The 144,179-nt window shown below is 45.3% G+C and overlaps 1 protein-coding gene across 1 annotated transcript; it reads right to left on the bottom strand.

Moving 5' to 3' along the window:
• Positions 1-27,568: 27,568 nt before the first annotated feature.
• Positions 27,569-90,013, bottom strand: LHX5 (LIM homeobox 5). Its single transcript, XM_078665552.1, has 5 exons — positions 89,841-90,013; positions 84,275-84,501; positions 73,384-73,661; positions 45,739-45,904; positions 27,569-31,162 (listed from the first exon to the last, which is right to left on the bottom strand). The coding sequence occupies exons 1-5, from the start codon at positions 90,011-90,013 to the stop codon at positions 30,792-30,794; spliced, it is 1,215 nt and encodes a 404-aa protein (XP_078521678.1). The 3' UTR covers positions 27,569-30,791.
• Between the last annotated feature and the right edge of the window lie 54,166 nt (positions 90,014-144,179).

Here is a 144,179-nt window from a genome sequence, read left to right as displayed (position 1 = left end):
CGGTCCTCGGATGCTTGATTCCGGTCTGGGAAAGATATGGCTGTTGTAGTTCGGACTGGACTGTTCCCATGGGGCAACAGGGTCAGAGCTGATTTGCATAAAGCCATTATCTGACCCAGGGTGGTGTGGAGTGCAAAAAAACGATGGATTTGGGCCCAGATCTTTTGACTGGGGGAGTGTGTGACATTGATCCACATTCAGTCCATCACTTGTTGTTTTTTGCAATTGCCGCCCTAAGTGCGCTGGGGATGCCCAGACGTGGGTCCCAGGCACTCCACACCACTTGGAGTCAAGCTAGCCGGGCTGAAGAGAGGTGTTACCTCGAAACCGGTCCGGTCCTCGGATGCTTGATTCCGGTCTGGGAAAGATATGGCTGTTGTAGTTCGGACTGGACTGTTCCCATGGGGCAACAGGGTCAGAGCTGATTTGCATAAAGCCATTATCTGACCCAGGGTGGTGTGGAGTGCAAAAAAACGATGGATTTGGGCCCAGATCTTTTGACTGGGGGAGTGTGTGACATTGATCCACATTCAGTCCATCACTTGTTGTTTTTTGCAATTGCCGCCCTAAGTGCGCTGGGGATGCCCAGACGTGGGTCCCAGGCACTCCACACCACTTGGAGTCAAGCTAGCCGGGCTGAAGAGAGGTGTTACCTCGAAACCGGTCCGGTCCTCGGATGCTTGATTCCGGTCTGGGAAAGATATGGCTGTTGTAGTTCGGACTGGACTGTTCCCATGGGGCAACAGGGTCAGAGCTGATTTGCATAAAGCCATTATCTGACCCAGGGTGGTGTGGAGTGCAAAAAAACGATGGATTTGGGCCCAGATCTTTTGACTGGGGGAGAGTGTGACATTGATCCACATTCAGTCCATCACTTGTTGTTTTTTGGGGAATGACATGGAGCACAATGCTTGGAGGGAGGTGGAATACCGGACTCATTCTGAGATGCTGGGTACACCTGACTGGGCCTGTGTCAGCACAAGGTCCGCGACTACCCGGAGGGGGAGTTCGCTTACGCTGGAGCCTGGAACAATGGCCCAGCCAGCTGCCAGAGAAGAGAAGGACAGTAGGCAGGAGGAACCTGCCTCCACATCTCTACCTCGTGAGATAGATAGGCCACCTGCGAAGGTGGATCTGGAGTCCACGGAGGAGAATGTTACTTCCTTGAAGAACCTACCCATCCCTGCTGAGTGGCATATGGAGGGAGGTCCTTCCAGGGAGGAATTCTGCAAAGCTCAGAAGGAGTGTCCTACTCTTGAGGGGCTGCGGCAACAGGCCAAAGCCCAGGCAGCAGGGAACGTTGTAGGGAACTACCAGATTTACTGGGAGGATGGACTCCTCTACAGTGAGCCCAAGGCACCCGGACATGGTTCATCCAGGGCCTTGGTGGTCCCTCAATGTTTTAGAGCCTTTCTTCTAGAACTGGCTCACGAGATACCCTTGGCAGGTCACTTGGGTCAGGACAAGACCTTTGCCCGGCTTGTCCCCCACTTTTACTGGCCTCGGATGAGAGTGGCGTCTGATATCTACTGTCGGACGTGTGTGTCTTGCCAAGCCAGTGGGAAAACAGGGGTGAAGCTGAAAGCTCCCCTGGAACCACTTCCAGTCGTTAGCACCCCCTTTGAAAGGGTGGGCATCGACATTGTAGGGCCATTAGATCCACCGACTTCAGCTGGTCACAGGTTCATCCTGGTTCTAGTGGATCATGCCACAAGGTACCCAGAGGCAATTCCTCTGAGGACCATTACTGCACCTGCAGTGGCAAGGGCTCTGATGGGGATCTTCACCCGAGTGGGTTTCCCCAAGGAGGTTGTGTCCGACAGGGGGACCAACTTCCTATCAGCTTATATGCGGGCTATGTGGAAGGAGTGTGGTTTACCACTCCTTATCACCCACAGACCAATGGTCTTGTGGAAAGGTTTAATAAGACCTTGAAAGGCATGATAAGAAGTCTGCCTGAGAGCTTGCGGAGGAAATGGGACGTCCTCCTATCCTGTCTCTTGTTTTCCTACAGGGAAGTGCCACAGAAGGGAGTGGGCTTCAGCCCCTTCGAACTTCTGTATGGGCACCCTGTACGGGGTCCTCTCAGCCTGGTGAAGGACGGATGGGAAAAGACTCCCAGGAAGCTTCCCCAGGACGTGGTGAGCTACATGCTGGCCTTCCGGAGCCAAATGGCCAAGTTGTGGAAGCAAGCTTCTGACAACTTGGAAGCCAGCCAAGCAGTAATGAAGGAGTGGTATGACCACAATGCTCACCCAGTGGAACTGGAGCCTGGACAAAAAGTGTGGGTGATGGAACCTGGAGAGCTAAATGCCCTTCAGGATCGTTGGACAGGCCCCTTTGAGGTATTGGAGAAAAAGGGTAAGGCCACTTACTTGGTGGACCTTAAGACCCCGAGACAGCCCCACCGGGTGCTTCATGCCAATCGCCTCAAGCCACACCATGAGAGGCCCAAGGTCGTCTTGATGATGGTGACCGATGGAGCAGAGGAAGAGGAAAGCGAGCCTCTCCCTGATATTTTCTCGTCTCAGGAAAAGGATGGGTCGGTGGAGGGAGTGATTCTCTCACCATCCCTGACTCCTGAACAGCAGAGAGATTGCCGCCAGATCCTGGAGCAATTTTCCTCACTGTTCTCCCTTGTCCCGGGAAGGACCCACCTGTGTACCCATGATGTTGACGCAGGAGACAGCCCACCTGTGAAGTCTAAGATCTACCGGCTGTCAGACAAGGTGAAGGCCAGCATCCATGGTGAAGTAGCCAAGATGTTGAAGCTAGGAGTGATTGAATCTTCCAATAGCCCTTGGTCCAGTCCGTGGTTTTGGTACCAAAAGCTGCCCCACCGGGCGCCACACCTGAATTAAGATTCTGTGTGGATTACCGAGGACTAAATTCAGTAACAAAGACTGATGCTCATCCGATCCCCAGGGCGGATGAACTTATTGACCGGCTGGGAGCTGCCCAATACTTAAGTACCTTTGACCTTACTTCCGGGTACTGGCAGATTTCCCTTACTGATGGAGCAAAGGAAAGGTCAGCCTTCTCCACGCCTCAGGGTCACTGCCAGTTCTGCGTGATGCCCTTTGGGCTCAAGAACGCCCCTGCCACTTTTCAGCGGCTGGTGAACAAGGTCCTTTCTGGTATGGAAGCTTTTTCTGCTGCTTATCTGGATGACATTGCTGTCTTCAGTAGTAGGTGGGAGGATCATTTGCAACACTTGCAAGCTGTTCTCCAGGCCCTGCAACAGGCTGGCTTGACAATCAAGGCCAGAAAGTGTCAGATCGGTCAGGGGTCGGTGGTGTACCTAGGCCACTTGGTGGGCAGAGGGACGGTGCAGCCCCTCCAGGCGAAGATCGAGGCTATCATGGCCTGGGAGCCCCCCAAGACCCAAACTGAGGTCCGAGCCTTCCTGGGCCTCACTGGTTACTACCGTCGTTTCGTGAAGGGGTATGGCACCATTGTGGCACCCCTCACTGAACTTACCTCCAAGAAACAACCTCGACGGGTAGTCTGGACGGAGGCTTGTCAGCGAGCCTTCGTGACTTTAAAACAAGCATTGTGTACTGCTCCAATACTTAGGGCTCCTGATTTTTCCAGAGAGTTCATTGTCCAAACAGATGCATCAGAACATGGCATTGGGGCAGTGTTATCGCAACTAAATGATGAGGGCTTGGATCAACCCGTGGTCTTCCTATCCAGGAGACTACTCCCCAGGGAACACAGGTGGAGTACTATAGAGCGGGAAGCCTTTGCAGTGGTTTGGGCTCCGAAGAAGTTGCGTCCATACCTGTTTGGCTCGCACTTCCTGGTTCAGCCCGACCACCGACCCCTTCGTTGGCTGATGCAGATGAAGGGGGAGAATCCCAAGTTGTTGAGATGGTCCATCTCCCTACAGGGAATGGACTTCCGGGTGGAACATCGGCCTGGAATGGACCACGCCAATGCAGACGGTCTCTCTAGGTATTTCCGGCTTAGTGATGAGAACTCCCAAGGGGTTGGGTAGCTCTCCTCACTTTCAGCTGGGGGGGACGCATGTTAGACCTGTCTGCCCCTGTGAGTTCCCTCACAATTATTATTTATTTTGTCCCCTTTGGCATTCCAGTGAATCCAGTTATGTATTTTCTTTTTTTTAATGTCCACCAGAATTTTTCCAGTGTTCTCGTGGGGGCTAGGTGTTTCTTGGGCCTATTGTTTTACCAAGGCCTAGTTTTCCGCACAGAAAGCAACTGTTAGAACATGATTCCTAAAATGGTGGCTACTAACTGCCATAACGGTCACCTAAGGGTGGCAGACCCATAGGCTAGCATGAGGAAGGTTCCAGAACCAACTAGTAGCTTCCAGGGGTCTGAGGCCAGCCTATAAAAGGCCAGTGACCAGGGAGCCATTTTGGGACAATATTGGAATTGACCAGTGCGGAGAGAGGCGACTTGAGGAGGAGGATATCACACTAGTAGTGACAAGATCGACCTTTGGGGCCGGCTGTTGCTCTACTGGGAAGTGACCCCTCATAGGCTGACCAAACCCCACTGCCACAGCAACCATATTAAGAAACAGAAGACTCCGTGGCAAGTTTTATAACCATCAGTGACTCTCGCAGCGTGGCTCTCAAGTGACCTGTGAAGTCCTGCCCTGAAGGCACGTGTGCAGTGGAAGCGAACCTGGACACAGTGACACTCTGAATGGTAAAGGAATCAGGGGTCAAGGAGTTAAAACTGCCGCGACTGCAGCACATGAGCCCGGAGTCCACATTGTGAAGGGAAGCGGCGGAACCGGCTGTTGACCTTACCCGAAGGAAGCGCCACTGCCGTGTGGGATCCCTGTCGTGGGATCGGAAGAGGAGGAAGAGCCCAGCTGAACCGTGTTGCCATCCGGAGGAACCTGAGGTAGTGTCGGAAGAGGCGGGGAGACTGCAGGAGGAGGCCGGACGGGGGCGGAGCCTTCGTGCCTGAGGAGAGCGTCTGCGAGGATCAGGAAGCGGCTCGAAGCGGCGGACTGAGGCAGCGGTAACGGAGCAGCGGTTCAAGGGAGAGACAGTGGCCGCCGACACTCGTATAACGCAGCACAAGTGGGCAGAGAAGCCAAGACACCACAAGTAAGCGTGGGAGAGTGGTCGGGCGGGGAGGAGCAAACGAGTCCCTGCCGGAACTTACCCCAAGTAGCTGAACAACCGGGGACACGTAAGGAGACAGCAAATTACCTGTGTGACACTCATTTAGGAGATATAGCAAACCCGAGACAATCCTCTCAGTGAGGGGGTGATCCATGTGAGAAACTACCTGCCCATAACGGAACTTGTGAGGGAGAGTAAGCTGGAAGCCGAGGGGCTTCAGGGAAACGGGAGGTAGCGAACCAAGTGGGGATCACCAGAGAGTTCTGGGGGATCAAAAGGTGATTGGTGGTGAACATCCTGGAGGGTGGAGGACACGATATCCGAAAGGCTGGCAGCACCTGTGTTTACTCTGATGGGCTCAGTGGTTTAATAAGTTCGTAGGGTGTTGAGAGCTGTTCTTCAGGGATGTAATATCTTGCTTGTCTTCTCCAGTAATTCAACTACTCGCACCAGAGCCTAATCGTGATTGTATGAAGCTGTGCGGGGGGAGCTGCAGCTGGCGAAATGTAATGTACCAGATATGATTTATTGTAAAGAAGCCTGTTTAATTATCAACCCGAATAGATGGGGAATGTAAGAGATTGCAACTCTAAGTTGTAGGGATTTCTCAACGTGACCTTCATACTTGGGGGTAGAGAAATACTGAAATTGCCAAATGAATTTTGCGATGAACCAATAATTGAATGTGATAAGGTTAAATGATCTGAAACTGAAACCCGGCTCTAAAGAAAAGAAAGATACATCAAAGAATTTTATAAAAGGAACCGGTATTTTTCTAAACTGGTGTGGTGTCATTATTTTGGTTGGTCATTCACTGGGTTACTGTGGGTGAGATTGTAAGCACTACACAAAGCCTCGAGGGGGTTTAGCTGATGCTGCTCTGTGCCAGGCTACCCTATGTAGTCTAGAAAAACCTAGGTCTAACACCCCCATTATGAAAGTTTTGAATGGAGTAATTCTTTATTGCTGGAATCAAATTCTTATTCGTAGTCTATAAAGCAAGCATGGAGCTGACTATTTGAAAGCTTGTAATGTAATTTACTAGTTCAAAAGAAGTGATTGTATAATCCAGAACCACACACCTTGATTTGACTATATATGTAAAAGCTAGTGGTATATTATCCAATATTCAGCTATTAAATACTGTCAGGTTAAGGCCTGTTATAGTTTTCCTTAATTTGTTCCCAAGGTGGGCCTTCCTTTGAAGTGCTTTTGAATGGTCATGCATAGTCAAAATTAGACTTTGTACCCATTATAAGTCTTCTTTATATCCATGTGACATGGTTGAGATTAAAATCTAAATGATTTAATGATCACACATTACTTCCTTCTCTTTAGATATTGAAGATGAGATATTATTCAGCTGGGTAATTTTGTGATCCATAATTTTGAAAAAAGGGGACCCCTACATAACCAATAAACGTGCTATATGTAAGGACAAAACACAGGCTGCCTATTCGCGGTGATTTAAAACTGCTGTTCAAGCGCTTTTAATTTTTTATCTTGCACTGAAAATAATTTGGTTTTTACCTGCTCGCTGTAGCGCTATTATTGGCCCCTCACTCACATGTAAAACTTACCAAAGCACCGCTACTTTGCGGGTCCGGTTCTGGGGTGTTGTGGGAGCGCCATACTTGCTTAGTTGTTGAAGCCAGACGCCGCCATATTGGTGCGGGTCGTGGCGCCTGATTAGTCAACTTACGCCGGCCTACTTAAGGCGGAACCCAAGCAGGGGCTCTCCCTGGCAAAGGTGCCTTGAGGACAGGCTGCCTAGCGCTGTTAAGGATTGTGCGCTCGCGCTATTCGCGGTGATTTAAAAGTGCTGTTCCAGCGCTTTTAATTTTTTATCTTGCACTGAAAATAATTTGGTTTTTACCTGCTCGCTGTAGCGCTATTATTGGCCCCTCACTCACATGTAAAACTTACCAAAGCACCGCTACTTTGCGGGTCCGGTTCTGGGGTGTTGTGGGAGCGCCATACTTGCTTAGTTGTTGAAGCCAGACGCCGCCATATTGGTGCGGGTCGTGGCGCCTGATTAGTCAACTTACGCCGGCCTACTTAAAGCTCCACCCTCTTTTAACGCGCAGCGGTGACGCGCAGGGTGGCGCCTTCTCTGTGCCTGAGTCGTGCCAGAGTCCTGCCCGTCTGCGCCCGTCAGAGTTCCGGCTGCAGACGGGGCAGGACGGCTTGCCGGCTCTTCTCTCTGGTAGGTGCATTACTATTATCTATTCAGATTATGTCGTACTCTTACTCATCTGAGACCCTCTTAACACTCCGTCCTCCTGTAGGTCGCTGCCATTATGTTTTTTCCGGTAGTCGGGCTTTAAGAAAAGGCTGCTCTGACTGCGGTTGGCGTCTTCCTAAATATGAAAAACCCACTTCGACACATCAACCACCTCCCATCGTTTGCCTACTTCTTAACACGCGTTCTTTAGGCTGTCACGCGCCGGACATTTGGAATCTGCTTTACAACTCGAATGTATCCTGTCTTTTTCTGACAGAAACCTGGCTTAATGACTCCTCGACCCCAGACTTAGTTAATGCCATCCCTCCCAACTATTCCATCTTTAGGAGGGATAGATTGTCTGGGCGAGGGGGCGGCGTGGCTATTATTGTCAACAAACAGCTGCACTGCACCATTTTTCCGGTCGATAACATTCAGGAGACTGAGGCCCTTGGCTTTACACTCCATCTTTCCTCATCTCAGGCTTGTACCGGCATTCTCTTATATAGAGCCCCTGGCCCTTTAGGCCCTTTCTTGGACGAACTGCAGGTTGCACTCTCAGTCCTGTGTCTTAAATCGGAGCATTGTTTACTTCTTGGTGATCTAAATATACACATGGATGACGATACTAATCCTGATACTATGAAACTGATGGATATAACTACTATACTTGGATTGTCACCGCTCATTCATGAACCTACGCATAACAAAGGTCACACCTTGGACCAAGTCTTTTCTACCCTCCCTATCGACTTTCAAGCTCCGCAGCTGGTGTTGTGGTCAGACCATTATTTAATTACTTTTTTCCTTTCTTGTGTCTTATCCTCTAGAAGGAAATTTACTAGTCCTTCCAAGCGAATGTCCAGACCCTTTCATCTTCTTTCTAATGATATGCTACTACAGGCTATGGAAGACGTACCCTGTACCCTGTCTGGCAACGTAGAAGAAGATCTAGCCTACTTTGTCGAATGGCTCACGGCAAGATTAGCGACTCTCGTTCCCGAGAAAATAGCCAAAGTGGGAAACAAGAGGCCCTCTGCTCCCTGGTTCACCTCTCAGCTTAGGGAAGCTCGCCAAAAATGTAAAAGGGCTGAAAGAGTTTGGAGGAAGGACTACAATCCCTTGGCAAAAGCTAAACTCAAAAACCTGACTAGATCCTACCACAAGATGATGTGGAATGGAAAAAAAACCTATTTTGAACGTCGTATAGATGATGCAGGAAACACATGTAAGGAAATTTTTAAAATTGTTAAGGATTTTACTGCGCCGTCTCTGGGTACCCCGGTTCAACTCCATTCTAAACCCTGGTTGATTGAATTGGCACATTACTTTGTCAATAAAATAACGACCATCCAAGATTCCCTCGCTGGTTACTCTAACCACACTAAGGTTGATCTACCTGGTGCCCTCTCCTTCCCCAATTCAGCTATGGCTCCCACTCTCTGGGAATTCCCCCCGCTGAGCCTTGATTCCTCGTTAGCCCATCTGACCGGGCTGAAGTCGGGCTCACCCTTAGATCCTTGCCCGGCTTCTTGTCTCAACAAAATAGCCCCAGCCCTAAATGGTCCCATTAATTCCATCCTTAATTCCTCTTTGTCTTCTGGTGTGGTCCCCCCGGCATGGAAGGGTGCGCTCATTCTCCCACTCCTAAAAAAACCAGCCTTAGATCCTACCGTCCATGCCAACTATAGGCCTATATCTCTCCTCCCCGCTCTGGCGAAAGTGGCAGAAAGACATGTGCACAGATCAATCTTGGATTTCATCGAAGAGAATGATCTGTTGCACAACACCCAATCCGGTTTTCGTGCCAATTATAGCACGGAGACCGCGTTGCTGGAAGTCACTGTCGCTATTAGAGAGGTGTTAGATGCGGGAGGAAAGGCCATGTTGGTTATGTTGGACTTGTCGGCAGCGTTCGACACCGTCCCCCACGAAACCCTCCTAATACGACTCTGGGAATGTGGTCTTCGGGGGACGGTGTGGAACTGGCTTAAATCCTTCTTAGCCGACCGTCGACAAACGATCTGGGCGCCTCCACGCTCCGCCGTTATGGCACCTCTGGAAGTAGGGGTCCCTCAGGGGTCTATTCTTAGCCCCCTGCTTTTCAACATCTTTTTGGCCCCCCTTGCAGAGGTGGCGGAGTCCTTTGGCGCCCAGATCGTGTCTTATGCTGACGACACCCAACTCTTGTTTACCCACGACAAGAATGAGGTGTTCGATGGGATCCGCATCAGAAGCTGCTTAGAGGCGGTCTTTGGTTGGTTCAGAGAGCACGGTCTAAAATGCAACTCCGATAAATCGGAGTTGCTATTCTTTGGCTATGCTACTGAGCCAGCTTGGAAAAGCTGGTGGCCGCAAGACCTGTTCCCACCTGCAAAGGCAAGTGTGAAAGCTAAGAACTTAGGAATCATTATTGATAATGACCTAACTCTTGGGCCCCAAATATCTAGCCTTTCGGGGAAATGTTTTGGCATCCTCCGGATGCTCAGAAAATTTCTCCCCTTGATTTCTACCAAGCACAGAAGGGTCACTGTTCAAGCACTTGTTGGGTCTAGATTAGACTACGCAAACGCCCTATATCTAGGACTTCCTAAATACCTTGTGAGGCGACTTCAAGTAGTCCAAAATTCAGCTGCCCGTGCCATCTATGGGCTTCCTAGACACGCAAGTGCCTCTGATCTGCTTAAAGAGCTGCACTGGCTTCCTATAGCCAAGAGAGTTCTGTTTAAGAGCTTGACGCTGACCTTTAAAGCTCTCCATGATATTGGCCCCAGCTACATCAGGAAACGTCTGGTTCTTTATAAACCCAATAGAGCCCTACGGTCCGCCTCCTTGTCTAAAATGGCAGTCCCGACCATTAAACGTGTTAGACAGGGCGGCCGCTCCTTTCATCACTTGGCTCCTCGTGCTTGGAACGAGCTTCCTCTCTCTCTTAGACAGACCCCCAGCCTTCTGTCTTTTAGAAAGGCACTAAAAACCTGGCTCTTCACCAGATAGGCTTGCCGCTTTTTCCTTGCTTTTGTGTTGTGTTGTCGTCCTCGAAGGTTTTCTTCGCCAAAGCGCCGGGACACTCCTTTTGGAGTAGCTGTTGCGCTATAGAAGAACCAAAATAACATAACATAACATAACATAACAGTAAATAAAGCAATTATAGCAAGCTTCAATAATATAGGTCAAATTGTTCTAGGTGTGTACAACAAAAACAACAACAACCACTAACTAAGACCTACACATAGATCCAGACGCACAAATGTTATATTCCAAAATGTGAATATATTTATATTACATTTTCATCTTTTTTTGGTTGAATAAAGTTCAATTAATTTAATTAGCATAATTTTATAATCACAATAAATATATAACAACAATAAGATAGAAATAAATCATCATATTCAAGAAACAATCCAGCAATTTAAATAAATGAAATAGAATTTACAATTGCTATACAGTCGATAAAGGCAAAGCGATAGACGTAAGCAATGCAGTAGATGTGAGCTACACGCATTTCGGCACAACTGCCTTCATCAGGAGACCGTCTTTTGCAATATGTATATCAATTGTAAATTCTATTTCATTTATTTAAATTGCTGGATTGTTTCTGATCCCCTCGGGTTTCTAGTTTGAATAAATGTCTATGATTGGTACAATTCCCTGATACATGAAACGAACCAGACCAAAAACGTAAGCAACGCCCAATGGTGAACTGAGTAGATTTTTTTTCACCTGAAAACTTAGTTGACACAGTCACGTTTTTGACCCATTGCTGTCCTATGATAGTGATGGAGCGCATAGTGCTCTGTTATTTGTAGGGGTGCATCATAATCGCGGATAGTCTGCACCCGCATATATTCCTTTGTTGTGTTAACATTTGACCATTAGAAAGTGTTCAGTAATAACACGTGAAAGTGTAAATGGTAGGAAAAGTATTGCGCAATGCAAAGAGACAACGTATCATTTGTGTTATAATATTGTATTCCATAGTATTTGATGTCATTTACCTAATGAAATTGTCACATGAGATGTAACACATTTTGATTTAAATGTGTGCCATATAAAGTTGCACATAGATGTCAATAATTTTGCTTAATGTGTAGGATTTCATAAGTTGCTTTCAATTAAAATGAACTTGATGTGCTTTGTCATGTAATGATGTAGATTGGCCTAAATGAAATGTTCACTCATGTGTGTATTTGTAAGGCCTATGTATTTTATTCTTATGTTGGCCGATTTCTGTAGGCCTGAAATGTACTTTCCCTGGGGCTCAGGAATAGAGCTGCTATCAAAATTCATGTGTGTGTTGAATTTGTTCTGTTCTCACTTATCTGTTGCAGGTGGAGATAGTCGTCTTTGTTAATTAGAATAATGTCTTTTGTTTACGAGAGTTAGGCTCGGAAGGATGTGATACAAATGAGCAAGGAGAACTGATAATTGTGAGCCGGTGTTCTTTCTCATTGAGAGAGGCCTGGGAATCAAGGTAATCTAGTCAGGAGCTGGGAACACCGACACCGCATGGAAAATCACCTATGGAAAGTGTCCAGCGAGATGAGGTGATCTGTGGGCGTGTTTCGCATTTTGTGGTTTTGTATTAGGGACAGTGCCCCGGTGTGGAGTTAGGGAAGAAGAGGTGAGGAGATCGAAGGAGAGAGAAGGAACATCTTAGAACGAGCTCTATAGCTTTGGCTACTTGACCCATTCAACGTGAGTGTACTTCTTAGGAAGTCTTCATGAGCTGACACCTTTTCCTGGGAAATGCTAAGTAGGAATGTCCCGATACTCTTAGTGTAGGAACAGACTTATGTTCTTCATTCACAGATGAAGAAGGATTTTGACGTGGGGGTAATAATTACCTGCGTTTTGCTTCTGGAAATTGTCATTCTGTTTATGATCCATCACATAAGAGTAGCTCCTAGGTTCGTATTTGTATTAGTGCCCATGTATTTCTACAACCTCGTTAGTAGGTGCTTGTACATCCAGTTGTTTTTGGCTTTGCAATAAACCCACTAACTTTGAATTCTGAATCTTTGATTCTTCAGAGTCATGGTTCTTATAAATTGTGGTTCTGTTTAAATGAGTTATTTCTCCCCTCTACACTTCTCAGCAGGCAACAAAGGTCCATTGACCATGAGTTCCACAGTAAGTTAGTAGGGAAGAACTTGGCCCCATCAATAGGTTTATGCATACATGGTGGTTACAATTCTTATTGGTGGTAAGGCATTTGCTGTTGGCCACAAGAGTCAATGTCTGCCTCTTCATAAATATTCAGACATTGTTTTTGAAGTGGAGTTTGCAGTTCTCAGGCCATTCTGGGTAACAAAATGTGGTTGGATCCATGCAAACTATATCTCAGTGATTTCTCATGTGTCACTGGGTATTTAGAATGGAGTATTATTCCTGGCTAATTGCCACCATTTTTAAATCTGCAAGTTTTATATTGGTTTTATCTCAATCCTGTACCAGAGAGTACGTCCATTCACATAAGTAGATGTGCCTTTTTTATGAAAAGTGTTGGAAAGTAGAATGATAGGACATTTCCCATACATTTCATTGCTTTGTCATATAAATTCGAGGAAAAGCTGTTTTTTAGAAATTGACATTTGGACAGCATTTCATGTAGAAAAAACAGTGGAGAACCTGTGCAAGCTCTATGCATTCTCCAGTGTCTTTTGTTTCGCAAAAGGTCTGGGTAGGTAGGGTACTAAGCATGCTGGGCGATCCCAGACCTAAATACTGCGACCACTGCCCTCTGCAGTTAGAAAAAAATGCTGTTATTGAAAAGGTCACTTAGCATGGCCTGGGTTTTTGGCCAGTCTCCTTGTAAGGTATGCCCAGTCATGTGTTTCTACTGGGAGCAGAGTGGGAATGCATGATACAAAAAATGGTTGTTTCCTGGCCCATATATTGGGATTTTATTGTTTTCGTTTTTTTACCATTGTTTTTTGTTTCCCAAATTGTTTGTGTTGGGTAGTGTTTGTGGAGTGATGACTGACCTTTCGTTCAAATACTGTAACAGTACCCCACAACAATTTGTTATGAATTTTCATTCAGGAAAAGTCACTGAACAGGTTTATGATTTGACCGAGTCTATAGCGTGCAAAATACTCCACTCACGTCTGTGGTAGCTTTTTCTAACAAGAAGTGCATGGCAGTGCATGATAGTTTGATGTTTGTTACTAATATTTGATTTTGCTAAATGTTACCTTTGCAAAGCGACAAAAAAAATCACTTTCTCCAGACACACCCGCGTAATCACGTGACAGTATGGGGTTTTCAAATTTCGGAGTAGTACAACTGACAGCTACTTCCTACTCACAGAACTCATCAACATTCAATGAGGCTCAAACATCCTGTGATTATGGACAAATCACTTAATCTGCCCATACCAAAAAAAAAAAAAAAGAATGTGTCAGTCTGTAATGCAACTGGTGCTCATGTAAAGTGCTCTGTTACCTTCGGATCGAGTCTGCACTTTATAAAACTGCAAAAAAATAATAATCATGTTAACGCTTTAAAGCTCGCAGCCATAGTGCTCGTTAGCGATCAACGCTGAGCTCCAACACCTTTGCATAACGCTGAGTATCCACACCGCCTGTAGCAGCCGCATGCAGTCATTTCAAGCAGGTTCAGCCTCCAACCCTCTTAGCATTGCTAAGCAGTGAAGATTATCCTCATCTACCTGGGCCTCAAACACCATTGCCTCAAGCATCGAGGTGTTGTGGCATGGATGATTGCCACCACTGTATCCGCCTCCCCTGGGGAACCAAAGGTGGTTTAGACGTGTGGCTGGGCAGCCCTACAGCCCGTGCCGGCCTTGGTGTGACTAGAGGGGGTCCAGTGAGGATCAGGGCCGGCTTTAGCACTGGTGGCGCCCGGTGTGACAATGTTTATTGGCGCCCCCCAATGGCCACCTCCTCCATGGATTTCCTCACTACCATCCTTTCACAGTACCCCTCAAGTCTCCTCAACCACTCTCTCCCAGTTGCATTTAATTTGTTTTATGCCGCCACTTATATCACTGTAGGGTGTCAGAGCTCTTTACATCACACAGATTACACAGAGGCAATAAATCATATGTGTGTAAATCAGTGTGCATGAAATTTTCATGTTACATAAGAAAGAGGACTACAAGCTGTAGGGGGTCACAGGTCATCCATTCTGGTAGTCAATATGGTTTAAGAGTGCTGGTCTGGAGAAGTACAAACATAGAATTTAAAACTTAACACAATGGTCGGAGGTTCTCTTTAATAAGAAGAATTTATTTCTACCCAGATTAACCCATTTTGTAACATTAGGATAATGAAAGACTGCGGAAAAATCATAACACTCCAGCCTATTCCTATCCCAGTTCTAGTTTCATGCAGCTCTTTGATAACAGTTAACTGCTCACTGTTCTACATTAGAATTTGAACATTTAAAGTACAACTAACAATAGAATCTCTCTGACAAAAGCAGTAACCTACTGACCCATTTACATAAAATGCACTTTGTGATCCGTATGGTGCATGTTCTTTGCAGCAGGCATATTCACACTCTGCGCTACCTTAGGATGGTTAAAATGCCCACTTAACAAAACTCCAACCTCTCTATCTCCAGGAAGAACATTAATCGCTGAAGTTGTTTTGATATTTTTATTGTTGGCTGAAAATTGCTGGAGGCAAAGAACGCAGAAGCAGGTGCTGTTAAAACCATAATTTATGGCGCCCCACCCACAGTCAACGCCCGGTGCGGTGGCAACGGTCGCACCACCCTAGAGCTGGTCCTGGGACTAGGATTTAAGAATGCTGGAGCCCCGGGACTTTTGCTCATGATCTTCTTTGTTGTGACCTGATTTTGGCCTTGGATACCACCAGAACGGTACGGTCAGTCAATTTAGAAATAGATTTCCTGCCACCTTCCGAAACCTGCTGATTATTCCTACAGACCTGAGTGAGATAAGAGATGAGCTCTCTTGGACCCATTGATATTCAGATGCAACATTAAAGCACTGAGTGAATTCCTCAAGATTCTTGTGGATGGAGGCGGCCGCCAAAGAAATTCTACCTTAAGTGAAATGTGAGAATTGGTACCGCTGAAATGTGACTTTGAGTCTCTTTTGATGCATCGGCATGAAGAGTGTCTGTGATTGTTGGCAACCATTAAACCATTCAACTAAAGCACCCCATTGATAGAGCTGAAGTCTAAGTGAAGGGTGCCTGCTAAGCTTGGGAGAGTAAGGAGATGACGCTCCAGCCAGTAAGGATCCCCGAGTAATACTCGGAAAACTGTAGTCCAGAAAGCCCGGTCTGGCAAAGGTCAGAAAAACGAATCTTTAAAAAAATTATGAGCCTCCCTCGGAGAATGTATATATATATATATATATATATATATATATATATATATATATATATATATATATATATATATATATATATATATATATATATATATATATATGTATATGTATATATATAGATATAGATATATAGATATAGATATATAGATATATATATAGATATATCTATATATATATTAAAATAGCCTATGCTAATAAAAAGACCGGGAAGTTTGATGTTAGAATACTATCCTAGGGTTGGACGCGCGATCGCGCAATACAAAATGGCCGCTGCCTAACGAGCTCTGGGGCGACGGACCCGTTTTTCACAGTTTAAACGCTGAATTTATGTCAGGAAGTCGCGGAAAATCAGGTCGCTTACGTGCAGAAGGTATTACCTGCATGGTGTGAGGTTTTCAGCGTTTTTTGTGGGGTGTGCAGCGTTTTTCCTTTGTTGTGCTTCCTGCTTCTAGCTCTGCTCCAAGGAATAGCCAGGTCAGTCAGTCAGGGGGGCGGAGCAACTCCTCAGGAAAGGGCCTGGCTTGGGCCTAGCCACTCCCTCAGCATATTATAGCTGCTGCACCGGCTTTCTTAAGGATTTCCTTTTGCTACCTTCTAACTTTGCTTCTATTTTTCATTTTTTTAATTCTACCTTTTGACTTTAGTCACTTAATTAAAATGGAAAATAAGACTCCTATTCATTCCAAAAGAAGGCTGCAAGTTTCACCTCCACCAATTAAATCAAAGACGGTTGAGTCAGCAGAACCTTCATTGTCTCTAATTTTGGAGGAAATTCAAGCACTTCGTATTACTACTGACGCAATTGCTTCAGAAATAAAAAAATGTCCGTAAGGAAATGGCGAGTTTATCAATGAAAATCTCTGATAATGCCATTAAAATTCAGGATAATAAAACTAAGCTTGACTCTTTTACTCCACTTGTTGCAAAAATATTACCAATGTCTTCTCAATTTTTAGACATGGAAAATCGCAACAGGCAATACAACATGCGTATTTTTAATTTGCCAGAAGAGGTTGAAGATGAAAACTACAGGTTGTATTTAGAAAATTTTATTCCGGGCCTTCTCCAAATTACGTTTTCAGACAAATTTGAGATTCATAAAGCCCACAGGATTCCTTTTCATCGCAATCCTAAGCTTTCTAAACCTCGTCAAATGATTTTCAAAGTTCTTCGACATCACCATCTAGTCCTGATTCCGAAAGCTGCAAGGGAGATTCCTTCTTTGATGGTTAATGGGAATAAAATTTTCATTCACCAGGATTTCGCAAAAGAGACACTAGCAATGCGCAAAGAGTTTTCTGCCCTACGTCCTCAACTACGAAGTCTTGGTTTCAAATATGGTCTTTTTGACCGTTCTACTATGCGTATTTGGAAAGACAATTTTTGAAAATCTTTTCAGCGTCCTGATGATTTACGTCATTTTATGGATCAACAGTTGCACCATTCCATGGATACACATGACTCTAATACTTGATCCTAACCAATCTCGTATGTCCTGACATGATATTTGCTGGTATTTAATTTGGGCTCCAACGGTGTCGGTCATTCTTGTAGAACGCATGTGCGTTTTTTCTTCATATTAATGTGCTTTGTTTGTCCTTTTCTCCCTGCTTTCTTTTCCCCCTGTCCTTTTTCTACATCTAGAGTTACTGTTTTCTTTCCATTTTCTATCTCAATTCTCTTTGCCTCTTCTTATTTTCTTACTTTTATTCCTTCTTTTATCTCTTACTTATGGCTCATTTTCATAATATTAAGGTTGTTTCTCTAAATGTTAAAGGCTTATGTCACCCAGTTAAGTGTACCAAAATTTTAGACTATTTAGATAGTTGTAAAGCTGATATTTGTTTTGTTCAGAAGACTCATATTGATGATAAAATATTAAGTTATATGAAAAAAATGTGGGTTGATACCTTTGTCTCATCTCCAGCTAATGGTAAGAATAATGGTTTTGCTATTTTCTTTGCTAAAAAATTGCATTGTCAAGTTTTAAGTAAAACCCCAGATGCAGAAGGGAGATTAATTATAGTTAAAATAGAAATTCATGATTCAGTTTTATTCTTTCGTAACATTTATGGTCCTACTGCTGATGACCCTATGTTCTGGGCTAATATTAACACAGAAGCCTTAAAGTTGGGTAAAGTTCCGTTGATTGTTGGTGGTGATTTTAACGTTATTGCTGACCCGCTCTTAGATAGAATATCTAGCACTAAATTCCGCCCTCCTAAGGTTTTCATGCTTTCAAATCCTTTATTCATACCACCAAATTAGCTGACATTTGGCGTTTATATTTTCCTACTGACAAATGTTTTACATTTTTTTCCAATCCCCACAATTCGCACTCTAGGATTGATTCTTTTTTAATTTCTCCACAACTTATTCAATCTGCAACTAACCCTATGATTGGTAATATTAATATATCTGATCATGCCTTGATTTATTTTGTTTTAAAATCTATCTTCCACTTTTGCTAAACAAACTAGATGGCGTATGAATACTAGCAACATAGTAAACCAAAACTCTTACAGGCCATTCAAGATTATTTTTTATTTAACCCAGAAGACTCAACTTCTATGGTCACTAGATGGGACGCCTTTAATGCCTATATCAGGGGTGTTACGATTTCTATTATGGCCTATGAGAATAAAACTTTTAATGCTCATATTAATCATTTGGGAAAACAAATAGCTCATTTTGAACGACTCTTCATTACATCCAATAATCCCCAATAACGAGTCAAGTTGCAAAAGCTTCAATATGAATTTAATTTGATTCTCAGTAAAAGAGCTGGTATCCAAATCTCCAAATCTAATGCTAAATTTTGTTTTAATGCCAATCGATCTGGGAAGCTTTTAGCGAATTATCTGTGTATTAAAAAAGATAAGACGCAGATTACTTCTATTCATGGTCCTAATGGCAAAATTGTGCTATCCCACAATGATATTGTTAATGAATTTTTAGATTTTTACTGTACTTTATACAATAAGCCAGATTTTCATGATACCTCCTTAATTGACTCTTTCTTAAATACCTACGATTTGCCCAAAATTTCACAAACTGATAGGTCTGCATTAGATCTACCCATTACTGTTGATGAAATTTTAGCAGCCATAAAATCTCTTGAAAAAAATAAGTCACCTGGCCCTGATGGAATTCCGGCTGAATTTTATAAAGAATTCCAAACCCAACTTTTACCTTACTTATTTCAACTTTTTACTTTTTTTAGTTCTTCTGAAACTATTTCAGGTTCCTTTACTGATGCTTTAATTGTTGTTCTTCCCAAACCTGATAAAGATCCTACCCTTGTTTCAAATTATCGTCCTATATCTTTAATTAATCAAGATTGTAAATTATATGCTAAAATTCTTGCTTCTAGATTAGCCCCTATACTTGATTCTATTATTCACCCGGATCAATTAGGCTTTATGAAGAATAGATATTCTGCACATAACACAAGAACCTTATTGTATGTAATTGAACAAAGTCCTAATTTAACTGCTCCCTCAGGAATTATGGCTTTAGAGGCAGAAAAAGCCTTTGATAAAATCCATTGGCAATATTTATTTCGGACCTTATTATCATTTAATTTCGGACCTTTGTTCATTCGGATGATTTCTGCTTTGTATTCTGCTCCCACTGCTAGGTAATTTATCAATGGACAAATATCAACTACGTTTTCACTCTTTAGAGGCACAAGACAAGGTTGTCCCCTTTCACTACTTTTATTTTTGCTTGGAATTGAACCTTTCCTTCATCATATTAGACACTGTGATAATATTAAAGGCGTTACGATAAAGAATGTTACTATCAAAACTTTAGCCTATGCTGATGATATATTATTATTTATTAGTGACGCTATCTCCTCAATCCCTTCCCTCTTAGAAAACATTACACAATATGGTTACAAACTTCATATTAATAAAACTGAATTTTTCCCCCGAAATGTTTTTTGTACTCCTGATATGTTACCTATGAATGACATTATTTGACGAAAAGATAAATTGAAATATCTGGGTATATTGTTTTCGTCCTCCATCAAAGCAACTTTAGCATTAAACAATGACTTTACTCTCGCTTATATTAGAGACTAAACGTCTAAATGGTCCTCACTTCATCTCTCATGGTGGGGAAGAATGGATTCCATTAAAATGAATATAGCTCCTAAAATTTGTTATACCCTTGCTATGATCCCTACTCAGTTTCAATTAAAATTTTACAAAGATGTAGATAGAATGTTATTCAAATTGTAATGGAATAATAAATCACCTCGAATTGGTTATAAGAAACTAAAAATATATAAATGTAATGCTGGTTTTGGTTTGCCTGACTTTTACCTATATTATAAAGCATTTATATTGAAACAAAGTTCTATATGGCTTCTTTCTTCCTCTATAATGAATCCCCCTATTTGGTACAATATAGAGAAATCTATTATTTACCCCATCCCATTTTCTACCTTGCTTAGAATGTCTAATAGGTCTACAGTACTACACCATTCAGTTATTATCAAATCTTCAAAAGTAATTCTTAATGATTTAGATGCTAATATTTCTTCTCCTATAGGTAATACTGTGGATTTATCATTATGGCATAGTAATGTTATTAAATTGAATAGAAATATAAGTTTTTGGAATTCATGGATTAATGCTGGCATTTATTATCTTAAAGACTTATACTGCAATAATGCCTTTGTTCCCTTTGATACTTTGCGATTGAAATTTAAGCTCTCTAATTCTGATTTTGTTAAGTATGAGTATTTATGTAATTCAATTTTAGATTCCTTTCCTCATGGTATTCCATCTACTGTCTCTACGGATTTAATAATTTATATTCAAGCTGTGTCTTCATCCTCTCATACAGTTTCTATTTTTTATAAGAAAATGGTTGCCTCAATAGGCAATAATCTAAGTATAATTTTTACATTTTGGAATAATGAACTTTCTCTTTCTTTAACTAATGACACTTGGAAAATTATTTGGCTTAATGGTATTTCTGAATGGCTACCTGTATCGCTTTACCAGACCAACTCTTACATCTTATTTAATTGTTTATGGACTCCACTAGGTTTATTTCGTGCTAAATTGTTACAATCTGATACATGTTGGCATTGTAAATTGCATACTGGATCCTTACAACATATGTTATTTGATTGCCCTTTAATTTCTACATTTTGGTCTGATGTTTGGGATATTATGTTAAAGATTCTGCCTATTCATGATGTTCTTTCTTATAAATTATGAATTTGTAAATCGGTTGGGCTTGTGCACAACCTCACTGATTTAGAAGGAAAATTATTTAATTTCTTAATGTCAGCCGCTTTAAAGTCTATTACTTTTTGTTGGAAAGATGTTTCCACTCTTTCAGTTCATGCTTGGTGGTCATGGGTCGTTTTTACAAGAAGAGGTGCACAATTATCTCTAACTGGGCTTAATCATAATTCTAATTTTTATCAATTTTTTTGGTCACCTATAGATAATTATTTGTTATTATAAATGTATTGCCTCATCTATTATATATTATAATGTTACAATATTGCATTATTTGTAGGTTAACAGTAACTCTTCTATATATAAGATGATATAATATGTACTCAACCTCCCTCTACTCCTTCCCACCTCCCCTCTTTGTTTTTCTCCTTCCTCCTAGTATTGAACATAGAAATTTGTGTTACCTTTGTATACTATGCTGATAATTTTTATTTATTTCTATTCTCTTGATAAGGTATTATCGATTTTGGTAAACATGTTTTCTGTATTGTCTGTTTCTGTCATTTATTTTGAAAACTTAATAAAATTATTTTGAACTTAAAAAAAGAATACTATCCTAGATAGGCTGAGGCATGTAAAGAGAGTAAAAAGAGTAGGAAAGAAGAGAGTGGAAAAGAGGATTCCAGTAAGGAAAAACTATAAAACTTACAAAAAATCATAGAAAGACTGCCAACACTGAGAACAGCATGTGTAGGCAAATGAATACCACGAAGAAGCATCTAGCTAATTTTGAGCGCTGCAGGAACAACCCAAAAACAAATATAAAAACTAACAAGGCAATCTGGACCCTTCGAGGGAAAGGAAAAGGGGGATTGATTGTAATAGAACACCTCTGGGGCTAGTCTTTATACCAGTAAGGCAAGCTGTGGCCCCTCGATGGAAGGGATAAGAGGGTTAAATTGGAAAAAATAAGGGACTCAAAAGATCCATATGAGAACAGCTTACTAGGGAAGGCTATACTGTTTGTCACATTAAGAAATAGACCAGAAAAATTGGGGATCGCCAGAAGAAATAGCAGGCATTAAGGGAACTATGACACATAAGATAAATACAAACTAAGGGCATAAAGTTGAAAACAACTTATGTATTGGTGGAGCCCCTCCAAAAAGGTAAGAGTGGTAAAAAACAGAGAAAACGAAATCCTTTGAACAGGTCTATGCTACTACAGATATTCTCGAAGTGCTCAAACCTTCTTTTAATCTCTTCCAGTGAGTTAGCTTTGTGCTAAGTAAATCAGAGCCAGAGGTTACAAAGATCATACTGTTCTCTGAGATGGGAAAAGATGCCCTTCTAAAAGCAGAAATAGAATTGTTGAATTAGGGGATTAAATTCACATCAGAAGCATATCTGCAGAGTATTGAAGGTTCTGGGCAGAGCTTCTTTCAATGTCATTCTGGTCTGTGGGAGAATCAGGTTAAGCTGCATTATCGAGATCGACAATAGGGTATTAGGCACATAGATAATGGAAGGGAAGGTAGAGTGAGGATAACACTCTCCCGAGAAGGCCGCAATAGTGAGGAGAAGAACATTTTTAGTTTAAATCTGGATGCCTGCTTCAGTGCGGGCAGAAAGTTGAGGAGAGTATTGATGCCCTAAGTGATGTAGATCAGGGAAGGGATTCTACGCACAGAGATGCCTTACTTTCCTGGAACATTTATGGATCTAACAATTTTTGGAAACAAGACAGTTTCAAGTATGTAACCTACTCATATTAGATATTGTGTTTACAGGAGACTTGGTTGTGCGTAGAATCACCCCAGATCGATGGTTTCCTGCAGGTATCTCTGAGAACTATGAGAAAATTATTCGGGACACCCGTCAGATGGCATTCAGACCTTAATATCAGCTGAGGTGGCCTCAAAGCTATAGGTAAACAGTACAAGGAGCAACTGGATCTTAGCATGTTCTTCACAACTATATTCTGTGAATATTGTTCCCAGTTGTATAATTGTCATATATATATATATATATCGATTTGTAAACTGTGGGATCTCATGACCATGATACTAGTATGGAATTTATTAAGGAGGACCTTATTAGAATTTTCACTATAGGCTCAATGCACCTGATTGTACTGCTGGGAGATTTCAATTTCAGATTAGACCCTTGTAAAATTGATCTTTTGTATAACAAAATGTTATCAGCATATAACATCCATCCCACGAAGTATCCAGAAAGCTCTGGTACCCTGATGGATACATCATTGTTAAATTTCCTTTCTTCAAATGGACTGGTCAGTTTAATTGGTCATGTGTCATATGATACACCAACTAAGAAGACCTTTAGGCATGGTAAAGAGAATTGCCTCATTGATTAGGCCTTTTTGCATGCTTGGGCCTATAAACATGTGGAGCAACTTGAAGTTTTGCAGATTGAAAGAAGAGACCATCACCCCTTACTCTTAGTGATAAATATAGGTGCTCGACAAAAAAGAGAGCAAGTGCTTCTGATAAAAATGGATTACCCCAGTCGTCTTAGAACAAGGATAACAGAGAAGCATTTAACCATGTTCCAAAAAATTCAGCAACGATACAAGGTAATTTGTGAAGAAGAGGTGCCAGTAAATTTCGTCCTTTGGTACGATGAAACAATTAAACAGATGGTGGCTTGCCTAAAGAGCAATATAGGCAATATAATTATTAACAATAATAAGGAAACTAGGGTTATGTTGGCAAAGTGGAACAAACATTTGTGGTTCAATGATGAATGCAGGCACCTAAAAAATGGGTAAGACAATTGGAAAAACACACATAGCTGCCCTGGAATAATGAGGCTATAGCCAGGCATACTGCAGTAAAATGAAAGTAAAAAGGGCTATTAACTAATAAAGAAAAAAATCTATCAAGATAAGTGTTGGAAAACTATATTTGAAGTAATTGAATCATAAAACACAAAGCACTTTTTGGATTAGGTGCAAAAAGGGATATGAAAGGAAAATGGAAAGTTATGGTGCCTGGTGGGAGAAGATTCATGGGTATTATATCTGGAGGAATTATATAATAATGGGTTTAGAATAGCCCATGCCCAGTCACATGAAATATAGAAGAAGAAATAAGAGGTCAGTTTTTGATTGGTGGTCCCGTTTGTTTTGTTTGTTGCTTCCAAAGAATTGCAGAGATGGGAACCTTTCTTGTCACTTGGAAAGGTGCAGTTATCAAACCAATTTATTAAAAAGGGGATTCTTCATAGACCCAGAACTATAGGCAGATTAACGTATGAGATGTCAGTTGGAAATATACTTGAAAAATATTTTGGGGGTAGAAGAAAGAATGGGCAGAGTCTAATTCAAAATCTCCATAGACCAGGGGGGGGGCTAAGGAAGGGGGGTTAAACTGCAGACCATTGCTTCAGCTTGTGGGCTTTAACCCAAAAATCCATGGAATAGGTGGGAAGCTTGTATTGTTATTTCGTGGACTTTTGCTCTGCATTCGATTTGTTTGACTGTGAATTGCTTTGGGATGTCTTAAGAAACTATGAAATACCTCACTGTTTCCTCATGATTTTACAAGAAATGCATAGAGAAAATTGGGTGCATGTGGATATTGCTATCCAAGAGTCCATTTCACGGAGAATTCATATTAAGAATGGTCTGAGACATGGACGTGTCCTGCCACCACTGTTATTTTCAGTATTTTTAGTGGATCTATCTAAGCAAATAGAAATACCAAATGGTTTTGGCCCTAAGGTGAATGACACCTATATTAGCGGTCTTGTTTATGCAGACAATATGTTAATAGTGGAAATAGGTCTGCCGAGGAAACTAGGGGCCAGATGTACAACCGTTTTTGTGGTCGCAAATAGGCAATCAGCCATTTGTGATCGCAAAATAGGTCTGTGCAATGTACATAACCTATTACGGATTCGCAAAATAGTATTTGTGACTTGCTATTAGGAAAGGGCATGCCAAGGGCGTCCCTTCCTAATGGCAAGTCGCACTTCTATTTATTATTGTTTTGCGACCGCAATTGCGGTTATAAAACACTTGCAGTTTACCAACTATTTGAAAAAGGTCGTAAGCCACTCGCAAATGGGAAGAGGTTCTCAGGGGACACAGATTATCAATAATATATCATAGTCATCAAATATTGAAAATGAATAAAGGTGACCTTTGTATGTTAACAAGAATTAAGGCAAGGGGAAACGATTTTAGAAATTTGAAGGTAAGAGATCGGTATGCCATTGAGGCCATCTTGAATGAATGAAGACACATTTCCATATTTAGAAAATCTGCCTAATTAATCCTTAAGATTGGTGCTTTTTAAATGTAGCGTGGCGGAAACCCAGTTTCAACTTTGTGCACTAAGAGGTTCTTTTTAGAAGCGAAGAATACCTGTAAGTGTGGTATGAATATGAAATGCGACCTTTACTCACATTTTATTAGATTGTTTGGGCCTCATTTATGAAAACTGTTGCATCGCTGTGACAAAACAGCGATGCAACAGTTTTCACTACACCCTCCTTGCGTCATGATGAATGCGCCGTATTTAATGTACGGTGCTCCATGTCGCAAGGAATGACAGCTACGTCAGGAATCCTGGCGTGTCTGTTGACGTAAAAGTCATGCATTGCTTGAATTGTGTCTCAAGCATGATGCAACTCCAGCTATGCATGAGGCAGGCCTATACACATAGCACTGCATCACCCTTACACCTGCTATGAGGCAGGCGTAAAATTTTGACACAGTAGGGTCCTAGAAGTGGCGCAGTACAATCTGATAGATTTCATTATGTTACTCCTATGAGGGTTTGTTGCGTGGGAACACCCACCCTGCATACATTTTACCTGACACAGGTATAATGTGGCGCAGGGCTTTACAAGATGCCGCATCTGCCTAGATGCGACACCTTCTAAATATGGTGCAACATGCTGCATTGTTTACGCCCCTGTGCGCCACAAAAAGTGACAAAACGGCGGCGCAAAAGTGTTGCAAGGCCTTCATAAATAAGGCACTTTGTGTTTTTTAGAGCAACGGGAATTCTTGCTGATACCTATTTTAAGGAAATATGATGTTAGGAATAGGAGACAAGCAGTCATCTTTTTACTGGACATGAAGTATCTTGATGTAAAGTGCACATTGGCGAGATATTTATTATCTTTGAAGGAAATGCTAACAAGGAATTGATCTCAAGGTGTCTTTTTTATTTCATGTAGACGGTTAAATAAACTGGATCGGTTTTATCTGTTTTAATTGGATTGTCGGTTTTATTGTTTTCGTTGTATATCTATACCAATTGTTTTTATGGTGGAATTGTTTGAAGACAGAGGTTTAAAGAAGCAAAAAGTTGAATGAGTAAACTCAGCGTCTGGCTACAACTTGAAAGTGTATATCTCCACTTGATATTCATTGTATATTCATTTTTTTCATTGATAAATTATTTATTGCCATTGAAAAAATCATTGTAAGTAACGGCAGTTGCTGGACTGGGTGTCATGTGTTTTTGATAGATTTTCTAAGTTATATATCTTTATAATCAGAAGAATGTGGGGAATGTGGTGGCATACCACTATCATAGATCCGTCTTCAATAGAAAAAGTTCCATAAATAACTCTGCCCAACAATCTTTTTTCCACATTTCATCACTGTTTTATCAAACTTTAAACAATCCACCTAGATGTCCCCTCGTTGAAATATCGTATAGCTTTTGAAATGTTTATCTTTCTTGATTCACTCACAGGTCACACACCTGTTTTCCCCACAAACTACACACGGTGAACCTGCAAAAAAAAAAAAATGAAATATTGACCACCAATTACAAAAGGGAAACAATAATGGGGAAAAGTGATATCTTTGCCCTTCCTTCCTTCCTGCTGCAGAAAGGTGTAAATTTGGGTATTTTTGCACAGCAAAACTTTTTTATGTATGTTTACTTTTTTTTGTTGAAAACACATTTTCTTGAGGAGCATTTTTCCCATTTTTTGGTACAAAATTACACTTGCTTCTTCTCACACTCCTCCAGACTAAAACATGCCATGGGCAGCGCTGCAGTTGCCATATTTGGGGGGAAATGGCAAGGTTGTGTCTGGATGTCATGTGTTGAAACAAGTTTGAAGATGTATGAGGCAGCTGCCCCAAATGACAAAACCATATCTAGCGCTAGGAGGTGAAAAGGAACCCTTAGGGGCAGATTTATGAAGGCCTTGCGCCGCCGGTGCGTCATTTTTAACATGGGAAAAAGTGACGCACCGGCGGCGCAAGGCCTTCATAAATAAGGCCCCAAGAATTTAAGGGGTTTAAGCACATGATTTTGCCTGTGCTCAAACACCTGAATTGTGCTGCACCTGACCTTGTCTCCTAATTGATCTAATCATCCTGAAAAGCGTGTGAGCATCAAAGTGCATGAAGTAAGTAATGCTTAGGAAGAGCTGCCTTGGAAGCTGCACAAATAAAAAAACATAAATACATGTTCACAAGTTCCAGGAGTGTAGCTGCTTTTGAAACGGTTGGCTACCAAAATGCGCACCCGTGTCTGTCTCTCTCAATCATTTCATGGCAATATATATTTACTGCATGTATTGTAGCATCAAAGTGCCAGAGTTCCACCTCTCCTTCAGTAAAATCTACACACAATTAGCATGTATACGTTGGATAATCCAGGTTGATAAATACATATGTAAACACAAAAACATACTTTATTTGCCTCTTTATACAAAATATTAGGATCGAACCCATCAACTTCCAAAAAATATGATACATAAGTGGATGCGGTTATCTCCAAACTGTCCCGGAAGGGAGTAGAGTTCACCGTGTTTGCTTTGCAAAATCAGGCTGTTTTCCCGTTTGCTCTTTCTCTCAACAAATGTTCTGCAAAATGAGGTGTTTGGAGTTTATCGCCCAAGTCTATTCCAAGCCCTGCAGTCGTGGATAGGAAGAGGTAGGCCTTTGGGGAACAATGCCGCTAGAGGGCGTGCTGGTTCCAGTGGATGCGTTTGCTTTACTTCCATAAAACAAGGTATTGTAGTAGACGTGCCGTCCTCCTCACCCGCCTCGCGGCAGATGCCATAAGTTAAATAACTTACAAATAACATTCCCTGGTCAAGATTACCATGGAGAAAAAATAACTTATCTTCCCGCCCTCCACCCGCCCAAAAAACCGCTTCACTCTGATCCAGTCTACTGAGGAGGGTATATCAGCCTATCACAAGACAGATGATGCTTTGAGCCAAACATGTAATGTGTTAACATATGTGTGCTGAGAGTAGTATCATTACACTCCAGGATGGTCGGTGAATATTTGGGAAGGGTGCTGAGTTCAATGTGATGTGAGATTCTGTGCACGAATGCCGCAAATATCCTGCACTCAGTACTTGAGGGGTGTGTGTGCAGAATGACCAGTTATGAGGGATGTCTTGTGCAAAAAAACTGGTGTGTAGAGTGACCAAGGCTGTCTGTGTGCAGAGTGATCAAGGACTCCATGTGCATAAATACCTGTGGGATCCATGTGCAGAAAGGACGAGGGACCTGAGAGCAGAATACCCCATGATGTAGGCTGCAGAATACGTCAGTGATGTTATGTTGTGTGCAGAATGCATTATGGGTGCTGTGTGTAAAAGCTTTGGGTTGCTGAAGGGTAATCCACGGATGTCCTATTCACAAGTCTTCTAGGAGGGGGGTGTGGATGGCTCGTCGATGCCGTGCCAGGAATCTCAGGGAATGATTTAGGGAAGCTCTGCAGAACGCAGGAGAGGTTCTGTTTGGACTCTTGCATGGATGCTGGGTATGGCTGGTGTAAATATGTTACCTACAGAATGCATCGGAGCAGCTGTGTGCAGAATACATCAACAATGCTCTCTCTTGGTGGATTTTCACGAGGATGGTGTGTAGAGGACCTTAGAAATGATGTATGCAGAATGCATCACGAATGATGTTTGCAAAATTGGATGTATGTATATTTGGCTTATTTTTCTTTAATTCATTATGAAAAATTGAATAAAGACATTTTTTTTAAACGAATGGTGTTTGCAGAATACCTCAGGGATTCTGTATGCTGAACTCACGAAAGGATGCTGTATACAGAATCCATCAGGAATGTTGTGCTGGGAATGTTCAGGGATGCTATGTGCACAATGGCTCAGGGATGCTGTATGTAGAATTCATCAAGACTGCTGTGTGCAGAATACCCCAGGAATGCTGTTTGGTGAGTGCATCGGGGATGTAGTATGCAGAAACAATCAGGGATGTTGTGTGCAGGATAGATTCGGGTTTCTGTATGTGGGAGTTTGTCAGTTCTACTGAGTGCAAAATGCATCGCGGAAGGATTGCGTCAATTTCCACAAGGAAGTTCTCTGTGGCTGGCTCAGGGATGCTGACAGCATCATGGGTAAGATAAGGTGCTATCTGTAGAGTGTGAAATGGTGTAATCTTTGTAGGCCCATGAATGCTCTTTGCAAAATCGCTTGGCGGTGATCTGTGCAAAACATCCTAGGGCTGCTGTTTGGGGAGTCCCTCGAAGATGATGGGTGTCCTGTTCAGAACGACCCACAGGTGGTCTGTGAATAAAACATGGCTAGGAATATTTTGCGGACAATTACTTACAAGTGCCAATGTCTCATAGATAATGGAAGCTGTGTGTAGACTGGCTCGTGAGTGCCGTGTACAGAATTCAGTGGTGCTGTTTGCTGGATGCCCTGTAGATGCTGTGTACAGACTGACTCAAGAGTGCTGTGTTCAGAATGCCATATGATGCTGGATGTCTCATGGATGCTGTTTTCAGGTTGGTTCAAGAGTGCTGTGTACAAAATCCCCTGTGATGCTATCTGAGAGATGTCTCATGGATGCTGTGTGCAGACTCACACAAGAGTGCTGTGTACAGAATCCCCTGTGATGTTATATAATAGATGTCTCATGGATGCTGTGTGCACACTGACTCAAGAGGGTTGTGTACAGAACTCATTGTGATGCGTTATGTATGTCTCAAGAATGCTGTGTACACTGACTCAAGAGTGCTGTGTACCGAATCACCAGTGATGTTAATAATAGGTCTTATGGATGCTGTGTGCAGGCTGTCTCAAGAGTGCTGTATACAGAATTCCCTTTGATGTTATATAATAGATGTCTCATGGATGCTGTGTGCAGACTGACTCAAGAGTGCTGTGTACAGAATCCCCTGTGGTGTTATATAATAGATGCCTCATAGATGCTGTGTGCAGACTGACTCAAGAGTGCTGTGTCCAGATTTCACTGTGATGCTGGGTGTCTCATGGATGATGTGTGCAGACTGACTCAAGAGTGCTGTGTACAGAATCCCCTGTGGTGTTATAATAGATGCCTCGTGGATGCTGTGTGCAGACTGACTCAAGAGTGCTGTGTCCAGATTTCACTGTGATGCTGGGTGTCTCATGGATGATGTGTGCAGACTGACTCAAGAGTGCTGTGTACAGAATCTCCTGTGATTTTATAAAATAGATGTCTCGTGGATGCTGTGTGCAGACTGACTCAAGAGTGCTGTGTACAGAACTCATTGTGATGCGTTATGTCTCAAGGATGCCATGTACACTGACTCGAGAGTGCTGTGTGCAGATTTCACTGTGATGCTGGGTGTCTCGTGGATGCTGTGTGCAGACTGAAACAAGAGTGCGGTTCACAGGTCCCCTGGGGTGCTGTGAGCAGAGGCCCGGGAGCTCATAGGCAGGCTTCCTTCCGGTTCTGCTCTTCTTGGTTGCTCACTCGGGGGCTTTAGCCTGCTGCCCTAGTTGCCCTGCCCAGGGGGCAAGATGCCTGGCTGCTTGGGGCTTTTGGTATCTGGGTGTCCCTCTAGGCCGGTCCAAGATGCTTTGCACGATAGTTTCTGGTCCAAAGCTCGGCGTGGTGAAGGGTAGGCTGGCCCGGTCCGCACCGGATGTGTCCACGTGCCGTGTCCGTGCCCGGGTTTACCAGACAGCCGCTTCGTTCATCTCCTGGTTGGGGTGAGAGAGGGGCCCGCTGTACCCACTGTTGCTGGACATGGAGAAAGGGGGGCTCGGCCCCCCTCCGAAGACTTCGCCGGGGATGGGGTGGAGGGAGCCGGTCATCCCCGGCTCTGGGCTGGGGGTGTCCGGGTGGGAGATCATGTCCGTGTACCTTTGGTTTTCTGAAGGGTGGTGTCCAGACAGAGGGGGCTCCAGGGGGCCCAGAGGCGTTGACCCAGGTCCTGAGTTCTGAAGGTAGCTGGAGTCTGCAGGGGACTGGGCCTGAGAGGAGGGAGGGCCGTGCGGAAAGAAGTCGTAACTTCCGGGAGGTCCGTAGTATTCACCTTGGTAATCTGCGTTGAATGAGAGCGAGAGAGAGAGAGAGAGAGAGAGAGAGGAAGAGAGAAAGAGAAGAGAGAGAGAAGAGAGAGAGAGGAAGAGAAGAGAGAGAGAAGAGAGAGAGAGAGAGGAAGAGAAGAGAGAGAGAAGAGAGAGAGAGAGAGGGGAGAGAGGAAGAGAAGAGAGAGAGAAGAGAGAGAGAGAGAGGGGAGAGAGGAGGGAGAGAGAGAAGAGAGAGAGGGGAGAGGAGGGAGAGAGAGAAGAGAGAGAGGTGGGAGGGAGAGAGAGAGAGAGGGGAGAGAGAGAGAGAGGAGAGGGGGGAGATAGAGAGAGAGGGGAGAGAGAGAGAGGAGAGAGGAGAGAGGAGAGGGAGAAGAGAGAGAGGAGAGAGAGAAGAGAGAGAGAGAAGAGAGAGAGAGGCGAGAGGAAGGGGAGACAAGCGAAAGAGAAAGAACGAAGTGGCAAGGAGGCGATAGAAAGAGAGGGTGGAGTGAGGAAACAGTAGAAGAATGAGGAAGAGAGGAGAAGAAATATAGAGCGGAAGGACAGAGAACGGGAGAGACGGGATGAAGGATTTTCAGAGAAGGATGCAAAAAACAGGGATGAGAAGAAAAGGGATGGAGCCGAGGATATAATCAAAGAGATATTAAATAAAAAATGAGACACAAAAGGGTTAAAATGAGAACATTGGAAAGGTGAATGTAGGAGGATGAGAAAGAGGAAGGAATGAGTGGGTAAGAAGAGAGGCGGCGGCGGGAGTCCAAGTCAGGTGGGGGGGGGGGCGTGGGGTAATAACAGGACAATAAGGCAGAGAAGAGAATTAAAAAGGGAAGAGGAAAGTTAAAAATACGAGAGAAGGTGACAAAGAGGAAGAAAAAAAGGAAAGGGGAAAAGAGAAGAAAAAAACAGCGTTAATACACATCAGGTCTGAGCCGTGAAGCATTAATACAGCGCGGCGCGCGTTGCTGGCGAGGCCGAGAAGTGTGAATGCGGTTCTCGTTCATTTTCACAGCTTCCCTCATCTCCGTCGAGCCCAGCAGAAGGGGGCCGGGGGCCGTGAAGAGAGCCCCCTCCCCCCAGCGCTGGGGCGAGGGAGGAGGGGGCAGGCTTAGGGCGACGGAGACCCCAAGCCCTGCTCTGCCTGGGTTTATTTTAAAATAAACACGTGTGCAGGTAACTAGCTCCTGCACGCGTTAGAAGGGGCCGCTTCAATCAAACCCAATGCCAGGCCCTCCAGCAGGCACTGGCAGCCCCCGGCTTCACAAAGAGGCCCCGTCCTCTCAGCCCGGACATTGTTTGCCTTAAATTATCCGTAATTGCTGCACAATGGCTTAATTATAGAGCGGGCTAACGAAGTGAGTGCAGCACGGATCGGCGAGGCGCGCCCGGGGTATCAGCCTGGCTCCGTTACAGGGATCTATCTCTCTGCACCGGCAGCAGGGGGGCTGCGGGCCGGGGCGCGTGCACACGGCTCCCCGCTGGGCATCGGGGGTGTATGGGCACACCCCCGTCTGTACATGGGCACACCCAGCTGAGCCTCCTCTAGATAAAGAGATGGCGAGGGGGTCGCAGGCCGGAGCGTTTGCACACAAACCCACCTCTATACACAGACCGTAGTACATGTGCACACCACCATCTGTCTATACGCACAGCCAGCCACATCTAGATACAGAGAAGGCGAGGGGGAGTCATAGACCGCCCACCTCTGCATACCGAACGTTGCACGTGCACACTACGTTGTAACAACATCTGTACACGCGCACCCACACCCCCCTCTAGATACTGACCGACCGGAGTACATGTACATCAGACCATCTGTACATACGTACAGCCAGCCCCCTCTGGATACAGAGAAGGAAAGGGGAAGCCACAGAAAAACCACCACCTCTACATATCGAACGGTGTAGATGCAAACTACCTTGTAACAGCACCGGTACACGCGCACCCAGATCCAACTCTAGACTGATCAGTGTACATACATACCACCGTGCAACAGCAACTGTGCGCGTGCACACACACACTCCTCTAATACCGAATAGCGTACATGCACACCATCGTGTGACAGCAACTGTGCGCGTGCACCCACGCTTCCCTCTAGATACGGATCGGTCTGCACGCACACTACCGTGTGACAGCAACTGTCCGCGTGCATCCACACTCCCCTCTAGATACCGATCAGTCTGCACGTACACTATCGTGTGACAGCAACTGTGCGCGTGCACCCACACCCCCTCTAGACAGCGATCGGCGAGCATGCACACCACCGTGTGACAGCAACTGACTGTGCGCGTGCACCCACATTCACCTCTAGATACGGATTGGTGTGCATGCACACTATCTTGTGACATCATCCACACGTGTGCAGAGGTACTACACTCGACACCAAAGGGCGTACATTCACACGACCATGTGACACCCGTCACTGAATATTGAGCAGCACACATATGACGCAGATCCGCACGTGCGTGTACACTTCCTCTCACCTCAAGATACCAAGGAGTGTATTCGCAGAATTATGTTATGAGTGTTTGAAAAGCGGAGTATCACCCGCGAGCATATCTTGGCGCTGAAAAAGTCTTACAAATTATCTTACTTGCGCCATGTATCTGTGCAACCATTTGTATCGATGACGTATGTGTCTGCGTGCTGATAAGAATACATACAGAGACACACGCCGAACGTGTCTGCGCACAAGCACACATATATAGTTAAAGATACACGTTGAGATATGTACTTATGCCTTGTTAAGTGGTCTGCACCTGTGGGACATAACTATGTACCGAAACGTGCACAGAAACTGCCCCATAATCTTTGCACTTGCATACCTAGATATTGGCGTGTGCCCTACAGATACAGTACCTGTACATGTCTGCAGAGGCAGGTGTTGCTATATACCGAGGGCTGTACATAAATCCCAGGACTGTCTGCGCACAGACACACACCGTATCACAGTATTTTCAGGCATGCAGATATGCAAATGGACACGATAAAACCTGCGCGCGCGAAAAAGCACGTGGCTTGACCTGCACACGTGTTCACACACGGCTATAAAAGAGATCCGATGCATGTAAATACACATGACTATATCTACTAACGTGCACGCACATATCAAGGGAGAACATGCCGGGGCATTTATAGGACTTGTTAAAGTGCAAACATGTTTGTATCTGTAGGCTTTCTGTGAAAACACACACACAGACCATTCGATAGCTGGGCATATCACCACACATATACGACAGGCACCGCTTATGTTCAAATGCAGTCTTATACTTATGTGCCCTCTGCATCACAAATACATCCTCAGGTAAAAATAACTCCTAACGTTCCAAGTCTAAATTTCACGTTTCAGTTGATTTTAACCATTACATATATTATTCCCAGTATGAGCACCCTTCCTGTATTTTTTTTAATCTACCACAGTGTATGTGATGTGTACAAATCAGATACCAACGTGCCATATTCATGTCAACGCATATACTGGAAATACACAAAAGCATTTTCGATTAAGCGAAAATTAGGAAAAGAGCTTAAACTGCTCACTCCAGCATCGCACATCCAAACGAACACGTATTCCTAGCTGTCCGGGGCACGTTTCCGTTGATAAATATTTTAGACAAACGAAAATGCTCCAAATTCCCCCTGTTTTCCTTTTTAAAGGACGCTTACCCCAGCGGGAGGCCGATTTCACCCATACTAAATAAAACAACCCAATAAATAGACAATTCGGGTTCGGCGGGGTATTTTTGGGGCCAGCTACTAGCGCCTCGGTTCGCGACACTCGAACATATATTTACACACACGCATTTTAGCAATATTTCGATATGATGTCGCGCAGTCGCATCCTGGCTGCGGCCCTTCGATAAAAAATCCCGCGAGCCGCGGCGTTCCATTACATGCTCGCCATATAAAATATCCAGTTATTAGGCCTCCTTTGTAACATGTCTGAATGAAATTCGGGTGGGGTGGAGGCGAACTAAATCCCCGATCGCTGCACCCCCGCCCCCCAACACACGTAACACGAAATACATCGTGTTTTGTAATCCGTTAACACTACCTCCCATTCAGCCTGTTTTCGCATTAAGCTGATAAACAAACACGAAGCCTTTGACAGACTCAAACGTCGAATTGCAACTTATTGAAAGGGGTGGGAGGGGGTTAATGGCGACAGGGGCTCCAACCCCGCCACGGAGACAGACTCATGAAAGGAGCGGTGCGTGGTCATGAGAGGTGCAGAGACGCAAGTTTTGTTTTTTGATGATGCCGGGGTATAAACAAACAGCAGAAGAGACAAACGGAGGGTTCTTGGGGGCGGAGGGAGGGGGGCAGCATGAAAGGAGGGGGCCCCCGGTCTGTGACAATGACCTTCCGTATGCTCGGAGAGTTCGGAGGTAATTGGAACAAATGCCGCATGAAAGGGGTACAAAGAAGGGCAGCTGTATCTTTGTTCGGCTCTGCAGAGTGAGGAGGGATTGAGAGGGAGGGAGGGGGCGCGTTCAGAGGGGGTGTCTCGAGCTCTCTACACAATGTACGGCTTAGCGCCCCTTCTGCGGGGAGCAGGGCTGACTTGGGCCCGGGCTGGGCGGGACTGTGAGGTGTATGTGTGAGTTAGTGCATATGCATGCGCTTATATGTGTGTGAGGGCCCGGGGAGAGTGATTGAGTGCATTTTTGTGTGTGAGCGAGAGTGGGTGACGGTGCACGAGTCTTTGAAGGCCCGACTGTGTGAGCACGTGTGAGTGCATAAGACTGTTTTCATTAGCATGGCTGTGTTCGTGTGTGGGCTAGCGTGTGAGTGTTGGAGTGCATGTGACCGGTGTTGTAGAAATAACCACCCTCCCGCAGCTGGGCGACAGGGGCGCCGACCTCCAGGCCTCCCCCTACAGGCACTGTATACGGGCGGCGGCGGGCCTCTGGCCTGAGCGTCCCTGACTGGGTGTGAGATGGGAGCCCCCCTCCCATGTATCTTGTAGGCAGGACCCCTCAAGATTCCTTACCAACCACAGCTTGTGACTGAATGAAAATGATAGGGGGTGAGTGAACTTGTGAGTGCGTGCTTGTTTTTAGACAGTGTCTGTGAGAGTGAGTTATGTGCAAACATGGACGAGTGTAAGTGTGCGTGTGGTGTGGCGTGTTTAACTTTAGTAACTATGCCTGTATCCACGTGAGTGGCGAGTGCGAATTTGTGTAAAACTGGACTGTGTGCTTATGAAACTTTGTGCATGTGTGTATGTGCGCTTGTGTATACATGAACACATGAATACGTACGTTTTGTGCTGAGGCTGTCTGCTCCTTTCTGTTTGTGCATGTGTGCTGTTTGTTTCTGCTTGTGAGTGTCCGAGAGGCAGGAAGGGCGTGTGTGCGCGCGCACGCACGGGCTTGCGTTTGTGTTTCAAAATGTGCCAGTGTTTGGATGAGTGTTTGTGTGCATATGTGGCTGTTATTTGTAATCGAGAGTTTATTTAACGGGAAATCAATCATTAAATGTCACATAAGCATTTTGATTGAAGCTATTTTTCCATTTTTGCAAAAATGACTATAGGACAATTTCGAAATGTGTAACTGAACTAGGCTACCCTTTATCAGAAATATGCTATTGGTAAATGGTTGTAATAGTGTGCGCATTGATTTGCAACAGACATGTTTTCTTCTCTGCAGTGAAATGTTTCATCATAACATTAAAGCAATGCATGTCATGTCGTGAGTGCACGTCGGCGTGTTTGTGATTGTGCACCGAGTGCGACCCTGTGTGGGTTAAGAAGGCCTGCACAATTCACTGGGGGTGGGAAAGGGGTTTTGGAGTGAGGGGCAGGCACCCTTCCGGAGCAGATGCCAGAGGCAACCTGGCACGCTCACAAGCGGCCATACACTCCGACCCCCTTCCTTTTTTCTGCCCTGCGGGGGTTTCCTGCCCCTTCTCGGCTCTGCCTCTCCGTATCGACCCGACCGCGGCGCTCCACGCACATAAATCAGCCGCCGCCGGCGGCAGGCGGGCCCGGGTGCCTCCGCGGAGCCGCGCAAAGTCCTTTCAAAGCAGCAGGCAGGGGCCAGAGGTGCTGCTCAGGTGATGGAAGGGCGGGAGGGGCAGCGGGAGATTGTGAGAAGGAGGGGAGGGGGTAACCTGCTTGGGGCAGGAGGAAAGACGGGGCAAAGCAGGCCAAGACGTCAAGGCCTAGTAACCTTTGCGTCGGATGTCCGTCATTTCCTCACAATCCTCCCATTTGATAGACAGTGGAGATCACACCGGTTTATTGGTGCTCGTGCACAGCGCCGAGTATAGACACCTGACACCACAGGAGGACTACTGGAAATAATATTGTTCAATAACAACATACTGAGTGCCCTATTATTGTTACCCCAAGGGGGTTTCCGGCACAGAGGTATATGGCGGATGCAGAAGAGCCATGGATAGAAAATTTGGGATTAATTTGGAAGAGCCAAGTTTTCAAGTCTTTACAAAAGCGCGCAGTTCCTCAGGGAATCTGGAAGAGAGTTCCATAGTTTTGCACCTAAATAGGCAATGTGCCCTCTCATGCCAGAGAAAGGGTACCGAGACTCTATAAACAAGGCTTGGTGAGCGGATCTCAAGGAGAGAGAGGGGGGACGCACCAGATTCTGAGAGTAGGAAGGGCCAAGTCCAGCTTTTGCCTTGAACATGCAAGATTGTGCTTTAAATTTGATACCTTTAGCAATCATAAGCCAATGCACCTCATGGAAAAGATTAGAGAGTGAAGCACATTTTACAAGGAGATAGCGAGGCCTGGCAGCATACTACTGCACAAGCTGCAGCCCACGGATAGTGACTTGATCAGCTCCTAAATACAGCACATTGCATAATCCAACCTGGAGATAGTTGTGGTCTAAATCACCATCCTTTTTGCAGAGCTGAGGCTCAGCCAAAGGATCTATTTTTAGCCACCTGAGCACTGCAAAACAAATGGCACTGTGCCACTTGAGGCTTCATAGATAGTGGGTCATCTAGAAGGAAGCCCACGGTCTTGACCTTTGAGGATGGAGGGGGCAGAGCCCCTAGGGAAACAGGTAGGTGTTGTGGACCCCAGAGAAAAGGATTCTTGCCCATGATCATGACCTCAGTTTTGAGTGAGTTTTATTCTTCCATGAGGAGATGCGACTCAAGCCCAAACTGAGATTGGAAGGTGCATTGTTGTGAGCAGATGACAGAGTGAAGATGATTTGGGTGTCATCGCCATAGGAGAAAAGGAGCAAGCCACTGCTCTCTACTTCATCTGCCAAAGGACGGATGTAGATGTTGAACAACATTGGACACAACACAGAACCTTGCAGGACTCCAGAGGTTAGTGTTTGTGTTTTGGACCTGGCAGTAGAAGAATAGACCTGAAAGGACCGATCATTAAGAAAAGAACTGAGCCACTCCAGGGCTAGGCCATCAAGACCGAGTGCCACCAGTCTTTCCATCAAGATGGAGTGAGGCACTGTATCAAAGGCCGCGCTAAGGTCTAACAAAGTAAGCACAGCTGTTCCTCCCTCATCCAGGCATTACCTTAGAAGCTCAGTTACACCCAAAAGGGTTGATTCTATACAGTGTCCAGTCCTGAAGCCAGACTTGAAAGGATGGTGAAAATTCAGAACTTCCACAAAAGAGGTTAGCTGGCTGTTGACCTGTTTCTCCAAAATCTTCATGAAGATTGGTGTCAGAGAGATTTGGCAGAAATCTGACAATTTGACAGGGTACAAGTTAGCTTTTTTCAGGAGTGGAAGAACCATGGCATGTTTCCACTTCTGCAGAACAGACCCCTTCCTGAGTGAGACGTTAAGGAAATCATAAGTAGCAGGCTAGAATCCAACTGCCTGAGCTTGTGGGTGCTATAGGATCCAGCGGGGAACTTGACTTGATCGACTGAAGAATGGATTTGAGAGAAGCGATGTCCAGAGGGGACCAATAACTATGTTTTGAAGGAAGGCCAGAAGTGGACCAGGTGCCTTGGAGAGACTACAAGAGACTACAAGAGAAAGGTTCTGAGTGTAAGTGTTTACAACAGTCCTTTGACTGTGCGCCCTGAGTGCAGTCCCTGGTCAATTGGGAGTAGATATTTTGCACTTTTTGAGTAAAAAAGAGGGCTCATGTTCTTGCATTGAGTTTGAGAAAGCAGAGGAGTGGGAGGCAGGTCACAGGAATCAGATAACACCTTAACAAACGTAAAAGTGTTTTGGGACAGTTTTGAGTATTTAGTACCTTGTCTGAGTAAAAAGCTGCTCGAACTGGTTTACAGAACCCATGGTATTTTTTTTGCGCTTCTCTGTAACTGATTTTGGCATCCTCCATATAAGACTTTTATCCAAAGTCTTTCCAGAACCTTGCATTGTTTCTTTTTTAGTCTCAGTGTTTCATTAAAACAAGGTGCCGTTGGCAAAAAACGGCCTAGATGTTTTGCAGTGGCCGGTAGACTTTTCCCATAGCCTCGTGAAGCCAACATCGAGTCCGGTCATGATTCAGTGATTAGCAGTGATTAGATCTGACAGATTTGAAAAAATTAGGTCCAAAAGGCGGCCTGCTACATGGGTGGCAGTAAAATTGCACAGATTCACATTGAAAACACCAAGATCCTCTGTCAGGGTTGAGCTCTGAGAACATTTAGGATCATCCAGATGAAGATTGATGTCACCCAATAGTGTGAAGTTGGCTGATTTTAAAATATGCAGGGCTATTAGATCCGGAAGGAGGTGCACTAGTCTCCACATAGCCAGGGAGATGAAACAACAGAGCAGCCGTTCTGGTTGTGGTGTCAGATCCACCGGTGGAGGATGGAAGCATAGCATTGCGAACATTAAAGTCTAGTGAAGTTGAACAAGAGAAATTGCAACCCCTGCACGTTAAAGGACTCACCCCTAGAACAAAGGACTGGCAATTGGTAAGAAATTCAGGCCCTAATGCTTTTAGTAGATCAGCAGAGTATAACTGTCCCTCTGGTAGGAATGGACCAGGGTCTGTGGTCCCTGGTATTCGCTGCACGCAGACGGGCCCAGACAGACTTGCCTTAGGTGCGCCCACTGCGCGCATCAGCTACATGTCCGCTCCCCACGAACCAGCAACGTGCCTGCTCCCCAGCCATATTAAATAAGGCCATAACATAGGAGCTAGACCGCTAGCACCCAAGAATAACAGCACCACCAAAATGGCCACCAAGGCGGGAAACAGCACTTAAACACGTGCTTTCCTGCAGGCAATGCAAAACATAAAAGGCCCAAGGCCTCCAAAACACACTTCGTTCCCAAGTAGTCAAAATAAGTTAAAACATAAAAACAATATGAAATCTGGCAATGTGCAAAAGGAAGCGATAGCGCTGCTCAAAGGCAAGCCCCTACCTAGCCACTGTGCGTCTGCTCCCCCGCCCATCTTAAATAGGGATTTAACACAGGGGCTAGACCGCTAGCACCCAAGAATAACCAAAATGGCCACCAAGGCGGGGAACAGCACTTAAACGCATGCTTTCCTGCAGCCAACAAAGAACATAAATGCCCCAAGAAATGCCAACCCTGTGGAACATGGTACCCTTTGTAAGCACACAGGCAGCATGACAAGTTAATTGTTCCTGCTCTGCAGAGTAATCAGCGCCCAGCCAGAGTAACTCTCTCCTGAACAATTGTTTGTGCGCTTTAATATCAAAGGCTCAAGTAGCAATCCATTCAAGACAGAGCACTGACTCTACCTGTGCCGAGGGATGTCACCAAGAATAAAGACACACAGAGCATTGTCACTCGGAAACGACCATAACCCGGATTATTCCACGTAAAATTCATAACAGTCAGTGTGAACTTCTGTAGGCAGTTGTCACTTTAAAGAGGATGCTGACATCAGAAGAGAGAATCTCTCAAAAGTGTCCTGCAGCCATGGGCGAGCCCCAGAATCAATTAAATACCCTTTCCTTAACTCCAAAAGTCATTTAAAAAGTCTCACACTGACAAAGTGAGACGCAAAATGCCAGGTAAAGTAACATTAATACAGGGGTAGAGATTTAGACACAGGGAGAACAGACACGGTGACACAGAGGCACAGATGCAGTCAGACACAAACAGGCACAAGAAACAGATGCCATGTCACATGTGTACAGACACTGTGAGGCACAAATGTGCACAGGAACAATAAGCACAGTGACCCAGAGGCACACGCACAGTAAGACGCAATCAATCATAGGCATAGTAAAAGGACGCAGTGACTGAGGAACAGCCACAGTATGGAACAAGCACCAATAGGCAGAGGAAAACAGAGAGTGAGGCAGAAGTACACACAGGCACAATAAGAGAGACACTGACACAGAGGTGCATTGAGACACAAGCACACATAGGCACAGACACAGTAAGGCATAGCACACACAGGCAGGTTAAGGTAAACTTTGACAGAGGCCGAGAGACATACATTGACCCAACCACACAAAGGCTCAATACACCACATACAGTGACATTGAGGCATACACGGTGTGAGTAGCAAGTACACACACATACAATAAGATATAGTGACACAGACACAGAGAAAATCCTGCACACAGTCACATGCTCTGTACAAGTACCTGCTTTGGGGGGATGTTAACATGACACAAGCCAGTTGAACTTGGTAAGAATAGACCCTCAGTTCCCAGACTGAGACTCGGTCATGCCAATGGCCGCTTCTGCACCGGTGACTAATGCATATGCTTGTTTCCGGTCCAGGGAGTACCTGGTTTGGCAGTTCGGGCTGGACTGTTCCCATGAGGCATGGGGCTAAGACTCATTTGCATATGGTCAGGTCTAAACTGGGGTGGCATGGTGAGCAAAATAATGATGGATTTAACCCAGATCTCTTGACTGGGGGTGAATGTTTTGATTTGTTCTGCATTCTGTCCATCAATTGTGTGTCTTTTGCTTTCTGCCCTGGTGTCATGCATCTCATTGGTTCGGTGGTAGGAGACTGTCTCTTTACTATTATTTGTTTCCCTGAGCCACAACGTTTGAAACCAATGCTTTCACACACTTGTGAGCTGCATGTGTCTCCAGTCTTGTGACAGGTTCATCTGCCACTGAATTCTGCGGTAACTAATTCTGCCACCTCTGATCTCTGCACATTAGTATGGGTGGGGGCTTGCAAGAGGTGTGGAAAAGCGTATTATGCCAGTGAGAGGGTCACCTTGGTTGCCTTTCGACCTCCCCTTTTAGAATCACTTCTGGGTTCACTGCACATTTGCAAATTTACACCACAGAGCTACATGGAAATCAGTGAGCACACTGCTGGGCAATTGTGCACCGCAGAAAGAAACCTGCCCTTCAGTAATTGGGCGCTGCCCAAGTGAGAAGCGTACTCTCTGGAGACCTGAACCAATACAGGGAAGTCTCTTTTTCTCATGCATGAGATTGGGGGTCTTGATAATAAGAAATTATGAGGACTCTTATAAAAGAATAAGAGCGGTACTTAGAAATATTTCTACTAGTAAAATCTCCAAGGAGACTTGCAGACTTCTCCTGAGTTGGCTTTGTGCTTCATGGTAGCGGAAGGACTTTGTGGATAGCATGGAAGACAGCTCACTCTCTCAAGTGTTGAACAGTTCGATTGTACTTCAGGTATGGCCTGGTTCAGGAAGTCAATTGATGGACTGCAGTTGTTGGTCAAACTGTCTCTAAACCTTATGAAAAGGGACTACATGGTACAGGCATCAAAGGTAGTGTTCTGGCTCCCAATGGAGCCAATTGTTACATTCAATTCTCCTTGTATGATCCTCAAAGCTCACTGGAACAAATGACCCAGGCTACTTGCAAAAGTTGGCTCCTCGAAGCTCCTTGCATGATCCTCAAAGCTTACTGGAACAAATGGCCCAGGCTACATGCAAACGTATGCTCCTTGAAGCTCCTTGCATGATCTTCAAAGCTCACTGGAACAAATGGCCGAGGCTACTTGCACAAGTTTGCTAGTACCATTGTCCAACTTGCACCTGTTTCATCAACCTTCGGATGTACAGATGTTTGAGGCAGATCGTGGGGCACCCAGGGACCCAGACTGTTGAATCCCTTTGAACTCCACCCTGAGAGTAGAACCTAACCACCCCAATTAAGCAAACATGTTAAACTTGAACTCTTCAAGCTTTCCTTCTGCCGAAGATCTGCATGAGCTCTTATTGGGAACCAGGAACGTTGGTCTGGGGCCTCTGTCTCTCCTTCGGACTATAACCATCCGAGCTGTGCTGGCAGGTTTCAGATGATACAGTCTGTTTTGGTGCAATCTACAATAGCTCTAAGAAGACATGGGACACTCTACAGTAACTCCAAATAGTAAACAATCTGACAGAAAAGAGATCTGGTGATCTGATGTCTTCCATTAGTCCCAGGGGTGGCAGAAACAAGAGCAGCATTGTTGCTTCAAGAATTCAACCTGCAGCATCTGCTACTTGAGCTGCCAGGATCTCAGGCTTGCATACCTCCAGCATCCTCATGAGAATACCTTAGTTGCGAGCTGTTCTGAGCTTCAGGAGCTCCACCAAGAAGATAGAATCATCTCAAACAAGTTTCATTTCCAATCCCCTGTATGATAGGGAAGCCCAATACTGCCCTATTTATTAGGTTTCACTGGTCGAAGGCTTGCTTCATCAGCCAACCAGCCGAACAGGATAATCCCTTCCTAAAAGGGAACTTGCCATTTGTGCATCAGATTCACAAGCTTGTGCGCCTTTGACAAAAAGGAAACTTTGGTTTATTGTTTTAACAACTACTGCACTCAGGGATGCCACCATAATGACGCTTTGTGGGGACTTGCTTTCTGGACATTGGAACACCACTTTCTGCTCCACTTGTGCTTGATATGGTCCCAGTGAGAACCCTCTACATCCAAGCAGTTACTTCCTTTTACAATAGGATTCAATCTTTTCACACATTTAATTATTTTACATGTATTGGGCTTGACTTATCTTTTTCTTTCTCTTGATAAAGCTTTTACAGTTGGCCACACCCTTCCATTATTGGGCATGTATTTTGGACACTTGGTGATTGCATCCCATTATGTGACCACAACTAGACTAAGAGTGCTCGGTGGGAGCAAGATATCTGCCAGTGATGCTTAGGCATAGTCACACCGACAAGTATGATGACCCAAAAACAAGAATGCATACGCACATTAACATGTACTCAGTGACAAAATACCATTGTCACAGGCACACACATCCTACCCCCACCACACACACTTAAGCTCTCTCTCTCTCTCACACACACACACACACACAAACACACCACCCCACCCACACACACACAGGTACAATGTCATTCAAACACACAGTGTCACGCACAAAATGTGTTACCTCTATTGCTTCACAGTAATAAATATGAAAACAGGCACAAGGCCCATCAAGTTCAGTTTCCTTCCAACCTAGTATACGATACAACATATTTTACATGCTACCTTTCCAAACTTGTTCCTAAAAGGGTTGGCAATCCTGATGTTCCAGACCTAGACAACATGATCAGAGCAACATTACCATCTACTGTTTCCAGCAAACAGTATTGTTATTCAATAATGCAGCTGCCTCTAAAAACCTTTTCCAACCTGGACTTTGAGGCATTGAGGGAAACTGCCCACACTTAAGAAGAGAGACAGACAATTACCTAAGAACGCCGCAAATGACAAGAGGACAACAAATTCCCTCAAAGAGGCCTTATTGCGAGGAGAATGGGAGTACCTGATTTGCAAAATGTCACTTTGGAGAATCACTTGGAATGTAAAGACATTTTGCCTAATTTGCCAATGGCCTGCCCTTGACAACAGAGTGGCTAAGTCCTTGTAAAATCATCATTCTCTTCTGCTGTTTTCTATCCTAATCAGTTCCATTTCCTAATTTATGAATATGTTCCAAAGGACAGGGCCCAATATGATACCTGGATTATCACCACTACACACCTGACATCAGAAGCTGTGTAACTAAGGACTACCTGTTTAGATTGTTTGGAAGAGTTTGCGTAATGCCTTCGATTGATAAATTTGTTAACACCTCAAGTAATCATTGTATGAGCACCACTTTAGCTTTACAAGGATAGAACTTGCAAGGACAGTGTTTCTCTGAGATACCCCCCAGTGATTTGTTGGGTGTTAGTGCCAGGTATTTGCTTGAACTAACGGCAAAGTTTCACTGTATTGTAATATAGTATTACTGTAGTACAAATGCAGTGTTGTTACTTTTATACAAACTGGCCTTCTCCGATTGAAGGCTGATGAATGGCACTGTACTAAATGTCTAAGGAAGTTGCCCTCATCAAACACCCCCATTATTTTCTTGGCCCACAGGCTAGGGATAGAGCAAAATTGTTCATTTATTCTCAGATTCAGCTTAGTATTTGCGTTTGTTTGTTCATATTATAGAATGCAAATGTATAAATTCCATCCTTCTTTTTCAGCAGAACTGCCCCAAATCTTGAATTATTTGCATCAAATGCACATTACTTATCAGTCAGCCTAGTCCATATTTTCCTTCTAAAATACAAGCAGGAAACCTTTGAAAGGTACAAATACTTTGCACAACTTGGCCCTGAACTGCTAGTTGTCAATGCTACCAATAAGCGTGCAGCGCAGCGTGCAGAGCTCAGACGCTGAATACGTCTCTTACCTCCATAGTAACTGTAAGGGGTAGAGCCGAGCATCTCCGACTCGTCTAGCCGGCCTCCCAGCGGACGCATTCTCCTTGGGCTCCTGAAGAAGGCGTGCCGCCGGGCCCCCAACGCACTCAGCTGCTTCATGCGCCTCTCCTTGGACCGTCTGTTCTGGAACCAAACCTGAGGAGGACACAAGAAAGCATATCAGTAAGCATTAAAGAGGGTACACCCAACTCCTCAACGAAACCAAAGCCTCATCTGAGTTGAGAGATTCAAAATGCGGAACTCGAGTACACACATGCCTCGACAAATCCATTTTGTGAATATAATCAATGCATGCCTGAAAAAAGACCCCAACCTGGCCAAAATGTCTAGCAGCTCTCGGTAATTTTACATGCTTTCCCTCTGTTGGAACCTAATTTCTCGTCCCAATCCCTCCATGGATTCTATGTAACATACATACGCTATTTCGCCTGTATTACATAGATACCCATATACATCTGGGATTTAAAATATATCTTATAAAGAGACCGTAAGTCTCATTGTCTAATTCTGAGCAATGTCCTGGAGAGAGCCAACTGATTCCAGTGATGGAGAAAGACAAAATTCCTGTTCCCAAACAGTGTAGGGACCACAAGCTTGCATTAGCCCCTGTTTCATCCAATGTGATTTAGCATTAGATATGCTCACTATCAAAGATGGACCTCTCTGCTCTGGGGTTTTATTAGGCAAACTATTCAAAGTCTGATAGTTTCCCTGGGTTGAGATCACCTACTTTCAACAGATTGTTGATGATCTTCCGTCCCAGCTTTTGGTTCATGTTAGCGCTGACGCTATTATATGTATTTTTTGTAATTGATGTATCTCTTTTATGGTATTATAAAAACCCAAATAAAGAGTATTTTGATTTGATTTGTTAGGGCTCTGTGATCATAGGATAGCCCTCTTGCAGAAGATACAATCCAGTGCGATGACAAGGAGAACTTTTACGGCTCGTTGGTATATGATCCCTCTTCTTCATTATGTAAACATATGTAAGCCCTTCTCCAATGTTCACTTGTACTGTGAGGCCTCTCTATACCCTCTGCACCCTCCATAAAAGGATTACAGTCTATCTCCCTCCTTAACTTATTTTTTCCTGCAGCACGGATGCACCTGATATATACAGAGTATTTAATTTCAGAATTTGTATTCTATAATGATGAATCTCATCATCCATGAGCATAGTCATTTTTTTAGCAGTGTGTACATAAGAGGGCATTGTTGTATGTGGACATGTAAGGAGCCTGTTGTGTTTGAAGAAGAACTCCTTCTTAATCCAAGGTCGTTGGTAAATAGCTAGCTTGAGTTGTTGTTCAGTGTGTCCAACATGTCTTGCTCCATGCCTAGCAATAGTTCCAGTATAAATATGTAAAGTCTTTGCTGGATTACCTGCAAAGATTCAGAGCCTCAGGTACTCCTGTCTGAATGAATGAATGAATGAATGAATGAATGAAACTATTTATAAAGCGCACAGCTACTCAAGAGTGTCCCAGCGCTAAATGCAGCAGATCAGATCAGTGAGGCAAACTAATTGCTAAATAAGTGAGTTTTTAATAATTTACGAAAAGTAGTCTAATTCGCAATGTCTCTTAGTTGGGCAGGAAGCTGATTCCACAAATAAGCTGCTAGTCTGCCTGGTCTCCAGGTTAGAGGCCTCTGCTAGATCTCCTGACTAGATTCATTGCCTTAGTTGATCTTCTGCCAGGTTTGAGGTCCCTGCTAGATCTTCTTCCAAGGATAAACCTCAGGGATCTCCTGCTTGGTCTGAGGCACCTCCTGGATCACCTGACTAGCTTATTGGCTTCAGTGGATCTTCTACCAGCTCTGAGACCCTTGTTGGATCTCCTAATTTATTGTCCTCAGTAGATCTTGTGATCTGACGGATCTTCTGACTAACTTTGTTGCCTCAGTGTTTCTCCATGCGGCTGCCATGCACCTGCATGTTTTCAGGTTACTACTTGATCTTTTGGTTAACATAAGGACCATAACGGCACTGAACTGTCCCCTTTGGGGGTGTTGAGCTAAGGCGAGTATGCATCTGGTTGGTCGAAGTCTGTAAGGACAGATGTGGGCTAAAAAATAATTGAATACACCCACAGAAATTACCAGTACTTCAGATTACTTGAAGCATTTTCTATCACTTTTGTGCACATCCAATGGGTCTTCTACCCAGCTTTCTAATCCTATTTGATCTCATACTTTGTTCCAGCTGCTCGGATGGATGCCCACCATAGCACGCTTGGCTTCAGGGATCCCATGACTGGTTCAATAGCAACAGTGGGTCTCCTGTAATGCTCTGTGAGCTAATGTGGGTCCCTGTCATGCTCCGTGACACTAGTGAATTTCTTGCCCAGTTTCATGTCTCGGCGCATTATTTCCCTGAACCATGACCATCTGCTATATATTCTGATCTCCCCATGCCCCTGTGATTCTTTTTTGTTTAGTGCCATGTGGCCCTGGCACATCATCCCAATACATTAGACTCTGGTGGGCCACACTTCTCTTTGAAGAGTCACCCAGGGCGGATTCTCCACAAAATGTCATAGACGACAATATCGCATAGCCTCAGCAGAGGGATATCATTTGTTTTTTTTAATCTCCTACAACATAGCATGCTACTTGAGGTTGTCAAAGGCCTGGAGTACCAAGAGACATGAAAGTGCGAGGCTGGAAGGTAGTAGTGTCATCATACCATACAATAATAAATAAATTAGATACTTTTACGGGTGTCATTTAGACACGTTCTTTAAATTTTTCAGATCTGCGGTCCCATGCTGCAATGCTGAAATCCTGTTGCTCTATCCTATTAATTGTGCAGTTCTGTGAATCCCACAGGATTCCTGATTGCTTCTCCCACATTCTGGACAAGTGACACAATGGATGTTGTGAAATGAGGAAATGCTTGGCATTATGTGTGTAGGATTCTGACAGACTACAAAAACCCATCGACTTTTATTCAGTTTGTCATATCATGTGAGGTATTATTTGGTGGCATCATCTGTGTGTGTGCCCTCTGAGCCATCCTTTGCTCAAGGAACAGCACCTGGCCGATCAGAAGATCTGGGCACTATGTATGCTGCATTTAATTTAATTTCATGCTTATTGTTCCTAGCCCCTTTTCCCCAACGAGTAATATGTAGTCCAAGCCAGCAGGCTCGGTAGTTAATCTTTTCAAGTAGTGGACAGGGCATTCCCTTCCACCTAGGATGTCCTTCACAAAGTAACATGCTCTTTGGGACAGCATCTCCTGCATGGCGGGCGGGAGCCCCCGTCCAGACCTGCAAGCCCCCTTCCTTCCCTGTGCTCCGGAAGGCAAACAGGCCTCCATGGAGAGGAAAGAGGAGATGCCTGGAAGGATTATACCTCTAATCCTGTCCAGCTGAGCAGTTTTATTCACACAAAAGTTGGATTTAACTCCTGAAGCCTTACAGGAGTGAGAGATTTTGAAAACCCTTGGGGTTTTTCATAATAGAGACCCTGAAAGAGAAAGGTGAAGGATATCTTCAGGGAGGAAGCTGGTGGAAGCGAACACACCTTCACATTCGTCTTAAGGGTCTGTCAGGAAGCAGGTAGCGATAGCGCTCATGGATCCGCCCCCCCCTTTCCTTCCTCCGGAAGATCCCGGTAGGAATAGCTGAGTTTGCATTAATTCTTCCTGCACTGCCAGGAAATGCAGTCTCAGGCAGGGTAGGCCACTGAGGATGAGCTGGCCGGGAGCAGCCTGGTAATTAAACCTGGTAATATCCCTGAAGGACGGAACTCATTCTCATGCACAGGCGGCGGCCTCTTCGTTAGTTAACCATCGCACACCACACCGTAGGCATGTCTCAATTAGTGGTGGGTGCAGTTCTTTTATTGCGCTAGCGTATCGGACAAAATCGGAAAAATTGTGCATAATACTTACTGTCGGCCTGTGTAAATTGCTCACTTTACATAGAACCAAGTTACTGGAAATATGATTTTACTGTTGTGGTATCTGTAATATATGTCCATTTGCATTCAAATAATGTACAAAGATTAAGGGCATTAATGGACAAATATGTCACATAATATCACTTCTTAATGGTGAAAGCTCATATATATATTTGTCTTACAATTGCCTTGTGGCTTTTTATAGGTAGGTAGCAGTGCTTAATTTGAGCTGGTGGTTTCCGGTACTCGGCACTGGCAACTAATTGCCAGCAATGGGGATTATGACAGTTTGCCACATGGTGGTGCTGTCTAGCCAATTTAGGTATGAGCTCAACAACAGCTGTTTATTAGTTCAATATACACTTATAATGACTAATACCTGCCTACCAATCCATTCTTACAGCTTTTGGGGCCTTGAATAGTATGAATTGTCACATTTGTAAAGAGAAGGTGATGGTTAGTAGCCTTGTGTGTACTGTCATTGGCAGCCCTGGAGCTTGCCCCCACATGCATCAAGCATTTTTGTAGTCGCAAACGGTGCGATTCCTTAAAATCGGCCGTTTGCGAATGCAAAAGTGCTTTTTGGGATGCATGAAGCAATTTTAGAATTCGTAACATTTTTGCGAGTTCTAAAATTGCGGGTGCTTTTAAGAAGTCGCAGATGTGCGATTTCTTAAAAGCAATGCATCATTACTTTTAAATGTGTAAATTCGCAATTAGGGTGCCAAATTTACCGAGTGGTTGAACCACTCGGTAAATTTGGAAAAAGTGTTTAAAATGCTGAAAATGTTTTTTTTTCAACATGCATGTTTCACACACACATGTCCTTAGGACATGTGTGTGTGAAACATGATGCGAAAAATACATTTCAGGGGTGCATGGGGGGGTCCTTTGGACCCCCCCCTGCACCCATGAAATTTTCAAAGTGCCACTCGCAATTTGCTAATGCCTTCCCATTGACTCCTATGGGCCTTTTGGCCCATAGGAATCAATGGGAATTGCGAAAATTAACTTAAGAATTCGGTATTCATTTGGGATTCGGTAAAAATTGCGATTTTTACCGAATCACAAATGAATGCCGAAAATAATGATGCATAGCATTTTGCAATTCTTAATTTGCGATTCCTTATTTTTCGCAAATTAGGAAGTGCAAAATGTCACAATGATGCATGTGGGGGAAATTCTTTTACAAATTAAGCACTGGAGGGAGTACTGGAGGCCAACTGAGATTCAGGATTTTGGAGAAGATTGGTACTGAGAGAGCGCAAACTGATATAAATATATGAGTACATCACACTTACCTATAGAGAGCATAATACATGAAGAGAAATGCCATGAGTGCTAATAGTATCTGAAATTATATTCTAAATGTATAGCTAATATAGAGATAAGTAGAAGTGGAATTAATACAGAAATGTGTGACATTATATGATTTTATTAGACGTGATTATTTTGAATCTATGTCGTGTAGCTGTTAACATATAAGATGGTCTGTGGTAAAACGCAGAACGTGGTAGGCCTCAGGGCCAGAGCTGGAGCTAAAAGGGAAGGTGTTTCTTTTCACGACACAGATTGTTTAACGTTTTTGGTCATTGCATTAATGGGCCATGATTTAGAGTAATGTTTTCTAAATAATAAAATAAGAGTTTTAACATGCTTTAATTAAATGAAGAAATTGAATGCTATAATCATAATGTGAAATATTGTAGGCCTGAAATGTTTTAGCATTGATTTACACGTACATGTCTGGGCTGAGAAATGTTGCAAGCTTTTAGAAGTCTATGAGAGTTGGGTTCTTGGCGGCAGATATCTGTCTGCAACAGGAAAGGGGGGATCCAATTATAAGTGAATGAATAGAGGCCTGTTCAGTAGACGGCCCAGACATGGAGGAGGGTTCTGGAATGTTTAAGGGGTATCAGCGGGCCGGAGAAGAGACTGAGAAGCAAGGTCAACTCTAACGTCTGAGGCCCAATACAAAGCATCATGGAAAAAGCCTGAAGTTGCACCACGTGAGAGGCGTTTCGCAAGGGGCGTCTCAAATGTTGTTGACTGTTTTGTATTAGGGACAGCACCCCTGGGTGGAGTTAGAGCAGAGACCTGAGGACCCTTTAGAGAGCGGATGGGTAGGCAGTGAGGGGTCATGACTGGAGAACTTTAGGTTTTCACCAAGAGACTTAGAGTGGGTGACTTCCCTTGGGGGTCATTCATTGCTGACACCTTTGTTAGGTTGGGATTTGGTTAAGTAGGGATACCATCTAGAACAGGGTAGGGACGCCTAACCTGTGTTTGTTTTCCTCCAACCTAAATGAAGGAGAGATATGCGTCTATGCTGATAGCTTTGCTATTTTTAGAACTTGTGTTAGTGATTTCTGTTGCTCGTCTGAGGGCTTTTCGAGAGCACATGTATGTAATTGGACCTGTGTATCTCGTGAATCTCATTCTGAGATGCTTGTATTTGCAGCTCATTATATCTTTACAATAAACTTTTGAAACCTAGAAGTTGTCCGTGATCTTTAAGAGTAGAGTCCTTTATTGGGTGAACTAACTTGCAGATAGGTGTACTGTTTCCTTCCAAGACAGGCAATAAAGGTTCAGTCGACCAGAACGAGGTTTGGATCAATAGATATAAGGTATCGATCAAAATCTCGCCCTTTCAGTTGGTAGCAGAGGATGGTTGCCTTCTTGAGGACGGTGACCTAGGCCAGGTTAGCTTACCCCAAGGCCCCTAGAAATCGATGATCGGAAGAACAGCCCGCAGATGAAGATCCGGATGACGTGAGACAGAAAAAGCAGCAGTATCGGTCGAGAGTGAGTATAAAGGGTTATGCGTGTTAGATTGCGGTGTTTTTGTATTGTGTCTATGTTGTAATGTCTGGCGGAGTTGAATGTTTGTAGAGTGACTGTGGAACAGGTTGTGAGCGCGCGCAACCGGTGGAAATCTTAAGTTCAAGGAGAGCTTAAGTGGTTCGGGTGTATCGGACACCCAGAGTAATTGTCAACTAGTGTGAAGGGGGTCATGAGGTACCATTGATCACCCGAGAGACCGAGATAGGGGGAACGTAAGAGTGAGTGCGTGAGTAACGGACGCTGGTCGGAAGTTACTGTGTGTGTAAGTAACCTATCAGAGAGACGATAGACATCTCGTCAGTTGTGTTGACAATTACAGATAGACTGTGGACGTACAGTCGAGAGAAGTGACCGCTTGGTCGGAAGTAGTCATTTTTCAGTGTATGAATGGGACGCATGCATAACCGGGAGACGAGTTGAGAAAGGAGGGGTGCTGCTGCGAAGCGGAGAAAAGAGACGTCAGGTGGTGTCGCGCAGTGATTGGCTGACCGGAGAAAGACCGCGCTGTGATAGGCCAGCTAGCGAACACGTCATACAGGGTCGCGACGTGATTGGCTGACAGGAGAAAGACCGCGCTGTGATAGGCCAAGCTAGCAAAGCCGCGACAGGATTGGTGGATTGTCATCAGGAAGTAAACAGAGTAGCGAGGCTGGATTTTGTGCGCATAATTATGAAGTGTTTTAAATGGTTGAAAGCGCTGTTTAAGAAAGAGAGGCGAGGATCGTATGAAGGGGAAGAAGCCCCGCCGGAGGGTACGCCAGCTCGTTATATGGCAGTAAATGTTGGGTTGCATACGATCCTTTGGATATCAGAGTGGAGTAAGATTACTGAAGGAAACGAGGAACTGACGTTCCCGAAGTACGGGACGTTCAGATTAGAGGTGTTACATCGATTGAAATCAATCATGACCTCAAAGAGACCCTTGCCTAGACCAACCCAGTTTGAAGCCCTTGAAGCATGGCTTAGGGCAGCGCATGAAAGGAATATGAACAGACGACAAGAAAGGGTGAAACGCTCGGTAAGGGCAGTACAGGATGCCAGGTGGGATGCGGATGCTAAAAGATGGAGAGTGCATAATTTGGAAATAAATAAACTGTACCCAGTGTTAGAGGCGCCAGTAAATAAAAGCCCCCTAGAAGAAGATGATGAGAGCGAAACAGAGGACAGCCTGATAAACAGATTACTGACAGACAGGCCACCCCCGTATAATAGAGCAGGGGGAGAGGTCGAGAATACGGAAGGAGAAAAGGGGGGCATTGCAGGAGAGCATAGACCGCTTCCCAGTTCACAGTGGGATCCTGAGCCAAAGAAAGAGTTGTTCCAGCCTAGTCAGGTGCAGCAGGTGGTCGGTAGGTTTGTGGTACAAAGAGCGCCGGAAACGGAAAGTGCCACATCCTACCCATTACCAGATGCACTACAGGTACCTGTTACCATAGGTCCTATAATATCGATATATGACCAAGAGAGAGCAAAAGGGGAAGAACGGAAGCGGAAAGACAGAGAAAGAGCAGAGCAGGCAAGGAGGAACGATACCACTAATTCCCCAAGTCAGATGCCGATACCCAGAGAGTGGAGCACCCCGATGCACACAGAAGGGGACCCAGGAGGAGATCCTGGGGGCCCCAGATGGCCAATGGATCTGAGGGGATCTGGACGAAAGTCCTTTCAAGAACTAAATGAGTACATGAAGCAGTGGGATGAGGCAGTGAAGGCTCAAAAGTGCATCAATGCTGCAGAAGCAGAAAGGGAAAGTCAGGACAGCAGAGCACGAACTCACTGCGGGGCTGGGGAGAGTAGCCCGGAGTGGGACTGTAGAGGGAGTAGGGGAGTCACCCATTGGGCCCGGAGTGGAGGTAGAACAGACCTGGAAAACGGGGGCCCCGGGAATGGAGGGGTGGCGTGCCCAATACTCAGTGAGGGGGAGAGGAGGGCGCAAGAGTACAGGAACAGCTTTAAATGTCCACACTGTGTGCCCGGCACCAGAGAACTGAATGGGAGTTGTGAGAGGTCGCACCATAGTCCCTGTGATGACAGAAATGAGCGCAGCCCAGGGAATATGGGGAACCAGGAAGGATCGTATCGGATATTGAGCGATACGAGGCAAAGGGAGTGTAGCGACCAGAGGGAAAATAACAGAGAGATGTGCGGTGAGAGGAGAGAAGAAGAAGAGAGTGGGCAGAGAGAGAGTAGGGATAAAAGGCCCGTGTTCCATCACCTTCCAAGATCGGATGGCCGAGCATGGGACCTGGAGAGATGGGAGCAAGGGAGGCCACCCATTAATTCTCCTGAGCCCAAACGCAGAGCTCGAAGTTGGGATGGGAGGGAGACCAGTGAGCCCCCTTCAAAAGACATATTGCGAGCTGAGATAAAAGCCAAGAGACTTGATGTCTCCAGCTTAAGGTCAGATCTGGATGACATGGTAGATGGTACCCTGCCTTTAGAAAGAATGGAAATGTATGAACAGGATGAAATACTATATATGGCAAAGGACATCACACGAAAGGCGAGAGCAGTCCATGAGAAGTTAGTCGAACTAGCAGGCAAATATATGGTGGACTTGTCAAGAACCAAAGCATTACAGGGTAACCACAGGCTACATTACTCAGATCGAGATCTAGATGAGAGGAGAACGATTGGGCTGAAAACACACATAAGGGAACTGATTACTGGAATAAGGACATGGAGGGCACTAGATAAATGGGAAGAGAGGTGGTCCAAGAAAGGGACCGGCAGAAGAAGCATGATTGGTATAACACCAGGACAGCAGGGAATAGAAGCTTACCCTTTGCGTGAAGTTGCCAATGGGAGCTATGTACATGTCCCTTGGAGTAGGGGAGATTTAGCTGCTTTTACCACATCTTTCCCCAAGTTACGAGAGAGCCCCGTGGAGTGGTACAAGCAAGTCGAGAGGTTTGTAAAGATCTCAAAAGTCCTATGGATAGATCTGAACACGCTGTTTGACATTGTAGTACCAGGAGATCTGTGGACAGCATGCAAGGTTAGCGCTGAGTGGCCCACAACGGAGCCAGAGAGAGATGCTAGGACTAATGGGCCGTCCGAGATCGTGATGGCAAAATTCGAGAGAGTGATGACTTGGCTGAAAGAAAAAGTGCCAATGCAAGACATAGATTGGGTCAGAATAGACAGAACGAGACAGGAACCCAAAGAGACAGTCCATGAATATTACGAGAGATTGCTGAAGGCGTTTAAACAGTATAGCGGCTTGGATGTAATGGATCCAAAGGACATAGGGCAATTCGTGTCCAAGTTCGTCCTGGGACTGAGACCGGATATTAGTTTAATGATTCAGCAACACTCGATTTGTTGGCAAAGTAGACCCCTAGATGAAATACTGAGATATGCTAGGTACTGCTGTGATGAGGTAGACTCCAAGACTAAGAAACTAAAAGAGAAGCTGATGGTGGTACAATTGCAGACAGCAGGAAAGGGGGGACCGCAACAACAGCAGCAAGGGACAGGTACAGGAGGTAAGAAGCAGTACAGTCAGAACAAGGGTAATGAGGAGAGTACTACCTTTAGACCCAGAGTAGACATAGCTACCTTGAAGAAAACGACTAGGTGCCACCAGTGCAACGAGTTGGGGCATTGGAAACGCGAGTGCCCTTACAATGTAGAGATCAGAGAGCAAGAGATAGAGGAGGAAGAGGTCCAGAGCGCACCTATGAGAGGGGCGACGCCATACCAAGGAAAGGTGCTCAAAGGGGGGGGGGCTCCTCCCCGAGCCCAGTTCCCGCAACCTCCTCGAGTAGGGAGTATGGGTAAGACCTATAGACAAATGCCCCTGTTTGTGGAAGGTGAAGAATGCTATTATGTGGACCCATTAACCGGACAGAGAGTGGAAAGAGAAGACTGCACCCTTGGGGCAGCCTTAGAGGTAGATCAGAGGGGACCCTATGTGGAAGCAGAAGTAGCAGGGTGCCCTACGACATTTCTGGTGGACACAGGAGCCACTAGATCCACGATCAGATCAGCTGCAGTTCCAGACCTGCCCATGTCTGGAGAGACCATACAGGTGGTAGGGGTCGCAAACAGGAGAATAACCAGCCAATTGACAGAACCGGTACAGGTGAAAATAGGGAAGTACAGCGATGAGCACCAATTTGTGGTTTGCGATTCAAGCCCTGTGTGTCTGCTAGGAAGAGACCTGTTGTGCAAATTGAATTGTACTATATATTGTACACCCCAGGGAGTGGAGGTATTGACTAATGATGATGATGCAGATTTCAAAGTTGCAAACTCAAGAATATGTGTGGAGCTGTACCCTACTTTGACAGTAGACGAGCTTCCCTGGGATTTGAGAGAGACAGTGGCATCAGAGGTATGGGATTTCACTGGGGAAGAGATTGGATTGGTCAAAGGGGTGGACCCAGTGAAAATTGTAGTGAAACCGCATGCTGAGTTCCCAAGAACACCCCAGTATAAATTGACTCCAGAAACGATTGCAGGCATAAAACCCGTGATCGAGTCCATGATTAAACAGGGAATACTGAAAGAAATTGTGGGTAGTCCATGTAACTCCCCGATTATGGGTCTGCAGAAACCAAATGGGAAATTTCGGATAGTGCAGGACCTTCGGAAGATTAATAACATAGTCGTTTCATGTTGTCCAGTGGTACCGAATCCATCAGTGATACTGTTTCAGATTCCATTCCAAGCTGAGTGGTTCACTGTGATAGATCTTTGTCAGGCTTTCTTTTCGATCCCTTTGGACGAAGATAGCCATTTTCTTTTCGCATTTAAGCTGGAAAATCGCGTCCTAACATGGTGTCGTATCCCTCAGGGGTATACAGAGAGTCCATCGATCTTTAACCAGCTTCTGAAGAAAAATCTTGAAAGTCTAGTGCTGCCCCAGAAGTCAGTTCTGGTCCAGTACATAGACGACCTCCTTGTGGCGTCAGACACAGAAGAAGCTTGCAGGGAAGACTCCATTGCTTTGTTAAATCACCTAGCTGCCAATGGGCATAAGGTATCCCCGGGAAAATTGCAGTACTGCCTGACAGAAGTACAGTACTTGGGACACAGAATTGAGAAAGGCAAACGAAAGGTGTCACCAGACAGGATAGAGGCGATCATGAAAATGAACGCGCCTCAGACACAGAGAGAGGTCAGGATGTTCCTAGGGATGGTGGGTTATTGCCGACAGTGGATCGTGAACTTTTCACTGAAAGCAAAACCTTTGCAAAAACTGACGCACAAGGAGGTGAGTGATCCGGTACCATGGGACAAAGACTGTTTGATGGCATTCTTGCAGCTGAGAGAGGACCTGTGTCGTGCTCCGGCATTGGGAATGCCTGATTACAATAAACAATTCTTTCTTTACTGTTGTGAGAGAGAAGGTTGTGCGTTGTCTGTGTTGGTCCAAATCCATGGGAATGCCCGTAGACCAGTTGCTTATTTCTCAGCTACTTTAGACCCAGTAGCCGCAGCGTTGCCCGGATGTCTCAAATCCGTTGCTGCAACGGGTGTCAGCATTGAGAGATGTGAAAATATCGTCATGGGGCACCCGTTAGAGGTGTGCGTGCCACATTCTGTTGAACTGTTGATGACCAGGACCAAAACACAGCATCTGACCAATAGCAGGCTCACGCGCTATGAGCAAGTTATTCTTGCTGCAGAGAACGTGACCCTCAAGAGATGCTCTGTTTTGAACCCTGCTACCTTAATGCCACTTCCAAATGATATTGATGATGATGATGAATATACAGACCATGACTGTCTCGATGTGACTGAACTATGCACCAAACCCAGACCCGACATCGTAGATGAGCCACTGACCGACCCAGACGAAGTTTTCTTTGTCGATGGCTCATGTGTAAGAGACGAAGTTGGGCAGTTGAGAGCAGCTTATGCTGTTTGTACAATTGAAGGAGTTGTGGAAGCTGGGTGCCTGGAAGGAGTACACTCCGCTCAGGTAGCCGAGATTATTGCCCTAACACGTGCTTGCTTAGCAGGCAATCAAATTCGAGTCACCATCTACACCGACAGCCAATACGGGTTTGGGGTAGTTCATGATTACGGGCAGTTATGGTCTCAAAGAGGGTTCATGACTTCTTCAGGCTCTCCCATTCGCAATGGAGAGTTTGTGCGCTTGTTGTTAGAAGCATTGCAATGTCCAGCAAGTATCGCAGTTGTAAAGTGCATCGCACATACCAAAAATGAGGACTTTGTTTCGAAAGGCAATAGATATGCTGATGAAGTTGCGCGGTATTGCGCAGAACAAGGTTACTCTTTCACAGAGGTGGATGTGGGTGGAATAAATGTAAGAACTGAATTAGCCATGATACTGGAAACTGTTGATACTTGGGATGAATTGTCAACCATGCAAGAAAATGCTCCTGATTCAGAAAAGGAAACATGGGTAAAGGCAGGATGTGTAATGGGTGAGACTCATTTTTGGGTCTCAGCAGACGGCAGAGCAGTGTTGCCCAATGAGATGGTGAGTCCAATGGCTAGACTCATACATGGTCCCGTACACTTAGGGAGAGATGCTATGCTGAGAGTGTTTAGACAGACTTGGTACAATCCTAAGTTTAGAATAGCAGCAGAAGCAGTGTGCCAGCGTTGTGTGACCTGCCAGCAGCTGAATGTAGGGAAAAGAACACCAGTTGCACTAAGTCACATAGGAAGGTCTGGAGGTCCATTCAACAGAATGCAGATAGATTTCATTGAAATGCCAAGATGCAACCGCCTCCGCTATGTCCTGGTGGTTGTTTGTGTGTTCTCCAGATGGGTTGAGGCATACCCTACACGTAGGTGCGACACCCTCACAGTGGCTAAGTTACTGCTTAGAGAACTTATCCCTCGGTTCGGGGTGCCGGCCTTTTTGGAATCAGACAGGGGAACACATTTTAACAGCGAGCTTGTGAAGATGATTTGTGTTGCACTGAATATAGACCAAAAGCTCCATTGCAGTTACCGACCAGAAGCCTCAGGAATTGTGGAACAAATTAATGGCACGATCAAGTCCAGAATAGCGAAAGTTTGCTCCTCAACGACCCTGAATTGGCCTGACGCCCTGCCATTGGTACTCATGAGCCTTCGTAGTACCCCAGACAGAAGAACAGGGTTGTCACCACATGAGGTGTTAATGGGGAGAGCAATGAGACTGCCATCTATTCCAGCTACTGCACTGTTAAATATCACAGATGATATGATCCTGGACTATTGTAAGGGGCTGTCTGACGCCATGCGTTCTGTGTCCCTTCAGGTGCAGGCTGCAGAGGTTCCAGCGTGCCAGGGCCCTTGCCATGACCTGTATCCTGGGGACTGGGTCCTGGTGAAGAAACATGTGAGAAGAAGCTGCTTGGATATTCGTTGGCGTGGGCCCTACCAGGTCATCCTGATCACAAGTACAGCTGTAAAGGTGGGAGGCCTGCCCAACTGGATACACGCGTCGCATACGAAAAGGGTTCCAGCACCTCTGGAAACAGCTCCTCTCTCGGATGGACGTCCAGCTGAGGACCAAGAAGCCATAGAGGGGGCTAGCCAAGCTGTAGAGGTGCCAGTGGAAGCAGGGAACGAGTCTGACCAAGCTGAGGACGGTCAGTACAACAGCGAAACAGAAGACGCTACAGAAGGAGAAGACAGCTGGGAGTACGAGTCTGACCCTGACAGGTCTGAAAGAGAGCGAGAACAGACCAGAAGGAGAAGGAGTAGAAGGGCACGTGGAGAAGCAAATTGGCCGCAAAGAAGAAGTTCTAGCCTGAGGTCAACTCCAGAAGCAACCCTTCCTCCGATATCAGAAGACTCAGACCCAGAAGAAGGTGCTCAGGGCGCTGAAGCACCAGACCGAAGAAGGTCAAGAAGAGTGCGTGTGCCTAACAGAAGATACTCCACACCTGAGTGGACATATCTGGCGACAAATGTCTGTGAAACCGGAGACAGGGAGGATCCGAGCGGTGGTGGTGTCCAGTTCTGAGCCCATTATCACCGTGGAAATACAACTGTTGGTACCCGGTGTCGAACAAGAAGGGTCACTAACATTCGTGCTCCCCAGACCTCCCCGCCTCAGCAAGTTAAAACACATGTTTCTTACAGAATTGAAATTCCCCGACTTTGGTACCACGATAACAGCACATGAAGAGCATACTCTTCGCATGGAAATATTGAACTATGCTATTGAAGCTGCAACCACAAATCTAATAGTCGATTGTTAAAGGACTTTGTAAATAAAGCAAGCAGAAGAAAAGAAGATTACCTAGCGCCCAGGAAGCAGAGAATTTTAGGGAACCCCTTGAGTGGATGGAGAAGGGCTAGGGTTGTCTTTTTGAACTGTGAAAGGACTTTTTGCGAAAAAGGCTGTCAGCCTCCAGCTGTGTGGATTCTAAAGACAAAAAAGGATTGAAAGAGACTGTAAAGGAACGAGAGGAAAAGAACTTTTTTTTTGCAAAGAGAAAGGGAAAAGCTAGATTGTTTGACGAAATGGAGGCCGGCACCCCGAACCGCAGAGCTAAATGTATAATAGGTACACTAATAGTAGGAGTGATAATATTAATAGCTTTAGTGGTAACAATTTCTTATGTAAAGGGACAGGAGGAAGAGGTAAAGGTAACTGATGCGAATTCTGTAGTAACACTTACACCCACTGTTGCAGGTGAGAAAAGGGAAAACACTCAAGAGAAAGCGTTATTGGCTGCAGAAGCCCGCAGGTTACATGTAGACGAGTCCCAAGGAGACTTTAGGTCAAATGCTTATGCTAAACTTTTGTATGAATACGTGGATGCCATGGAGGTTAAGGATTGCTACGTCTGCATGCAGTTGCCTGCGTCTGTAGATGAAGGAATTCGATATCATCACCTCCCTCTGACATATGGCATTACATGTAGCTTATTGCTTAGTATATTTTATGAGAGAGATAGTTTTGAATACTATTTCTCCAATTATGATTCTGTGTTGCCAGAAGTCCCGAATTATAAGCAGATGAATAAATGGGATTACTGGAAGAGTGAAGACAGATTGGCCAAGTTCTTCATTCCTTGGATTACCTTAGATACTTCACATGCCCGTAGAAATAACCTGACATGTAAGGTGTCCGAAGTCGAGAAAAAGTTCATAGGGCAGGTGGATGATCGTTACAGGAGACAAAAGATTTTGAAAAAATCAGGACAAGGGAAATTAGATTGGACCGAGGAAGAGAAGTCACACAAGAGAAAGGGTAGTAGTGGTCCAATAGCTTTAGATAAAGCGCAGAAAGGAAAGTTATGTCTTCACCGAGCCAAAACGTATTATGAAAATGTATACGTGGGTGAAGTTGACTGTGAACATGCTTTTAATTTAGAGTACTACACTAAGGATTTCCTGAAGGGAATGCAAGTGATTCCAAATGTGTATTTTGTATGTGGAAGAAATGCGTACGTGAGACTACCTGACAACTGGTATGGATCATGTTACTTGGCAATTGTCTTCCCCAAAATATATCATGCACAAGACTTATTGATCATTGAGGGCCAGACATCATCGAGGGGAAGGAGGGATTTAGGCGATGCAGAAATGGTTGGAGATGTCTTTGGAGCTATGTTCCCTCTTTTGGGAATAATCCTTAATGATGTTAAAATTAGACGACTGGCAACAGTTGTCGACAGGTTGTCTGCCAGCACTGCTCAGTCCTTAATGCTGGTAGAAGGAGAGATGCAATCGATAAGGGCTATGGTTCTTCAAAATCGGCTTGCATTAGATGTCTTATTAGCAAAAGAGGGCGGAGTCTGTAAGGCTTTGAAGGTTCAGGAATGTTGCACTTACATTCCAGACCTTTCAAAACCCCTTGAGAAAGTTATTAAGAACATAACTAATATACACAAAGAGATCGAAGACTTGAGTAGAGAAAATGTCTGGGAAAAGGTGGGCCACGGAATGAGTACAGTTGGAGGGTGGTTTTCCACCTTAGGCAAAAGCTTTATTTGGTATATCCTAAAGCCTATCATCATAATATTGATCTGTGGGATAATATTGTGGGGATTGGTGAGGGTATTCAAATGGTACAGAGCAAGAAGGTCAGAAAGGGCCCAAAGAGAACAGTTGCAGAGATTGGCTGCCATACAAGATAATCAGTACAGGAGCCTGAGAGCTCTGGAAGCGCAGAGAATGCCAGCAATAACTGCAGTTTAAATGTTAGTGATGACCCCGAGAGGTCATCAAAGGGGGGAACTGAGAGAGCGCAAACTGATATAAATATATGAGTACATCACACTTACCTATAGAGAGCATAATACATGAAGAGAAATGCCATGAGTGCTAATAGTATCTGAAATTATATTCTAAATGTATAGCTAATATAGAGATAAGTAGAAGTGGAATTAATACAGAAATGTGTGACATTATATGATTTTATTAGACGTGATTATTTTGAATCTATGTCGTGTAGCTGTTAACATATAAGATGGTCTGTGGTAAAACGCAGAACGTGGTAGGCCTCAGGGCCAGAGCTGGAGCTAAAAGGGAAGGTGTTTCTTTTCACGACACAGATTGTTTAACGTTTTTGGTCATTGCATTAATGGGCCATGATTTAGAGTAATGTTTTCTAAATAATAAAATAAGAGTTTTAACATGCTTTAATTAAATGAAGAAATTGAATGCTATAATCATAATGTGAAATATTGTAGGCCTGAAATGTTTTAGCATTGATTTACACGTACATGTCTGGGCTGAGAAATGTTGCAAGCTTTTAGAAGTCTATGAGAGTTGGGTTCTTGGCGGCAGATATCTGTCTGCAACAGGAAAGGGGGGATCCAATTATAAGTGAATGAATAGAGGCCTGTTCAGTAGACGGCCCAGACATGGAGGAGGGTTCTGGAATGTTTAAGGGGTATCAGCGGGCCGGAGAAGAGACTGAGAAGCAAGGTCAACTCTAACGTCTGAGGCCCAATACAAAGCATCATGGAAAAAGCCTGAAGTTGCACCACGTGAGAGGCGTTTCGCAAGGGGCGTCTCAAATGTTGTTGACTGTTTTGTATTAGGGACAGCACCCCTGGGTGGAGTTAGAGCAGAGACCTGAGGACCCTTTAGAGAGCGGATGGGTAGGCAGTGAGGGGTCATGACTGGAGAACTTTAGGTTTTCACCAAGAGACTTAGAGTGGGTGACTTCCCTTGGGGGTCATTCATTGCTGACACCTTTGTTAGGTTGGGATTTGGTTAAGTAGGGATACCATCTAGAACAGGGTAGGGACGCCTAACCTGTGTTTGTTTTCCTCCAACCTAAATGAAGGAGAGATATGCGTCTATGCTGATAGCTTTGCTATTTTTAGAACTTGTGTTAGTGATTTCTGTTGCTCGTCTGAGGGCTTTTCGAGAGCACATGTATGTAATTGGACCTGTGTATCTCGTGAATCTCATTCTGAGATGCTTGTATTTGCAGCTCATTATATCTTTACAATAAACTTTTGAAACCTAGAAGTTGTCCGTGATCTTTAAGAGTAGAGTCCTTTATTGGGTGAACTAACTTGCAGATAGGTGTACTGTTTCCTTCCAAGACAGGCAATAAAGGTTCAGTCGACCAGAACGAGGTTTGGATCAATAGATATAAGGTATCGATCAAAATCTCGCCCTTTCAGTACTTTAAGAAGTGAAGGGAAATATCAAAGAAAACAATAATGCAATCTTTGTTGTCAGAGTCAAATATTGTAATCAAATTGGTGATTATGAATCCTAATGGCCTAAGAACGGACAACATAACAGGTGTATTTGTAAAGCGCACGTTCACCCCAGCAACAGGGCATCTTGGAATTGAAATAACAGATGTATATTGTTACCCAACTCAATGGTACTCATTTTATCGACCTCAAATGGATGAAAAGCTGAGTGGACCGGCCGGGATTTGAACCATGACCATTAGTCCACTGAGCGACCAGAACCAGAGGACTGTGGATAGTGGAGTTGGCATGTTGTTTTAATAGTTAAATAGTTCTGACACACAATAACATAGGGGCTCTGAGAATGATGGTCAATGAATTGAAGACTGTGTTTGTGATCTCAGAGATATATAACTATACTTATAACATAACAAAGAATTGCATCACTAATGTGATACATATGTATGTTCTTTGGTGAAAATGAAACAAATCACTGTGATCTGTGCTGTACAAAAACCCTGAAAAAAATAATACCAGATATTCTGCTTCAGATTTCTACCATAGGATTAGCAAGGCAATTTTAATCTTCCAAAGAAACATGGCCATGCTGTACATTCCACAGTCTCTAGTGAATTGATCTTTTTAGATAGAGCTATCTTTAGATTCGATGCCCCATTTTGTCACTAGCCTCTCAGTGATTTTTGAATCACCTCTGCAGACAGAGGCCGGATGGAACTTAACAGCCATCCAGTTACTGGCCTCTCTCTAGTGGAAGAGTATCCTCTAGGGCGGGATCTACTTAGGTTGCTCTTTTGAAATCATGCTCACATTCCATAACAATTGATTATGTGGCTTCTTTCTACTGGGCGGAAAATGTATCGCTACTCATACTGCACCCTTTCTTCACGAGTTAGTTGAGTGGGCTTTCCACTACCACTTGAAGAGAATGCTTGTCAGCTGTCTCAGGGCTCAAATTTAGGAAGCAGCAGAGAAATACACATCTTGACCATTCATTCGTTGGCCTCTTTCTGCATGATAAACCTCTAGGAGGCAGAGAAAAATGAATTTGCCACAGCCAAGTTGGCTTTACCAAGCATGCAAAATCCATGCAAAGGTTTGTTGTCATGGCTTTACAGTCCAAGATAAGCGCATGGACGTGTATTGATAATTTGCATTCTATAGTGTCTTGTAATTTCGTTTGAGCTAAGTGCATCCTATTAATTTCAGTTCAGAAAGGACGACGGAAGCAACAAAGCTGCTTGTGGTGCACAAATGAGAGGACAAATCATCTAGAAACACTGCAGGCATTCTGAGTTTTTTTACACGTCAAAAACAGGCTGCTTGCAGCCATGCCTCGATAGCTTTAATTCATAAATTCCTAATGACGTTGTACGTTTATTTGCAAAGGCGGTCCACAAAGCGCTGCCTTCTGCACTACAGAGTTTGGACTTTCCTACACACGGTGCTAAGATGAAAGGGCTTTCTGAGGCCCAGATGAGCATGCTGGTAACTACGGTGTCTTGTCCACACCAGCTTTCCCTTGGTCCTGAATCAGGGGTGCAGTAATGTCACTCTGTGCAGCAGGTGAATGAATGGGGGCCCTCTCCGATTGTCTTTTGTTAGAGGTAGTGGACTGTGTATGCACCTCTGTCCAGGGTCAGACCGTGACAAGAAATAGCCCGGGGAACAAAATAAAAGTGACCCCAATTAGCAAACTAAATAGCTCAAAAAGTTGCTCACTTTTGCAAATAAGGTTTGTTTGGAACTTGTAAAGACAGACTGTGTAAGTATTTTGTGAGGCATGAGTGACTGCATGCATTTGTCTTTGCTGCAAGCAATACTTGTTGTAATATCAGAAAAGTCAACAGTAAAAACTAGTCCACCTGGCCATGAAACCGGCCCACAAACTGCTAGCAAGTATTGGCAAAACCAAAAGGTCTCTGCAATGCCCGAGCTATTGGCCTTGTCAATGTGAATGTCTTTTAGCCGTGTTGTCTAGCAGCACATCTGCTGTTCAGCATGGCTAAAAGTTATTTAAAGCACAGAATCACAGGATGTTGAGCCAATGCAGAGTCTCTTTCCCCCCCTCCATATTGCGTTTATTGCCCTGCTCCTCCTAACACAAAAAAGCGCTGTGATGTAGTCTGCACTACCCGCATCAAAGTGCTTTCTTCAGTGACTTTCAGCCATGTTGAACAGTAGATGTTCTGCTAGACAACAAGGCTAAAAGACATTCACATTGACAAGGCCAATAGTTTGGTCATTGCTGAGAGCTATTGGCTTTGCCAGTGCTTGCTTGGTGTTGACGGGGTCTTCTGAACAAATGTGGAATTTATAGTGAGAAACAGTTGAGGAGTGTTGAAGTGCAGCGAGGATGAGGCGTGAAGTCCAGAGCTGTCGACAGGGGAACTGGGGAAACAGGTTCGAATCCTGGGGTCGACTGTAGAATTTGTGATTCTGGGAAAATCACATACGCTTCCCCCTGACTATACAATGAATGTGTCATTGTGTAATGTAACTGGTGAGCACTTAAAGTACTCTAATACCATCAGCAGGTGTTAGCACTATGGCAAGATGGAGGATGGAACAAGCGCTCCAATACCATTGGATGGTGCAATAAAAAAAAAAGCAGCGGCTGCGAGGGAGATAGTGGGGGACAGGTCAAACAGGGAAGCAGGAGTTGATGGAGAGATGGGCAAGCAATAATGGGAAAAAAACCTTAACTGAAGCTGGATCAGCATAAAAAATGATTGTGTCATTGTGTAATGAAACTGATGAGCACATAAAGTGCTCTAATACCGTTGGCTTGTGTTAGCAAGACGGACGAAGAAGCGAGTGCTCCAATACCATAGGATCATGCAACAAAAAATAATAATAAGTGCTGTTCGTGTTTTAACAACTTTTAAGAAATGCATTTGTTGATGTACAAGCACATGTATTTTAGTGGTCTGTGTACAAAGGAGACGGCTTGAACATACAAGTGATTGAAAATAGCTCTGCTTACCAGGAGCAATGTAAGGAGACATGTACATGGTCAATGCACTATTGGAGGGCCAAACAGAAGAAGAGGGCATGTCACCCACATTCCATGAAGAATGGCATCAAAGAAAATAAGAGCAACACTTAAGTTTACCAATGGTAGGAGATGGATGGCCTGTAAACCCACAGACAGAACACAACACGTCTCTTCAAGACAGCTCATGCACTGTCTAGCCGAGACTTAATAAAACGGCCCACTCACTGGTCTATCAAACTAGCCTATTAGGCACTGCCTGGTTGGCACTAAACAAGGTACAAAACTGGCTAAACACCAACCACTTAAAGCTGAACGCCAATAAAACTTAACTTCTACTTTTTCCCCCAAGAACAAACCTTTGCCAATACAATAATGGCTCATGAATGTGGACGTACTAAACTGTTCTCTTTCAACCTCCAACTCCATGAAGTCCCTGGGAATCATCCTCGACAAAAGCATGCCAATGAAAGAACACATCAACAACTCAGCCAAAGGGGCGCTCTACTCCTTAAAAAATCTCAGGAAAATCAAACTGTTTACTCCTTCTGACGATCTAAAGACTGTAGTGCAATCAATGGACCTGTCAAAGCTCAACTACGGTAACGCCATTGTCACTGGGACCCTGAAAAGTCACTGTGTGCCCCTAAGTACAACTCGTAATGCAGTTGACAGACTCCTCACCGGAGCCAAACAGTTCAGCCACATCTCACCTGCTCTCAAGAGTCTCAATTGGGTCCCCATAGAAGGAAGAGGAATCTTCAAGACAGTTTGTATCACCCTTGAAGCCCTTCACACAGCTAACCCAAGTTATCTGGAGAAAAAACTATTGAGAGCAGCCCTGAGAAGCTCCAACTCACTTCTCCTCATACCTACCAAATTGAAAAAGAAACATCCCAGAAGCTTTCGTTCTTAGGAAACGCCCCCAGGATTTGGAACTCACTTCCTAAGGATCTCCGTTGCAATCCCTCCTACTCTGCTTTCAAACTGAACCTCAAATCTCTATTGATGAAGAAATATTTCAATCCACTACCAACCTGACTTGTGTTCATGCTCCTGCCACACAGATAAGGATCCCTCTTTATGGTCACTTGACCCACTCAGCAGCCAAATTTGTTCCTAACACCACTGATTTCTATTGTTGTACTATCCTTGACCCTGATCGGCCTATAATGATGTAATGTTCTTACCCCCTTTGGTTATTCTACGTCAACCCATCCGAACCCTCTTATCACTGTTTGGAACCTATTCTCATGTCTTGTAAAGTGCTCTGATACCCTCGGGTCAAGCTAACACTATATAAAACTCTCCGCTAAATAAATATGCCAGTCCGACACTGCCTCTGTCAGATGAGAAGCCATATTTATCTTTAAGCGTACTGTTGCCCACTGCTCTTGCAGCTTTGTGGTGCAGGCCACAGGATGCCTTATCAAATTGGAGAAATACAGAAAAAAAGAAAAAAAACAAGAATGAAAAAGCTTCTAGTATGGGGCATTTGCAAAGACCCTAATTGTTGCTTCTGTGAGCCTTGAAGAAGCCTGTGCCAGAAACGCATGTTGGCTGCCGACATTTATGGGGGAAGAAATAAAACTTTTTCTGAAACTAAATCACAAAGCTGTGCCCAAACTTTTTTATCTGTAGTAAAAGGTGTCAAGCGAGCAGACCTGGGTCTGGACGGGGGAAAACTTGACCCATCCATAGCTGACCCCGCTCCCCCACCTTAAGCCCCTCTTATCAAAGACGAGAGGTCAGTTAAAAAAACTCACTTTAACTCTCCCAAAAAGACCGCGAGTTCAGTGCCACTGTCGCACGGGATCGCCTCCTTTATCCCGTAAGAGTGCGTGGGCAACATTCCATGTAGAAAGAAAGGTGGACAAAGCCAGGGCAAAAGCTCCCACCTGCCCCCTCTCTCCCCACCCCCAAGTGTAGATCTTGACCAGAAAGGTCAAACAAATACTACACTTGATCTTAGCTAATAGGCCAAGAAGTGACAAGCCCCTTACTACATGAACTGACTTGCATAATTCAACAGGCAATTCATCCAATAGGAAAGATAAGTGGGGCATAGTTATACCTGTACAAAAGGATTGCCCAACAGATGCTTGATAGGTGGGCCAGGCGCAGCCGGTGCAGGTAAGAGTGGTGGGGCAGGTGGCAGGTCAAGGGGGGGCCCGCGCCACTGCTCTTACCTGCATGGACCGCACCTGAGGTGGGCGGTAGGAATACTGCCAGTACATTCATGTTACTGGTTCTGAAACCTTAAACCAAATGTTTACTTAGTCACCTAATGATAAAGAACGTGAAAAAAGCCACCGTTTTACATTATTCTGTGAAACTATATAACACACTCCATGGAACTAGCAATGCAGCAAGCCAGATCCTGCTGGGCATGCAACCATGCATACCCCTAGACACTGAATGCCAGCTAGCTGTCTCCTGTAAGGCATGTTAGAACAGAACAGTGGAAAGTTGAGCGCTCCATTGAAAACACTGGAGTGCGCTGGGTTTCTAATGGCCAGTAGAAGACCGGAGCATCAACATTCCAATGTTTAACAATCCCCTTGGGCTCCGCAAGGTTTTTGTTTTACAAATTATAGCATTTTGCCCTCAGGTCTTTAACGCTGGGGTGGGCCTTTAATGGCCGGTTGAGCCCGCTACTTCGCGCTCTAGGGCTATATTAACATATAGACCTAGGGTCGAAGGCAGCCTGCTTCCCTAGCTAGGTCGTCATACATTCTCCGAAATCCAGGGTCTCAACAACCCTTCTCGCCCTGGCATGCTAATAATCAGTTTCAGGGACCTAGGGTCACAACTAGCTTCATCCTTCTAAGATCGGCATATGACAGACCCAGGGATCCATGGTTGGTCTCCTCTAGCATCATTCCGCCAGGCATGCCATCAACAGACCTGCTCATCCCGGGCTTGCTATCATTCAGGCATATGTACTTAGACTCCCAGCTAGTCTTCTGTCTCCAGGCGTGTCATCATACAGACTTAAGGATCCCGTGCTTCAGCTATCCTCTTCCTCAGGCAGGTTATAATACAGATTCATGGGTCTAGGGCTCCAGGAATCAGCTAGCCTCTTTCCCACACAGGTTATAACACAGATTCAGGGGAACAGGCTTCAGCTATCTCTTTCCCAGGCAGGTTATTATAACACAGATTCAGGGGTCCAGGCTTCAACTAGCCTCTGCCCCAGGCAGGCTATAATACAGATTCAGGAGTCCGAGCTTCAGCTAACCTCTTCCCATGGCAGGCTATAATACAGATTCAGGAGTCCGAGCTTCAGCTAGCCTCTGCCCCAGGCAGGTTATAATACAGATTCAGGAGTCCAGAGCTTCAGCTAGCCTCTTCCCAATGCAGGTTATAATACAGATTCAGGGAATCAGGAGCCCAGCTGCCGGCACCTCACAGGCATATGCACATACAAATCCGGGGCTCCAGCCTGCCTGTGCCCCATATAGATATATTAATCTGAGGTGCCATCGAGTGTATTCTTCAAGGGATGCTACTATACATAGAAAAAGAATCCAGGATCCCGGCAAACCTTGTGACTTCCTATACAGATAGTGGGGGTCCAAATATAAACATGCAGGTTCCTTCCAAAGCTACACGAATGCCCTAATTCATAGCCCCATGAAGTCTGTCCCTCTCTTCTTAACCCCTTCGCCGCGGGGCTAATTCCCCTGTGGTGCTGGGGGGAGGGGGGTTGGGCATGGCGCCGCGGTGCTCGTGACCAGCTTGGCTTGCCACGCAGCACGGTGGCGCTGTGCTCATGACGAGCTGAGCTCGTCATGACCCCACACGTTTAATGAAACGCCCAGCAGGGGAATTATCCCCGCGTGGGCGTTCCGTGGCGGTCATGACGAGCTCAGCTCATCATGAGCACAGCGCCACTGTGCCTCCTGACGGGCTGAGCTCGTCATGAGCGCTCAACGGGTTAAGTCATTCTGTCACAGCACCCCCAAATTTCTGTTCTAATGCTCCTTCTCTTAAGCTGATATTTATCGCATGAAATGCAAACAAATGTTCCTTTTATCTTCAACTATATGTGGTATTTCTACATTTGAGGCCAATTTCAATGTTGGGCAGAATTGCTTCCGCCCAACACAGACTCGGTCCTGGAACTAACCAACACCCTTTGGGCGGTCCCAACCGACTAATTAGGATCAGTGTTCGGTCGCATTCCTACACTTCCCAAGGGGAGCATGCATTACGGCCGTGCAAGGTGCCTGCCATGGGGTGCAGGGATCAACAGGGATCAACAGGGGGGCACCATAGGTGCCCCCTCGGCCCCCAACCGGAGACCGCACACTCAAGGGATCCTACCCTGCTGGGGGCCCCCAAACACCCTTTCCGACAAGGTTTCCATGTCAGACAGGCCGGCATGGAAATCATGCCGGAAGCCGTGCATCGAAATTCCAAGTTCGGAAAGGCCCGTCCTTTGGGATTACGAGCCAGTTCCGACTGGCCAACGGGCTCCATGAGCCCGTCAGAAGCCAGCTTGAATGACCTCCAACCAATGTTCGGAGGCTGTCCAACCGCCATCGTAATAGGCCCCTTAGTGTCTATATTTTATGCTTTGACTTAGAACACCTCACTATATTGTGTAACTATATCTTAAATGTTGACACTATTTCTACTGTGTGCTCCCAGAGTATTTCTATGAAACTTTTTTATGTGAGTTAACAGGCGCCCATAAGCACAATATTGAAGACTCTCTCAATGTTTCTATTAAAGACATGAAGTTGCTAGGTACTAAGTCTGTGTTCTGATTTTCATCAAGGATATTGTGGGCATGTTCAGATTGACATTGAGTAATTGTCTGTCTTGCTTCTTTGGAAAAAGATCATGTTGTAAAAAGTGTCAAAGCTGTTTTTAAACTGTTTGTGCACTTTCATGTCTCACTTTACAGGAACATTTTGCAATGTACATAAAGTGATTCTAGAAAGGGCCCACACATGCAGTATGTGCTTGTCCTATCTGTAAAATGTTTAACCTCAAAGGCCGGGACAGTATATTGCATCATTCATTGTGCGTCTCATATTCTATAAGTACATGTGTTGCTCGTAGTGCGTCAAATCCAATTACAAAATATGAGGTTAGATCTAATCTGGTGGATTTAGAACGAGCTAAAAATAAGGTGAATTCCCATTTATACCCCCTATTCTTGCAGATAGAGGGTTCTTGCACTCAACCTAGCATTAATAAGAACCCATAAGCAGCACAAACCCTTCATCTCTCTTCACTTCAGACTGTTGATTGTCACTTATGGAGTGATAAAGTAATCTGTAAGGCCCATCAGGGCTGTAGATTGGAAAGTAGCCCTACGCCCTCACTGCACTGGCCCTGGGAGACCTCAAATGCCACAAATGCATGTGCCAGGCTCCGCACGCGAACATTATTTCAAAAGTCACAAGATTACAAGGACTACTGGATGGTACAGCTGTTCACTCAACAACTCCTAGAGCACTTAAGAATGTAGAACATGTCTATGAAGCAGCTTTTCAAAGTTGGAATACAAGCACAACTTCTAATTTGATTCAGGGACAGGACACCATTTGGGAGGTGGGGGGACTTTGGAAGAGGAACTCTTGACTCCTGAAAGTGGCGTAGGGATGTCTGTACTACACAATTTTCAGCCTCATCTCTGCACTAGATTGAAGTCGAGGTTCTGGCTTTCGCAGCTCCTGTTCTTCGGACATGTCAAGTAGTTTTGCACTTCAGGGTGTGAACTATGTATGTAAGTATGTGGTATTTCTATAGTTCAAACATAAACAAAAATTAGCAGTGTTGTACAGGGACAGTAGCAAAGATACAGTCACCAACTGATTAAAGGGGAAGCTTGAGCTGAGAGTGGATGTGGACTGTTAATGCTTCGTGATGTAGTGTTCATTAATAGTGCATCACTGCAGGCAAAATGTTTATTACATGCATGTAATTGGGCCAAGTTTAGGAACATCAGTCTTGGTAAAGAGGGTGGAATGCCATATGGTCTAATGGCAGACAACGCCAACGTATGTCCCTGGTGGTACACTCAACAGTTCAGGTAGCCTGTGGAAGAAGGATTATGTTTATAAGGTTGTATACAGTTTTACAATATAAAATCAACTTCTGGGATCCTATAAGATCATTTTTTGCTGAAGATGTTCACAGTCTGTTGAGAGAACTGTGTATTCGGTTCTTTCAAAGTGCTTCCTGACTGGGTTGCTGACCTGACACATTGACATCTACATGAAGGACGCGGCCTAGTTTCGTACCTGAATTACCCTCATGTTGAGTCCCGTCTCCTGGGCGAGCTGTTCCCGGATGTGCCTGGTGGGTTTGGGGGTAGCAGCGAAAGCAGCTTTGAGGGTCTCTAGCTGCTTGGCTTTTATTGTCGTTCGTGGCCCCCTCCGCTTGGTGCCCGAGTTCTGCTCTTCGTTCTCGTTGTTGGCGGTCTCCTTGTCGGAGGAGGTGGAGTTGTCCGTCTCCTTGGTGTCGTCCTGGATGGGGTCCTGGAGATCTGGGGACAAGCTTCGGTCCGTGCAGGAGGACACTGCAGAAAAAATGAATGGACAGAGATTAGTGGCAGGGCTCCATGATTGTGTTTCTCTGGAGCCAGGGTCAAGACTGGTAAAATAATTCTGGAAAATATCATAGTTTTTTAAGAGACCTTAAATCACAACAAAGGTCACCCTCTGTGACAGAGGTCAGCCTTGGTAGGATTTTCTAGGACTAAATTCAATGATTCATCTGGTAAATATTCAGAGAATTATTTCCTATCATGAGCTTGATTCTTGCACGTGTATATGTTTCTTTTACACACAGAATGTAACCACATTTTAGGTGATGTTGGCTTTAATACATATCCTCATTAATCTATTTCTAGGTACTGTAAGAAAAACATATATTGTCTCAATATCACAATAAATCTTAGTTTAAATCAAACAAAAATGTGGTTACATTGTGTGTGGAGGAGATATACGAATATGTGAGTACCCGGCGGATGGTAAAAATGATTGTACTAAAAATTGCCAGATGAACAATTCACTGTTACAATCTGTACTGAAAGGGCACATAAAAAAGAGGCACATAGAGCTTTGATGTAATTACTTATGTAATGTGCAGCTTTATTTAGGCTTCACCTAAAACAGTAACTTGCAGATCTTTATTTTAATCCAGTTTCCTTTGTGAACTAAACTGTGTGATTCTGTGCAGTTTACTGTATTTAGCATTGCCTATTACTTAATCTGTCAAAACCTGTGAGCACCTACAGTGGATTCAGCTTGCATTGCATGGTATGTCAATTTAAATATATTCAGAGTTAGCCTGCAATGGTTTGTCACTGCAAAGAGATGGAGGTGGTGTTTCCGGTTCTAAAGTATGTGTACCAGTGGTCAGTGATATATCATATTTTCGGCTAGCAGATGTCTGAGAGATGATTAGGGCTGATGAGAAATGTGTTCTATCACTGGAGATCAGTCGGTCCCTCAACTCCTTGCAGAGAAAGAATGTAATATTGCAATGCTCACTGGTGCATATAGCCGTACAAGGGGATAAGAAGCCGAGGCTGAGATACGGCCCTACAATGTGGAAAACTGTAGCCGAGAGGCAGGAGGGGGGCTTACAGTGGACATGCTACCCCGGTATGGTCCGACATAGATCTAGGGGTGCCAGATCCTTTTAGAACATCCATATAAAATATATTTGCATACAATGAATATAAATGGGTCTCATTTAGAGAGAAAGGCCCTCATGTCTCCTGGGTGCAAGATCACATGACCCGACTTTAGGGTTGTGGATCTGCCATGGGCATTCACACAACCTGGTCTCCACCCAGCCTCCGCCCCTGAACACCACCATAGATGGAGCAGACAGGGCTCCTCCCAGCTGGACACAACATGCCATGGTACCAGGCACCTCTCCCACCCATGACCTGCTGAGGCCTCCCCCTCCCTGCTGAAAGCAGGAGGTGAATGTCAGCAGAAAAGACCCCGAAATCGGGGGAAATATGCAGATTTTTACTCACTCTTCCCAGGCCCACTTAGTCCCCTTTCTAGGAACTATATCCTAGCGCCTACATTAGACCAACCTGTAATAAGGGCCAAACACAGACACGGATCCGGCCTGCTGGGCCTAATTTGGACACCCCTCCTTTACTACTGGCAGACATTGCACTAAATAACCTATGATGGTATTACTGCTCATGTACAGAACATTTTGAATTCTTCACTAAATAACTTTCAGTTGCATAACCAAGTTGGAGATAGAGGGGGCAGCATACTCACTGCCATGGAGAGGAAGATGTGCAATATGCAGATTAGATCATTCAAACACTTTCAGGAGCAAAGGGCATTCTCGGCTTGGAGGTGGATGTTGCACAGGATGGAAGGGATGCAATAAAAAGAGACACGAGGATCTGCCCCCACCCAAAACTCAACACTATCAGAAGGCACTAGATAGACAAAGACGAGACTCTGAGGAAACATGCTGACAGTTCTGCAAACTCAATTGACCGCTACCCGTGGCCCATCACTAAGCTGACCATGTGATACAACCTCACCTGTGACAAAGCGTCACATATCAATAAGACAACCTAAACAGCGACTAATAAAATTCGAAATGAATGTGGAGTAATGAGCCTACTGCCTCGGTATCCAAAAACTCACCACTGTCAGAAGGAATCTGACAGACGAAAACAAGACAGACGTTCTGCCCCCACTGAATCACACAGTCATTTAGATCATCGCAGTATTAGGAGGCGATGAAACACGCTTGGGGCTGAAATAAAATGCACCTTCCATAGGGTGTGTCCTTGCACCCGATTAACCCTTATGTGCGCGGTAATGACCGATGTGATGACTCCTGAGCCTGCCTCGACTTCTTCGCCCTCGAGCCTGTTTTCCCGCCACCCTGCACGCACTTCCTCACTCCTACAGGCTCTTCCTCGTCGCTGCTTTCTCTCTTCCTCACGGTACTTATCTCCCTTCCCTTCTCTTACTTCTTTCTTGCTCCGGGACAGTCTGGTGATGTTATGTTAAACGTTTTATAGAGGGCACAGCTACCTACCGACTTCAATTTCACCAAAATGCCAGGGGTAGTGGAAGTGACTCAACACGCCCCTTGACCTTCACTTTCACTCAAGCATACATATGCTTATACGTACACATACACTCACATATACACATGCTCACACATTCACTCATACAGACACTCTCTTACATAAACACACTCTAAACTGCAAGCACGCACACAACATACACACATTTAAAAACATTTTTCTTACTTACCTCAGCTGCCAGAGAAAGTCATATCACAGCTATCTGTACTCCATTTTAATGAAAGGAATAGCAAATAATGTAATATTATTCACTATTAGTATAAGAAAAAAATTACACAAAACGAGGCGAGTGAAGCCCCCACCGACGTCCATAAGGACGAGTTTCTTCTGCTTCTGCCACTGATTTTGCAACTGCTGACGTTAGGGGTCGCAAAGAAAGGGCCAGGCGTCACAAGGTGCATGCCAAGAGTCGCAGCAGCGACCCCTGGCGGCCCCTAAATGATATCCATGCAGCTACCCAAGACAGGCTTCTTTGATGAAAAAATAATTCTGGGCCTCAAAAAGTGATTATGCCCACCACTGCCAATCATTGGCGCAAATGAAGCGCCACGCTCCTCTCCAAAAGAGCACAGTGGCTAAAATGTACCCAACTCCACTTCTAAAGATTGTAATTTTTTTAAATTTCGCCCAGGTAGAATGACCTGTCAAGACACTCACTAACTCTGCATTCGATCTGTGAATCGGTAATTGCATTAGCACACCTGCTAGGGGTGGGACTGATGCCGAGTTACACTTAGATGAGGGACAACGCAGCTTCTCCGCCTCCGACTTCAATGCAAGCCCCCTATGCACTTATACATAGCGCTTCGAAGCATCTGCTGGGATGCGGGACCCCGCTAACGCAAATATACTAAATCATAACAAAAAATACAAGGAGGTGAGACTTGGTGTAAACATAGAAGATGGGGGCAGGGGAGGGGGGTCGGAGGCGCGTGTCTTACATACCGGAAACGAGGGATCGGCAGAGAGAGTCAGAGTGAGAGAGTGAGTGTGAGTGTGAGTGTGAGCGGGGCGTGGTGGAGAGCGGGAGGGCGCGAGACGGCGAGGAAGGGTAAAGAGAGGAAGAGGAGGGAGAGCGCCCGAGAGTAAGATAGTGGGTGTGAGAGCCATAGAAAGAGACCACGAGAAATGTGTATATTCAAAGCGAGGTGGGGTGCAGAAAGAGAGTGGGAGAGTGCGTGTGAGACAGAGGGAACAAGAAAGGCAGAGATCCCGCCAGGGGTGAGGGGAGAGAAAGATGGGAGCGCGCAGGTGTGAAATAGCAGGTGCGAAACAGAGAAACCCCGAGAAATATATATATAGACCGAGAGCCACAAGAGAGAGACCAAGGTTGTGTGTGGGATGGCGGTCCTGTGACATTCTATTTATACAATATATATAAATATATATATAAATTGAGAGAGAGACTATTATTGTCTGTGAGACGGAAATCCTGCGAAATTCTATTTATTCTATATAGATAGATGAATAGATAGATAGATGAATAGATAGATAGATAGATAGATAGATAGATAGATAGATAGATAGATAGATAGATAGATAGATAGATAGATAGATAGATAGATAGATAGATAGATAGATAGATAGATAGATAGATAGATAGATAGATAGATAGATAGATAGATAGATAGCGAACACAGTCGTTAAGGGGAAACGAGAGAGAAAAGAGGGGGGTCGGGCGAAATGCACTAGAAAATGGAGATTGAGTGTGACAGAGGGAACGAGAGGGAGGAGAGAGACGTTAAAGTGCGAGAGTGAGAGGGGCGTTAAGAATACGAGCGAGGGAATGGAGAAGGATGTGGAGAAATAAAGGGAAGAATTGGAAAAGACAGACGAAACGGAGACAGCGAGTGTGTGAGGGGAAAGACTCAACGTGAACCGGTGTGGAATCAGGTGATGACGTCTGATAGTGCCTAGCTCTCAAAAGGCAAATCACTGAATGCAAGCGCTACAAGCAAAGGCTGAGCGTGAAGCCTACACAGACACCATTTAAAAGTGTTTTTGTTTTATAATGGACCTGTGAGTTTCAGGTGCGTGTCCCCCCTTCGCGCTCCACCTCATCCTTTCCACCAGGCCACGATTCGTCGACTGGCCTCGGCTTCAAGCCGCTTTACCCGCTGCCCACCCATCGCCTCTGCCGTGTTTCACTTCTGGCTTCTCCAATCGTGATCCTCACTAGGTCTCTCGACAGAGGCCTCCTCTGTACCTCTAATGCCGCCCCTGCCCAGCCCCCACACCTCTTCTCTCTCTTCCTCTTCAGACCCCCGTTCCCCTGCCCCACATCTCTGGCTTTCGTTACACCTCTCTTTCTCGCCCCCTCTCGCCCCTTTGTTCCTCTCGTCTACCAGCGTCTGACTCGCCGCCCCTTTAACTCCCTCTTTCGCCCAAACGACAGATATCCAATAGTACACATCGAAATATCATACGTCCCACTTCCGCGAACATTATAACACATCACCCACATAAACTTGTAAATGTACGCTGCTTACAGGCCAGTGAGTGGATTCCAACGGCGGGCATTTCTAATAATAATTTTTCACAATCGAAATCTTTTCCTCAAACTGTTTACATATCAAATACCAATCGAGTTCAGATTTGTACCGGGGTTTACTTGACGTCTCAGCAGACTTTAAAACAAAAGCACCCCCGGCTCGGACCGGGAGAGCCCAGAAACAGCGCTGTGTGAGCCCCCTTTACCGGGAGAGCACAACACACACTCTCAAAAGAGGGGCGAACAAGGGTACATCAAACAAACGCGGCCAGGGTCACAACAAGAGAGATTCTCCACATCAGGCCTTCACAGCCATTTTTTTTGTTTAATGATATTTTTTTAAATATGCCAGCAATTCTCTGAAATCATTCTTCGATCTGATGCCGTGTTTCGCAGGGTGTGCGCGTGTACGTCGTTAAAGGTGTTACAGTGAGAGGGTGCTGTGAGGACTGGTCTATGGAGCCCCTCAAACCGCGCCCTGCCGGGTCTCTCGTGTTGGGGTACCGCACTTATCCTTGGGGATCTGTCTGCCCAGGCGCCCCCCTCCTTCTCCCGGGCTACAGATCTCCAGGGAGTCCACCGGGCGCCCGCCCGAAGAGCGGTGTCTCTATTCATCCAGCCACCCACCCACCCCTGCATTCCATCCACTAATTCACTCATCCATTTATCAGCCACCCGTCTACGGCAGTCTGACCACTCGCCTAATCACATACAGGATCGATCGATCTATCTATCTATCTATCTATCTATCTATCTATCTATCTATCTATCTATCTATCTATCTATCTATCTATCTATCTATCTATCTATCTATCTATTTATCTATCTATCTATCTATCCATCCATCCATCCATCCATTTATCTATTTATTGTATATGCCCGACTGTCTACTTCTGTGTGTCCACGTGTCTATTTATAAATAAAACCTAAAATATTCAGGTCTCCCGTTTAGCCCCCACCGTTCACTATTTGGCTTGGATGCTTCAAGGACTATGCGCACGTGAAATGTTGAATTATTTGTTTTCATCAATAAAGCTTAAAGTAAAATCAATCTGCAAAAGTCAATTTTTTCAGGAAAGTTCTCCCGTAAATATCGATTTACTGGGTGGTTATTCTACATAAAAATGCGAGCAAACACCCAAGGATTTTTCGCTGGGTGAAATATTGTATGTAATCTGCAGGTTTTTTTTCTCATTCAAAACTAATTTTCGAAAATATCTTCTCAGTCGGTTGCTTTAAAGACACCCCTGGCATTTCTTGATGATGGTTTTTTATTGTTCTTGGGATGAATGTTTCCCTTCTTATGATTCACTATTCCCAGTCTATAGCTCTTTGTGTTTTTTGAAAAATGCTTTAATTGCTTTGAACCTGATGATAATGCTTTCTGAATTGTAAGTTACTTTTGTTTCTCTGGCAATGTCTTATGAATTTGTAACTCTGATGTTGATGAAAAATAAAAATGTAAAAAAAAAAAAAAAGAATAAAGACACCCCATGCACATTATTTATATATATATCACACACACACGCCACGCACACACCGATTTGACCCACACTTTAATGAAGTGTGCCAGAGATGTTTCACAGTTTCACGCACTCCTCAGGGTGGAGAGGTGAGGTCATGCTTGGGTGGCAGAGGGGCACAGAGGAGGCACCTGCGCCTGGCAGTGGGGCCTTCCCCAGTAGTAGCACCCTCTGCCCTCAGTGTCGGCACCCAAATCAGCTAGCGGCAGGTTGTACCTGTGCAGGGTGCATGTCTGCCAGTGGGCATGGAATGGCTGCGTGCCACTGTCAGTGCCCCGGACTGGTCAGCAGGGACTTAATCCGTGGCAATTGTGTACCGGAGACATAACCAGCCTTCAGTACATGTGTACTTCCTACCAGCACTCTTTCCTTCTTCTTTCCTTCTTCATAGATCTTTTTTTCTTTCTCAAATCTTTCTTGTTTCGCATTATTCTGGTCTCATTTTACTTTCTTCCTCTTCAGGCCCATTATGCTTTATCTATTCTATATGCCTTCCACCATTTCCCCCTTTCTCTTGTTTCTTCACCCCTCTCCACTGTATTCTCTCTCTGCTTCTTACTGTTTCCTCTCTTGCCACTCTCTCTTATACCCTTCCTCTGGCCAGTCTTTCGCTTCTCATTTTCGCCCAAAGTCCATCATCCTATTCTCATCCTCTCTCACTCCCAGCCTCCCTTTCCATCTCATTTCATAATTTCAATCTCACACTCACATCTTTACTTTAGGACAGGGTCTAAGGAGCATCACTGAGGCTTATTTTCTGCTTTATCTCTTTAGGCCCTGCTCTGCCAGCTACTGTCCTCCTACTCTGTCCCAAACATTTCTAAGAGAGCCGCCTAGCTCCCAGTCTCCTGTCCTTTCTGTTGCCCTGCTGCTCTGGAGTAGGATATAGACCGCTTTACTGACTCTCATGTTCACATTACCACTTTGGAGAACGTCAGGAGTACTTTCCAGAGACTTAGACCATGTATGTTGTATTACAGAAGTGTATTGGGGCATTATTCAGTGTTATAATTTATCTCTCACTTTTGAGAAGGATCTGGAGCACTTTCTCCAGAAATAGACCATGTCCATTGTTTTGCAGGAGTGTATAGGAAGTATTATTCGGTGTTACACCCGGTCCCTCACTTTGGAGGGCTCTAGGGCACAGTACCCGGTCCATTGTTTGGCGTAGTGATTAAACAATATTGCAAAGTTTCATGCGCTACCAACTGCTTTGGAATAAGGACTACATCATTACAAAGTTTCTTGCCTTGCCAATCCCTTTGGAGTAGGGTCTAGATGACATTACAGTTTCAAGCCCTGAAAATCAACCTGGAGTAGCGTCTAGAGGACATTACAAAGTCTGAGCCCTTATGATCCTTTTGGAGTAGGGCCTAGAGCTCTGTTACTGATTTTCAAACTCTGATAATCACTTTGAAGTAGGGTCTAGACTATATTAGGAGCGTCTGTATACCTTTACTTTTGTCCTGTGCCCTGGTAATTACTTTGGAGTAGGATTTAAAGGACATTACGCCCTCTCGTGCCATGGGAATCACCCGTGAGCAGGATCTGGAGGATATTATTGAATCTCATGTCCTAGTCATCGCATTGGGGTACGGTCGATTTGGGGTATGGGGAAGGGTGAAAAAGACGCTCTTGCCTCATGCCCTAACTTTGCTGAGTTTTATCCCATGGCCATGTTTTGGAGCACTGTATAGATGGTCTTACCAGGCTCTGTACATTATTTTAAAGCAGGATCTAGAGAGCATTACTGAGTTGAATACATTGCCAGCTGGTTTGGAGGGGCGTCTGCAGGGCATTACTAAGTTGTGTACCACCCCTGTTGCTTTGGACTATGATCCAGGAGATAACAGTCGATTTCAGTCCTGCTCATCACTTGGAGGTAGGATTTAGAGAGGATTCTTTAGTTGTACATCTTGAGATTACTTTGGAGTAGGACCCAGAGAACGCTAATCACCAGTATTTACTCCTGTGAGCACCTTCTGTCTGTTTGCGGCAGAGTCTTCAGGCCGCTCTGTGAGGCATCACACCTGGTGCAAGATGTGTCTCAATGAAAACCTCCTCTGTTCCTATAATATAGCCTCTATATGCTGCTCAGTAACACCCAAGTTCTGTCTCTTTCGATGGGATCTACAGATCACAGACCAGGCTTGGGTTAGGGATGTTACGGTCTAGTATCTTCGGCTCATTCTACTGAATCCCACCTCTACCCTGCACGTAAGAAAGCGCCTCCTGAAATCTAGCGCCGGAGTAGACGTTGGACCAGATACTTGAGTTTATGCTGTCCTTCCTGAATTCAGGCTATTCGTGCAACCTGAGGTGTCCTGCTTGATTTCAAATTGTCTCTGCCCTCTGACAGTACAACTTGTGCCGAGGCTGCCCTTGAGGTCTGCTGCCTCAGTCCATGGAGCCTTCAATGCCCTCCCCTCACGGTGTATCCTGTCCACAAGAGGCATGTGTGCCCCACAGCTTGCTGTAACGCAGATCAGACTTGCCCCCTCTCTCCTACCTGAGGTGTAGTTGTTCTTGAGCCCTGCTTCCTGCTTCAGACCCAGTCTATCTACTTGAGTTCTGGTTCCCCCAGCCCAGCCTGTGAGTTCAGGATCCCCTCTCCTCTGAGGCGAAGCCACCCACCACAGCTCTCCTCTGGCCAACTTTACACTGCTGCAACCTTCTAGTCTTCCTACAGGAGTTCATCCAGCACCCCCAGGCCCTGCCATTGCCATGGGCCTCCCCCGAACCCGGCAAACCCTTCAAGTTGGACTCCCCTTAGCCCTCCGACCTGAGTTTAAACTCCACCCGCTCAGACCTTCTACCTGAGTTCAAGCCCACCCCCTCAGCCCTCCTACCTGAGTTCAAACTCCACCCCCTCAGCCCTCCTACCTGAGTTCAAGCCCCACCCACTCAGCCCTCCTACCTGAGTTCAAACTCCACCCCCTCAGCCCTCCTACCTGAGTTCAAGCCCCACCCACTCAGTCCTCCTACCTGAGTTTACACTCCACCCACTCAGCCCTCCTACCTGAGTTCAAACTCCACCCCCTCAGCCCTCCTACCTGAGTTCAAGCCCCACCCACTCAGCCCTCCTACCTGAGTTCAAACTCCACCCCCTCAGCCCTCCTACCTGAGTTCAAGCCCCATCCACTCAGCCCTCCTACCTGAGTTCAAACTCCACCCCCTCAGCCCTCCTACCTGAGTTCAAACTCCACCCCCTCAGCCCTCCTACCTGAGTTCAAACTCCACCCCCTCAGCCCTCCTACCTGAGTTCAAACTCCACCCCCTCAGCCCTCCTACCTGAGTTCAAGCTCCACCTACTTAGTCATCCTACCTGAGTTTAAACTCCACCCCCTCAGACCTTCTACCTGAGTTTACACTCCACCCACTCAGCCCTCCTACCTGAGTTCAAACTCCACCCCCTCAGCCCTCCTACCTGAGTTCAAGCCCAACCTACTCAGCCCTCCTACCTGAGTTTAAACTCCACCCGCTCAGACCTTCTACCTGAGTTCAAGCCCACCCCCCTCAGCCCTCCTACCTGAGTTCAAACTCCACCCCCTCAGCCCTCCTACCTGAGTTCAAGCTCCACCTACTCAGTCATCCTACCTGAGTTTAAACTCCACCCGCTCAGACCTTCTACCTGAGTTCAAGCCCACCCCCTCAGCCCTCCTACCTGAGTTCAAACTCCACCCCCTCAGCCCTCCTACCTGAGTTCAAGCTCCACCCTCTCACCCCTCCTACCTGAGTTTAAACTCCACCAGCTCTGCCCTCATACCTGAGTTCAAGCTCAACCTCCACCCACTCAGTCCTCCTACCTGAAAACTCCACCCACTCAGTCCTCCTACCTGAGTTTAAACTCCACCCACTCAGCCCTCCTACCTGAGTTCAGGCTGGCCTCTCCTCTGAGCTGAGGCTGCGACCAACAGGAGTTTCCTCTGGCACCCAGACAGAGGCCCTGCCAGGGGCCTCCCCCACACCCTGCAAACACCTTGCCCCCCCCCCACCTTCAGTTAACACCTTGGCCCTTGAAGTTGCCCTCGTACCTGAGTTCAGGCTGCCCTCCTTCAGGCCGATGGAGGAGCTGGTGTAGTCCTCCTTGCAGACGAACTTGTTCTCGTCGATGACGTAGAGCTCCTCGCCCGTGGAGAGCTGCTTGTTGCACACCATGCACGTGAAGCAGTTCAGGTGGAAGACTTTGCTCCGCGCCTTCCGCACCAGGTCGCTGGGGGAAATGCCCTGGGAGCAGCCCGCGCACTTGGTCCCAAACCTCCTGGAAGAAAAGCAGAGAGAATGCCCTCAGTGCGTGATTGCTGACTGCGGGGAGATCCCCCCTCGGAGGGTGGCTCTGGAGGGCAGTGTGTTGGGGGGGAGGGGGCGTCCTGGGGGTCATGCAGCGCCTGCCAGACTGGCATTGAGAAGAGGCCCTTGGGGTCATCACGGAGATGGGTGGCTCTGGGGGTCGTGCAGGGGGGAGGGGCTCTCAATATCATACACATACGGTGCCTGTGCATGGAGGAGGCCACCGGAGTCCATGCAGTGCCAGTCATATACAGCGTGGGGGAGGGGCTCTGGGGTCATGCCGTGTCTGCAAGGCTCAGCGTGGAGGTGCCACCCTGGTGTAGGAGCTGTGGGGTCATGCTGTATTTACAAGGCTCAGTGTGCAGGGGCTCTGGGTCATGCTGTATTTACAAGGCTCAGCGTGGAGGGGCTGTGGGGTCATGCCGTGTCTGCCAGGTCCAGCGAGGAGGAGTATTTAGGCTCTGGACCCGGAAGTAGTTGAGTTCCTGTCATGGATCAGCATGTAAATGCAACAGGGCCCAGGGGTCATTCAGTATCTGCCTGGATCAGTGTGAGGAGGGTGTCGGCGGGGGGGTGGGTGGTGGGGGGGAGGGTGCTCCACTGCTTTGGGGAGGGAGAAGGAGTGCAGCGTCTGCCGGGTTCAGCATTGTTGGGGATAGGCTCCGTAGGGATCGGGGAGTTGGGGGGGATAAACATTCAGCCTCGATGGCAGGTCAGGTTCAGCCCTTGACAGCAGCAGGGAGCACATGTCCCGGGGCAGCGGATGACGTATGAGAGCCGGGGCTCCTGCCAGTGAATGAGACGTGAATGTTCAGGGACTGTGGGAGCTATCAGTACCCGCCAGGACTCGGCATGGACCGCGGGGCCTGGCCCCGAGCAAGGGGCAGTGCTGTCCAGGATTACGCATGGCCCCCCATGCCATGGGGACTGAAGCAAGGTCATAGGTAACGCGCCCGGCGCCACAAGGCCCTGCCCGGGTGAGCAGATTCTGGGTCGTGGGTGGAGCGTGTCCAGGATGGTCATTCAGTGGCTCGGGATGGAGGGTCAGTCAGGGCATATCCTGGGGGTCGTGCAGTGCCAGTGGGTAGTTAAGAACAGAGCGGTTCAAGGGCTCTTCGTGGGGGCGGGGCGTGCCCTCACGGCGCCTGCTGCCGGGCTTCGGCGAGGGGGCGGGGCTCCATCCCAGCCCGTCAGGCTCAAAGAGGAGCCGGACTTCAAGCCGCTGCCGTTCGTGTCAAGCAACAAGAAAAGGAGTGCGGAATATAATACACCTGTGCTATCTAAATCAAGTTCAGTCAAATCAATAGACAGTTGATTCGTTTTTTTTTTTTAAACAGAGACGACTGCCAGTCAGACTTTTTTGGGTCATTTTAATTCGCCTAAGCTTGTGTATCACATAAATTAAATTAAATTGTCCTTTACCCAGGGTTTTGGGTTGATCTTTTGAGCAGCGAAGGTGACACCAGAACAAAGAAGAATTTTGCTATTGAGGGAAAACAAATGTAAGCCAAGAGATGTCAACGAAGCTCGCTGTCTTCCAAAAACAATATAGAAATGCATTTTCTAGATTTTTGCAGGTGTTTATTTTAGGAAACCCAGGTTGAATCTTAATGATATTTGTACCCTTGAATAATTCCCCTGAATAATTTGAATTTTATCAGGGTGTTCGTTATTAAAAAAGGTCACCTTGGATCGTAAACACCCCCAAGAAACCCTTAGCAAATGTGGGCGTCTTCTAGAGCTCTCTGTAGGAGAATGGGGGAATTCTTCGAATCCAGAGTGCTACTATCTGCTTCTCCTGAACAATTTTACTTGGAATATGTCCAAAATTATTCTTGAACCCTTGGGTGAATTATCCGGAGGGAATTTAGGATTATAAGGAAAGTCGCCGCCTGCCTCTAGGAAAAACATACTGTGTTCTTAGGTCGGTCGCCTTGTGTCCTGATGAAAGAGCAGCCGCCTAACACATGACATTTAATGGATATAGTCTTAAGCCGCTACTGTCTTTCTGAAATCCGTATTGTGCCGGAGGCTGGTTAGCTCGCCTTTTGCACAAGCGGTTGTGTTTGTGGAGTATTTGGGAGTCGGACGCAGGGGCTTTGTGCCTGAAGCCTCTCCCCGTGTAGGGTCTGAAGTGTGGGCGGTCACTGAACGAATTACAGGTCGGATGTAGATCCAGCTTCACACCTGGGAGGATTTAGGGGCACCTCTCCAAACATTACATCTGCCTACCATGGGCAAGTGCCAGCCGCGGGCGCGGAGAGCAAGGACAGTATAGCGCTGCCGGACATCGAGGCACACGATGGCCAGATGTGACTCTTCTTGGACGGGGAAGGTAACGCAGGCTCCAGGCAAAGCTGCATTTGAATGTTTTCGAGCCCGTAAGAACAGGAGCAAAAAAGCATGTAATTGTAACGCGTGCTCGACAGTCCAGAGCGCTCTAAGACCGTTCAAAGTAGAGAAAGGCGCTACATAACCAGTAATAAGACAAGGAGTTTTAAATAAAAGGTGCAGACTCCGTGGTGTAGGATCTGTGCCACTTTGGAAAATATTAGCCACACATGTAGCAAAATATATAATACAGACAGAAAGGAGACTGTACGGTGAAAGTGAGGGGTACACGCCCGTGGACGGTTGTCGTTAAAGACACACTGTACTCTGGCAAATGTGAAACATAGACGCGAGATTGACCAATGCCGGTCTGTGTGACGCGCGTGTGGGTCGAAAATATAGCGCTATTGAGCCGATAAATATTGAATTGTCGGATGCAGTGTCCAGCCGTGGTAGGGCGGGTGAAGAATGAGAGGCCGCAGACGGCGGGGTGGTCAGTTTATGCTTCAGGTGTCTGGAGACAGGGCACTACTGCGCGCTTTGTTGGTGGAGAAAAGGTCCGTGGGTAGAAGGAAATATGTACCCTTTCGTCCTCCAAAACGACTGTAGGTGGGGGGATAACCTTAGCCCGTACCACGACGTACGGGCTAAGGGTATTCTAGAAACTTGGGAGCCTTCGCCCTCTCTTGCCTAGGTAGGAATAGGGCGTGTTTGGTGTGGCTCTCACCTGCGGTGAGGGGCTGCCTCTGTAAAGGCCACCGCAGGAAGCACCCCCACTTCAAGGAGCCCGGCGGACGCATCACTCCGGGTGACGTTGATGCAGTGCTCGCATTAGGGCCATGAGCCGCGGCCTCGTCTTCTGGGCCCGGGACATAATTGTCTCATCTGCCTCTTATCACCGGTCGTTAAGAGGCCTGAGAGGGCCGCATTAGGGCAGAGCCGAAGGGGCCGCTTGGACGGCATTAGCGGCCATCACCGGGGTCACGGCGGGGGTTCCGAGAGCAGGAGGATTTCTGCCATCACCTTTCCATTTCCACCCCTTGACACTCCCCCCGGCCACCAATTGTCCTGTTTGAGGGAGTGAGAATGACTCCCTGGACCCCCAATGTACACAAACACCCTGACCACCGGTGGAATGTCAGGAGCGCGCGTATAGTTGCCACGAGCTGTGTGCACACATTTATTCTTTATATGGAAATCGCAGATTTTGTATTAATGGGCTGTGCTTCTCCCTCGCCCATGGACCTGTGTGTGTGTGTTTATAGCACGTATGCAGATGCCAGAGGACAATGTGCTCTTAGCTGCCATTGGTCGGTGCCTCAACAATAGTAATACATGACATATTACACTCTGTCCATCTGTATGTTAGGCGATGACATTTCATGGGTATTTATTCTAATAAATGCATTGGACTAGAATGCAAGGCCTTACATTTTTGCAGCAAAGCAAAATCGTACTCGAGAAGCAAGTGACTATCAGGAGAGTGGTTTCTTTGTGAAAAGGTATCCTTAGCTTCAACCTCTGCTGCAGTGAAAGGCATTTATTTATCTAACGTCACTTACCGCTGTACGGCGGTAATAAAACTCGAATTTGACCTTAGTATAGTAATAATAAATGTGGGGTGCGTGTTTATTTTAACACTTGCCTTACGCAACACGTTATTGGGTCGAATTTATTTTCACTGGAATTAAAATACATGTGGCCTATTATGGCACATGTGTTAATACGGCGCTAAAGCCAATTTCCCCTTTATTAACACAGTGTAACAACATTGACATTGAACCTTGAAAAACGCTTGACTACCTCACGTGCTGCTTATTACGATTTTTTTTATACAAGGGGACTCTGCCTGTCTAAGAGAGAGAGAATGAGGGAGGGAAGGAAATTAGTTATATGTTTATTATTATTCTTTTTTTTTTCTTTTTTGCGTGACACCATCGACCTCCCCAAAAATAACTTTGGTTTCAAAAATAAATTCTAAAGATGTACTCCTGTCTTGCGCGCTCGGCCCTATACATATATGAATGATCACAGCTCGTTTCCTTCCCCGTTAAAAACTCGATAGCAGGAGAGTCTCAGTGGAAAATGTAAATCACTGCCGTGCGCATCCGTCATTGGAGGGAGGGGGCCGCGAGCTTTACGCAGCTAATCCCGGCGTGAGTGCGCGCGGGCCCCTGGGTGCCATAGAGCGGGTGCTTCGGAGCGCGCGCCTCCATCCTCACCAGCGGAGGGGGCTCCTCGGACCCGAAGCCCAGGGTTCATGGAGGTTTTCGATTGGCGAATGAAAAGTGATTGTTCTTGTCTTATTTTTGTAGTATTCGAGGCAGTTTGTGCATGCCTAAAGCGTCAAATAATGGGTGGCCTGTCCTTTTGGGCGAAGATGCTACAATTTCCCCAACGTTTAATCTTGGGAAACAAAATAATAATAAACGGGAGTGTGCACCTCTCACCCTTCCGGGGTTGGGAAAGTAGAACCCTTCAACATGGGTGCTGGGTAACACGCTTAATACAAATGCCAGATGGACCCTATTATTAGAAGCATTATTGATTGCAGCGTAGTGTAATTTTTATCAAATAGTAAAGTAATAGTTATGAGTGTGGACCTTTTTTCATATTGAGTATGGGGCATAACAAAGCCGAACAGCCCACAATTGCCCATTAATATGCGTCCCTAGCTAATATCACCAACATCAATAAAACGCCTTTGATGGATCAGAAACGGTGAAATGCTGAGCCAGCGCCGCTGTTTTTTTTTTGTACTTGTTCCCTTCAGTTTGAATGCATAACTCTGGTTCCTGCACGTTGACCACCGATGTTATGACACCAGCTGACCACGGCCCAGAGGTGGGTTGGCATAGAACATAGATAGACAGAAGGAGCGCCCACCCTCGGCCTTCAAGGCGCTGGCCTCTTTTCCTATCCTGGACGTGTGTGCATGAGTGTGTTTCTTTGGGAGGCTCTCTTTAGGGGGTCACTCACCTGAAGAAGTCGTTCTTGCAGTAGAGCTTGCCCTCCCGGGAGAAGCACTTGTCGGTCAGGCTGCACTTGCAGTCGCAGCACAGCACGCACTTTATGTGCCAGGCCCTGTCCAGAACGTTCAGAAGGAATCTGTCCAAAATGGGCCTTTCACAGCCCGCACAGTGAACCATCATGGCTGCGGCTGGGGTGCTCCTCTTGTCCGTGAAACCGAGGACCCGGGCCCCAGCGAGCAGGAGCTCACCCTCAACTCCGGATCCCCCGTCCCGGGGCCTCGAGGAGGAGAGCGCGGGGGCAGACCATGCACGCGCCCCGGTGCGCACAGGCTCGTCCTTCCACGGCGGGTCTCTGTGCCCGGTGCATGGGCCAGTCGGCGTCCAGAGGTCCAGCTACCCCGCCAAGCAGGGCCTGGGCCGGCCTGCAGCCAGCGCGCGCCTGTGTATCTGCAAGATGGCCCGTCCTTCCAAAATCAGAGGGGTTCCGGCCTGGCCTGTTGTGCTGGTGTCCGGAGAGGGCCAGACAGGTGCTCCCTTGCTAGGCCAAAGTGCTACTGTTAGGAAACACTCCTGTGATGGTCCCTGGAGAGGATCAAGCAGGTGCCCCTAGCCGGGCCACGGTGGTGCTGTTAGAAGGCCAGCCCCCTGTCCATCCCTGGCTCCTGCTGTGACAGTTGGGGGGACAAGCCCGTGTCCCTCGCTGGGCTCCTGCGCTGATATCTTTCCCTCTCTGCGCTCTTGTGCGTAAATGTGCTCCTCGCTGGTTACTGAGGTGGTCTCTGGAGATGAACAGGCAGGTGTCCTGAACACACAAACTCGGAGCTTCTCGTGGGCAGATCTGTGGGTCCTTTCCAGGTGGGACCAGCAGTAGCCCCTCTTCCTGCGTCTCCTCCCCCCGTGGCGCCCGGCGGGATGGTCCTTCTTCGCCTCCACTTTCGTCCTCCCCTATGATCGGCTTTGACTGCCAAGCTGGTCCATTCGCGCATCCTTATTCAGATTCGGTGACGTCCCCTGGCACGCAGAGCTCCGCAGCCAATCAGCGGCCCGTGTCCATGGCAACCCCTTTAATTTATAGCAAGTCTACATTGGCTGCGGCGTTGAGCTAGGCACAGAGGGGGAAAAACAAGGGACATTAGAGTGCACCAAAAGTGGTTGGGTTCACCTGGTGCCGATGGAACAAAAGTGAGTAGAATCTTTTCTCATTTTTTGCTTGTCTTTCTCCAGCACGGGAAGTGCCTGCAGCTCACCCTCTGTAGGGTGTGTTTGGAGGGACATCCTACAGTGGCAGGGCAGCAGGCACTTTCTCGTTCCCTTCTCAGTGTTAGCAGGATGGTGCAGTGAAATAAACCCTTTCATTTTTTGCAAAATGCGAATTGACTGCAGCGCTAGAGCTGAGTGAGGGCGTCACAAAAAGGGGTCAGTTTGGGACCCGAGGTTTTAAGGTGAATCGGACCTGCCTGCTTGCTGAACCTCTGTAAAGAAAGCGACAACTGACATTCCTCGTACTTTTCTTGACAAGTGAGCAGGGCAGACGGGGTGCCTTGAGTTGCACCCCCTTAATTCATAGCAAGCACACACGGTTGCAGCCGGTGCTTGCGGGAAGGAAGCGAGAACGCCTGGCCTTTCTCTCTCCAGCTAGAGAGCGTGGGAAGCGCCTCAAGGCGCACGCTCCTTTTGGGAATACGTTTGAGATTGTGTACACAGTGCCAGGAGAGCATGGCATATGTCCTTCCCTAGCCGCTTCTCAATAGTAGCAAGAGCGAGGCGGTAGTGACCCCCTTAATTTATTAGCAGGGTTATATTGGCTGCGATTTGGAGCCGGGCACTGGGGCGGGAGGAAGCGGTGGGGCGATTGTGCCAAGGGCTTAAATGGGCATCAAAACGGCTTTTACAAAGAAAATGGTCACGGCAGTTGTTTTTTTCTTTTTTTTTTATAGTTTTGCACCAACGTCCCAGTAAAGTGTCCTGGGTTCAGACGGAGCCCTGTCGCTGCCTCTGAATGGCCGGTTGGGCTGGGGCTGAGTCAGTCACTGTGATTGTCTCTTCTCAGGCCTGTTGGGGGGTTGCGTCGAACCTCAGCCGCTCCTGCCTGGGCTGAAGCCCCCTGGTTGTGTGCGCCTCACACCGCGGTGGTGGTCTGTGGATGGGGGGGAGGCGGGGTGTTTGGGGGGGCTGGTCAGGTGCTCGTTTCCCAGCCCCATCTCAGTGTCAACAGACACCCATTAGTGAGACAAAGGCCGCGCTTTACATATGGGGCTGCGCGCCCGCGGTGGGAGCGCATTACACAGCGGGGGCTGGGTGTGGATGCAGATCGTCCCACCTGAGCCCCCCCCAGGGGTGAGGGCTCCGAGGGACAAGGTGCAGCTTCTTATGCCGAATTGCCAGTCCTCGTCGCCCCGCTGGGCCCTTGTTACTCAGATGATGCCCACTGGCGGCGATACTTACCTCGAGGGGGGCAGGATAATGTCTTCCCTTGCCAGAAAAACATTCCACAGGCCCATTCTCATTCACTGTCAAAGTCTCTCCGGGGGTGGGAAACACTGCCGTTTTTATGAGGTTGGCTCGTCCTCCGGGGCGACGGAGCTGCACCGCCAGTCGCCGACCCCGAGGAACGAATCGTGCACTGCATGTATGCCTGTCTCACATTTCCTTCACCCATTTTCATTTTTTTTGGGGGGGGGTTTCTTTTTCTTTCTATCTGTCGCTTTTCTCTTTTCGCCTTACCCAATTGTACCACATCCCAACTTGATCCATTTCATAACATTCCATCTCTTCGTCTCATTTTTGGCTGTAATTTTATCTAAATTATTTCTGTCGTTTCATTTTGTTTTTTTCTTTTGGCTACCGTTTCCTAACGCAGCAGTTCCGTTTCAACTCCCTTCTTTCATTCTTTTTAACCTTCCCGCTTTTCTCCCTCTGTTCTATTTTCTTATTAACATTTCATCTTTTTCTACCATTTTTTTTCATTTTTCTAGTTCGACATATTTTTGCGTTTCATTTTTTCCCCCTCTTGTTTCCAAATCGTATCTCAGCAGTTCCGCCTCAACTCTCGCTCCACTATTTCTTTCCTTTCTTTCTTTCGTTTGATTTCTGGTGAACAGCCCGTCCGTGTCAGGTCAAACTTCCCACTCGTCACTGCCAGCAGAAGTACAGTTGTCCTATTTGATGTTTGCTAACACAATGCTAGGCACAGTGCGCCTGTTTTTTTCTTCAGCCAGTGTACTCGTCCTATGAGCTCTCCCAAATCATGTATGCATGGCAGAAATATCTGGCATAGAACACGTGATGTACCACACGTAACTGAGGCAATAAAAAGGATAACAATGAGCGTCCATTATATATTTTTTAAAGAATATTAAAACCACACAATGCTCCGAGGGCTGGGCTCAGGTATTTCCAATGCTGTGTTCCGATTGGTTAGGAAACATGTCTGAAAAATAGAATTTGTGACCTCAGTATGGCAGCTCTCGCGGTTTATTCACCAAATCGGGCATTTTTCAGTGGTGTAACATCACCACGAGCTGCAATAATGGATGCTAAATAAAGACCGGAAGGGTAAACATGATGTGAAATATGACGCGATTTGAAGAAGTAAAGTGTATTTTCGGGTCGACGACCCGCAAATATGTTCAGGTTGGAATGTTCGGTCCCGCTGGTTCGAGATTCTTTTCGAGTTTCTACAACTATTTGTTTGCTCAGCTTTTCAATTTAAAGTAATTATACTTTGTACTGTAGGGTATTTTTGTTATTATTTGTAATAATAATAAAACAAGAGAGTAATGCATCTGCTTATTATCACCGATAATCCTACGTGTCTGTGCATCTTTTGTTCAACGTAATAATGAACAGCCGTGTGTGTAAGATAAGACTGTAATATGTAATTGCGTATCACACGTGCACACCATTTTTTAAAACGATATATATATATATATATATATATATAGCTATGTGTCATTTGCGCGTGAGGTTACAGTGTTTTTCTTTTTTCTGTCCTCAACAGTAACACAATACACGCACACCAATGCTCCGCCCCGAACAGGCATATATATTCGATACTTTAAATTGTGTGCTCTCAACACCCTCGGAACCTCCCAGTCCACTTGTCATGTCCTTTCTGCTCCTCCCCAAATTAACCCCGTATGCGCCCCCGCGTACAGTGCCCCGCTGCCTCTGGTTGGACAGATCCGGCTGGCACCGGCTCCTCGTGAAGCTCAAGGTGTTTTTGTTTTATTCTTGTAAATCCCTTTCACAGCCCCACCTCCTCCCACCGCCCGTCGGTGCTCCGGGCCTTCGCCTTCCGTAAGAAAGACTTCACTCGCAGTCTGGGGACCGCACCCTCAATAGGACAGAGGAAGGACCCCCAGGAGAGGAGGGAGAGGCACAGAGGACAGGATGGGGGGGGGGGGGGGTACATACAGGAAAGAAAGGAGCACGAATGAAGATGGACGAGAGGAGGTTAAAAGAGAACAGAGGCGCGGAAGGGAGAGGCGAGATGGAAGAAAAAACACAGAGCCGGGGAAGAAAAAGAGGGGATGGGCAGGAGAGAACGGAAGGCGGAGAAGAGAAGAGGTGAACGAGTTAAAAGGAAGAGGCAAGGAAGGAGAAGGCTAGGGCAAGAGAGGGTATAGCGCAGGGGGAAGAGAAGGAAGAGGGAATATGCGAGGACACAAGACAGTAGAGCACTGGCATAGAGGGAGGGGGAGAGTGGCAAAGGGATTGAGGGAGAGGACGAGGAGAGCACCGAAGAGCGAGGACTGTTGAGTGAAGTGAGATGAGGACGGAGATAAAGAGGATGGAGTAGAGGAAAAGAGTACAGAGGAGCAAAAGGAGAATAAAGAGGAGAGGAACACAGGAGATTTGTGGAGAAAGGGGAAGAGAAGAAATAGGGGAGGAGGGAGAAAAGGAGAGGGCAGAAGAGGAAGCACAGACAGGCGAGGAAGGAGAAGAGGACAAATGATGAGAGGGCAGAGAAAAAGATGCAAAGAGACATCGCAACAGGAGAGTTTTAGGTATTAGATAGAAGAAGGCAGAGGAGAGGGTGGGAATGGAAGCATCAGAAGCTCTGGATTTCTCATCGCTGAGTTTGATATCCTACCGGGATGCATCACATTTGTTGTTGTCTCAACAACCAAAATATGGAGGTCGGCCTTGTGCATCTTGTAAATTCACCTTGGGCCAGATGCATCAAGCCTTTTACCGGTTCCAAAGGGGACGATTCGCAGAATAAGCCCATGTGCGAACAGTAACATTTATTTTGGAATGTATCATCCCAACAGACTTTTGCTAACTAGGGTATTGCAATTTTTGCGATTAACCTATTTTGCGAATGCATTTAGGGTGCTTCCAATGGACGTCTCTCTGTTTAGAATGGGAAGCATGGTTTGCTGCGGCAGAGATCTGCTACGCGCAGTGGCATACTAAGTGTGCAATGGGCCTAAAAGCAAGCAAGGGTAGTGGGACCACTTTCCTCTAGTTTGGTTCTGCACCCGCCTGAGCCTAGGTGCCACTACACTTGCTGCACTATGATATCTACGCCTTTGGATGCATGCAAGCTCCCTGACACTAACTGAAGGAGGGTGCATCTCTAATGAACGGCTTTATGTTAAGAATGGGAAGTAACGTTCACTGCAGTAGAGAGCTGATGCCTGCTATGAAGCTTGGCCTGCAAAATGTATCAGATGCATGCAATGACTGGTTCCATGTTCATAGAACCCTGATCCCCCAGCATAGTCCCCGCCTTCCCCCAAGGTACCAGGAAACCCACAGTTAAATCATCCACAGAGATTGGCGTGGGTGTAAAACGGCCATGTTTAATATCAACATTTCATAAACATGACAAGGAAATTCACATACATAATTAAAATTCACAACACACATTTAATATTGACCTTCAAGATCTTATCCTGCAAGATTCTTATCCCCCAGCACTAAGGGGCCTTCTGGCTCGCATCTCCCATGCTGAGCTTCCCACTCAAGGTGCAACCCACCTGCGCCCTTGAGTGGTGGGCCCCAACCTCTGATCCTTGTCCGCCATCTCCGGGGCCCACCCCCCGACCACCAGGCTGCCCAGGAACCCAGGAGGCTCCTAACCTGTCGCCCTAGCCTCCCCAGCCGGTGGCCACCTTTTCCCAGCGGAGAGCTTACCGTCTCCCCCCTCAGTGCTGGCCTAGGGAGTACGCAAGGCGGACTCCCGTCCATTCTGTAAGTCAATGTTACTGTTCGCAGGTCTCTTTACCGCCACAAGAGTGACCCGGGCCCTCAGGTCTGTCACCCTCCCCACCTGAGTTCTGCACGAAAGACCATAGTTCCTTGATCCCTGTACCCATGCCCAAGTCCGACAAATGCACTCCATCGTGATGATACATCGCATCCCCTGAGATCATTCTGTGCGGAATGTGACACAAACGGCCCTTCACTGAGCACAACTTGGCCAATTCCCCGTTGAGCCGCCTCACTGACACGTTCAAGGATCTAGCCCACACTCCGGGGCCCCAGGTCCTGCGTGGTATTATGCATGACCAGGCAATTCTGGCCAAAGGAAAGACTCGCCCTAACCAAGCAAACTCCGTCAGCAGTGCTTCCTTGACTGCCAGGCGTCCCCGGTCCACCATGTCATTCCCTCCCAAGTGGATGATGATCCAATCCGGGAACCTCTGCCCCTCCTGATCTCTCGTCTCCTCCACGAGCCGTCGTAGGTGCCGAATTCGCATGCCCCCGACACCCCGCCTCAGGAATTCCATCCCACTTAAGCCTGCACCATAGCGCGACGCACGAACGAGTGCCCCGGTACCCACACTACCTTTGCGGGCATACTATTGAACAGGAGAGAAATGGAAAAGTCAAACACAATCATTAACAGATTATCAGCATGCAGTCACAACAGTTCGGGCCTTATGTATCTCTTGAAACAGTCGGACGACCAGTGCCCAACCCCTTTCACGGCGTTGATTGGCAAGCCCGCCCCTGCTGCTAAGGTCGCGGCCCCAATCCTAAATGAGTGTGATGAGTACCCAGAAGCCCCTAATCCCAGCCCCGCCAGAGCCAACCCAAACACCGCCTTAAATTGGTATTGAGAAAGACAGTCCCCCTGCTCATGTATGAACAAGGCCTGACACCCCCCTGCTGGGCGCAGGGCCAAGTATGCTCGCATTCGGGCTACTGGGCAGGCCGTAACACCAGTCGCTGAACTTAGCCTTATGGTGGCCCCTTTGCCCCCCTGGTCAGTTTTGAATCTCCTCAGAGTCACTTCCAAGCCCCCCGGGAATAATCTGGTATCCCTGAATTGTATGCCACCCCCCTGATTGGACCTGGATGCCCTACAATTTCACACAGTCGGAAGGCTCCATAGAAGGCCAAAGTAAACACCGCTCCAAACAGTGTGCACTCCAAGGGTGAACTGCAAATCGTGGGTAGGGATTCCAGGATGTTAGACAGGGTTGTAATATCCAGGGGCCTCCAGCAATCAGGCCTGGGCCCCTCCAATTTGGCCCACCCCACCAAAGCCTTCCTGACCACAAAGGAGGCCCCTGGGTCGCGCTCCCCCTGCCAGTTTTGCAAATAAACCTATTGCCGTCACGTGGGCCCTAGCATAAGACACGGCCCTGCCCTGATCCCTTAGTTCTTGCAGAAACCCATAAATCGCTTCAGGTGAAAACAACCTAGGTATACCAGCCTCCTGCACGAATAACCTGTAAGAATTGAACTGCTGTTGGTACGATCTCCTAGTGCGATCGCTCAGAGAGGCACCTAACAGCCCCGCTAGTGCGGGGCTCCAATCGTCCACAGTGATGTAGGGAACCCTGTCATCTGCTCCTCCGCCTGTGGGTGGTATCTCCGGAAGTCCTGCAACTTGGAACGAGACAGAGCATCAGCAGCGTGATTGTCAACCCCTGGTATATGCGCAGCCTTGAACGTTAGATTCAACCTCAAGCACACCAGCACCAAGTGCTTCAACAATCTCAGAACATGTCTGCAAGTAGCCCCCTGCCTGTTGATGGCCTCCACCACTGCCATGTTGTCAGACCAAAACACCACTGACCTATTCCTGAAGCGGTCCGCCCACACTGATACTGCCACTACAATTGGGAAGAGTTCCAAGAAGGCTATGTTCCTAGTCAAGCCGACCTCATGCCACTCAGCTGGCCATTCTGCCCCGCACCAGGCTGGACCCAAAATGGCGCCAAAGCCGATGCTGCCGGCCGAGTCCGTAAACAGGCCCAGCTCTGAACTAGAAACTTGGGGAGCAGGCCACACCACTTTCCCATTGAAATCACTCAGGAAATTGTGCCAAACCTTGAGGTCCTCCCTAACCTCAGCCCTAAGGCGCACGCGATGGTGCTTCTGTGTCAGCCCGACTATTGCCCTGGCTATTGACCTTGAAAATGGGCGCCCCATGGGGATGATCCTAAGAGCAAAGTTGAGCTGTCCCACCAATAACTGTAACTCTTGCAGAGTAACCTTAGGTCGTGCCAGAGCTGCGTCAATAGCCTGGGAGAAAGACTGAACCTTATCGCGTGGCAGTCTACACTCCCCCAATTGATAAAGGAGGGTGGATCTGCACATCTGTGTAAGTTAATCTTACTCGATACTTTAATCACTTTCGTGTGTTTTTTGTGTGCTCTCTAGTGCTAAGAGTGTGTGCCTTGCTCCCCGATTGGTAACAACTGTATAAATGAGAGCCCAAGGAAAACCGTGGGCTGCTAGAGGCACAACGAATGGGCCATAGGCCTCATGTGGAGTAAATACAAATTCAATCTATACATTTACTGCAAAAGCAACTAACATTTATTTTCAATGTGTTGCAAGTTCATAAAGAAACAAAAATAACATCTAGATTCATTAGGCACATTTCTGTTACATACATTTGCAGGTTTCTATGCATTGTCTGAGAATGTTCAAAATCCACATACTCAAATACATGTAATAACCACTTGAAAGGTACATGTAAAAAAATGTAACAAATAAACAATTAGAGTTCATATCCATAATCCCAATGCATTTCGGGTTTACTTTAAACCCTTCGTCAGGGGATATATTGAGGAGAATGCAAATCAATCTTGACGTAAAATTGTTTAGTTGTTACATTTTTTTACATGTACCTTTCAAGTGGTTATTACATGTATTTGAGTATGTGGATTTTGAACATTCTCAGACAATGCATAGAAACCTGCAAATGTATGTAACAGAAATGTGCGTAATGAATCTAGATGTTATTTTTGTTTCTTTATGAACTTGCAACACATTGAAAATAAATGTTAGTTGCTTTTGCAGTAAATGTATAGATTCAATTTGTATTTACTCCACATGAGGCCTATGGCCCATTCGTTGTGCCTCTAGCAGCCCACGGTTTTCCTTGGGCTCTTATTTATACAGTCTACACTCCCCCGCCACTGTGTCGATCTCAATTCCTAAAAAGGACATGCATGTATCTGGGCCTACTGTCTTGCCTGGTGCCAGCGGCACGTTAAACTCCTGAAACATTGCCACTAGATCTCCTAGGACCTGTGCGCAAGCCTCTGAAGCGGCCGGACCCATTACCATGAAATCATCTTAATAGTGCACCACCTCTTTGTAACCAGTCCTCTGTGTGTACACCCATTGCAGCATGGAACTGAAAGTCTCAAAGTACTTGCAAGAAACCGCACACCCCATCGGCATACACATGTCGTAGTAGAATTGGTGATTTAGCTGAAAGCCCAACAGATGGTAATCCTCAGGGTGTACTGGTAAAAGGTGAAAGGCTGATTCAATATCTGTCTTAGCCATAATAGCCCTGGGTCCTAAGTCCCTTAACTTCTGTAGAGCGGCATCAAAGGAGGAGTAAGTTACTGAACACAAAGAAGGATCAATGGCGTCGTTCACTGACGCCCTCCTGGGTGCCGAGAGGTTATGGATCATCCTGAACTGTCCTGGTTCTTTCTTAGGTACAACCCCCAGAGGAGAACACACATATCCTTCCAATGGGTTAGCCGGGAAAGGGCCGGCAACACGGCCCAGGACCCGCTCCTTCTCTACTTTGTGCGCCACAACTGTGGGGTGCATGCATGCTGAGAGGAGATTATTACATTGATTGACTAGAGAGACGCCCTGAGCTGAGATGCGAAACCCCGCAGAAAAACCTTGATAGAGTACCATGGCCGCTGCCCTGTCCGGATAATGATTGAGCCAAAAAAATCAGTTTCCCAATGTCCACTGGCGTGGGCAGCTTATGGCTGCAGGGGGCTTGTTCTCTCTGCCTCCTGCCCCCCCCGCTCTTTGGATTTCTTATTGCATTTAAACTCGGGATGAGAGGAGTGGCCACAGAATGAACAGGTGTGCCTAAATCTGCACTGCCCCGTGGGCCAGGTGCACACCTTCCTATTAAATGCCCAGCACGTTCCTTTCTTCTCCCCTGGCCCCCCTTGTGATGTCCGAAAGGACTGCTTCGTGTGATGCTCCCTGCTGTTAACATTCTCCAACCACACATTAATTTCAACATGGTCCCACCCTATGTTTAGGTTCTCAACTTTAGCCCAACTGAAGTCCCTATCATAATCCAACCATGCGGTTCCCCAATGTATAGCATGTGCCTTCAAAATCTTATTTGTGTAAAACACTAATGATATCGTCAACTCAGGCTTCTTTTCCTACATCACCGTTGTAAATACATGAAAACCAAATAGCCAATTTGTTATGGATTCCTCTACCCATGGCTTTCTATCCCTGAAGGAACCCTCTTTCCCTTCCTTCTCTTTGTATTCCACATCCCTCCTCTTGGGTCTGATTAGCGCAAAGATGTCCACATATTCTCCTTTCCAGATTTTTTCTTTCATCTCTATGGGGACATGTGTAGCTAACATTCCTGGCTGAGACAACACGTTACCATGGACTCCCTCTACCATAGCCACTACTTCTGCGCCCTTGTTTGCTGCCTCACATGTCTTACCTCCCGTAGATGCTGCCGTTACCGCTGGCGCGGGGGATTCAGTCCTGTCGCCGGACTGGAGGCGCCTCGGGTCTCCACCAAGAGGGCTATCTGTCTTTGGATCTCGCTTAGCGCGCCCTGCTTTGCTGACCTCGGGGGAGCCCAAGGGGCCGCTGCTACGCTACTGGGCTTAGGGCTTACTGTTGGAGCCGCCAGCTGTCCCACAAGGGTGGCCACTGACGCCAAAATGCTAGCTGTAGGATTCTGTGTACCCCCTGCCTGAACCTCGGGTTGTTGTTGGGGCGGGGGGGGCAGGGGGCCCCCATTATTGGTACCACCCCCGTAGGTACAGTCACGGGCATCCCCCCCCTGTATTCATACTGCCCAACGGAATAACTGGCACCCCTTGTTCCACCGGGTTATGGACTGGCACTAACGCCCTCAGGGCTTCCCTGATCTCCGCTAGTACTGACCCTACAGGATCGACCGGTGCCTGTCCCACCCTATTCGCCGGTGTGAGGTGGGCGTCCCTCACCTGCTCTGCCACTGGGAGGGCCCCTGTCCCTTGTGTCCCCGACTGTGGTGAAGGCGGAGGAGGGGCAGCTAAGTCCTGGGCCGGAGGGAGAACGGGACCTACTGATCTTGCGTCCCCTTCTCCTGACCCCTGCGTAGCCTGGCCTCTGGCTTTCTTCCGGTTCGCCCCCCCCTCGCCTTGCGCTGCACCCTGGTCTTCTTCACTAACGGGGGGAAGGCTGCTTTGGGTTTCACTCCATTCCTGCGTGGACGGTCCCCCATGTCCCCCGACGCTGGTTCATCCTGGACTGGTGTCTCCTCATCGCTACTCTCTTCATGGTCATTGCGCAGCTTAGCTAGCACCAATTTAAGAAGCTTGGCAATTTCAGGATCCTTATCCTTCCGTTTGTGGCTAACCTTCCTGGCTGGCATGATCGGACTGCCTTCACCACTCCCCGAGCAATGTGCGTAGTGCCCCGCCTATCGCGCTAAACAGCTGCCTGTTCGTGCTTCACCTTCCGTGATCCCGCACTGTAATGCCCCCCACGTGGTGCCTCCGACGCGCCAAAATGAGGAAATAAATGCCCTATCTGAGGAACAAACTCAGGCCCTCCCGATTATGAGACTGGCGCGCTACCTACTGCTCTACGAAGGCTGCCCAGACACCTAAACTCTCGCGCTGGTATGTGCTACCCACACCCGGTCCCATCTCAGCCTGCCCACGTCAACCGGGAAGGAGATCTGTAAGCCCAGGGGCCACGCCAGCAGCCGCAGACCACCAGATCAGCTCAGGCACAGTCGCCCGTACCAAAACACCCCTCCCGCTATCCGCGGCTGTCCACAGGCCCCCCAAGCTCACCCGACCCCTTACCTGGCGAGATGGACGGCCTTTGACCCGACGCCGCGCTTCTCCTCGTCGCCCCCTCCACAGACTCGGCTGCGCTGGCTCGACACGTGAAGAACCGCCGGCCCTAGCCTCCAACTCCAGACGCTGGTACTGGGGATTTAACTTTATGTTTAAAATTAACTAGGGGAGGGGGGGGATGCGCCTCCAGCGAGCTCAGCCGGTCCGGTGTAGAAGAGGACAAAGAGACCGGGGCCACTGCAACCGGAACCTAAATAGGCCCGGTGTCCGCCCTCTCCCACACCGGAAGTGCGTCATTCCTACCCCGGAAGTACTTGGACGGCCGTTCGCCTATTGGGCTAGCCGACCGCCCAGAGACTAAGGGGCGGGGTGGGGGCCGGGGGGCCGGGCCCTATGGGCACACTCATTGAGAATCAGAGTGTTCACTGACACATAGGTTTAATGCAAACAATTAAGGTGGGTATTCAGAATGTAGCATGCATTTGTATGCATAGAGAGTGAAATCTGCAGCAGAGGTCTGACAATTAAAAGCTTCAAGGGCTGGCAGAATGGACGAGGTGCCTCGAGTGAAGATGTCTATGTTCAGGGTGGGAAGTCTAGTTATGAAGCAGAGGTGTGATGCACTACATCTAGCTGGGCCTGTTGGATGTAGCGGGGGCCTCCAAAAACATTTGTATGTTCAGCTTTGGATAGTTGGTACACTGTGGCAACAGTCTAATACATCATGGCCAGGGCCACTGGAATTATGCTACAGGAGAGGACCAGATCATGCTGCAGGGTTGACTAAATTATGCGCCAAGAAACGACAAATTATGCTGCAGATTTTGTGATAGTATTACTTCAATAAGTTATCTTTGTGACTCATTTTGACACTGTCTGGGAAAAGTTTCCCCTCCTTAGTACCAGTTTATCACTCAAATACAGCGATAAATAACCTAGAGGTTACCAGTCAAGCTTTGAGAAGGGCCTTCCACTGTGCAGCAAAATGTGTTCATACATGCTTAGTAACTTTCGAAACAACTGAGCTAGAAACAGTTTTCTTGATGAAATCTGCAAATTATGCAGCGCATGATGGAATAGGAGGCAAAATTATGCAGACCTGCCACAGCCACAGAATTGCATGATCTTAGTAGCCCTGATCATATCTAGCTGGGACTCTAGGGTGAAGAAGGTGCCTCCAAAGAATGTTTCCATTTTCAGAATTGAACGTTTGTTTCTGTAGCAGAGGGTGATGAATGGAAGTCGGCGCGGCCTGTAGGATGGATCAAGTACCTGTGTTCTGCCCCTGTAAATACAAATGAACTTTTGCATTTCTTTACTCAATTGCCTGCCAGCTTGCTAGTCCTATGGATGATTTCTACATTTGCCTTCATTTTTTTCATTTTAAAGAATATAAATACTCACAGTGACAAAGCCATTATCATTGTAAATCAACCATATTGTATAACATTGGCATGAACTCACACAACATGTTGTATCTTATCCTATATTTGCACCACACCATTATAGCAAAATAAGCAATACATCTGTTGACAATACATACCTGCCAACTTAAAGAACAATCTCACCATGTGAGGAGGCGGTGGGCCCTTGAAGGGGGTGGGACCTTGTGCCTAGAAGTACCTATGAGGTGCCCCCAAAGGCTCAGTCCTTCCAACAAAAAAAAAGAAAGCTTGCTTAGGCTAGTGCCAATGTCCTGGAGTCTTTTCACACCCCTTAATGGTCGTCGGTAGTACAAAGCCTCAGAAAACGAGCTGGAAACCCATTATTTACAGTGTTTTTCAGCTCTTTGTCCCTGTCACCGCCTGATATTGGCTCCTCACCGGGAGACCGTCTGATGGAATATCGTGTGTCACACAGTGGCACTATGTGAGTTGGCGGGTATGACAACACACTAGGAACACTGAAAGCTGAGGAGTCACTGGTGACCCCGACAGTCTATTCGATAAAGCCAACCAAAACAAATTTCAATATATGAGTGTCCAGTGATTGTTGTGTTCTGTTGATATGCACTAAGATATCCTAGAAACGTCTTTAGGCTATCTATGTTCTGGCAGCATCGTGGCATATGTTTCGGTATTATATTTGTACCCAAGAGCGTGCTAGGCCTGATCTTTACCCTTGGTGGAGGTCCTGACCACCCGCTCATCACAAGGAGGGCAGTAAGATTTCTCACAGTTTTGGCGATTTCTGCCGCATAACCAAGCACCATGACCAATGGGCTGACAGGTATTACAAGTGCCATAGTTTTGTTCTCGGGCGGCATGCCAGAAGCCCAGAAATTCTGAACATACACATGCCAAATGCATAAAATCAGCATGTGGCGTCCAACACATGTTACATGTATGATCTTTACTGGGGTCTGTTCTAGACAGTTGCAGGGGAGTCATGTACATTCAATGGAGAAACTTAGACTGTGTCAGACTGTGCCTGTTAGCTGAAATGAGCACATAGCAAATTGACTATTTATCATCTGAAAAAGTACTCCTATATGAGCAGCACATTTCTCTAATGCCAATAGTTTACCGTCCATTCTGTTTCTAGCAAACCAACTGTATAATGTGGTGGCCCTCCCCTCTGACTTTCCAGCGTTATCACTCTGATGAGTGGATCCGGGGACCTCCGTTCTTCGGCAAAGGACAGGTATTTAGCTTTCACTGCATTCTTCAATCGGCAGTATTTAAGTATATGCAAATTCTTTACAATGTTCCACCAAAGTGAAGACTTGATCCTAAAATAATTGTCCCGCCCGGGTTAAGTTATAGGTGTTTTAACGTATGAAGCATAGCTTGCTCCAGAGTTGGCAAAAGTGCAGGGTTATTTTATAGTGGTCTTTAAGGTGAGTAAAAGACAGGGAGGTTGACCTTCTCATGAATGATTCCCAGGCTCTGTTTGTGCTTGCAACCATGGGCGCTCCATTTCTGGGATACACAAAGTGTATATACAGGGTGAGGCAAGTGTACCAGGCCCACCAGTCTCAGCCACAATATGTAGTAGAAGGGGGTTGGGTGGGTGCAAACCAGTACATAGCGTAATGGCCTTGAGTGACCAACATCTTTAGAGCTGTGTTTTCTAACCCTCAGATATCTGACTGAATCGCTACTCCAAGTAAGGGGATATTCTAGGCCAACTGCAACCTAGGGCTGGGCGCAGATCACTGAGGAAGGGCCAAAGAACTCTGCCCACTACGCAGAGTTCTGCAAGCGGCAGAGTGCGTTAGGTCGTGCCGCTCGTGCTGATTTTCAGCGCTGAGTGTTTGTCCCGCACTGGAAAATCAGCGCGTCCACCATCATGCCCAGCGCAGGAGGGCGCAGCTTCTTTCTGCCTCATGAGTAGAAGTTCTCCTCGAGCGGCAGCTTCCTCAATGCAAATGGAATGTTTTTCAATCCGAGAAGCAGCAGCCGTCTGCAACTGCCTTTGTTGACAAATCTTGTCAGGAAGTGGTCTGGAGTAAGATTTGTCTTGCTCGAGCTCACAAACTGAACATTGGCAAGAGTGAGTGAGGAAAAAAATCAGCAGAGCGGAGTTTTTCAGAACTTCACACGAAGCACGGAGTAGGAAAAACTCTGCGAACTCCGCGAGTGGAGTGGAATTTCACACCCAGATCTATGGCAACCATTTTCATTGTCATGGGGAAAATTTTGGATTTACACCAGTTGATATTGATACCTGGCATTTCACCAAAATCCCCATTTAATTAAAAAAATAAGACGTCATCTGCATATAGCAATATTGTTAGTTGCCCTTTTTTACTATCAACGCCTGCGACCAATGATGTTTCCTTATTATGCAAGCCAGGGACTCCATGGCAAGCACGAAAAACAAAGGAGAATAACAGGCACCCCTGCCAAGTACCCCCTTGTACGCTCATGGGATGAGAGCGATATCCATTAATCTGGATTTTGCAAGTAGGTTCTGTATATAACAATTGAATCAACCTCATCAAGAAATTATCCAGACACATTGTGCTGAGGGTGTTCTACATTTGATCCGACACCAGGGTAAACCACCATCTCAGGTTCTAAAAAAAAGTGACTGCTGCCAAGTCTGGCTCTCTTTGACCCATTATAGCAAACAGCTTCCTTATATTATATGTGCTTTTTTCTGCTGGAGATAATAACATTTTGCTCAGGCAGAACCATCTCTTGCATCAGGATACCATTCTATTTGCCGCTATGCTTGGTCCTATTTTGGCATCAGACACTGGTGCCTTACTCACCAATAAACCATCTATAGCATTTCTAACTTCTTTCAAGCTAAGCAGGCCCCCCATCATTTTTCTCTCCTCACTTCCACCCATGCTAAAGTTATCTCCTTCGGGTGCTGTCTCATGAGCCTGACTGAATTTTCATAGTATTTGATAGACATACAAGCTATCCAGGAAGTGAGTTATTAGCTGCCCTTCTTCATCTTGCATCCGCAGTAGTAATATTGGGTACTGATAATCCCTTAGCAGACACACCAGGGTGTGGTTGGAATGCTTGCCTGCGTCATATTCCCTAGCTTGTTCAGACGTCCCTAGGAAGAATAGTTCTCAATCTGCCAACTCAGGAGAATTCGTCTATGGCGAACTTCAAATCGACAGGGTGAGTTTTGTAATATTTGCTCTAATTCTGTAATCTTGCTTTCTTGCTTTTGTAAATGATCTGGTACGTGTTTGGGTATAGCAACACTTCTAATCACTACTTTAAATGCCTCCCGCAATGGGGAGTAGATTGATATGTCACCTACATGGTTATCAAAGTATTATATGATTGCAACAGCCATATCATGCCTAATGCAGCATACCAAACATATCAGTCGATCAATGTCTCTGCACAATTTGGCTGATAGGCACATATGTAACATCACAGGTGAATGATCAGATATTGTGCATGGGAAGTACCCAAACTCACGCACCCAATTCTATAACAGCTTCGAGGTTAACTAGAAATCGATTCACGATTAAGAAAAATGCATAGACATCTTCTTGGTTGGATGTGTGTCTCTATCGGCTTAAGCGTGTCAATGTAAAATGTCAGTATCTGCTGGGATATTGGATCCGTCATGGTATGGGATCTGTCCCCCTTGGTGTCTAAAGTTACATTACACCCTCGACTCCATATGGTGGTTCGTGCATCTATGCGATATAGCATGCTGTGTATATTTTGTCAAGGGTACTGGCAGGGCTCGATTCGGGGTACCATGCGGGTCGACGGCGTCCCCCCACTTATATTACCGGGGGGAAGGCCTCCCCCCTGCCAAACAGCTGGACTTCACTCTTTGGCCTCTCTGGGACGAGGAGCTCGGCACCTTTCGTGACGTCGCGTTCTGTTGTGACATCACTTCCGGTGACAGCGTCCCTCCACTTCTTTTTTTACGACTTGTGCCCTGGGTACTGGGTGTATAAGTGTGTAGCTCTTGAGTAATCCATGACCTGGCCTATAATATAAGCTTCATGGATCGGCCGCAGCTTCACTAAGCTTGACATTTAGTGTTTACACCATACATATTGATTGCTACCTGTTGTGAATAGGTGCAATAGAACTCAAAGAGCCTGTTGGTGTCTCATGGGCTGTAAAGACAGTTGACTGGTTCTACACAATAAAGATAAGCCATGGTGCTCGATCTGAGGCGAACGTAGCAGGAATCATTATTGGAATCATTGGGGAGCAGCCCTACAGCACCAAAAGGAATCGGCAACCGGGAGACCTCGGTGGCATCCTGCAGTGTTGTTGTACTCCCACCCTAACACCCCCCATGTTGGGCCAATGTTTGCCACCTCTTATACTAATTGTATTTGGACCTGTGTATTCACGTGTTTTTAGACCATAGCAGGCTCCAATGAGAGCCTCCTCATAGCCTTTTTTTTTGTTTGTTTTTTTTGCAGATTTTATATAGTGCTAACTCGCCCCGAAGGTATTGGAGCGCTTTACATGAGCACCAGTTACGTTACATATTAAGGCACCGGGTGATTAAGTGATTAGCCCAGAATCACAGGATGTGGACGCGACCCCGTGGCTCGAACCGTGGTTTCCAGCACCAAAGTCGGCAGCCTTGATTGCCAGAGCCGAGCAGCAACAGGTGTGTCAGGTCAGGGAGGCGAGGGCTCCGCCCACAGGGCTGGGCGACACGCCCCAGGTGTGGCGTAGCTCCGGGCACACCGACGGATGCCGTCCCACCCGGGTCTCCGGGGACGCTCGTCACGTGCACACTGCTCAGCATCGTCAGGCCCCACACAGTCAATAATGTCCCAGCTCGGCTCCCCCAGTCCAGCTTGTTGCGAGAGATGTTATGTGCTGGAACCTGCCCGGCCGATGTCCATTCGGTGGGTGGGATTCCACTTGTCAGTTTGATGGGCCCCTGCTTTTTTACAGAATGTACAGATAATCTAGGTGGTCGAAGAACATTCACATTTAAGAGCCTTTTTGTTCGTGATTTTCTAACAAGGGTTGGATAAAAGGCACATATGGATATAGGAATTGATAGAATTTTCAATAACCATTACATCGTTTCATGTATCTGGATTGATAGTATTGTTTATTTCTCTTCACAAGAGAGCGTCTTAGCTTTTTCATGTTTAGTGGATTCTCAAATCAAAAGCCGAGGCTATTAGTACACAAGGAGATATATTCTTACAGGTACCTCAAAGCTCACCCAGTCAGACAGCAACAATAGCTGCACAATTTCATTGATAGATATATTCCTCTTTAATTAAATATTTGTTTAACTATATTTCAACTGTACCTACGTTGTCCCTCCACACTTCTGTAAGAAGAGGTGTCTCAATGCTCCAAATGCTCCCTTGAGGGGCAAGGTGTTTTGATGGGGCTGGGGATACTCAGTATTGGTTACACTTTTTAAAATATTAAAATTGTTTACGTCTCTCCTGTTTTTTGTTCTTGCAGATTACTGTTCTAAAGTTAGAAGCCGCAGGGTCAGGTTTACAGATGTACTATTGAGAATGTCATGTGACATCTTCCACAGGTTCTCATTCTACATGACTTTGATTTAAGCACAGGAGCCACTGATTACTTTGTATTAAAGCATGTTTTTAGATTTCCGTTTTTACTCCTTTGGCAAAAACAGTAGAGAAATCCCTTGCGCTACGCACCACCTAATTTGTCGTTGAGCCACTTCCCATCCCATACTGAAAGGGTAGGTTCTCCAGCCTTTAACTCATTTTAGGGTGGGAAGGGGCCAATAGGAATTAGTGAATGCCCACAAAGGTACAGGTTTGAGAGTAGTCATAAATATAAAAGGCAAACTACACCTTGTCGTGCCCTGATGCCACCACCCCTTGCATGAGGTTTACTACTGCAAATTGCTCCACACATGTGGCAGAGACTCTGCAGGAGTAAATCCATTTGCGACTGCTGCAAATCTTTTTGTGAATTGCTGGCAGAAGTAAATAGAGGCGTTTTCGTCCATAAACATACGTTCATGGATGAAAATAAGTTTGTATGACGGGGCCCACTGTGTCTTGAGTATAACATTGGTTCTATCCAAGGTCTGGGCATAATCAATGCTTAGACACTGAAATCCATGCAGATGAGACACCTCAGGTGTTCCACGATTTATTAAAGCTGGGAGGTAAATTAAAGGTGGACATCTTCAAAGACAAATTAGTCCATTTATCTTGTGCTTGGTTTTGGTGGGTGTTCTCAGTGTCAAGGTCAGCATATAATTATAAATACATTAGAAGAGCCCACAAGGTGTTGGGGCTATTAAGTAAGAAGGAACAAGAAACATGAAATGGTTAGTGGCAAAAAATATATATATTTTGACAGTGCAGTAATGTGGAAATTTGTAAGTAGAGGCCAGGTACGGAAGGACTAACTGAAGAATTTGGGAATGTGGAGAGTAATAGAGGGGCATATTATCAAGGACCGGTGTTAAAATGATCGTCGTTTTATCGGCAGGAAACTGCCGATAAAGCGGCCATAATGGGCTTGATAATACGCCCTTGTTCATTCCCATAGAAGCCCATGTTAACATCAGAACATGGGCTTCTATGGGAATTAACAAGGGCGTATTATCAAGCCCTTTATCGCCGTTTTATCTGCAGTTTCCTGCTGATAAAACAGCGATAATTTTAACACCGGTCCTTGATTATATGCCCCAGAGTGTTATACACAAAGAACAGAACTATGTATATCTGAGCCGCCAATATGGGACAGATATACCACTGGTGATTTACCACTGGGGAATGTGGCATGGTTCATCATTTAGCATTCCAACACTTAAACTCGTAGGAATTTAAGTGGGAGCAAATTTTTTTCTCCGTTTTTAAGAAAAGGAGACAAAAGTATCCCGCCACCAGAGGGTGAAATGAAGTTAAAATAGTCTTCAGTAATCCAACTCACTAATTTAGTAAAAAATGGCATCACAAAATCTGGTTTGGATTCTCCGATCCCGCTGCTTTAACAGCTTTTACTACTGTTTCGGAGAAAATATGGCCACTAGCTCGTGTTTGCCATTTTTAGGTTTTGCCTAGCCAAGCATACGAAGTACGCATACGCTAGCAAAATCTTATGTTTTCCTCTGTGGGGTCGGGTATCCGCCCCCTCCTCCCATTGGCTAGCTCCATAAATGGAGGCTAGCCATTGGGAGACGGCTCTGTCCGTCAATCCCGGACCAGATTCGGGGGCGTTCCCGAGATTTTTTCTCTCTCCACCCACTTCTGATCGTCATCGCGGCGGTGGGTGTGTGTTATTTTTTTTTCCGAGTCGGCCTGTTTTCTTCTTTTTCCAAGTGTTTGTTGTTGGAGTTGGCTGCAAGATTTGAGTTCCCACGAAGCGATCAGGTAAGGAGCATTTTCTTTATAAATATGTTTTCACTTTGTATGTTTACGTACGTTTGTTTTGATCCCGTCCCCGACCCTCCCCTCCCGCTGTCCGTTCCCGCCCCTCCTCCCGCTCTCCGTTCCTTTCCCGCCCCCCCTCCCGCTGTCCGTGTGCTCGTGGTGCTTGTTTGTCAGAGCTAGCAGCGAGGATGCTAACTCATAACCAGCACTATATATTAACTGCAGCTTCTCTTGTAAAGATTAGCAGTTTCTGTTCTGACCTATTATGCGAAAAGCAAGCCCGGCTTGCTGCTTGTTGTGAGGGCGCAAGCCGTGTTTACATCGACGCTCATACTTACGGGGATGGGGGCAAAACCCAAAGGGCGCTGACGCCCTGTACCCGGCATGGATGGAGGGTGGGGGGGGGGCCCAAAGGGCGCTGGCCCCCTGCACCCGGCATATGGGAGGGGGGGGCAAAACCCAAAGGGCGCTGGCGCCCTGCACCCAGCAAGGAGGGCGCGCATTCTGACCGCGTGCAGAGCAAGACCCCCTCAAACAGCAGCACAAAACCTTCGACCCGCCCGCGGTCCCGAGACGTCGCCCATAATGAGAATACATGATGCTCTGAGATTGACACGTATATCGGCGGGTCACTGCTCCTGTACACGATCAGATGTCAGACAGAAAGGAAAACCCTGATATCGAGAACAGAGTCGCGTGGTGGATGGACGGATATGGAAACATAAGGAACTCAGCAAATACAAATGGACCCGGATGCCATATAGGCACTATATTGCATAACTAATGTGCAAAGTGAATTGTATACTTTTTAAGACGCGGTAAAGAACCAGCGATCGCCTTGTGTGCGCAGGTAGCCCAAACCCTAAGCAGGCATAAATAAGGCTTTTCTGTAGAAGTTGAATTCACGCATGGATAAAATGTGTCTAAAAATATGTGAACTTCTAAACAACATGAATGTGTCCTAACTCAACATGTGCTCATGTAAAGCGCTCTAACCCCTTCGGGTCTCGTTAGCGCTATATACAACTTTTTTTTTAAAAGCTTTAATGTGTACTGCCTAGCAGTGGCATCGGGAGCGGGGGGGAGGGGGAGGGGGGGCCCTCCGGCGGACGGGTGGCAGCATACTCTTCACGCCCCTATTAACTCCACCGTGTGGGAGAAGCTCCGTAGCTCACTATTTTACCGAGGTGTTTATTCAAAAGTGCCTCTTTGTGTTCACGAGTGGCACTGCTAGGTTGAAGCATTACATATTATTTAAAAGCCCCACTCTCTTCTTCTTTGGGCCACAGGGATAACGTGAGAACTTGTGGGGCAGAGAAGGGGGAGAGTGCCTATGATAGATAAGGCTCTTTGGTCCGGTTATAGTCTAAGTCTGCTAGACAGAAATTTTACTGATGGGTTCATTTAATATACAGCCCAGCCAGGGATCTTCTTTTAATTATTTAGAACTAATACAGCCTAAGCTGAGGATCGAACTCTGCTCTCCACCTCCAAGGTCGGCAGCTTTATGGGTTACGCCACCTCTCCTCGCTTCACTTTGTTTCCATTGCGTGACCTTTAAGTGCCCCTGGGGCACAAGCAGGGGCCTACTAGAGTGCTTCTCTATCGGAATGCACTGTGCGGTCCCCCGGGGTATACACTATGCGTCATGTTTTCTGTTCCGATTGGTCATGCCTTTCCACAGTTTGTGGGTGGCCACAAAGCCTAGCAACCGTAAAGACAATATCACTACATCCCATCTAATTGAGTTAACTTCAAATTATCAATTTCTCAGTTCTCGAAATAAGGTATTCAAGCCAAGCCGGCTGTTGCGTGAAGAAAGTTAGGCAGATGCTCTTAAATATACTATACACAGAAGATTCGTTTTAAGGTTCCTCTCAATATGCAAAAAAAAGAACTAAGGATCGATCATGTATCTATAGAGCTATCCTGTATATTTGTTTCTGCATTTCAATAGTAGGAATGAGTGTATAAGAGAATCGGGTTGCCTTTCACCTGATTCACTTGTGCCAAAGTAAATAGTGGCCAAATGTGTTGGCAGAGTAGACAGTAAGGCTGGAGGTTGGGACACCCAGTTACCACTTGTTGGCTGACCTTTGATGCAGGGTGAGTACAATAGAAAGTCCTGGACAATGAATGTAATAATTATGTGGAGCGCTGTCTCGTGCACTGTGAGGCTATCGGCAGGGCTTAAGCAGCAGCAAGTTGAACCCACTATTTCAAAAGAAGGAGTTTGTGCAGGTTTTTTTTTTTTTTAAACGGGTGGTGGACACTGTCCCTCATTTTTAAGGACCAAGGCTTGTTTTTCATCCTCGGACTTCATCTAGAGTAGGAGAGACCGGAAGGAGAGGAAGAAAGGAGGAAGAGAAAAAAAAGGGAAATTGTGATAAATGAGAAAGCATGGATGGAAAAGAAACTGCGAAGTGAGATGAAGAGACAGGCAGTGTGGCTTGCTGGAAGAAAGGTGTGAGGTGGAATCCAGTTTAGACAGCCTTGGTATTTTTCTAACATGGCATTTGTAAGTGCCAGTGGCGGGCTCTTAAAAATCTTCAGGCCCCTGCACTTATTTATAAATTCAACCCTAAATGGAGTAGATTACTGTGTGCCACTTTTACTGTGTGTACATGTGTTGTGTTTGCATAGCGCAAACATTCCCAAAAGACAGCAGAGCAGTGTACAGGCTCAAAGGAAGAGAGCAGCAGTGAAAGGTGGGTGTGAATGCCCTCATTCTGTTTCGAACAGTAGTCACACAACTACCAAGAGGCCCTGTGTGTTGTGGCCCCACACGCTTTCTGTTGGCTAGGTGAGTGTCTTTGACAGGCGTACCTCTTGTGTTTTTTTGTTGTTTTTTTTGGTCGAAGCCTACATCTTTTGGACCTTCGGAAAGCGGCCATGAGAATGCATTTCACCCATTGCTTGCCAGTGGCTTTGTACCTCACATTTTCTTGCTTTTATTTGGACTGTTCAGCTTGAGTTTGTCCCTTCCATTGCCCAGTCAAGTCAAGTATTACACCGTCTCCTCCCTCGGGACTCGCTCCTCTCTCCGAACTTTGCCTCGCAATGCAGGAACATCGCTGCCAGCAGCAGCAGTGCCGACCGGTGGGGCCGCATCCCAGGCTAAGCTTTGCGGGGAACCCGAGGAGTGGCAAGGGGGCAGCGGTGCCACCGGCAGGTCCTGGCTCTGCAGTCATGCAGCTCCCAGGATGCAGGACTTCTGCTCATACTCTCATCCCGTCACTCACTCTTCCCTTTCACCACTCTCCTTCTCTCACTGCCTCTATCTTCTGCTCATACTCTCATTCCGTCACTCACTCTTCCCTTTCACCACACTCTCCTTCTCTCACTGCCTCTCTCTCTTCTGCTCATACTCTCATCCCGTCACTCACTCTTCCCTTTCACCACACTCTCCTTCTCTCACCGCCTCTCTCTCTTCTGCTCATACTCTCATCCCGTCACTCACTCTTCCCTTTCACCACACTCTCCTTCTCTCACCGCCTCTCTCTCTTCTGCTCTTGCTCTCATCCCGTCACCCACTCTTCCCTTTCACCACACTCTCCTTCTCTCACTGCGTCTCTTTCTTCTGCTCATTCTCTCATCCCGTCACTCACTCTTCCCTTTCACCACACTCTCCTTCTCTCACTGCCTCTCTCTCTTCTGCTCTTACTCTCATCCCGTCACTCACTCTTCCCTTTCACCACACTCTCCTTCTCTCACTGCCTCTATCTTCTGCTCATACTCTCATCCCGTCACTCACTCTTCCCTTTCACCACACTCTCCTTCTCTCACTCCCTCTCTCTCTTCTGCTCTTACTCTCATCCCGTCACTCACTCTTCCCTTTCACCACACTCTCCTTCTCTCACCGCCTCTCTCTCTTCTGCTCATACTCTCATCCCATCACTCACTCTTCCCTTTCACCACACTCTCCTTCTCTCACTGCCTCTATCTTCTGCTCATACTCTCATCCCGTCACTCACTCTTCCCTTTCATCACACTCTCCTTCTCTCACTGCCTCTCTCTCTTCTGCTCTTACTCTCATCCCATCACTCACTCTTCCCTTTCACCACACTCTCCTTCTCTCACTGCCTCTCTTTCTTCTGCTCATTCTCTCATCCCGTCACTCACTCTTCCCTTTCACCACACTCTCCTTCTCTCACTGCCTCTCTCTCTTCTGCTCTTACTCTCATCCCGTCACTCACTCTTCCCTTTCACCACACTCTCCTTCTCTCACTGCCTCTCTCTCTTCTGCTCTTACTCTCATCCCGTCACTCACTCTTCCCTTTCACCACACTCTCCTTCTCTCACTGCCTCTATCTTCTGCTCATACTCTCATCCCATCACTCACTCTTCCCTTTCACCACACTCTCCTTCTCTCACTCCCTCTCTCTCTTCTGCTCTTACTCTCATCCCGTCACTCACTCTTCCCTTTCACCACACTCTCCTTCTCTCACCGCCTCTCTCTCTTCTGCTCATACTCTCATCCCGTCACTCACTCTTCCCTTTCACCACACTCTCCTTCTCTCACCGCCTCTCTCTCTTCTGCTCATACTCTCATCCCGTCACTCACTCTTCCCTTTCACCACACTCTCCTTCTCTCACCGCCTCTCTCTCTTCTGCTCTTACTCTCATCCCGTCACTCACTCTTCCCTTTCACCACACTCTCCTTCTCTCGCTGCCTCTCTTTCTTCTGCTCATTCTCTCATCCCGTCACTCACTCTTCCCTTTCATCACACTCTCCTTCTCTCACTGCCTCTCTCTCTTCTGCTCTTACTCTCATCCCGTCACTCACTCTTCCCTTTCACCACACTCTCCTTCTCTCACTGCCTCTCTTTCTTCTGCTCATTCTCTCATCCCGTCACTCACTCTTCCTTTTCACCACACTCTCCTTCTCTCACTGCCTCTCTCTCTTCTGCTCTTACTCTCATCCCGTCACTCACTCTTCCCTTTCACCACACTCTCCTTCTCTCACCGCCTCTCTCTCTTCTGCTCATACTCTCATCCCGTCACTCACTCTTCCCTTTCACCACACTCTCCTTCTCTCACCGCCTCTCTCTCTTCTGCTCTTACTCTCATCCCGTCACTCACTCTTCCCTTTCACCACACTCTCCTTCTCTCACTGCCTCTCTTTCTTCTGCTCATTCTCTCATCCCGTCACTCGCTCTCCCTTCAACACACTGCTAACTCTCTCCAATGCACCACTCTCTCTCACCCTAATTTGTTTTTCCTTCTTGGCTCTATCTCTATTCATTATCCCTCCCCGACTCCTCCTGATTCTATAGAGCACTTTTCAAAATTTTTTGTAACCATCGTCCATTTGCGTGAGATTACGCTATTGGCATTGTAAATGACAATGGCATTAATTTATCTGTTTTCAAAACCAACACATAAATAAAAAATTTGTCATTGACAATGCCAATCGCTCTAACTTTGTCAAAGGCAAAACCATTGCATTGTAAATGCTTGTTTTAGAGCAATGCCATGACAATTGTTAGATTCCTTTATCTTTGCAACTATTTAAAGCAAGAGAGACCAACTTAGGCGGGAAGGGCTGGCTCTATGCCACCTTTTTTGGACATCCACACAATATACACCAGTGTGTAATAGCTGTCCATGCAAGTCACAAAACGTTCTCATAAATCCTTCCCACCTGGATCTATGTTGGACATCCCTCCATTAAGTAGAGATTTCTAATATAAGAATGCAATTTATAGATTGAAAAAAATGTAAATGTCCTTCATTCAGTCCTATTATACATTGGGATATGACAATTTTAATGGTCAGCTCTTATATTCAAGAAAAAAGGGGATACCTTTCATTTTGTGTCCAGAATACAGTCTTTCATGCCATGCCAACATTGTTTGTGATAGTTCTGTCTTGTTTAGTGGGGTTTGCTCCAGTTGGGACCTGGGTTTAAATGATATATGTACTGATAATATAAACTGAAATGAATATATGCAGGCTCTTCAAAAAATGACTGCAAGTAATAAAAAAACAATAAAAAACGATTTTGTATGTTCGAGGTTTCTAAATAATCCATGGAGACAAAGATAATTTAAGCAGGGTATAATATTTAGGCAAATGAATAGTAAAAGCCTTCAGTTAGTGTTTAAATCATCTGGAAAAACGATAACTACAATGGCAAAAATGTAAACAAAACATTTTCCCTGTAGAAACATTAGCTCTGAGATAAAGTATTCTTCTTTCTGAAAAGAGTGTAAATGACAAAGTACAGGAAAGTGCTAGTTCAAAATATCTCAGTGAAAGCAGCAAATAAAAACAAAAGCAGGATTGTGTATCAGAGCCAGGGCTGTTTGCTGTCATTCTTTAAACTAGCAAACGCTTTAATTAATATGCTTGGCAAAGATACTGGAGAATTGTTTAATTGTATTTCAGCCTTGGTGAAACAGTAAACAGCATAAGATGGCATACAATACAGAACTGAAAGCAATTGCTACCGATCTGTTTTAGCGCGCATAGAGAACAGCCAAAGGGATTGCAAAGAAGTGACTAAGCAACCAAAGGGATCAGAATAAGCAGGAGAAAACAGGCGATCCACCCAACAGTAATTCACACCACCCTGAAGTGATACGCCTCAGCTGTCACAATAAAGACCCACTGCCCCAGAGTGATAAGCCTCAGGAGCCACAATAAATGCCCACCACCCCACTATGATATGCGCCTGGTGGCACATAACTATTCATCACCACACAATGATATGCATAAAATGCCACAATAAAAGATCACCAGTAGTGTGCTTCAGGTGGCACAGTAATTGTTGATCACCACACAGCGGTATCCCTATCATGCCGCAGTAAATGTTCAACACTTCACAGTGGCATGCCTCAGGTGGCAAACAGAAATCTGACCACCCCAAAATATTATGCGTCCGGTACCACAATAAATGTTTATCTTGCTACATGAATACTCATACGATGCCACAATAGATCCACAGGGAACCACAGTGATAGGCTTCAAATCTCATAGTGAATGCTCACCACCCACAGCAATATGCCTCAGCTACAAAAATAAATGCTCACCAACCCTTTATTATACGGCTTGTAGGACACAATAAATCCTCACCATGCCACAGCGATATAACCCAAGAGGCAGGATAAATATATACCACCACAAAAAAAATATCTTCCAGGTACCACAATAAATGTAAATCTCCCCACATTTATATGCTGAGGTACCACATTGAATGTTCATCACCTCCACAATGACTTGCATTGGGTAGAGAAATAAATGATCATAGCCTATTGTGATATGTATCAGGTGCCACACTAAATGTTCATCACTAACAGAGATATGCTTCCTGTACTACAAAAACAGTTCATCACCCCGGAGTGCTATGCCTCAGATGGCTCAATGAAAATGACTCATCCCAGAGTGATATGCTTAAGGGGGCCACCATAAAAGTTCACCACCCCACAATGATATGTCTCAGGTGGTATAATAAATATTTACCACATCAGAATGATATGCCTGAAGTGCACAATAAGTGTGCCACAATATATTTTCATAGCCCCACATTTTTGTGAGTCCAGTACCACAAAAAATGTTTATCACCCAACAATATTATGTCTCTCGACCCACAAGTAATGTTTGTCAAAAAGAATTATAAATTTTGGAAAAGGGCATCCATACCAACTCAATAAACATAACCTTGTTAGGTTTCAACATAGTTCTTGGTGAAACTCTGCTTGACCCCTGGTAGCTGTTTGAGAGGCAGCAAATAAATGGGTGTTAAATGCAAACTGCTCCACCAGTTTAAAAGATCAGAAACTACATAATAAAAACTCCAATCCAAAAAGCAAAAATTGAGGACATTTAATAAACAGAGACCAAAACAATTGATATAGGATAGGGGAAACCGGATACATGAAAATTTTACGGTGTCAGTGAAAAATATCAATTTATGGTTGACCTTCACTCTGCATTGATTTCGGGCTAGTCGAGATGGCTCTGAGGCCAGATAGCCCAAGTGGCTGTCACCAGACAAAGGTTTCAGCTTGGGACTTACTCTATGTTTTGGAGGTAAAGTCTTCCAGCAGGGAAGGTAAAAGGTTTAAGGGCCCCTTGAAATCAGATATGTTCTCATCGAACTCCCCTTGACACCATTGATTTTGGTACCAAAAGCAGAGAGTGGGTTAAAACTGGATTTCGTGTCTTTCTAAGTCTCCTTGCCACTGGGATAGATGTACCATCTCGCTCCAGTCCAAGGATTTATCTTCAGACTTTAGGCCTGATTAGAGTTTGACAGATGGATTACTCCACCACCCAGTGATGGATAAAATGCCCACCCACCCTATTACAAGTGCAATATATCCTATAGCATTGGTAATAAGTTGGATGGGATAGCCATCATGTTTGTGATGGAGTAACCCATCCATTAAATTCAAATTCGGGCCCTTTGTCCCTTTTTTTGTTTTTAAAGCTCCTACAGCAAATAAAACTGGAAGCGGTAGCTGAAAGAGCTTATTGAGACTGGATTCCTTTACCTCAGGGTCCTGCTGCACCAGTTTTCAAAGTGAGAAAAGTACAGAGTGGGACTAGCCTGCTTTTGTTTCCTGCCAAGCCAAAGGGTACACATTCCATATAAAAGTCCCAGCCCTCCAGAGTTGGAGAAAAAGGGCTAAGTCCCCTTTTCACCAAATGTTGAGAAAGTTCCTCTTAGTCACTCCGGCAGCCATCAGGTCTTTAGGGCAGGCTCCTGGGCACCAGGCTTTGCCCCAGCCAGCACCCCTCGAGGGTCCAGTCCTCAGTGGTCCACCAGGCCGTGGTGGAGTCAGGAGTCATTTCCCTTTTATGCAACTTTAGTAGGTAATAGAGTCCAACCACATGATAGTTGGAGAGCAATTCTAGTCCCTGGGCTCCAGCAGAAGTAAGGAGCCTTTGGGTCTTCTTTCTTCCAAGCTTTCAAGAAAAGTTTGTTTTATTAGATGCTGCCTTCCCAGGTCAAGGAATGTTCTGAGGAGTTGGTGGTGAGGTGCTACTCTTATCTGCGAACTAGTCACATACTTACTAATTTCCTAAAGTCAATCCTAACTACTGTCTTGACTAGTCCCACCTTCCTTTTCTACAAGTACTTATTGGATTATTGCAAAAGTAGCTTACCTCCAGGATGGCTATCCCATTCCGCCATTCAAAGGTGCACAGGTCATTCCCTAGCCACTTACCTATTCAGATGAGGTGTTTGCCCCTCTATTTCAGTTCAAAGAGCTGTTCCTTGCTGCTGGGTTTGAAGCCAGACATTCTAGGATGGTACTCTGAATGACAGGGAGTAGTTCTTGAGATCCCCATTTGGCATCACTGAGTCAAAACAAGAAGTGCTATGGCTGTCCTTTGTTCTGCCTGGTGGCTCTGTCACCTTCCAGATGGTTAGTCCCTGTTAAGTGGCCATTTGTTGACAACATCCCTGCCTACCTAGGTCCAGAGGCCAAGTCATTGAGTCTCTGCCAGGAATGTGTGTTGGGACAGGAGGGCTGAGAGGCACACTCGTTCTAAACCATATTTCTCTCATGCAGCACAAAGTAACCTTTGTTCTAAATGTACTTGCCCCATTCAATTGGATTTTTGAAACTAAGCGAAAAATATTTTTATCAGTTTTGTAACTTGTTTCCAGGAAGATAAAGGAAATTAGTATTGCAATCCAATCTATGCCTGTTCCTGGGAAATATTCCAACATAAATGCTGAAAATAGCTTTTAAACAGTTGCTCATTGTGAGGGCATACTGTCCCAATGTGTAGTATGCTACATGTTTATATCTTAAGCACTCAGCCCTCTGGGCTTACAAGGCACACTTTAGGAGTGACTTATCCGATACATAAAATGCATTTTCTTACATGGCAAAGTCACTTGCCTCTGTCATGCATTACTGCAGTGCGTTTATGGTTCAATTCTGTTTTAATAAATGTTCTGAAATGCGTACTCCGCTTGCAACGGTAATCAAGCAGGGAAACATTGGTAAGTTCCCAGCTACATTATCAAATTTAGTAGCAATCTTTTGGTTTTGGGTGGATCCAACAATTGCAGTACTCTGAGAAACCTTGGACATGATAATATATGGAATTTCTCTGATAGAACGTTGATGCATGGCAGCCAAGTGTCCCAGAACTGTTCTTCCCTTTGTTCAGTAATTACAGAAACATTTTCCGTGCTCAAAGGTCCAACATGCGATAAAGCCAATCTCGATAATCTGGAATAGTATCTTCTTCCAACCATGCTGGAACATTTTGGTTGGCTATACCCAGTGCTACTGATATCGTGTTTTCCCTTAAACATCATTGTGGGTACATCTGTTTGTTTTCGGAGGTCAGGTATTTTGTATGCTTTGAATCCAAGGATAACCAAGTCAAGCATTGCATCTGTGTCCAAGAGGACCGCCTCCCAGTATTTTTCCAATTTGGGGAAATGGTAGAGGAGGTTGATTGAGCGTTGTAGCCGTTCCCCTGCACTTCCTCCTGCAGGACTCAGACTTAGAGGGGTTTCATGCATAGATAACTGCCAGTGGGTAATACTGGTAGGATGAGATTTTTACAAGGAACTCTCTACCCGTTGCATTAGTGGCCGACACATGGACTCTGCATTATATATCACCCCACTCATTACTCGTCAGGGGTAGACATAGCTCAGCTTCACACCTATTCTGTGATAGACATTTATCCAGCAGTGGCACCTGTCAGAGGAATTGATACATTTTTGACAGTAAGTGTGTATCGCTCGTTTTTGTAGTTACTTGTCAAACCTCGTCAGGGACCTGCTAGCTTCGACTCGAATCGATTGATGCATTACCTAATGCCTTATTTGAAGGTAATTTAGTCTTTCTGGGATCCCAAAATCCTCCATATTTCTTCCTGATGACTTCAGCCCTTCAAGATGGAAAAAAAATCTCAGACTCTTTTAAACTCTGGTTTCTGCCCCTCCCCAAGGAGACTTCTTTAGGACTGGGCACTCAGTATTGATTATAATCGGCGTTAGGGCACTGCATTGGTTCTTAAGCCTGTCCCGCTGCTACCCTGTCCCAGATCTCTAGTGTGGCCCTTGTGGCTGGTGAGGAAGAGACCCCATGATCTCAGCTTCTGAGGAAGCCGTGCCTCCTTGCACACATGAATACCAGCTATTAACTGATCTGTGAAACATTCCTGTTCTCTGATTGCGCATTGCTCCATTGTACAATACATCAGATTTGGGCTCCAAGAAATGAGTAATATTTGATATGTCAAGACCACCTTCTTCAGGGTGGTGCATTGCCAGCTGTGTTGCCATTTTTTGTTTCCCTGCCACCCACATGAATCCATCTTTTAGTCGCAATGTTGTCAAATATGCGACCAGCCTACATTGCCCTCTGTTAGCACGATTTCCTTGTCTTGGATGCCCAGATAGCGAAAGGTATTGGTCTCTCACCGTAATGTTTGCTCACTCCCCCCAAAGTAACAGCGAAGCAAAGCTGTGATTGTTGCAAGGAGATCACACATGATGTGTTATAATAAACTTGTAGGCCCTATAGCTCCCCAAATTCCCTCATCATAGGGGCAGTTGGTGTTACATCTAATCCTATATCTCTTATATATTGTACCATATAATCAGTATATTATGATATAATGTCTGCTGTATTGCCCAATGGTATGGCCCAATCTAGCCCTTGTTGCCGTATTTTGCTTAGTAATACTCTACGGCCAACACAATCCATATAGGTGACAGTGGTCATCGCTATCTCATCCCCCTGGTTATTCTACATGTGTCTTGTATGTGACAAATATATTTCAACAATAAGAGAGGCAGGGTTAAGAGTCACTCCTCTTCCCCTTATAAATACAATTCAACAACGGAAGAGTGACTGGTAGTGCAAACCAGAAGGGACCAGTGAAAGGGCTAATGGTTGCGACCAAAGTTATCAAAGAGAGGAGAAAGTGTGTGACTTGTGGGGAAAAAAATCTTGTTTTTTTAAAAAGAACCATCAGTCACCAACCTGGTTGGTGACATGCTTCATCATCGGGTTCCCACCGGGAAGACCGAATGTCTCCCCGGTGTGCTGCAACGCCTGTTTTACAGCGGAGCTGGATTTTTTCAGATTGTGAAGTGATATAGCGATGAGTGGTGATTTAAAAGAAAGCAAACTGTTTCTAAAAATAATTTTAATAAAGGACCAATATGCGTTTGTTAAAAACAAGTGGGACGGACACAGGTTGGTTGTAAAATTGAACCAATTGTATCCTAAATGTGAAAATAGGTCGACATGTTTCTGCTCATGTATGCTAATTTAGGTGAGCTTTGATCAGGACCAGATACAAGGTCCCCGGGCGGTATAAACCCGCTAAAGTGTATCTTACCTCGGGGATGTGTGTGTTACTGGATAAAACTCATGGGTTTACCTGAACGCTCCTGGGATTTCCAAGCGTTCTAACGTGAAGGCTAAATCCGATTCATTTATTGGCACTCGCGGCAGGGTTAATCTTCACGTCAAGTTAATTTTAGACTTGACGGCATCCCTCACGGGACCTGCTCAGTACACACCCGCGGCCCGAATATTCGGATACAATTGGTTAAATTTTACATTCAACCTGTGTCCGTCCCACTTGTTTTTAACGAACGCATACTTTTCCTTTATTAAAATTATTTTTGGAAACAGTCTGCTTTCTTTTAAATCACCACTCATCACTATATCACTTCACAATCTGAAAAACCCAGCTCTGCTGTAAAACAGGTGTTGCAGAACACCTGGGAGACATTCGGTCTTCCCGGTGGGAACCAGATGATGAAGCATGTCACCAACCAGGTTGGTGAGTGAGGGTTCTTTTTAAAAAAACAAGAGTTTTTTTCCCCCACAAGTCACACACTTTCTCCTCTTTTTGATAAATTCGGTCGCAACCATTAGCCCTTTCACTGGACCCTTCTGGTTTGCACCACCAGTCACTCTTCCGTTGTTGAATTGTTCTTGTATGTGACAGCCAGTTTTCACTCTGTCTGTGGGGGCTATATATACAGAGGTTTAATCCATGATGTCAATCGTTCACCAACTTTGAAATGGCATAGGATTCTGAATACGACCAAATCCTGATTCTGCTCATTCTATGTTCTTGGCCACTACACTTGCGGAACCTCTGTCTATAGCAGAAGTCCATTCCCTCTCTCCCTACCTGCTGTCTAGACTCTTAAAAAACATCTTTTTAATTAAGAGTATCATCAACATGGTCCTAAATCTCACATACAGGGGTACCAGACTTCCTGCTCACATTCAGCACAATATGTGTCTGTCTTAGCCTTACAACATCTGCACAGTAGCAATTACAATGCACACCTCGATTTTATCCACATTTTGAACTCACGTTAACCACCTTTACAGTCTATTAGCTCATGCATCAACAATCTCTCTGACAGAAATGCTGGAGCTGCTAATAACAGATAATAATAATAATAATAAATAACAGTGTTTGGGGGAATAGATGCAAGGTGTTGCCCAACAGACTTGCCTACTCCACCCCTACCTGAGCGTAAAAACTGCGATGTTTAGCACTTCTATCAGACATCTACTCTGCTAATGCTTTCCTATTATCTAAGAAATGCTACTAGGTGAAATATTAAGATTTTTTCTTTTCTGGGATTACTCTGCTATCATGGTATCTAACTGGCCCTCTTGGCTTGCCTCAGGTACTACCTTGATCTCCCAGCTCATTTCTAATGACCAGTTTATATCCTTTGAGGAACTATGTAGTCCTTTTCGTCTTTCTACTACTCATAGAAATAAATATTTTCAACGTATCGATACTCTTCACACTAATATTATTACTCCTTCCGGTATTCTGAATAACTCTTTTGTTGATCCTATATTCCCTATCACTTTTTCTACAGACGTCAAAACGGTTTTTAACTACAGGGAGCCTTCTATTCAAGACCCAGATAGGGCCAAAACCAAAATCGTACTCGCTTGGGAACGAGATCTTAAGACTTCTTTTTCAATCACTCTATGGAATATATTGTTGCATAATAGGCATCACACTTCACGCTCTATAAGCAGGACTCAGACAATTTTTTTTTCTACAATAGGCTGTTCTTAACTCCCTTTATTTGATTTAAAATCCCAATAACAAATGTTGGTCATGTGGTTCTTCTACTGGAGATTGTCTACATATGTTCTTTCTTTTTTCCTAAACTTTTATCTTTCTGGTGGTGTGTTTGGCATAAAAATCGCCCAGATGTTCTCAGTTTCACCTTCTTTTTACATTGTTAATCCTTTTAGTGGCAGCTGTTCGGATCTTTGATCAGGTGACAAGATTAAAAGTATGTTGGTGGATCTTCTGGCTGTTGCCTTTCAAGTAATTACCTCTAATTTGAAACATTTTGACAGGGTATCTGATTTGGCATGGTGGGACTTAATTTGTCATAATCACCGATTGGATAACTCTCATTCATCCTCATTACACACAGCCACCAAAAGAGATTTAATTTGGTTTCCCCTCACCTCCTACCTTACTCGCCCTTCCTCTAGTAATATTAAAAATGCTGAGGTTGATAAACCTCCTTGAATTTAATTATTTTTGGTCTTTCTTTTTGCCTATTTCAAGTCCCATTTCATAGCTCCCTGCACACCCCTTTTTCTCACACCTCTTATTTCTTTACCACCCTCTTTTTCTTTATTAGTCAATGTTAGTTTATATTCTCCTTTCCCTCTTGTCTCTTTCTTCCCCTCCTCATTGCACTGTATGAAAATATTATAAAATGCTAGTTGTATTTTACAGTGACTTTGCCTTTTTATTCTTTTTTATGAGATTTGTCTTTACTTGTATTATATTTATTATAAGATCGCTAGCTTTGTATATTCTTTTTTCTTTACTGTTCGTGATTTTTAGATGGCTTGTCTCAATGTTGAGTTTACCTATGTATGCTGCTGTATTTTACTTTCGTTCTGCTTCAATAAAGAATTTTTAAACTTAAAAAAATAGATTGTTTCTTTTCTTATTTTGTATTTTCTACAGGCTCAGAGCATTATATTGTCCCCATAGGACCTAAGAGTGAGAGCTTCAGTATTTCTGAAGGTAGAGGGAAGGTGACCAACCGCTTCAGCGACTGTCCGGGATGTTTCTCATTGCATGTTCTTAGATTTTGTGTTAAAGGTGGGAACCATTGACAGATAATAATAATAATAATAATAAATATCATTATTATTATCATTGACAGAAATGCCTCAATAAATCTGTGTCTACACCTGTGTATCCTAGCTGTTGTCATTCTTGCCTGGACTTGCATCATTGTTGAACTACCATGGCTATGATGTCCAATACATGAGACAATACCACCACTGTAGGCCAGTTTGCAAAATAGCACATTCACCAGCTGGGAATGTATGAGGCTACACGGACACTGTTGAGACTATGCTGGTGAGCGAGGTGTTTTATCGCTCCCAATCTTGGAGTGGACTGAGGCTCCCCAACTACTGCCTTTGACAGCCACACTGCTAGCTTATTGGAGAGCGGTGCGACAGCATAGGGCATTTCCGTCCTATCCTTGCCAGCTTACCCCCAACACATAACCCAGACTTCCCATCAGGCAGGGTCAATTCTGGCTCCTTTTACTGGATACAGGGCCGTTCTCCTGCTCTACGTGACATTTACGATGATAGCAACTTATGTTCACGGGGAAACTTGGCCACTAGGTTCACATTAACCAGGTGAGACACCTATAGGTTAAGTCAGGATATTCACTGGGCAGGTAGGCCCCCAACATGAGATGAAACACTTAAGTCCCTCAGTCTCACTAACACCCGCTATAGTGACATATTGTGGCTGTACCAATATATACTACAACTGCTCCCCGCAAAAAAAATGCCTCTCTACTACAAAGGGAAAAGGTGTTAGATACCGAGAGTTCTGATGATACATGAGGTGACATATGTGCCTTATCACTGTAGGGACATAGTATTAATTATTGATGTGTCCTGCTTTTAAATATCATGCACCCTACTTGTGGGCTGCAAGTCCTACATTGGGGTGAGTTACTAATATTTAAAAGGAAGATCTTTAAAAAGTCTCACTGCAGGTTTTACACTGCAGCAGCCAGGCTACAGTGGTAGGCCTGAATATGTAGTTTCCAGAGGATGGCACAATAAGTGATGCAGTTCACACGTGATAGTTAACTTTTCATGTTATGGTTATATTTTTGAACATGAACAATAAGCTATTGTACTTATGGAAAATTTAAATAAGCCAATCTAGGATTAGCCAATTTCGCTCTCTTTGAAGGCTCAGAGCACATCACAGGGATCCAGACAGCAGTGCCCTTGTGTGCAGAGTTAAAAAACCAGCAATAAAATAGGGCCCATCAAAGGACGAGAAATTCGGGGGTGATCACTCAGAAAAGACGGATTTCCCACAGGAAGATCCAGAGAACTCCATCATATGAAAATACACAGGTTTTTGTGCTGGTGGAAATCCTATTAAGTGCTATGGACAACCTTCTTGGTTGTCAAGTGCCTTTAAGGGAAGGCGTGTGTTTAGACATAGGTTAGACACAATATGTCTGTAGAGGTTTTTGTATAGCAGAAGGGTATGCCCTTGCTGAATAGTTGGAGTGCAGAGAATGCAAGTTTGTTGATTGGGACTGGCCACGCTCACATAACTCTACACTGTATAGAGGTAATGATTCCATGTGGTATGTGATGTATGAACGATATGTTTAAAGAATGAGCAATATAAGAGAGCAGTAGTGGTAGAATACATTGAAATGTCTTCCCCAAGCAGGCATTCATGTAACTTTAAAAAAAGGTGTCAATCCGGTGCAATTAATTTTCTCTTTTTCCCCATACAGCAGCTACCTATAAGTATTGTAGCAGAGGACCGATGAATACTGGTGTGGTTGTCTCTGGTCGATAGAGTGCTAACCTAAGGCTGATGGCTCACGCAGCATTTGCACATCCTCAGTATGAATTGCAGAATTGTTTATTCTCTAGAGATGATGTTACTTCTTTGTATTGGAGGATTGGAGATGTCACCTTTGAATTATGTTACATCATCATGTGACTGATCTAGTAACAAAGGTTTTGATGGCGACAGAAGAGGATTTTTCCTCAAACAAATTGAGTTATTTAGAGCTTGGCGAACATGATTCTTTGCTTTTCAGATTTCAAACTGATTGTTCACCTTCTCTGTTATGAGTAGGGCGAACCATCATGTTTCCACTTGGCGAGTCCCACTGACTACACCAGAAGCCTTAGACTGACCGTTCGACGAACATTGTCTGTCAGCCTATGCACCTCAGACCATCCACCCTCTTGAAGAAGGATATTCTGACATACTATTGTTCCAGTTCTGCACCTCGCATAAAAGTATGGCCGTTTGAACAGAAAAAAATTAAAAATGACCCATAGTCCCTGGGATGCAACTCCAGGGGTCAGAATTATTAGTTTTTTGTTTTTCAAAATACAAACTCACACTTTGAGTTTGTTTTTGAAGGATTCCATCATTAGGGCAACAGTATTGCACAAGATATTACTTGCCTTCACCACTGGCTCTCAATATTATTTATAATTTAATTCAAGTGCTCACATTCTTTTTCATAGACATTGACTTCAGGCTATTTTTATTTCACTAGGACATCTTTGGGTCATCCCAAACTAGAAATTCAGGCAAACACCAAGCACAGAAGTCAAGAGCGAATCCAACCAAACAGAAGATACCTTCTAAAACAAACTCGGCACAAGCAAACCAAATAATAATAATAATAATAATAATAATAATAATGATAATAATAGCATTTGTAGAGCCAAACGCTACCTCAAGCAGAGGTGTCCCAGTGCTTTGCAGTCAATAGCAGGTATGGGAGGTCCAACCGAAGTACTAGCATTGACTGAAGAGCCAAGTCTTCAAGGTCTTTATGAACTCACTTTCGGACTTGATCAGGCGCATAAGGGAAGGCAGGGAGTTCCACAGTCTGGCCGTCCCCACAGTGGAGGACCTGCCTCCAGTGGCATAACAAGGTTAGGTGGCACCCAGTGCGGAACATTTCTTGTCATCCCCACCCACATTGAAAGTATTAAAGTAAGGAAAAAAAAGATAGTTACACATATTTTGCCACCCCCTCAGTGATGACACTCGGGGTAGCCCGCACCCACCACATTCCTCTTCCTACGCAACTGTCTGCCTTCCATACGGGACTAGCTAAACTAGGTACACAGAGCAGGTACTGGGAGTTTATTTATTTAGAAAGTTTTATATAGCGCGAATGTGACCCTTGGGTATCAGAGCGCTTCACAGATACATATACATGAGGTAGATTTGAGATACAATTCACATAGCATTACCTTATATGGAATGAGGTAGGTAATTATAGCTCTTTATAGTAGGTGTATCACACTGATATGAGGTAGGTTAGGTATATGTCAAACAGGAGATATATTCTGGAATATGTACAATAGTTTGTTAAAATTAGGCTAGTATTAACACCGGATTACACATTTCTATATTTTTCTATCTGCGTCTATCTCCCAAGTTATCATATAGGTTATTCTATATCCTACTATACTGCATGCTGTATTCCTGTACAAACAGTTGTGACTTGTCTTTGTCTGTGCAATCTTCCTCCAGTTCTAAGCGGGTGTAGCGCCTCTAGGTTGTTCCCCGTTTACTGGAGATTTTCTCTTGCTTCCATTAGATGATCTGTTTTTGCACCTCTCAGATGCGGTGGCGGTGAAGTCCGTTCTTGTCTATGTAAGGAACTTACTCATTAGGAAGATCTTAGCTTCCTTTTTGAATGATGTTATGTTAGTAATTTTCCTGATATTCGGAGGGAGTGAGTTCCATATTCTGGGGGCTGCCCCAGAGAACGCTCTGTCGTATGTTTTCTTCTTCCTGAAGATGGGTGGCCTCAGCAGCAGCTCCTTGGCACTCCTGGCTGGTCTGCATCCTCCATAAAGCTCAATCTTCTGTGCCAGGTATCTTGGTGTTTTGTAGTGGAGTGCTTTGTGGGTGATACATGCCATTTTAAATTGGATTCTGGCTTCATATGGTAGCCAGTTTAACGCTTTTAGGTGTGGTGAAATATGGTCGAATTTCCTCGATCCGGTAATGAGCCTTGCAGCTGCATTGAGGCATGCTTTTAGTGGTGCCGTGGAAATTTTTGGTAGACCTGCTAAGGTTGTACATCCGTATTCAATCCTTGAGATAACTAATGATTGTTTTGCCAGTTTGAGATCTGCCGACGAGATGAATGGTTTCACTTTCCTTAAGTAGTTCAGATGAAAGCGGGCATTTTTTGCCATTAATTTGATGTGGGCTTTCATATCTAGATTCTTATCCAATGTGACTCCAAATGATTTGGCTAAGTCCACTAGCGTAGGGGTGCAGTTTAGTGCTGTGATCAATTTGGTCCATTCTATTGCCTCTATGTTGTTCTTTGGTGGTGGGATTAATAGTAATTCAGTTTTTTGTGCATTCAGCTTCAGGTGATTACTGGTTAACCAGCATATTGTCTTTTTTAAAGCCTCATTGATTAACTTGATGTCCTCCAAAGATGCTACTTTGATGTAAATCTGCGTGTCGTCCGCGTACATGTGATAGGATATGTTTGCGTCTCGGAGGATTTCTGTCAAAGGTTCAACGTATAGGTTAAAAAGTGAAGGAGATAGTGTAGATCCTTGAGGGACTCCGATCGAGTTCGGACTAGATTGGGATAGTGACTGGTTGACCAAGAATCTTTGAGATCTGGTCTGAAGGAAGGATTCAAACCATTTCAGTACAATTCCCGACATTCCCATCCTCTTGTGTAGTCTGTCTAGTAGTTTTTCATGATTTACCATGTCGAATGCAGATGATAGGTCAAGAAGGACTAGTAGACATGTTCTATTAAGATCTAGGGCCTGTAATGCGTCATCGACGATATGTAGAATCGCTGTTTCCGTGCTGTGGCCTGTTCTGAATCCCGATTGGCAGTTGTACAATAGCCTGAAATTCGTGATGTGTTGGCTTAGTTGGTTTTGTACACATTTCTCGATTAGTTTGGCCAGTAATGGAATATTGGTAACTGGGCGAAAGTTATTAGGATCTGCTGGGTCCGCTGTTGATTTCTTGATGATCGGTACAACTTGGCCTTTAAGCATTCTGGAAGGACCCCTTGTGATAGCGAGGCATTTATTATTTTTGTCCATATTAGGATGCTGATGTGGTTGATGTTTTGTAGACATTTGGTGGGGAGTGGATCATTGTAGTGGTTATTTGGTTTGATGTCCGCTAGTGTTTTGGCGATGGTATTCTGATCATATATCTTGAAGGTATCCCAATGCGCTTTGTTTTTAGCTTCCTCAAGGTCAGTTGTCAGAGTGGTATTGTACAGTCTGTGTGGTTGGTTGTGCAGGTTGTCCGCTGCCATCTTGAGCTCTGTATCCAAAGTGTTGGCCTTGTCGGTGAAAAAAGTTAGATATCAACGTGCGTTCTTGTTGGTATAAGCAGAGTTTACGCTCAAGATAACCCGGGCCACCATCTTCCAAAGCCTGAAAGGCCAGTGTAAAGACAGTTTGAGTAGTCCAGCCAAGATGTCACAGTAGCGTGGACTATGATCCTGCGACAATCCTCCGGTAAATAATGTATATTTCATGCAAAGATGCTCATAAATCGAAGTTCACAGGAAACTACATCTCATTTCATTAGCAATTATGGTTCTACCCTTGCCTGAAAGGTAAATGGTCAAAATATCGATTCCAAAATATAGACAAACCAAAATATCGAGTCTAAAATATAGAATGGAAAAAATGTCGAATGGACAGAATATAGACATCAAAAGTATCGTTTTGAAGGTAAGTAATATAATATCGAATTGAAAAATATAGACAGTCAAAATATCGAAGGACATAATATAGTTTATTAAAAATATTGAATTTTTTATAATATCGAAGTTTTTAAAGTGTTTTTTATGTTAGTATATGTGTGAAAAGTGTATATATTTTTGTAATTTATATTAAGTAATTAATTTTATGTTATTTAATTATTGCGTAATTTAATTCTGTAGCGGGTTGTGGGTTTATAGGGGAATAGGGTGGGAAGTAATTTAATTATAATTAATTAAATATGTTAATTAATTGATTGGTATTTATGTAGAATAAATTGTTAATTAATTTTTAATTGGTAATTAATTAATTCTTAATTGGTAATTATTTTTTATTAATTGATTAATTGATAAATATGTGAATTAAATTAATTTATTTTCTGTAGCGGGTTGTGGGTTTATAGGGGAATAGGGTGGGAAGTAATTTTATTAAAATTAATTAAATATGTTAATTAATTGGTATTTATTTTGATTAAATTGTTAATTAAGTTTTTAATTGGTAATTAATTAATTCTTAAATGATTATTTTGTATTAATTGATTAATTGATAATTATGTGAATAATAATAATTTATTTTCTGTAGCGGGTTGTAGGTTTATAGGGGAATAGGGTGGGAAGGAATTTAATTATAAATAATTAAATATGTTAATTAATTTATTGGTATTTATTTTGAACAAATTGTTAATGAATTTTTAATTGATAAATAATTAATTCTTAATTGATAATTAATTTTTATTGATTGATTAATTGATAAATATGTGAATTATATTAATTTATTTTCACTAGAGTGGGAATAGTAAAATTTACCCCTATGCTATCCAACGCTTTCCCTACTGTTGCACTCTCTGGAGTAGGAATAGTAAATTTTACCCCTACGCTATCCAACGCTTTCCCTACTGTTGCACTCTCTAGCGTGGGAATAGTAAATTTTACCCCTACGCTATCCAACGCTTTCCCTATTGTTGCACTCTCTGGAGTGGGAATAGTAATTTTTACCCCTACGCTATCCAACGCTTTCCCTACTGTTGCACTCTCTGGAGTGGGAATGGTAATTTTTACCTCTACGCTATCCAACGCTTTCCCTACTGTTGCATTGTTTCGAGTGGGAATAGTAATTTTTACTCCTACGCTATCCAACGCTTTCCCTACTGTTACACTCTCTGGAGTGGGAATAGTAATTTGTACCCCTACGCTATCCAACGCTTTCTCCACTGTTACACTCCGTGGAGTAGGAATACTAATTTTTACCCCTACGCTATCCAACGTTTTCCCTACTGTTGCACTCTCTGGAGTAGGAATAGTAATTTTTACCCCTGCGCTATCCAACGCTTTCCCTACTGTTGCACTCTCTGCAGTGGGAATAGTAATTTTTACCCCTACGCTATCCAAAGCTTTCTGTACTGTTGTACTCTCTGGAGTGGGAATAGTAATTTTTACCCCTACGTTATTCAACGTTTTCCCTACTGTTGCACTCTCTGGAGTGGGAATAGTAATTTTTACCCCTGCGCTATCCAACACTTTCCCTACTGTTGCACTTTCTGGAGTGGGAATAGTAATTTTTACTCCTACGCTATCCAACGCTTTCCCTACTGTTGCACTCTCTGGAGTGGGAATATTTTTTTTTACCCCTACGCTATCCAACGCTTTCCCTACTGTTGCACTGTTTGGAGTGGGAATAGTAATTCTTACTCCTACGCTATCCAACGCTTTCCCTACTGTTGCACTCTCTGGAGTGGGAATAGTAATTTTTACCTCTACGCTATCCAACGCTTTCCCTACTGTTGCACTCTTTGGAGTGGGAATAGTAATTTTTACCCCTACGCTATCCAACGTTTTCCCTACTATTGCACTTCCAGGAGTGTGAATAATAATTTTTACACCTCCGCTATCCTACGGTAATAATATTGTGTATTTTTCAATTAATATTATGTTAATATATATATATATATATATATATATATATATATATGTTTTAACAGATATGATTGTATATATAAGTTACATTAGATATTTAATAATTTTAAGGTAATTTAAGTATTTTTAAGTATATTGTAGCTATTAATTTTTAATATTTTTTAAATTTTACATTAATTTTAAGAAATTCGATATTTTTATAATGTATATATATATATAAACGATATTTTGGGGTCGATATTTTGGTACTTACCTGTTTGTAGATAGGAATTCGATATTTTGTCTGTCGATATTTTGGAATCTTTATTTTGGGTAGTCTATATTTTGTCCCTCGATATTTAGTCAGTGATCCTGCCTGAAAGTATAAGTATATTGTCATGCCACCTCTAATAAACACAACCAAAACAGACCTAAAAAAATTATGCCACCTGAAAAAATATTAATTGTATGCGAGCCATTTTAAGCAGACATGTGAACTCAGCCCACACTAAGAAAACCCACCTAACTTATGCATTATAAACACAATTTAACACAATGCATCAAAAATAACCCAAATTGAACATGAAACTGGTGAAAAACAAAAGGCAAACTATTTAAGATAAATCTAAAACTCACCAAACAAAACTTAATACAAAACCAAATCATACCACACTGAAACATACAACAAAAGAAACCAGACCAAACTCTCTGAACATTAAACCACAAAAAACACGAAATGAAAGCCAATGATACAAGGGCACATGACACCAAGCCAAACAAAAATGTATAGATAAAACTTTAGCAAACCTATATATATATCCCAACAAAGCAAGCATAATGTTGGGTTCCTTATCTTTAACACTAGCGCACATGCCACCATGACCATGGGTTCCATGTTAGAATGGTGGCATGTGGAATGGTCAGGAGAGCAGTAGGTGTTGGTGACTGCTCTGACCGGTCGGATACTCTGAACTGGAATAAAGGATCTTTACTTACCTGACGAGTCCTGCACTTCCTTTCACATAACTAAACATAGAAAGAATTGGAATCAGTCATCATGAAGAAATGTATCGCCTGACTCGTATGTGCTGGCTGCCAGCAAAGGATTACTAGCAGGACACAAGTCCTAAAAAACGAAGTGGGGGGACTAACCTAGTTAGGGAGTATGCAAGTGACATCACGGTGCGCGACATTACGGCACATAACATCACGGCACATGACTTTTCATGTGGCATCACAGGAATTGACATCATAGGAAGTGGCATTACAAGCCACAACTTTAATAAGTATGTGTAATGTAAAGCGCTCTTACACTCTGCTTTGGGATGTGCAGCATTATACAAGAAAAAATAGTGGTACTTAAATTATTTCATCGCTTCCTCAGGGGTAGTAAACGCTATATAAATTACATTTAGTATTATGTAAAGAGGCAAGATGGCGGCCGTGGCGTGGGTTGTGTAGGCAGCTCTAACCTCTCTCTCCTGACTCTCCGAGAAGGGAATGGTTACTTTGCCCTCAGCTGGTTTTTTCGGCTGGTGGAGAAGATTGCCTTTAAGGAAAACGCGCTTTGTGATATTTGCAGCTTTCATCAGGCAGACACCGTGGCAACAAAGTATCGAGCTGCAATAACTCCCATTTAAAATGCCGAGAAGTTGCGCGGAGCTGAACTGAGCCGCGACGGAGCATTGGAGCACGGCTGCGTTTCGATTGAACACACCTGGGCAAGCTCTGTATTTTGTGGCTTTGAGTCTGCGGACTGCTGACGGGTGGCGATAGCTGGTAGAGCGGAACTTTTCCCCGAGTGTGAGACGGGCAGATGCTGGGCGGCTTGTATCGCACCCGCCGTCGAGTCTAACTTTGGCGTTTTCCAGCGCTGTTGCTGGATCTTCATCTTCGCGCTGCTCCCGGCCGTGGAGGCGTCATGGCGCGTAAAAAACATGCCGCCTAAAGCGCAAACGAAGATCTCTACATGAAGCGGTAAAGCCGGGGACCAATCTGCTGTGGCGGGGGCGCTGGAGAATGCCTGTGGAGGTGAAAGCAATGCAGCCAGTGGAGGTGAGAGTACTCAAATCACTTCCCATAGCAATATTCAGAAAGGTGCTGTCTCGTCTACTAAAAGTGTTGCAGCCCTGCGGTTGCCACAGCAAGGCACACAAAATTTGCTGGCAATGTTTGAGCGCCAGAATTCGAGGAATATTGGGATTCAACCTATAATATCGAATACATTAACTACATCAGTGGAATCAGCATCGGACATTAGCATGTTGGAAGGTAGTGGCAGCTCGGTGGCTGCATCCAGTGAGCCTATTCTGTCTAGTTTAACAGATTCCCCCACAAGTATAAACCCTCAGGCTAGGATTGACCAGTATAACGGTATGGCATTAGAAATAATGGAAACACAGCCTGGCCTGAATCTAAGCTTGAGGCGGTATGAGAACTGCATTATATGGGATGGAGTCTGTCACGGAACTGCTGATAGTATTAAACAGACCTTGATTGGCAGCAAAAAAGATTTGATAAACGACTTGACAAATGATACAGAAACCGATCCGCCCATTCTGTCCGAAGGTGCGCAGGGCATAAAGTTAACATACGAGACTGGCGAAATTTTTTACTCCATGTCGCACCCATCCTCTGATGAAAGTGCAAATGTTAGTCGTAACTGGGTGGAGAATAGCGACGACAGTACTTCAATGGAGAATTTAAGGAAAAGTATAGCTTCACCAAGTCCTAGTATTGTAACAGTTAAGAAACGTAAGAAGAGAGCGCGGTACAGCTACAGGTTAATAGAGCAAATGGAGCAATAGAAGTGAAAAAGGATGGGGGTATACCTGATACGGATATAGAGATCTCGGACAAAGAAAAATCTTCCCCCCAGGAGATCACTTTGGCCACTATTTACAACACAATGATGAGTCATAGAGCAGAGAGCAAAGCAGAGAATTTAAGCACTCAAGCTACCTGTAGAAAAGTCAAGAATGCTCTCCTACGGGTGATAAAAACATCTGCAGAAACTGCTGATAGAGTTACGGAAACTGAGGCCAGAATCTCAGTATGGGAGGATGAGGCTGTTGCTCAAAAGACAGAGTTAGAGCTAGTTAAAGCCTATCGGGATGATTTGAGTTATAAACTATCGGAGTTGGAAAATCACACTCGAAGAAACAACCTACGCTTCTTAGGGGTGCCTGAACTTAAGGAGGGGGTACAAAAGGGGGTGGTGAAGGACAGAGCATCTGAACCAATCAAACACTCACACCCAGTCAAAAGATCTGGGTTTAATCCATCACCGTTCTTTAGCCCACTCTGCCACCCCAGTTCAGACATTGCCATATGCAAATCAGTCTGACCCTGTGCCCCAATGGGAGCAGTCCAGCCCGAACTGCCAAGCCATGCCTTCCCTGGACCGGAAACAAGCTTCCGAGGACCGGTTTCCGGCTTTACAGCCGCCTTCAGTCTGGCTTGCTTGAATCCAGTGGCAAAGTGAGCAAGGGACTCATGTCTGAGCATACCCTGCCACACTTATGGCGGCCAAAAGTGGTACAAAAGGGGGTGGTGATGGACGGAGCATCTGAACCAATCAAACACTCACACCCAGTCAAAAGATCTGGGTTTAATCCATCACCGTTCTTTAGCCCACTCTGCCACCCCAGTTCAGACATGGCCATATGCAAATCAGTCTGACCCTGTGCCTCATGGGAACAGTCCAGCCCGAACTGCCAAGCCATGCCTTCCCTGGACCGGAAACAAGCTTCCGAGGACCGGTTTCCGGCATTACAGCCGCCTTCAGCCCGGCTTGCTTGAATCCAGTGGCAAAGTGAGCAAGGGACTCACGTCTGAGCATACCCTGCCACACTTATGGCGGCCAAATGCGGTACAAAAGGGGGTGGTGATGGACGGAGCATCTGAACCAATCAAACACTCACACCCAGTCCAAAGATCTGGGTTTAATCCATCACTGTTCTTTAGCCCACTCTGCCACCCCAGTTCAGACATGGCCATATGCAAATCAGTCTGACCCTGTGCCTCATGGGAACAGTCCAGCCCGAACTGCCAAGCCATGCCTTCCCTGGACCGGAAACAAGCTTCTGAGGACCGGTTTCTGGCATTACAGCCATCTTCAGCCCGGCTTGCTTGAATCCAGTGGCAAAGTGAGCAAAGGACTCACGTCTGAGCATACCCTGCCACACTTATGGCGGCCAAAAGCGATACAAAAGGGGGTGGTGATGGATGGAGCATCTGAACCAATCAAACACTCACACCCAGTCAAAAGATCTGGGTTTAATCCATCACCGTTATTTACCCCACTCTGCCACCCCAGTTCAGACATGGCCATATGCAAATCAGTCTGACCCTGTACCTCATGGGAACAGTCCTGCCCGAACTGCCAAGCCATGCCTTCCCTGGACCGGAAACAAGCTTCTGAGGACCGGTTTTCAGCATTACAGCCGTCTTCAGCCCGGCTTGCTTGAATCCAGTGGCAAAGTGAGCAAGTGACTCACGTCTGAGCATACCCTGCCACACTTATGGCGGCCAAAGGCGGTACAAAAGGGGGTGGTGTTGGACGGAGCATCTGAACCAATCAAACACTCACACCCAGTCAAAAGATCTGGGTTTAATCCATCACCATTCTTTAGCCCACTCTGCCACCCCAGTTCAGACATGGCCATATGCAAATCAGTCTGACCCTGTGCCTCATGGGAACAGTCCAGCCCGAACTGCCAAGCCATGCCTTCCCTGGACCGGAAACAAGCTTCCGAGGACCGGTTTCTGGCATTACAGCCGTCTTCAGCCCGGCTTGCTTGAATCCAGTGGCAAAATGAGCAAGGGACTCACGTCTGAGCATACCCTGCCACACTTATGGCAGCCAAAAGCGGTACAAAAGGGGGTGATGATGGACGGAGCATCTGAACCAATCAAACACTCACACCCAGTCAAAAGATCTGGGTTTAGTCCAGTCCCGAACTGATGCTCCGTCCATCACCACCCCCTTTTGTACCACTTTGGCCGCCATAAGTGTGGCAGGGTATGCTCAGACGTGAGTCCCTTGCTCACTTTGCCACTGGATTCAAGCAAGCCGGGCTGAAGACGGCTGAAATGCCAGAAACCGGCCCTAGGAAGCTTGTTTCCGGTCCAGGGAAGGCATGGCTTGGCAGTTCGGGCTGGACTGTTCCCATGAGGCACAGGGTCAGACTGATTTGCATATGGCCATGTCTGAACTGGGGTAGCAGAGTGGGCTAAAGAACAGTGATGGATTAAACCCAGATCTTTTGACTGGGTGTGAGTGTTTGATTGGTTCAGCTGCTCCGTCCATCACCACCCCCTTTTGTACCGGCTTTGGCCGCCATAAGTGTGGCAGGGTATGCTCAGACGTGAGTCCCTTGCTCACTTTGCCACTGGATTCAAGCAAGTCGGGCTGAAGACGGCTGTAATGCCAGAAACCGGTACTCATAAGCTTGTTTCCGGTCCAGGGAAGGCATGGCTTGGCAGTTCGGGCTAGACTGTTCCCATGAGGCACAGCGTCAGACTGATTTGCATATGGCCATGTCTGAACTGGGGTGGCAGAGTTGGCTAAAGAACGGTGAAGGATTAAACCCAGATCTTTTGACTGGGTGTGAGTGTTTGATTGGTTCAGATGCTCCGTCCATCACCCCCTCCTATTGTACCGCAATGAACTTAAGGAGGGTTCCGATACACGGAAGTTTGTGGCTGAATTATTACAAGAAGGTTTTCCTGAGCTGATGACATGGGATTGGTCAAGGGAAATACAAAGCGCACATTGTTTCCCTTTCAAAAAGAAACAGCCACGTGAAGGAGAAGAGGACCTTCCTAGGGCAATTCTAGTGTGCTTTAATAATTTTCTAGCTCGGAAAGCCATTTTTTTGCGAGCACGACCTGATAAGAAAGCACTCACTAAGGACTGCAGTTTTTTTGTTAGACCAGACTTTTGTCAGGCCACTGTCTCTAAACGATGGCATCTGTGCCAACTGATACCCGATTTTCAATAAAAAGGGGCAGTGGTGTATCTGCAGAACCTGGCTAAACTTAAAGTCATGTTTAAGGGTCAAACTAAATTCTTTCTGTCTGAACTTAAGGACAGAGAATATCTTGAGGGTATAAAATAGAGAAAGGGGTGGGAAAAATGGTGTCATAGTCTATTGTTTGGTCTGTTTTTTCTTCTTTTTCTGGGTCCTTTTCGCCCTTTATGGGTCGAAATCCATTTTTATATTTCTCTTATTGGAGAGATCCGGAGGGGGGGGACACAGCACTCCATATTCTACAGGGACTGATGGTCCCTGGGCCTCATGTGTTAGGTAGGGAGCCAGGGAGGGGAGGGTGGCTGCGAAGGGTGGGAATGGGGGGGGGGAGGGGTTGGGTTTGGTGGGTAGGTGGTGGGTGGGTGAAAAGTCAGCAGCAGAACAAAAGCATGTAGCTCTAAACAATGGATGGACGAAAAATGTATGCTTTGAGAGTGTCGCAATTCTAGTGGTGGAGGTAACCGTATGTGAATTGATTAAGTTGTTTTTTGATGATAGTGGATAGGAAAATCAAAATCTGTACGTTGGATATATGTGGCCTCAACGATTTTAAAAAACTGCAGGTATTGGTGAAAATTGTGCAAATATTACACATTGACATATTATGTTTACAAGAGACCCATGTTGCCTGGGCTAATAGGGGATACTTGAAGAATTTAGGAATGGATCTGGCAGTATGCTCTAAACAAACAGGGGTGAAAAGAGGGGTAGCTATTTTGATAAAACGAGGAGTTGGCAGCTGTACCAAGGCAGCAGCAGACAGATGGGGCTGCTGGGCTATTGGAGAGTTTAAGATTGGGCAACAGGCTTTCACCCTATGTAATATCTATGGTCCTAACTTGGATGATACCGAATTATTGGATTATATCAATGTTGAAATTGCCCAATGGCCAAAACCTGTGGTAATGTGCGGTGACTTCAATATAAATATTGCTGCTAGTTTCAATGTTCGATAAACCCGTGTTTATACGGGCAGAAAGAAGTTAATGTATTCTGCATTACGTGGTTTAATTATAGAACACAAATTTTATGATGTCTGGAATGTATTAGTCCCTGAGAACCCAGGTTTTACCTTTTTTTCTGCCCCACACTCCAAATTTGTTCGCTTAGAATATTTTTTCATTGCTTCAGCCCTATTATCCAAAGTTAATATCTTGATTCAACCCAAACTGGTCTCTGACCACAATCCGGTGGTTCTAGAGCTGGCTCTGGACTCAGGGTTCCAACTAGGCCCACGACCCTGGACTTTCGACAGGCAGTTATTAATTGATAAGGAGTATTATCAATTTATGAGTAAGATTATTCAGGAATTCTTTGCTATGAATAAGGCTACAGCTTCACAGGAGATTGTCTGGGATACGTTCGAATCAATTGTCAGAGGAGAAACCCTCAGTTTCTCCAAATTTAAACGCAGGAAGACCTTGAGGAAGTATCAACAAGATTTTGAACAGGTCACCATTGCTGAATGTAATTTAGCCGACTCAATACGCCTTGGTATGGAGCCAGCTCTAGCCCGAAAGGCCGAACAGGACCTTACTATCGTTAGATCGTTTGTATACATTAACATTGCTGATCAGATTGCCGAAAAATATATAAAGCACAAAGAAGTGGCGTATGAATTTGGTGAAAATACCGGCAGATTATTGGCAAAGAGACTAAGGGAGAGAGCGGTTTACAACGATATCCCAAACATCATAGATGTACAAGGGACTTTGCAGGAAACTAAGGCGGGTGTTCTCGAGGCGTTTCAAGGATTTTACCAAAAACTATATAGTAATCCGGGGTCTGGTACGGGGCTTGAAATAGGCGTTGGGGAAGAAAAGGAGTATTTTTCTGAGTTGACCTCTGAGACATTGCCAGATCACTGCAAAGCACCATTATCTATCCCTTTGGATTCCACTGAGGTGGAAGCAGCACTTTTAGGGTTGGCACAGGGTAAGGCTATGGGCCCTGATAGCATCCCTTTAGAATTTTACCGCACGTTGTGGAACATATTAAAGATTGAACTGGTGGAAGTATGTCAACAGGCTTTTCTAGGTAAGGAACCAGACTCATGGTCTAAAGCAACAATCATAGTTTTTAAAAAGAAAGGGAAAAAAGAAACTGAATTGGGTTCATATAGGCCAATCTCGTTACTGAATATAGACAGTAAGATTTATTCTAAAATGTTGGCGAATAGGATGTGTGATCTGATTCCTGGGCTAGTTTCAGCAAGGCAGCATGGGTTTATTCAACGTAGAGACACCACTGACCATATTAAAAGGATTGTCTCTATACTGGACTGGTCACAGAGTATAAAATCTCCGTTGGCGTGGCCCTGTTGGATGCCGAAAAGGCATTCGACAGGGTCTTGTGGCGGTTCCTGTGGGCAGTCTTGGTCTGGAAGGGATTTCCGACAGAGTTTATTACAGCTATACAAACTCTGTATTCTCATCTATCAGCTGTAATTCGCATAAGTGGGGAAGTCTCTGGTGAAGTGGCGATTGCAAGGGGGCGAGACAAGGTTGTCCCTGTTCCCCCTTGCTATTCGCTTTATTTATTGACCCTTTTATAGCTACCCTAGAGAAAGATAGAACAATAAAACCCGTGCAGATAAACACAGGATCTTTTAAAGTATTTGCGTACGCAGACGATATCGCTGTGATAACGTCAAATATTGTAGAGGCCTTACCCCGTATAATTGAGGACGCGGGAGCCTTCGGGAAATTTTCTGGTTACAAATTAAACGTTACTAAAACCCAAATGCTTCACTCACAAATTGGCTGCCCTGAAAATATGACCTTCGGGGCGGAGGCAACCTATCTTGGTATCAAGATCACAACGAAGGTAGAGAATATCATCTCTATAAATCTTGATGCTATCATTGCTTCATCCAATAAAACATTAGAAAGGATTAATAATCTACACCTCTCATTGTTTGGTCGCAGTAACGTCCTAAAGATGCTGATTTTCCCTAAATTTTTGTATGTATTCCGGTCCATTCCATTTTTAATTCCTGCCATCTTTTTCGCCCGAATTTAGAGAATGTGCTCAAGATTTCTCTGGGGTTATCATCGGGCCAGATGAGCTTTCAAAAGATGTATTCTATCTAGAGAGAGAGGAGGTTGGGCGGTTCCCGATTTTCAACTCTATCATTGGATTGCCATATTGCAACATATGGGGGTGCTAATCTTACCGGAAGACACAACACCAGATTTTGCTGCCCCCTCAATCTATGAGATGCTTTTGGGACCAGAAGCAAAGCAGTGCTTAAATCGTATAATTGAACCAAGCTATTTTAAAAAAACGAAATTTAAGCCTGTTATTGCAGCGTACACAATATGGAGGAAAACAAAAAAGAAACTAGGGATAGGCCCAAATTTGAGTGTCTATTCCCCTCTGCAAAACTCCTCTTTGCTACCTGAGATTTTTCGTGATTATGTAATGATAAGATGGCACAATCTGGGTATTTGTCACCTTGGAGACTTATTTCAGGGGACTCACTTTGCTTCATTTGAATTCTTACAGCAGAATTACAACTTAGACCAAAGGGATTTCTTTAAATACCTTCAGGTCCGTAGCTTTTGTGAACAGAAATTAAATAAGAATGCGATTATATTAAATAAAATTGAGATTGTGGAAGCACTTAGAAAAAGGGCTAAGATAGGTCTTCTTTTCCAATTATTCATGGCCAAAATGGAGGATGATTAAGAAGTATGTGAGAGAAAATGGATTACTAAAGGGATGGAGGGGGTTAACCTCACAAGAAGCATCGAGCTCGCGACTAATGTTTGTTTTAATAGCCCCTTAAAGTCTCAGCATTTTATGTCAATTTTTGGATTATATTACACACGGGAAACTGGCCAAATGGAACTCGGGTAGGGGGACCAGTTGTAATCGATGTGGTCTATATGCGGCTGAAGCCACCCATATGTTTTTTTCCTGTCTTAAGCTCTCTAAATTTATTAAAGATGTATAGGTCTTCATTACGGCTAATCTAGGCATACCAATACAAATATCACCAACACTGGTGATATTCGGGTGTCAAGAAAATGTGTTGAATAATTGGTCGCCCGCTGAACAGGGATTTGTGTTTATTTGTATGGCCATCTTCCGTTTATGTATCACCTCTAAATGGCTGGATGAGGCATCGCCAACTTTTATTAACTGGCAAACTAGACTGCTTTCCACATATCATCTTGAGATGGCACTATACAGAACTAAGGGTATCAGAAGGAAAGAACAGGGGAGCAAATTGTGGCACTCTATTACAATGTGGTGAGGTGCGTAATTTGAAGAAACTATGGAAATAAATTAATATACTCTATGATCTTTTCACTTATAGGCATAAAAGGCTATGTAGTAATGTAATAGTGATGATTGCTTGTAAATTGCATTTAATCTGTACAATTATTATGTCATCTAATTACAGCTTTATGATTATTGTTTTCAGGATTAAGCTATCATGTATCTGTTTGCTGACATAAATCTCAATAAATAAAATAAAAAAATTAAAAAACAATAGTATTATGTAAAGACTGAGAGAGACCAACACATCTGATAT

Source organism: Lissotriton helveticus, chromosome 11 (genome assembly GCF_964261635.1).
Source record: "Lissotriton helveticus chromosome 11, aLisHel1.1, whole genome shotgun sequence".
Classification (NCBI taxonomy): Eukaryota; Metazoa; Chordata; class Amphibia; order Caudata; family Salamandridae; genus Lissotriton; species Lissotriton helveticus.
Note: the sequence above shows the minus strand (reverse complement) of the source record. Positions and strands in the feature narration are given on the sequence as shown.

What these genes read in the sequence shown, in the direction of transcription:
- LHX5 (XM_078665552.1), bottom strand. Translation starts at nt 90,013, where the DNA reads ATGATGGTTCACTGTGCGGGCTGTGAAAGGCCCATTTTGGACAGATTC. An exon ending in GGAGGGCAGCCTGAACTCAG is followed by an intron (nt 73,662 to 84,274) that starts GTACGAGGGCAA and finishes TTTTTTCTGCAG; the next exon opens with TGTCCTCCTGCACGGACCGA. An exon ending in CCCTTACAGTTACTATGGAG is followed by an intron (nt 31,163 to 45,738) that starts GTAAGAGACGTA and finishes CATTCAACGCAG; the next exon opens with ATTACCAAGGTGAATACTAC.